At 38.9% G+C, this 121,896-nt stretch overlaps 3 long non-coding RNA genes across 3 annotated transcripts; all 3 read left to right on the top strand.

Annotated features, from left to right (window-relative positions):
* The first annotated feature begins 7,225 nt into the window (after positions 1–7,225).
* LOC126418459 (uncharacterized) lies at positions 7,226–100,049 on the top strand. Its single transcript, XR_007575849.1, has 2 exons — positions 7,226–7,380; positions 99,753–100,049. It is a non-coding gene; the product is annotated as an uncharacterized LOC126418459 (long non-coding RNA).
* On the top strand, positions 37,984–46,328 carry LOC126418460 (uncharacterized). Its single transcript, XR_007575850.1, has 2 exons — positions 37,984–38,119; positions 45,982–46,328. It is a non-coding gene; the product is annotated as an uncharacterized LOC126418460 (long non-coding RNA).
* LOC126418461 (uncharacterized) lies at positions 61,871–67,744 on the top strand. The gene is made up of 2 exons (XR_007575851.1): positions 61,871–61,997; positions 67,396–67,744. It is a non-coding gene; the product is annotated as an uncharacterized LOC126418461 (long non-coding RNA).
* Positions 100,050–121,896: the final 21,847 nt, after the last annotated feature.

The following is a 121,896-nucleotide window of genomic DNA, read 5'->3' as shown; positions in this document are numbered from 1 at the left end:
ACAGCTGATCGTTGCATCATGACGGAGGACATCAAACAGAATGACCCCTTCAGAGTCCCAGAAGACCATCGCCAAGACTTTGCCGGCTGAGGGTGATGCTTTGAATTTTTTCTTCGGAGGACAAGCGGTGTGGCGCCATTGCAGAAATTGCCATTTTGTTTGCGATTCGAAGATATGAACACATGTTTCATCGCCTGCGACTATCGCTCCAACTAATGGACGATTATGTCACCACAACTAACAGAGACGTTCAGTTGAGCAATGAGATACTGGACTGAGACACGTCGATAACCACGAATGTGAGTATTCGCACGTTCCAACATTGAAGGAGTCCCACCTGTGTGTGGCCGGCGCGTGGAGATCAGAAGGTTTGCGTGAGCTTGTTGCGGTGCTGACAGACGCCTCACCTCACGCCTCACTGTACTTTTATTCACTGCCAGATCTCCGTAAAAATTCTGCAAACACCTATGAATATCTGCGATGCACCAGTTGTCCGCCAAAAGAAACTCAATGACAGCTCTCTGCTTGGAATGCACCTCCGTTATAGACGCCATGTTGAAGGCTACGTATAGCCACCATTTATCGGAACTACAGGGCGTGAAGCGGGAATATTCAACGATGTCCACAAGACGGTGCTTGGCTTACAGCATGAATTAAGAAAACGAAACTAAATAATTACGTATACATAGAAAAGAAAATATGTGCAATCATATACACCTAAATAATTTTGGACCACAATGCTTTTTCAGTTAGTCTTCCATTATTTTAATAAGAACAACTTAGGACGCAAAGTTCTCAGTATTTTGCTTTTCTTTTAATTTTATTTTGTCGTAGTTGAAGCACAGGGAAAAGTATAAGGAGAAGCAATGAAAACATCGAGCTTTGCCGCCGACATGGTAAGTCTGGCAGAAACAACGAAGGATCCTGTAACGTAATACTTGAAGAGAGGTTATAAGATGAACAGCAACAAAAGTAAATCAAGAGTAATGAAATGTCGTCGAAATACGTCAGGTGATGCTGAAGGTGATGCCAAAGAAATTGGAGTAGGAAATGAGATACTAAAAGTAGTAGATGAGTTTTACTATTTGGGCGGAAAATTAACTGATGATAGACGACGTAGAAGGAATATAAAATGCAGACTGGCTATAGCATGAAAGACATCTTGGAAAAGAGATATGAAGTGCACAAGGCAAAAATGATAATAGTCACTTTTTTGTAACTTTTCAGGACGACGAATTTTCTGCTCTAGTCTCTCGTATATCATAAACGTTCACCGTATAACCATCGCAACAACATTTTTCTTGTTCTATATCTATTTGTTTAGGTAATAAATGTAATACAATAAACATATTTTCAATTTTAAGATACTTTATTAATCAAAAACTTAAGTAGGTACACAAAAACATGGTAAAAGTGATGGTAGTCATAAAAAACTTGGTAAAAACGATGAAAGCCCACTATCTTTCTGTGCTTCTTCAGTGGATCTTGTAACCTGTAAACAGATTCTGTCTACTGTTTATTTTATAAGATTTATAATACTCTAGATTTTAACACATTAGGCCCATATAGATTTTATTTTAACACTGTTAATTACAACTTACATTTTGTCAATGAGGAAGTTCTTCAAAGTACTTTTGAGCAGATGGACTGCAAAACTGCTTCAGATGCTGCAGGACTTGGTACTTTCCAGGTTTTACTTTAATCAGATCTCGAAATAAGCAAACTTTTGAGCTAAAACAAGGGTACCTGCTTGTGGTTTTTGTCATAAAATAGTAACCTACCTACTTACATAGAGTATTATGAAATTAACTAGTAACCTAACTAAATATCTGTTCCAATAACGGCAAAAATATTTCCTATACTGATAAGTTTTAATTACTTTCAAGGTTACACTATTGTTATGAGGTATTATTCTATAACTTGTTGTGTTGGCGGAAGTGCCAACACCATGTTACTAGAGGAGGCCGAAATTCACGCGTTTTAGCTCACGCAGGCTGGCGTGAGGAGGGAGGGACTATACTGACGTGAGGTCTGGAACATGACAAGGAATTAGAATTCAGAAAGCGGACGTAATTTGTTTGATACTTAACTTTAATCCATTAATGATGAACGTCGCTCTTGACGGTACATGATTCACAATATTATCAGTTCAGAATATATTCTTGAAGAATATGGCGCCTTGCTAGCTCATAGCAAATGACGTAGCTGAAGCCTATGCTAAACTGTCGTCTCGACAAATGAGAGCGTATGTAGACAGCGATTTATCGCTAGCAAAGTCGGCTGTACAAATGGGGCGAGTGCTGGGGAGTCTCTCTAGACTATACCTGCCGTGTGGCGACGCTCGGTCTGCAATCACTGATAGTGGCGACACGTGGGTCCAACGTATACTAACGAACCGCGGCCGATTTATAGGTTACCACCTAGCAAGTGTGGTGTCTGGCGGTGACACCATATAACTCATTATAGGTTTATAGATTACTGATATGTGAAAGCAAAGGTAAAGTGTTGCGTCATTTTCTCTTACCTTCACGCAGAATTGGTGGTAAAGAGAAGGACGTATTATCTCCAGGTTCTTCTGTCTCTCTTGAAAGCTTGGTAATCTGGTGTTGTGTTAGGATCGGTGACATCAGAAAGTACCCAGTGTAAGATGGTCTGTCTTCAACTAACCTACAATGGTCTTTTGAAAATTTTAATTCACGAATTGGTCGTGTAGCAAATGGGCATTTCTTGTGATATTGATTTTCCAAAAAAGCAGTCCATTCTCTAAATAGGTTTTGGTCAGCTTCAATCACAGTGAAAGGTGAAGGCCTTACTCTGGCATTCTTTATTTCATTTACCCAATGTTCTGGTATCTCTGTGGGAAATTTGCCGTTTATCAGGGCCATATCTCTATCGCATTCTAGGTAAGAGTGGCCGCGAATAGGGAATATAATTGCTATGCAGTCTAGTTTTTAAGGATCTGTACCACATAATGACAGAAGCGAAACATGGTGTAGTTCTGGTTCTGTCCGCTACAAGAATTGCAAAATATGTACAAATTTTTGACATTGGACTGTAACATGGTGAAGATATAATAGTGCAACATCGATACTACTTCGTCTGCACCTTTACCTCCTTCTGTTTCTGAGTAAGCAAAAAAAGTTGCATTTCCCTTAGATAGGCTGTGCACATTGAACAAATACAGTGACAATTGGCGGTAGTAAACGTCATTTGTGGTCAAATTAGCTAAGCTTACATTTTTTTGAAAATCAGTGGTAAGTGCCTGAGTATCCTCCCTTTTCCTTGAAATTTTCCTACATTTTCTCTTTGTGTCATAAAACATGTTAGCTTTCCTCAAGTGTTGTTCATTCTCACATTGTTTTGTCTTAATTCTGCTTAAAATATTTGCTTTTTCCTTGTCATCATTAGTCTGTTCCAGCTGGAGGTTTAGAGCTTTCATTTCTGCTTGGTACCTGTCACATGCACTGCAGGTGTCGCTTCTGGGATATCCGAAAGCTATGTTAAGCTTAGATACGAATATCTGTCTATAATATTCATAGGACACAATATTACCATTAGGCATACCTGTTTTGTACAATGTGTACATTTTTTCAAATTTAAAGTGTCTGGCAAGTATATTTTTTTAGTTTTATCGAAACTATAATGCTTTGTACGGCCCTTAAACGATGCACTGTGATCAGTGACACTTTGCTTAACTTCTTCTGAGGTCCTACAATGTCTGTGGTCATACTTTCCTCTCTTGTCTGTTGGAGGTTCACCTGTTTCTTTCAGACTCGTTTGAATAGTTTGAACCCTTCTTCCAGTTACATCCAAAATAGACAAAAATGCTTTATAACACACAGGGGTGTCAATAAAATTATCACCATCCATTATTCTTACTTTGTAGGTGTAGTTCTTATCATTAAAACTAGATTCATTTTCAGGCTTTCTTGGTCTGCGATTTTTGACGTCATAAACATTGATAAGCCCGCCAAGTATGTGGACTGAGCATCATTAGATTCTAAACTATTAAAATGAGACATTAATCTTTTCCTCTCACCTTCACAAACTTTATCAAAACACTGCAGTATTTTACATCTGTAATCAGACCCATTTTTGTGAGTACACACTTTAAGTTTTTTCATCACATCTCTTACCCTTCCATGGGATTTTCTCTTCTTTGTGCTAGGTTTACTGACGTTTTCACAATCTTCATCCACACTTGACTCACTTAATTCACTCATTTTCTCAGAAACTACTACCAAGAACACAAGCTATTAACTTTGGCAGCTTTCTAACCACAAACACAAAGTAAACAAAAGAATGAAGACAGCGCGTTGAACTCCTGATCAAGCAGGTTTTGCCAGCCTTATGAAATGACTTTCATCATATGTGCCATGAACACAGATGACATTCATCAGTTTTACCGTGCACAACAAAAATAAAATGGTAAATAACTTAGTAACTGCCAGCATTCTTGCTGTGTACACCTCCCTACAAATTCGGCCGTATTTGAGCTACAAATTCCTGTCCTAACCTCAGAATGGGAAAAAGTTGACTATCATCATTTTTGCCTTGTGCTCTTCATATTTGTTAAGACCTAATATAACTTTAATTGTTAGGAAGTCTTTTCTGAAAGTACTGTTTGAAGTGGAGGTTTGTGTGAAAGGGAAATGTGGACGGTAATCATCTGAACAACAGGAGAATAGATGATTTTGAAATATGGTGTCTGTGAAGAAATGTAATACCAACAGCTGAATACAGGAAGCAGGTTCAGAAGGATGTAGGTTAAGTAGTTATTTGGAGGTGAAGAGGCTTGAACAGCGAATAATAAAGTGGAGAGCTACATCAGACCAGGCTTCTGAATGAAGTCGACAAAAAACAACAGTTGTAAAACATAAATGAATATTCGTATCAGCTTCTAATGAAAATTTAAATGTTTTTAAACGATTGCTTATTTGAAAGTTACATTATTCAGTATTAGGAAGTGGGGCAGCTACCTTGTCTATGCACAATTATTTAAAGGTGCTGATATCATTCATATGAAGCAATTTTAAGTTGTGGCGTGTACATGTTCTAAAGAAAAACTTACGACAGGATAAATTTGAATTGAGCAGTGGGAACAATTGGTATGTTTGGGCACTGTGACGTAGAGGCTGTACAAATTTAAATTGCAGTTTATTGTATTTGTTGTGATATAGTCGTTAATTGGTATTATTCTTTTATATCTCTTGTAACAGATCTGAAGATGGCTAACATCAGAACTAGTAATCAGAATGAAGTTCATATGCGATCAAAGACTATAAATAACTGTAGTAATACGTTCTTTGCTAATACAATCTAAGTTATAAAGCTGGAGGACTGGAAGCAATTTTAGTACGATGTAGAAATAGTATCTAATTCTCATTTTAGCGATATGTAGTTCAGTAATGCCGTAGTTTAAAAACGGCACAAATTGTTCCTTTGATTTCTTGTTATTACATAAAAATTTGAAGGAAAACCATACACAATTATGCATTGGTGTACATGAAATATATACTCACTTTTAGTACTTAGATAACAGGTCACATACAAGTGAGTAATTACACTACACTGTGAAGGAAACATTTTAAGATCTGCTTTCACGTCGAAAGTATCATTCATTTCTTCACCTTGGCAGAACAGATAAATGACAAACCTTTCGGTGGTTTTAGAAAGAATGTAGTACATTACTGAATGCTAAAATTCATTTACTCATGTGCAATGCATCTCGATTGTTGATCGATCTTCGCATCCAGTTGGAACAGGGCACTATGGAAGCTCAAACTATGTTCCACAATGCTACTTCCGTGCCCGAAAGTCCGTATTATTTATCAAAAACTCGTCTTAAATTGGTTAAAACCAGTACACCACTTGCCCAAGTCCGACGATCACGGTGTAGTGTATCCATTGTCAGAGACAGCGTTTCCGAGGAGTCGCACTATGATGGACATAGCACTTGCCTACATCCTGTACAAGGCTTCTCCTAGAAAAGAGCAAAGAGATTTTTGATACTACCCTTTTGTTCCCTCCATTGTGTTACAACATTCCACCTTCTCTTGGATTTAAGAAGGCAACTCTTCTACGTCTACATCTACGTCTACATGTATATCTACATTCATATCCTGCAAATCTCAAGCGCCTGGCAGAGGGTTCATCAAATCACGTTCACAATAATTCTCTATTTTTCATCCTCCAACAGCACTCGATAAAAACGAACACCTATATCTTTCCATGCCAGTTCTGGTTTCCCTTATTTTATTATGATGATTGTTTCTCCCTACGTAGGTATGCGTCAGCAAAATATTTTCGGATTCGGAGGGGGCAGTTGATGATTGAAATTTCGTGAGAAGAGAAACGCCTTTCTTTTAATGATGTCCACCCCAAAACCTGTATCACGTCCGTGATGCTGTCTCTCCTATTTCTCGATAATACAAAACGTGCTGCCCTTCATTGAACTTTCTCGGTGTACTCCGTTAATGTTATCTGTTCAGGATCCCACATCGCACACAGCAGTACTCCAAAAGAGGACGGACAAACATAGTGTAGGCAGTCTCTTTAGTAGATCTGTTGCATCTTATAAGTTTTTGCCAACAAAACGCAGTCTTTGGTTCGCCTTCCCCACAACATTTTGCTTGTGTTCTTTCCAGTTTAAGTTGTTCTACATATTCTAGCGGAATTTATGTATAGACCTTGAAGTTTAGCTCTTTAACAAATGAACTACCATTAAATGTACTTATTCCAATAGTTTTAAAATTTTTGAAAGGCTTTTCTTGAGACCATCATATATCGATACAGTGTAAATGTCCTTTTAAGCAGACGAACGTGGGATGGAAAGCTATGGACAAATTTTTCGTGTATCCACTAATATATAAACGTTGTTGGATCCGGTACTTTCTGCGAAATTTTGACTCATTGCTACATTCTACATCATTAACATAGATAGAGGTGAGACTCAGTACAGGTATGTCTCAGGAACTTCACTTGTATACGATTAGCGCAACAGAGAGAGTGATCAGAACTGTACTTAATCACATCTTCCCCAATCAAAGGCGAAATACTGGCAGTGACAATTTCATCCACCACCAGGAGCCGAATCGGCAGCGCCACTACACAGACGCGTATTAGCGACTTCGCCTAAGGTGTCATTTCTTCCTTCTGCGCAATACACATTTCCGGCACCTTAACAAAATGTGTTGTTTGTCGATGCAGACAGCTGCAACAGCAGGCCTCACGCGATATTTGCTTCTCTCTTCCAGTTCACAGAGCACGCAGTCGTCGCTACTGCATCGTGTATATAAGGGACGAGGAGACGCCAGAGCTGCATCAATCGTCATGGCAGCCTCCACCAAGTCTCTCCTGTTCCTCTGTCTGGCTCTCGTGGTAAGTGCGACTGCGTTTCGACCTTCGCTTCGCATAAGCGATAGCATATGAGTTGGTACTGCACCAAAGCTTATCAGCCCAAAGCACGGCCATTTGGTTTGTCTCAAATGACATCTGGGACTGAAATGACAATTTCTTGGTAGTGAAGACGCAACGTGAGAGCTTGGATGAAGAGTCGTCGACAGGTGTGAAAGTAACATCAGGCGTTCCACAGCAAAATGTAATGGGATGGGATCCTTGCTGTTCGTATTGCACGTTAAAAGCCTGGTAGGCAATATCCATAGTAATCTCATACTTTCTGCATGTGATGGAGTTATCCCTAATTGAGTACTATTTTAAAATGCTGCACAAAACCCAGTCAAATCTCAATAAGATTTCAGAGTGGTGCAAAGATTGACAGCTTGTTACAAAATGCCTTGAAACTCAAAACTGAAAACTTCACAAAATGCAGAAACGTACTTACTTTTCGTTTTCTAGTGCTTGTCCATCCCGAATGTTGGTAACTTTCATAGCTATGTCACTTCCTCTTGTTCGGAAAGGTTCCTGTCTCTAGCTCCTTTAATACAGACTTCAATTTCTTGCGAGTTATCCCATTGGTTGTTAATGTTAGTTCCCAGGTGCGCTAATTTTTATTTATTTCTGCATTAAGTTCACCATTAATATTTAGATGACAGCTTGGTATGTCTATCTTACTGACTATTTATTTTATTTATGTTCAGTTCTGTGACATAATGCCCAATACCTTTCTTAATTGAGTATGCAAGATGCTGGAGACTATTTAAGCCGATATTACAGCGTAGCTGATATTGATCAGCTAATCTCCATCAAGACGATACCTTCTTCCACATTTGGGCTTCTTTGAAGAAATATCTCGAATGAAGATTAGACGTCAGTGTCAATATAAAACAGCCGAGATCACTCTGCGCCATATCTCTAAAGTACCAGATTTCTCTTTTTCTAACCTCACAGCAATATATTGATTCTAATAGAGGTTAATCATTCATCATCTATCCTACTTCTTGTTAGTACCTCAGTCACCTTGTATTGCTGTAGTCTACCAAAGTCCTTCTGATAATGAAAGACCAATAGCCGTCACAATACATCACCTCTGGAATAAGATCTGAATGCAGAACAAACCTCTTGCGTACCGGCAGTATTACAGAAGACACACTGTGTAGGTGCAATTCGCTCTTCATAAACATTTTTAGATTTTTTTGTGAATAATTTTTATCAATATTTTTAGGAGATAGCTTATCAGACTTGTTGTTTTGAAATCATTGTATTTTTAGGTCCTCGTTTATTAGCAACTTTACAATACCTCATTGAAGCCATTCTTCGCGAATGTGTAGCACATGCATGTCCGTCTTATCTAGATTTCTGTAGTGCTTGTTTACCTCAATTCGAAAAGGAATCATTGCTGCAACAGCAAACATGTGTACATGTGTACATCTGTCAGTGATATTAACTATGCTAGATCGTAACGAATTTCCAGTGCATCAAAATCAAGGTTCACTAATGTCGAAGAATATGTTGTTTATGATCATTAATATGAAGCTGTCTGTAGACACCCTAACACACCGATGGTGGACGCTTTCTAACTTTTTTGGGAGAGTTAATCCACAGATCCTACTCTGTCAATCGAGCCAGCATGAAACATTGGTTTTACAAAACAGTAAAAGGTATGACATGTCTTCACTTGTGTCCACCTACTGAGATATACCAAAATGTTTGGATCATTAAAGGTTCTCGTTTCAAGATATTTTACGTGTGATAAACAAGTAAGCTGATAGTCCAATCTGAGATTGGAAAATCTTACTGTTTGTTTCAAGCTGAGAACGGCATCCGTCAATCATAATTTTGATGTGTATTTTCATATAACACACATACTTTTCTGGGTAAAGATTGTAAAACCTACGGCTTCCGTCTACACATTCGACTTCCTCAACGCCATTTGTATTTCATGTGCCGTGATAGATAAATGGGCCCAGAACTGCGAATGGTTTCACATATACAGGATGTCTAAACAATGTGTCCCACAGGAGATGGTACTAGTCAAATCTTGAAAAAGAACGTGTAGAAACATATGTCCGGAAACAAATAATTGTCGAGATACGGGTATTATTATGGTCATCTGTGTAATGACACTATAGCAGCTGCTCACAGGGGTTACCACTCGTTCCGATACATCCCTCATACCTCTTTCTCAAAGAGCCACCAAGTCGGGTAAATACAGACTGCTGTTGTCATATCTTGTTACATGCATGGCACACACACACCTCTTAGGTATGTACCTACTCGATACCTTGGAATAACACTTTGCCTTCAGTTATCCGCATAGACAGAAATATGAGTGATTAAGCGCATGTCACTGGGGCTGCTGGACCAATTTCTCTCTCACTCAACGTTTGTGATAGTCGCTGCCGCAGTATAGATAATCGGGAGGTGACCTCTCTTGCTTAAATTACATTCCTTGTCTTTCCACGAGGGTGACATCGTCCAGGGTTGTGTGTAATTTTCCGTTCGACAGTTGAGAATAAATAGCACCTGTTAATTTGGTCGGTGAAATGTATGGCCCTAGTAGTGCGCCACCCACAATTCCTACCCATCCATCGATTTGCATCGGCCCACACAGGTTTATTATTGTAATTTATTGTCACTCTATGTGTGAATCCCACTTCATTCGTTAGTAAAGTGCAATTTCTACACAGAGGATGTTCAGCGATCCATCTTAGAATCCATCTATAATTTCGGAAAACGGCGTTTTGGCACGAGGGCTTCCCAACCCATTTCGTGGCTCAATTACCGGGTGCAAGACTTTTGAGTAGACGCGACTTCGGCAGTTTGCGTGTCACTAATTCAACCCAGTTGTCCAGCCAGGGAAATGAAAGTACAATTTAATACGGAGCTCGAATCACATGTCGTTCATCGCAATTCTGTACATCACAGAGAGGTGAATGATAGATCAAACAAACTGAAAATTTCCGGCCGGGATTCAGTCTGCAAACCTCTCGATCTCCAGACACGCACTTTACTGCTACACCACCGCGCTCTATGTGATTTCGACAAAGTAACAGCTCGTGTAGAACTGAACTCGCAAGAGCATGGTTTATGCCTTCAGCAGTTCCAGTTCTTCGCGATCTGCTTCTGGATTGTCTCCTCCTCGATACATTCGTCCCTCTCCACTCCTTGTGTGGACAGTACGAGACCTCCCAATTTCTTAATCCGAATCGTCCCTTTATATATCCTGCTGAACATTTTTTTCAGTTGCAGTATGACACTGTACGTGTAGTTCGCCGTGCACTGCACATGTCAGTCGATTAACGCAGGTGACTAAACCATACCAAAATACCACGATTGTTACTTCTCGCATAAAATAATAGGAGTTCAATTCACTACTTGCATTGTTCGCAAGGAATAACCGATTTCTTTCTGGTGTCAGCACTACCTCAAAACGATGTGTACGGAATGGACGACGTAGAAGACAGCTGAAAGTTCCTTCTGTGACAACAGCATCCGTAGGAGACTAAGTAACGACACGAAAGAGAAGAAATGAGAAAAGTACGTCAAGACGTAAGCAGCTTACACATCTCTATACTGACCTTTCTCAACGCATGTAAAATGGTCCTTACCTCAATAAATAGTTGGTCCCATACTAATACACTCCTGGAAATGGAAAAAAGAACACATTGACACCGGTGTGTCAGACCCACCATACTTGCTCCGGACACTGCGAGAGGGCTGTACACGGCACAGCGGACACACCAGGAACCGCGGTGTTGGCCGTCGAATGGCGCTAGCTGCGCATTTGTGCACCGCCCCCGTCAGTGTCAGCCAGTTTGCCGTGGCATACGGAGCTCCATCGCAGTCTTTAACACTGGTAGCATGCCGCGACAGCGTGGACGTGAACCGTATGTGCAGTTGACGGACTTTGAGCGAGGGCGTGTAGTGGGCATGCGGGAGGCCGGGTGGACGTACCGCCGAATTGCTCAACACGTGGGGCGTGAGGTCTCCACAGTACATCGATGTTGTCGCCAGTGGTCGGCGGAAGGTGCACGTGCCCGTCGACCTGGGACCGGAGCGCAGCGACGCACGGATGCACGCCAAGACCGTAGGATCCTACGCAGTACCGTAGGGGACTGCACCGCCACTTCCCAGCAAATTAGGGACACTGTTGCTCCTGGGGTATCGGCGAGGACCATTCGCAACCGTCTCCATGAAGCTGGGCTACGGTCCCGCACACCGTTAGGCCGTCTTCCGCTCACGCCCCAACATCGTGCAGCCCGCCTCCAGTGGTGTCGCGACAGGCGTGAATGGAGGGACGAATGGAGACGTGTCGTCTTCAGCGATGAGAGTCGCTTTTGCCTTGGTGCCAATGATGGTCGTATGCGTGTTTGGCGCCGTGCAGGTGAGCGCCACAATCAGGGCTGCATACGACCGAGGCACACAGGGCCAACACCCGTCATCATGGTGTGGGGAGCGATCTCCTACACTGGCCGTACACCACTGGTGATCGTCGAGGGGACACTGAATAGTGCACGGTACATCCAAACCGTCATCGAACCCATAGTTCTACCATTCCTAGACCGGCAAGGGAACTTGCTGTTCCAACAGGACAATGCACGTCCGCATGTATCCCGTGCCACCCAACGTGCTCTAGAAGGTGTAAGTCAACTACCCTGGCCAGCAAGATCTCCGGATCTGTCCCCCATTGAGCATGTTTGGGACTGGATGAAGCGTCGTCTCACGCGGTCTGCACGTCCAGCACGAACGCTGGTCCAACTGAGGCGCCAGGTGGAAATGGCAAGGCAAGCCGTTCCACAGGACTACATCCAGTATCTCTACGATCGTCTCCATGGGAGAATAGCAGCCTGCATTGCTGCGAAAGGTGGATATACACTGTACTAGTGCCGACATTGTGCATGCTCTGTTGCCTGTGTCTATGTGCCTGTGGTTCTGTCAGTGTGATCATGTGATGTATCTGACCCCAGGAATGTGTCAATAAAGTTTCCCCTTCCTGGACAATGAATTCACGGTATTCTTATTTCAATTTCCAGGAGTGTATTTATAGGAAATGTTTTTATAGTTTTGATAAATACCGTCTGCTGTTAATATATACGATCCTTTGTTTTAAACGCCTTATATAACTAGCAGTATATCGAGATACGACAAATGTGCATTTACGTCTGTTCTCTGCAAACCAGTGACACTCTCCCGTTTGTCGAACAAATATGTGACCAACAGTACTATAGTTCGTTCATATGCTCAACACAGATGAAGACAGATGAATACAATCCTGGATGATTATATCATGGATTTTATTCGCAATTTCCTTCGTAGAGTCATAACATTTTCCCAGTACCATACCAATGAAACCAAGTCCGTGACTTAATTTACCTATGATTGGTCCTACGTGATCATTCCATTTCACATCCCTGCAGAAATGTTACCTCCCCCTCCCTCCCTCCTCCGAGTTATATCCATGAGTTGAATGATTCCAGTTGTGACTCATTTTTGTTTTTGGAAATTTACAAGGACTTGCCATCCTTTGCGCTACTTTGAAACCTTGCAAGAATCGACGGAGTATATGCGCAGCTTTTTCATAGAATAATCTATTATAACGGTATCTTCTGTGAGATGTGTTAGATCTTTATGTACATTGTCTGCTAGATCATTGACACACGATGGACTGCAGTGGTTCCGACACACTTTCCTGCAGCAATCGTAAGGGTACTTATAGAACTCTCAGTGGCCTCTGTAGAAGATAGCATGCTCCATCCTCCCTAGCAAGTCCTCAATATATGTACAAACTGTATTTGAAACTACATCAAATCGTACTTTCGTTAATAAGCGTTGGTGTGGTATTGAGTCAAATGCTTTCCAAAGTCACAAGATATGTAATCTAGCTGATTTCTTAGATCGGGTCAATCTATAAAGAAAATTTAGTGTGATCGGTTCCAATTTCTTTCAGTTCCTACTGCACTGAGACTAATTTTGTGTCATCAATTTCTGAATGGTTTCATTCGGCTCACCACGAATCCTCTTCTGTGCTAACCTCTTGATCTCAGAGTTGCATATGCTGCAACGCAACGTCTTCAGTTATTTCTTGGATATATACCAATCTTCGTCTTATCCTTCAGTTTTTATCCTGTACGTATCCTAAGTGCCATGGAAGTTATTTATTTACGCACTAACACACGACCAGTCATCCTGTCCGTTCTTCTCTCTCCGCCGATTCTGCAGAGAATCTCCCCATTTATCATCTTATCAGATCAACTAATTTTCAACTTACTTCTCCAATCCCACAATTCAGACACTTCGATTCTGTTGTTTCCCAGTTTCTCCCACAATCTTTTCCATAGAATGCTGTACTCCAGATATGCATTCTTACAAATTTCTTCCTTAAATTAAGATCGATTGTTTATTGTGATGAACTTCTTTGGTCGAGGAATGCCCACTTTCCTGTGCTAGCCTGCTTTCTATATTTTCCTTGCATCTTCCATGGTGCGTTGTAGTGCTTCCAAGGTAACAGGATTACTTGACTTCATCTACCTCCTAATCTGCAGTTTTGGTGTATACTTGTCGGGATTTCACTTCTGCTGCTTCTCTTCGTTTCACTCACAGTGCATATCCATGCTTGGAAGACATCAATCTGTCCAACACGCCATGTAATTCTTTCTCACTTTCACTAATAATACCAATAACCGAATCTCATCATTGATATGCTTTCATCTTGAATTTTAATACCATTGATGAACATTCCTTTTATTTCCATCACTGGTTTTTCCGTTTGCAGATGGAACAGTAGGAGTAGAAGTCTATATCCCTGTCTTCAAACCTTTAAAATCTCAGAACTTCGTTCTTGGTCTTGCATTATTATTTTTACTCTTTGGTCGTTGTATATATTATCTGTGTTTTTTTCTGACTCACATCTATTGCCCTGGGAATGTCGAACGCCTTGCACCTTGTACATCGTCAAATGCTTTTTCCAGATCGATAAATGATACGACCACATCTACAGTTTACTTAAGACATGGTGGCTGAAAAAAGAGTTGATGGTTGCGTCAATTTCGAAAGCACTTTGTCGCTTTGTCTGCAGGTTGTGGCCGCGATGGCGCAGGAACCTGCAAACGTACCAGCTGTCCCTAGCGGAGATGCTGCCAGCAACCAGGAGCCGGTACAGCCGGTGGTGGGCGACGGAGCTGCTGGGGACCAGGCGCTGCAAGACCGCTGGGGGGCGTCCATTTCCTTCCACAGCGGCTGAGCGGACTGCTGGCACATTCCAGAAATAGGAGGCTCTAGTTTGTTATAAACGTTTCTTCCTTTACGGTTTAGACATTTAAAGTACTTTTCCTGTTTCTGTATCAAGAGCTTCCTTTTCATTTTTCAAAACGGTAAACGAAAATGTATTACAAAAGAATGAATAAACTTTAGAATTCAAAAAAGCATTACTGACTTCGTTTAGCTACTAAAGCCAGTTTAACTCTTATTCTAAGAGCAAAATTCTGAAATAATGTTTCCTACACAACCTTATTTATTTTCTGGTTTCCATCTGGTCTCTTACCTAGCAATAAATAAGACTGTATATACTCTGAGTATTCACTGATGGGGATGGAAAAATTTCATACCTTGACACACCAGTCTTACATGTGTACACATGAAAATGTAAATGTTTGCGTTCGCGTCTCCGAAATTTCTTCATTAATTGTTTAAAAATTTTGATCAATATTGCACTGGAACAGGAGCGTGTTTTTATACACCTACTGGAGCGTCATATGGCACATAACCACATGTATAAAAGAATAACCGCATCTTCGTTTGTTATACCTCTAAATTATGTGGAAATACTTCACTGATTGCTTCGAAATTCTGACAAACCATTTCAGGTGAATTTGTGTGTGCTTTTATATACCTATTCTTTAATGTATATGATATATATAAACAAATATGAAATATGTAAGGGGAAACAATATTATCAAAGATCTCGAAAAATTGTTGACCGAATTACTTCAAATTCTCACAAAGTACTCTCGTGAATATTCAGACCTTCATAGGCTATTTAATTTAATATGTGTAATATATATATGCCATAAATAAAGGGGAACAATGTTACAAAAAATTTCAGAAAGTGCTCGACCGATTTACATCGGAATTCTACATGCAGCTGTAATAAACTAATGGTCTCATATAGGCTCTATATTTTTTGTATGTGTAATAAATCTATGAAATTTACACGAATGAAACGTTATTAGCAAACAGGAGAGTTGTATTTATGGTTTATTTGCTTATTTTAGAATACTACTACAAGATCTGAATTTCCAATAACAATGAACAAAGCCTGTTGTTAGCAGGGGGAGGGGGGGGGGGTGGGAATTCAACATGAACAGAGGAGTGGGGCAACATTGACGTAGAGTTGTTGAGACAGGGGCAGGAGAAAAAGTTGAGGGAGAGGGCAGGAGAAGATGGGCAGAGAAAGGGCGAGGAGGTGTTGGACAGATACAGGGGGGAGAGAGAAGGGCAGGAGGAGGTAAAGAGAGATAGGGAGGCGAGGATGCACAAAAAGAAGGGAGGAGCTGATGGACAGAGAAACTGGAAATTGGGTGGAGGAGGAGATGGACAAAGAGAGGTGCAGGAGAAGACAGAGAGACAAGGATGAGAAGGAGATTAGAACGTGTATCCACTTCTCATATACATCAGAAACGAGTGTTTTCTCTTTTTTTGCTTTTCTATTTAACCAGACAGCCACATTGAAGCATGGCCAAGAACAGCTAGTTTATTAGATTTGTAGAGACTTAGATAACGTAACATATATTACACAAATCAACATTCATCTCATTGGACTGATGTCCGTGATGAATATTAGTATGAGATGTGGCACCCACAGGCACGAATAAGCTTTTGTAGCCGTAACAGAATGAGCAATAACGAGCTATGCCTGAAATTGATACTGTATCAGTTTATTAATAACACCGTCTGGAGATTGGTATGAATGTGTACGTCTTACTGCCTGGCTGGGATTCGTCAGCTGATGTCTTTTTGATAATTTTTCTTATGTTTCGCCGGCGCGAGTGGCTTGCTTTGTGTAGGCTTCACCCTCCATTAGTAGGGGTGGACTAGCAATGGAGGGTGAAGCTTTGAGAACGCCAGAAACATGTGCTGGTGAAATGTTAGAAATATCATCAAACAAATTTCTGCCACAGAACCCAAGTCAGAAGCTAACAGGCAGTTTGTCAACAAGTGGTCACGAAATGCTTAAAATTCAGAACATCTTCCCATCGCAATCCCAGATATGGTCTATTCGTGGACTGGACAGGCGAATTGAGGACCCCCACATTCCTTAAGGCGTTTGGCTTGTGAACTGCAATGTTGGTTCTTATGTTACTGAGCTAGAACACATCCTCTGGCATCTAAGTCATGAAGGTTATGACAACATCTCTTTGGATGTTGACGCTCCTCTTTCTTTCGGTGCCTGCTGGGAAAAATTGTTGAGGTATTCCTTCCTACACAGTACTAGACACTGCTGCGTTACTTGGCAGTGATACGAAGATACCACATAAAATAAACAAAAAAGCACTGAAACTATACAGAAATTGGCAATAAGTAATCATAAAACACACACACAGGCAAACAAAACGAAATGCACAACAATTAAACAGAGGGTAAGCAACTAATTACACATTATGATGTACAACAAAAAACCACACACAGAGTAGGAAACATAATACAAAGACAGGTGCTCAACATAGCATATAGAAGAAACTCAGAGGACCAACTACTGACACTGCTAATATGGTATGCACCATCTAACGAGCAATTGCTCTCTGCATGTATATCTTGTCTGAACATGTAGGAATCTCAGCACCAAATAAATAGAAAACCTTACATCATTAATAAGTAGCAGCTCCAACACATTTTAGAGCATCTAATGGTACAGATTCTCCATCTAACAAATATAGAAATCGGATTGAAAGATCTCAAAACTAGTAATAGCTTGCACAAAAACGTCACGATTGAAGTGAATTATCATATATAAAACGAACAGGGCAAGGAAAAGCCATACTAAGCGAATACATGTCACACTGTCATAAAGGAATTGCAAATACTGCTTTGAGAGGGTATTAATTTAAATCAATGGGGAAAATTCAAAATTTGTGCCAGACCAGGATTCGAATTTGGGTTTCCTGCTTACAAAGCAAACGTGCTGACTACAGCGCCGTCCAGGCACAATAGGCATCACAACTGCAAGGAATACCTTAGCATGTCTCCCAGCAGATCTAAATTCTCAACTTATCCACACACTGCTAATTAGTGTCCCTTGCCCATTGTCCCCAGATTTTCACAGCTATTCGTCGATTGCTGTAAGAGTTCTAGGCTGGTGCCCATCTGCACTGAAGAGATCATATATCTATATATTTCTTTCTTTCTTTCTTTGGACCATTTCCCCCACCAACATTGAGTCGGCTGTGTTATTATGGGTTTGGCAGTGTTAGTTGCAGAGGGTGGCCAGATGCCCTTCCTGCCACCAACCCGAAACCCCCGGTATGGAAGTAGTGTACCCCAGCTGTCTGTGTCTAGTGTAAGCCATGAAATAGTGTGAATGTGTCCAAATGTCTGTGAGTTGTATAACTGAGGCAGTACTTTTCGACCAGCCCAGTATTCACACAGTGGGATGTGGAAAAATGCCTAAAACCACATCCAGGCTGGCCAGAATACCCGCCCTCGTTGCTAATCCGCCAGGCATCTTCGATCTGGGGCCGGTGCGCCTAACTGAGTCCAGGAAGCAGTGCAGTAGCGCTCTCAGCTACTCTGGTGGGTATCTATCTTTCTTTGTCCATCTTCAGAATGAAATACACCACTGGTTCTATGTATTAGGATCTGACAGTTTGTTGACAGTGTTCTGGTGGTATGCACAGGTCTTGTAATTATTGTAAAAAACGGGACCGCTGTTTTCCACATGTAGTGATGGTGCCTAATAGTGAGCCAGTTGGGTTCTGTAGGATTTACATAAGGTAACTTTGGTTGCCTAGAAATCAATGTGAGTTCACTTTAGACCAGTGTAGCACAGGAATTACATCAAGCATGAAAGGATGCAGGTGGTTCACAGTTGTCAGTGTGTATTCGATTACCACCACAGGGCTCATGCAAGTGTAGAAGAATATCTCCTGTAGCATAATACTGCTTGCACCAGGCTGTATCCATGGTGTGCTGGAGGTTCTGAGTCGTCATACACCTCGATGAGGGCATTAGTGGAAGTGACCATCAAGCTAGTGTAGCCAAAATGTGATACACCCAAAGAGCTGGCATGTTTCCATTCACTGATCGTCGAATCTTAATGGTCCCATAAGCATTGAAATCGTAACTGGTTGTTGGGACAATATGTGACACATAAAGGGTCTGTTGCAGACTTCATTATCAATAATGTGCAATGAAGAGTGTGCTCTGAAACACTTCTCCATGCAGCCAGCTGGAGTGACCGCGCGGTTCTAGGCGCTACAGTCTGGAACCGAGCGAGTGCTACGGTCGCAGGTTCAAATCCTGCCTCAGGCATGGATGTGTGTGACATCCTTAGATTAGTTAGGTTTATGTAGTTCTAAGTTCTATGGGACTGATGACCTCAGAAGTTAAGTCCCATAGTGCTCAGAGCCATTTTTGAACTTCTCCATGCACCAGAGTAATGATCCCATGCGGATTCTAGCTCAGGCAACAAAAATTCAATGAATTCAGTTTCTCCCTAAATAAAAAGTACAGTTTTTCAAATCAAAAATCTTCCCACTCTTAATACAGTGATCACAATGTGATTAAAATTAATCAATGCTAAAATTAATCAATTAAAATAATAAACATGAAATATTGAATTAATTACTTATATTTTTATATGAAATAATTTTCATTTTAATTTCATAACAATATTTATTTTTCTAGAGAATCTAAAATAAATTTTTACTTAAAAGATACAAAAATTTTTCTCTGTCAATACGAAATAAAAATGCCCAGATTACAAAATTTGCATAATTATTATAGAAAAAATAAGCTCAAAGGTTATCAAAATTAAATAAAAAAGAAATTAATTAAATTGTTATTAATTATAATACAAATGATCTGGAATATAAAACTGTAAAACAACTTTAAAAATAGATGAATCAAAAAATTCAAAAATTTATCCTTAACTTAATAAGAACAGTTAATTGATTTTATTGAAAATAATTAGGATAATGGTATTAATAATGAATTTGAGAATAAAAGCTTAAATTAACTTCGAAATATTTGAAAACAAGAAATTTAATTGGATATCCTAAACTTATTAAATAAGAATTAATTAGATGACTTATCTGGTAATAAGTATGCAACCAGTCTTTTTTTTAAATTTTAAGTACAATTCATACTACCATACACTTGTTTTCGAGATATTGAGGGCTTGTCATCAGATGGAGGCATTATAAGAACATTATGCTGTGGACCATGTATAGCTAGATGCTGTGCTGATGCTGCAGCCGAAAATGATGGAAATTTAGTAATTGGTGATGAAACATTTGTGAAACTGGAAGTTTGTTATGTTTTAGGTATTTACAGTGCACTGCCTTGTGGTATCCGCATCAAATTTATTCGTACAATTTACATTACAAACTATATACACAAATATACACAGTACTTAGCTGCACTTGGTTTTACTATGACTCATAGACAGTAAACAGTGGGCATCTTTACAAAGAATATCAATTAAGCAGTAGATGAAATTCTTGAAGAACCAAAAAATTATTTTCTTATAGAATTAACAGACACTGAAAAATATGAGAAAAAATGAAATATTCCCATAAATGTTCATGCACATGAGGGGGAAAAAACTTAAATATATCCTCTTTCCCATAGAAAAAACAAACAAGAAAAGCATGTTAATCTTCTTTTAATTAAATAGGAAATTAATTCTCCATATTTTAGGATAAAAGACATATCTAGATTAACTAGATGACAATCAATTAAATATTAAGAAAAAACGATAGTAAGAAACAAAAAGAAGTAAAATAATTATGCCAAAAAAGGAGAACAAAGTAGATTTAAAAATTATAATAATACAGTAAAAGTGCTTTAGTAATTTATGCCAATATCGAATGTTTATTAAAATATACTAGCACTTATCAAGCAAAATCTTGATCAATCTTATACTGATAGATATAGCATTTACAATTCCTTTAAGTTACTATATAAAAGTTTCTAATGGTGATCGTATACCACCTGTGGAATGTGAGTTAAAGACACCCCCAAAAATTTGTAGAAGTGGTGAAATGAGAGTCTAGTGAATTTGAAGAGTTATGTGATAAAAATGTTCCAATAATAATGCCTAAAGAACATTATATAAATTTTAATATATTTGAAAAATGTTTTATATATCAAGGGAAATTTACTGATGGAGAAAAAAAGGTAAGCGATCATTATCATTTAACAGAAATATTTCAAGGGGCTGCCAATAAAGTTTGTAATATTATTTATAAAAATTCTTCTTTTCTCCAAGGTTATATTCATAATTCAAGTGTTCTTCTGAATATTGAACAATTATAATGAAGTCCGATGCTTCTTTACAGAGCATAGGGGGATGATGCAGGAGACCCACACCGCTTTACTAGGCAAGGTTCTAGTGCAGGTGGTTTGCCATTGCCTTCCTCCAACCATAATGGGGATGAATGATGATGATGAAGATGAAACAACAACATCCAGTCATCCAGTCATCACGACGCAGGAAAAATCCCTGAACCCACCAGGAGTCGAAACCAGGACCCTGTGCTCGGGAAAGAAGAACACTACTGCGAGACCACGAGCAGCATTTCATTTACTAAATTAGGTTAAGACCAATTAAAATTAAGTTTTTTGAATGCTTTCAGATGTATCCCGTTAAATATTATAAATTATCTTCTGTTTTGGAATAAGCACAATTTAGAGGAACAACAAAATATTTCAAATACAAAAAATTCGATTTAATCTTTACAAGATGACTCTATTCATAGGTATATATAGATACTGAGGAAAAATCAAAATAAATAAAGTTACATAAAAGGATTTTTTCTGATCATGACTTAATAAATCCAATATGTAATATGAAAATTAGTTTGGGAAACATTTAGAATGAAAAATTTGGAATACTGCACGAAATTATATAATGAACCTCATGTTTTGATATTGGGTGATTCTTAAGAAAATTTCAGAGATACATGTATTAACCCCCCCATGAACCATGGACCTTGCCGTTGGTGGGGAGGCTTGCGTGCCTCAGCGATACAGATAGCCGTACCGTAGGTGCAACCACAACGGAGGGGTATCTGTTGAGAGGCCAGACAAACGTGTGGTTCCTGAAGAGGGGCAGCAGCATTTTCAGTAGCTGCAAGGGCAACAGTCTGGACGATTGACTGATCTGGCCTTGTAACAATAACCAAAACGGCCTTGCTGTGCTGGTACTGCGAACGGCTGAAAGCAAGGGGAAACTACAGCCGTAATTTTTTCCGAGGGCATGCAGCTTTACTGTATCTGTTGATGGCGTCCTCTTGGGTAAAATATTCCGGAGGTAAAATAGTCCCCCATTCGGATCTCCGGGTGGGGACTACTCAAGAGGATGTCGTTATCAGGAGAAAGAAAACTGGCGTTCTATGGATCGGAGCGTGGAATGTCAGATCCCTTAATCGGGCAGGTAGGTTAGAAAATTTAAAAAGGGAAATGGATAGGTTGAAGTTAGATATAGTGGGAATTAGTGAAGTTCGGTGGCAGGAGGAACAAGACTTCTGGTCAGGTGACTACAGGGTTATAAACACAAAATCAAATAGGGGTAATGCAGGAGTAGGTTTAATAATGAATAGGAAAATAGGAATGCGGGTAAGCTACTACAAACAGCATAGTGAACGCATTATTGTGGCCAAGATAGATACGAAGCCCACGCCTACTACAGTAGTGCAAGTTTATATGCCAACTAGCTCTGCAGATGACGAAGAAATTGAAGAAATGTATGATGAAATAAAAGAAATTATTCAGATTGTGAAGGGAGACGAAAATTTAATAGTCATGGGTGACTGGAATTCGAGTGTAGGAAAAGGGAGAGAAGGAAACATAGTAGGTGAATATGGATTGGGGGACAGAAATGAAAGAGGAAGCCGCCTGGTCGAATTTTGCACAGAGCACAACATAATCATAACTAACACTTGGTTTAAGAATCATGAAAGAAGGTTGTATACATGGAAGAACCCTGGAGATACTAAAAGGTATCAGATAGATTATATAATGGTAAGACAGAGATTTAGGAACCAGGTTTTAAATTGTAAGACATTTCCAGGGGCAGATGTGGACTCTGACCACAATCTATTGGTTATGACCTGTAGATTAAAACTGAAGAAACTGCAAAAAGGTGGGAATTTAAGGAGATGGGACCTGGATAAACTAAAAGAACCAGATGTTGTACAGAGATTCAGGGAGAGCATAAGGGAGCAATTGACAGGAATGGGGGAAATAAATACAGTAGAAGAAGAATGGGTAGCTTTGAGGGATGAAGTAGTGAAGGCAGCGGAGGATCAAATAGGTAAAAAGACGAGGGCTGGCAGAAACCCTTGGGTAACAGAAGAGATATTGAATTTAATTGATGAAAGGAGAAAATATAAAAATGCAGTACATGAAGCAGGCAAAAAGGAATACAAACGTCTCAAAAATGAGATCGACAGGAAGCGCAAAATGGCTAAGCAGGCATGGCTAGAGGACAAATGTAAGGATGTAGAGGCTTATCTCACTAGGGGTAAGATAGATACTGCCACAGGAAAATTAAAGAGACCTTTGGAGAAAGGAAAACCACTTGCATGAATATGAAGAGCTTTGATGGAAATCCAGTTCTAAGCAAAGAAGGGAAAGCAGAAAGGTGGAAGGAGTATATAGAGGGTCTATACAAGGGCGATGTACTTGAGGACAATATTATGGGAATGGAAGAGGATGTAGATGAAGATGAAATGGGAGATATGATACTGCGTGAAGAGTTTGACAGAGCACTGTAAGACCTGAGTCGAAACAAGGCCCCCGGAGTAGACAATATTCCATTGGAACTACTGACGGCCGTGGGAGAACCAGTCCTGACAAAACTCTACCATCTGGTGAGCAAGATGTATGAAACAGGCGAAATACCCTCAGACTTCAAGAAGAATATAATAATTCCAATCCCAAAGAAAGCAGGTGTTGACAGATGTGAAAATTACCGAACTATCAGCTTAATAAGTCACAGCTGCAAAATACTAACAGGAATTCTTTACAGACGAATGGAAAAACTAGTAGAAGCCAACCTCGGGGAAGATTAGTTTGGATTCCGTAGAAACACTGGAACACGTGAGGCAATACTGACCTTACGACTTATCTTAGAAGAAAGATTAAGGAAAGGCAAAACCTACGTTTCTAGCATTTGTAGACTTAGAGAAAGCTTTTGACAATGTTGACTGGAATACTCTCTTTCAAATTCTGAATGTGGCAGGGGTAAAATACAAGGAGCGGAAGGCTATTTACAATTTGTACAGAAACCAGATGGTACTTATAAGAGTCGAGGGACATGAAAGGGAAGCAGTGGTTGAGAAGGGAGTAAGACAGGGTTGTAGTCCCTCCCCGATGTTGTTCAATCTCTATATTGAGCAAGCAGTAAAGGAAACAAAAGAAAAATTCGGAGTAGGTATTAAAATTCATGGAGAAGAAATAAAAACTTTGAGGTTCGCCGATGACATTGTAATTCTGTCAGAGACAGCAAAGGACTTGGAAGAGCAGTTGAATGGAATGGACAGTGTCTTGAAAGGAGGATATAAGATGAACATCAACAAAAGCAAAACAAGGATAATGGAATGTAGTCTAATTAAGTCGGGTGAAGCTGAGGGAATTAGATTAAGAAATGAGGCACATAAAGTAGTAAAGGAGTTTTGCTATTTGGGGAGCAATATAATTGATGATGGTCGAAGTAGAGAGGATATAAAATGTAGGCTGGCAATGGCAAGGAAAGCGTTTCTGAAGAAGAGAAATTTGTTAACATCCAGTATTGATTTAAGTGTCAGGAAGTCATTTCTGAAAGTATTTGTATGGAGTGTAGCCATGTATGGAAGTGAAACATGGACAATAAATAGTTTGGACAAGAAGAGAATAGAAGCTTTCGAAATGTGGTGCTACAGAAGAATGCTGAAGATTAGATGGGTAGATCACATAACTAATGAGGAAGTATTGAATAGGATTGGGGAGAAGAGAAGTTCGTGGCACAACTTGATCAGAAGAAGGGATCGGTTGGTAGGACATGTTCTGAGGCATCAAGGGATCACCAATTTAGTATTAGAGGGCAGCGTGGAGGGTAAAAATCGAGGAGGGATACCAAGAGATGAGTACACTAAGCAGATTCAGAAGGATGTCGGTTGCAGTAGGTACTGGGAGATGAAAAAGCTTGCACAGGATAGAGTAGCATGGAGAGCTGCATCAAACCAGTATCAGGACTGAAGACCACAACAACAACAACAACATGTATTAAGTTTTCTAAACTCCCTCCTTCTTGGTATTATACTACTCTGGGTTTATCTTGTGACGCTATGTTAAAAATACTGTAATTGATCTAGAATTATTAAACGACTATGACATGGTTTCAATGCCTGAAAAAGATTTGATAGTGGAGGTATTTCTCACAGTATTAAAATATATGCACAAGCAGATATTATAAAGACTCAAAAAATTTTATTCCTGAAGTAAAATTCAAGTTATGCTGCTTATTTAGATACTAATATTTTATGTGGTTCGGTTGTGTGTCTCAATTTTAACCATTTAAAGGATTCCAGTGGTTAGACACGAAAAATTTTAATTTCTAAAAAAACAGCTTTAGAAGTCGATTTCGAATCACACAAAACTACTTAATTTACACAAAGATTTGCTTTTAACACCAGTAGGAGGACAAAAATTAATAACATCAAATAATCGATAAAAATATGTGGTAAATCCTAGCTGTGTGTTAAACAGAGCATAAATCATGCATTAAAATCTATAAATATCCATGGGATATTAAGTTTTGAACAACTTAAAAAAGTGACTCGATTTTACTACAGAACTGAGAATAAAGGTGACTAAAGATTTTGAAAAATGTTTTTATAGATTAAAATAAATAATTCTGTTTTTGTAAAACGATGGTCAAAAAATAGACAAAATATTAAAACAAAATCAAACCCCAAAATATGCGTGCAGTATGTTTCAAAACCAAACTATGTACATGACGATGTTTTCAGAAAAATTAATAGAAATGTATATGAAAAAAACAGTTATGATTCGATAAACCTGTTTATATTAGGGTGATTATTTTACATATTTCTAAAATTAAAAAATGTAAGTTTTTCATAGTAATGTTATGAAAGCGAAATATAGAGGACATGCTAATTTATATTACAAGGACACTGATTCATTTACATACAAATCAAGAACCTAAGATTATTGTAACAATATGAAATCGATGCTGAACGAATTTCATATAAGTGATTGTTCAGAAGGCAATATTTATGGATTACCACTAATAAACAAAAAAGTTTTAGTAAAAGTGGGAGATAAAAATTTTGGAAAAATCATGGTACACCATGTCAGTTTAAAATCCATAATGTATGATTATAGATGTGAGAAAAAATATAATATAAGAAATCTGAAGGCGTTAAAAATTTGTAGTAACTGTGAAATAACTTTCAATGTTTATTAAAAAGATTTTAGACAATAAAATAAAACAACATAGAAAAATGAATTTGATTACATCTTAGAAATGCTAATTATTGAATGCTGAAAAATTGCTTTAAGTGTCTACCATGATAATAGGCTTATATTAGAAACCAGGACAGATACTGTACCACATAGATATTATAAAATAAAAGAATTAAATATAAACAATTAAAGAAATAATTAAATCTTAGCACATTTAAAATTTTCTAATGGTAAGTTTTTTTATGTATTCCAACTAATTCTTTAACAAATTTTCCTAGAAACTAGATATTTTTCATAATATTTTGATATATATTTTTGATATTAGGCACTCTTTACAGTGGTTAGTGTTACAACAATTTTTAAAATTTTATTCCTTTTTTGGAGGATCATAAATACATCAAAAATATATTTGAACAAATTTAACTCTTTCTACCAACAAATATACTTTTTACTCCATTTTTAAAAAGCTTGTTTTTGTATACTAAATAATTTTTATATTCACTTTGCTTCTTTATGATGCAACTAATAAATACTTGTATTTGATGATAGATTCTTTTTAGCTATTTGTATTTCTTTATTAATTTTTTTTTTGTTGCACAAAGGACAAATAACTTTAATTGCATTCTCCATTTATGTCTAAAAATCCCTAAAACTTGAAAAATGAAAATGAAGGAATAAATATATATTATAAAATTTTTTATAACAAGTGAAAGCGTATTTAAACCATGCTAACAACTTCTTTAAATTTAATAATAAACAAGTTTTAACGATTATTGATGAAAAAATAATCCTTGATCTTTATGTGAAATGGACTGCCAATATTTTAGGATATGAATGTCCCCATAGTGTTATATAACCTGATGTTAAAAATTGTTGTAAAATTATACAGGTTTTAATAGTGATAAAACTCCAGAATCTAAAAAATTACATCTCTTAAAAAATTATCAATGTGCCTGCGTTTTTTTCTTTAGTGTGAGTTCCAAAATGCCTAGTCTGAATATTTCCTTTATTGGGCTTGTGAAGCAGCTTCACCTTCTGGTCTTAAACATGATAATTTATAAAATTGGAAAAAGAAATAGAAAATTATGAAAATGAAATAAAGAACTAAAAAATTTAATCAGAAGTCATGATAGACATATGGAGTTTTTGAGAGTGGCTTTAAATTAAATTACACAAAATGTTCTTCCATTAACACAAAATGCATTATTGAGATCAACATTTTTTCTTTTATAATTATTTGATAACAATATTATTTCTAATTATTATGTTGTTCAAACACATAGTAAAATTCTTCAAAAACAAATCAATACTATTAACAGTAGACATCCAATTTATGAAGCAGTGTTACAACTTAATTATGATCATAATTTACTTAATGAAATAAAGATTGAATGTTGTTAGTTGTCGCAATTATTTCAATAAAAGTGAGGAGCCATCGAATTTTTTCATAATTATTTTTCTATAATATTCATAACGATTTTTTTTACATCTAACACACAAAACTCACTAAATCCGTCTGATCCAAACTGCTCGAATTTAAAATTGCTAAATATTTCTGACATTTGATCATTCTTATTAAATTTAATTTTAATATCGAAATGTACTCTATCTTCTCTGATAAAACAACTAACGTAGTTGGCATTACACATGCTACCAAAGACAGTGAAATTAGCAATAACAATTTCCATTTAGACAAACAAAAATTTTATATAATAATTATACTTGTATTTTGAATTATCTAGTTCTAACGATTTAACATATACATCATCTCCTCCCCTTCTTAACATCTTCTGAGCAAGATATATGACATGATAATTTGCTTTTGTAGTTCTTCATAAAAATATCCTTTATTTTATCTTCACCTAAAACGATTAATTTATATGTGATTAGATTAAAATAAATATTTCTTTCAGTTATTTTTACCAATTAGCTGTATAGCCTTCTAAAAAATTCCTTTAATTTCAGTAATTCTAACTATTGCCATCTATGTATTTAGACTCATCAATAGATACAAATACATTAACTTCTGTGACTTCATTTTTATTGTCAAATACTTGTATTACTGCATTCATTGACTAATTTTAAGACTATATTTCTCTAATTATAATTATCTTGAAAAGCAAATTACTTCATCAAATATAATTATCTTTACATCTACTGGCATAATTTTAACAGAATCTTTTAATATTATTGTAGAAAGGTGGATACAAAACCGATTTCTAATGATACAGTGTCACCAGTCACATTGTAAAGTTCATAAAAAAGGTAATGTAATATCAAAATTGTGTCAAGATTGACTTGTATTTACATTTTGACCAACAACACCTGTAACGTAATCATAATCAAATTAAAAATTTTTGTGCCTCTCCTATAATAAATGAAAATTTGATATTTTGTTTATCATCAATTTTTTGGCATGTTGATTTAATATATGTAAGTAAATTTGTTACTTCTATTTCTATTTTTGTTAAGTTATTATTTAGTTGCAGGTTATTTAATGCAAATTCTTGTTTAATAATATAATAATTAAATTGTATTAGATTAGTCATATAATCAGCATTTGTGGAAAGATCTTTTAATTGATTTTGTAAATATTGTTTAATAACAGTATCATATTCGCTTATTGGATTTTACAAATTAATGGTTTAAAACTAAAACAGGCCTTGGTGATTTTGAAAAATTTTATTTAATTCTTTCTGAAATTGTTGAATCATATATTCTATTTTTGAATTGAATGTTACTGTTTTTTATCTACATGATTCTAAAGCAGGTATCTTGTTTTCTAATGCTCACAAATGTATTTGGTGAATTTTAGGTTGCACCTTATTTTCGAAAACGCCCCTGTCACTATATTAAAAATTTTATTAAACTTATAAATTATAGGTCAATAGCCTTCACAGAAATAGACACAAATGACCACATATTATTACTTCATTAAAATTGTGAATTCGTTGACCATTATAAGACAGCTCACTTCAGCCAAGACCTTTAACGAACTCTTTGGGATTATTTCCTTCAAATAAAACAAACACCAATTTTTTATCGTAATTCTTATGATACATCTTGTAAGTATCATCTTTACCAGAAACATCTAACTTAAGTATCCCAGATTCATATTGTCTAGGATGATTAGGTAATTCATCAATCATAAAGACGCCATGAAAGAATTTTTTTTGTGTTTTTTGCTCCAGTGTCAGCTTTCTTCTGTACTGCTAAATCATGTCATTTTGTTCTTCAAATTCTTGTTCTTTTTGATTATCATCTATTACTGTTTCTGCTAAGGTACCGAGTACCCTACTGGTAGCAGCTAAATATGGCAATGCCATCAAAGTAAATGGAAGAAATCATCCTCCACGTTTTGTTAATCTGCAACCTTCTTTCTTTTTTGTTAAATAGTCTATGTATCCTATGTATGTCTGCTTTGTGTCTTGTTCTATATCTTTATGATCGCTGTATGGAAAAAATCATGATTTTTAAAAGCTTCATTTAGTGAATCTATTCCTTGATTGCCTCTGGCTAATCTCCCTTCTAATTTTGTTCCCGACCCTCAATAATTACAACCAGGGAGATGCATTTCAAATGGTTATTTGTTAACTAAAGTATTAACTAATCCTTTTCCATATTTTTCTGTTTTCCAAAACGTGTGTGGCAAATTATTCAAATATAGTTTCAGATAAACTATTGGTTTTGGATTGTTGATAATGACATAACTAAATTTATTGGTTAACATGTGTGTTATTCCAACTTTTTCACTGTGATAATTTTTATTTCCATCAAATTCTTCTCCATGAATAACTGCTAAAATATCAATTACATCTCTTATCTATAATATAATCCACTGGACTTACTGTATGTTTTTTTTTTTTTAAATTCAGTTTCAGCTCTTTTCTCATCCACACTCTGCAGTGAATCATCCGCATTTCTTTGCCTCAAAGCTGGCAGAAAATCAGCGACAGTTTCTTTTATTTAATATTTATATTTATTACATGCACTTTATTTTATTTTAGTCAGATTATTATCAGAATATATTGCTCTTGAATAGTACAAAATATACAACTTATTTAATAAATCAGAATCTGTAACTCTTGTATTCATATAATCTATAATAATTTGTATTTTAGTTAAAAGATTTATTAATCTGTTCCATGATGAGACCTTTCACAAATAGTTAATTTATCTGGATCGAATTTTATTGGTAATTTACCAACAAATTTAAATGTACCAACAGGTCTAGACCCAAAAACCTTGTCTCCACTTTGGTTAAGATATTCTAGCATTCTTTCACTTATGTTTATTTTTTAGTTGTTTTCTTGTTTATATTAATATTTTCTTCTTTGTAGTTCTTCAATTAATATTGTATTTCTAACTTGGTTAACGTACAGTGTCATTCATCACTTTACACTGCTTAATTGCATGTATGTCATTAAATTCTTCAAAATATTTATAGCCAAACCATCAGCTTTGTGAGTTTTCTGTTCTGTTTTATTGCTTTCAGAGATGATCGCCGTTACCTTCAGTACTGTCTTTAACTTTTTCGATTGCATCAATAACTGGCTGACATTTTTCTTACATTTTTTCAGATTCTCATCTTGGTTGTTTCTCCATTTTTTTAATCCCTCTTTTAGTTGCTTCTTTACCTTTCTATTTCTGTTAGCCTTTTTAATAATCTCTGGGCTGTACTCATTATGTGTACTCTGCTGTTTTGTGCAATTGTATTTTGCAGACATTTAGTAAGGATAAAAAGCATGAATGATTTAATTTTAACATTCAACGTCTTGCAAGTAACATTCAGCATTTTATATTTAATGCTTATGTTCAATATTTGGCGTTCAGGGTTTATTGTTATGCTTGACGATTATGTTTAACGATTATCTTTGTGTTTGTTTTTAATAAATTTTTAATCTTACATCTGTGCTTATCATTATTAATTTTTCTGTCATATCTGTTATAGCAATAGTTAATTTACCTTAATTCTTGCATTTACGATACGTTTCTTTCAAAATCATCAAATTTTAAATCGCCACCGACCAATTCAAGATAAATAAGATTTAAATTCGTATTGTCTTTTCTAAAATTATTTAAAAAATTTATTTTACCTCTTACAAATTGTTTTGGTATCTTCGAGTATATCTGGGCTAAATAGAAACAAACCATTTCTTGTGTCTTCCTCTAGTATAATATTCTCTAACTACATCCTCACTTTTGAGAATCAAATCATCGAATGCGACAGCTGAATTACCTTGACATCCATTGAATGATAAAATTTTGTCATTATTTTCGATAAATTGCTAGAATGTAATAGTTAATCATTACCATTGTTTCCCTATCCACTTGGGCCTATTATTACACATCAAATAGAGCTAAGTAAGTTCTTGCCATGCTTATTTTTCGATTTCTTCTCAGCAGCTATTATCTTTGGATCCTAATAAGTCTTATTCATTTAATAATTTTTTATTAATACAAATAAGTGTCTTTTGCAATTAAGTGGTAAGTCATCTGATCTCAAAAAAAGATTGACAGTACCTTTAAGAGATTGCTATGGTAATTTTTCACTAGTCGACTTTTATACAACATTTTTAATGTGAAATGCCATATATTCCAATTTTTGATACTATACATCGACTTAGAAATAACTGTAACAGACGAAACTGGTAATTTGACTAACTTAGTTTGTATGACAGTTGTTTCAGAAATGACTTAACAAATTTTATACTTATTAAGTGGATAAGACTGAGAGCTATCAGTTGTATCTATTCCCTGTGAATGAAGAGAAAGATGTGGTCATCTGTTTCTCGAGTCTGCTGGCATTTTCCAGTAGCACACTCAGAAGATAAACGGGCAGGGGCTTATCGTGAGGTGTTGCAAGTCTGCATGGAAGGTGTGGTGCTCACTACAGTCTTCATCGTCTCCTGGCTGCTGGCGTCTCCAGTAGGCAGCGCTGGCGGCGGCACGTCTACAGAATCGTGTGCCACAACTGACTTCAAATGAAGTGCCTCATTGTTATTTCTGCATTTAAGTTTCCTGTGTTATTCGTCAAAAATATTAAATAATGTTTTCAGTGCCAAAACCCAACTGTGGTTCGATTTTTGTATCCACTTGCAGCAAGCCGCAATAAACGACCAAATTAAGTACCGCAGTGGTATTGTTTATCAAAAACACGTCTAATATGGTTAAAACTGATAAATCAATGGCCAGACATCGATGATCAGGGAGCATCGTAAGCATTGTCAGAGCCTGCCTTCCCGGTACTGGAAGTCAAGCAAGGCAGGACACACCACTTGTCTAACCCTGTATAAGGATTTTTCTAGAAGAGAGCAATGAGGATTTTTTCCTGCATAGTAATAATCTTAGGACGTTACCCATTCTCTTCTGTGTAAAATGGCAACTCTTCCACATGCACTAAGATGACAAACGTCATGGGATACCAACTAATGTCGTGTCGGACCGTCTTCTGCCCCTGTAGTGCAGAAACTCGATGTGGTATGGACTCAATAATTCACTGGAAGACTCCTGCTGAAGTTCTGAGCCATGCTGCCTCTATAGCCGTCCATAATTGCCAAAGTGTTGCCGGTCTCGAATTTTGAACACGAACTGGACTCTCGATTATGTACCACAAATGATTGATGGGATTCGTGTCGGGCGATCTGGGGAGGGGGTGAAATCATTCCCTTGAATTGTCCAAAATGTTCTTCTAACCATTTGCGGCCCAGTGACCTGGAGCATTATCATCCATAAAATTTCCATTGTTGTTTCGGAACATCAGATAAATGGATGACTGCAGATGGCCTCCAAGAAGCCGAATATAACCATTTACCGTCATTGAGCCATGTAACCGCAGCTTGCAGCACTATGGAGCCACCAGCAGCTTGCACAGTGCCTCGTTGACAACTTAGGTCCATGGCTTTGTGGGGTCTGTGCCACAACTCGAACAGTGCCATCAGCTCTTATCAACTAAAATTGGTATTCATCCCACTAGCTCACGGTTTTCCAGTCGTCTAGGGTCCAATCGATATGGTCAAAAGCTCAGGAGAGGCGCTGCCTGTGATATCGTGCTGTTAGCAAAGGCACTCTCGATAGCCATTTGCTGACATAGCCCAATAAAACCACACTACACTGTCGTATTCGAATCAAGAACAGTTGCCAACATCAGTAAGTTAGAAGTAGATATCGTCAGAGTAGTGTAACCACTTAAATCACTTAATAAAAGCAAGTCTTCCGGTCCAGACTATATACCAATTAGGCTGCTATCAGAGTACGCTGATGCAATAGCTTCATCCTTACCAGTCATATACAGCCAACCAGTCTACGAAAGAGCCATACCCAAAGATTGGAAAATTGTATGGGTCACACCAGCATTCAAAAAAGGCAATAGGAGTGATGCAGTAAATAACAGACCTATATAATTAACAGCGATATGCAGCGAGATTTTGGAACATATATTGTGTTCGAACATATGAATTACCTCGAACGACCTATTGACGATCAGTCAACACGGATTTAGCATAGTCCTTGTGAAACACAACTAGTTCTTTACGCACACAAAGTGTTGAGTGCTATCGACAAGGGATTTCTAATTTATTCCTTATTTTAAGGTTTTCACAAAGCTTTCAACGCCGAGGTTAGCGGAGCACGCAGATAAAGTTCAAAGAAGAGCATCACGTTTTCTTCTGTCGAGAAATCGCCGAGAGATGTCACTGTCCTGATACAGGATTTGGGATGTACATCATTAAAAAAACTTCGTTTCTAGCTGCGGCGGGATCTTCACACGAAATCACCAACTTTCTCCTCCGAATGCGAAGACATTTTCTTAACACCGACCTACGAAGGGAGAAAAAATCATTATAATAAAATAAGAAAAATCAGAGCTCCGCACGCTGCTCGAGAGAGAATAATGGGAGATTATAGTGAAGGTGGGAAAGATACAGATGTTCGTCTTTTTCCGCACGCTGCTCGAGAGCGAATAATGGGAGATTATAGTGAAGGTGTTTCGATGAGCCCTCTGCCCTCTGATATGTAGAATACCCATGTAAATAATGACATAGACGTGAACAGTTTCACCCATTTTAGAGGAAATAATTAAAACTACATGCAAACAGAATATAGTTTTATGCAAACTTTAATCCTACGCCAGTTGACCTGTGTACTCGTCTTACGAGAAGTCCTTTTCATCCCGTCATCAAATTTCATTAATTGTTAACGTATCCATCTCCCTCCTAAGTTTTCTAACTTACCAGACCTGTTATTGGGGTCTAACCTCCAACGCTCTTTCCTGAATGCTGAATGCCAGTTTTATCTTTCGTGCTGATGACGTCCTCGAGAATAGTCCCCACCAGGATAATCGATCCGGGGTCTATTTTACCTCCAAAAGGTTTAAAGCAACATGTTACCACCATCATTTTCCTTTTTGGTTCATGTTTAACGACCAGATCCGTTGTAGTTGCATCTGCTGCATGACTACTGCATCCTTGTGGCACGCAAGCCACTCCACCACGGCAAGATCAGTGACTCCTGAGGGGATGGGAATAGATCAATACACCGCTATTTTCATCACAGATCAGCCACTTTTGCATGATCTAGTGACCTAACACAATCACCAAAGTATGTCAGTCGGTGAAAATGTAGACATCGTATGGCATTATTGACTGGGATATCCTCACGAAGTGGGCCGGCCGCGGTGGTCTAGCGGTTCTAGGCGCTCAGTCCGGAACGGCGCGACTGCTACGGTCGCAGGTTCGAAACTTGCCTCGGGCATGGATGTGTGTGATGTCCTTAGGTTAGTTAGTGTTGTGACTTGGCAAGACAGCCAAGCCACTATGACCGGTAGCCGAAAGGCACGCGTTTAAGCTCACGCAGGCTGGCGTGAGGTCTGGAACAGATGATGATGATGATGATGTTTGGTTTGTGGGGCGCTCAACTGCGTGGTTATCAGCGCCCGAGGTCTGGAACAGTTAAAGGAGTTGAGTCTAGTGAAAATAATACGTAGCTGTTGGAATACTTAACTTTAATCCATAATTGGTGAACATCGGTCTGACGGTACATGCATCACAAGATAAATAGCAAATGATAATGGCGCCTTGCTAGGTCGTAGCAAATGACGTAGCTGAAGGCAATGCTAACTATTGTCTCGGCAAATGAGAGCGTAATTTGTCATTGAACCATCTCTAGCAAAGTCGGCTGTACAACTGGGGCGAGTGCTAGGAAGTCTCTCTAGACCTGCAGCGTGGCGGCGCTCGGTCTGCAATCACTGACAGTGGCGACACGCGGGTCCGACGTATACTAATGGACTGCGGCCGATTTAAAGGCTACCACCTAGCAAGTGTGGTGTCTGGCGGTGATACCACAGTTAGGTTTAAATAGTTCTAAGTTCTAGAGGACTGATGACCACAGATGTTAAGTCCCATAGCGCTCAGAGCCATTTGAACCATTTGACCCTCACAGAGTGGGTTCATCTGTCTGTCGGAAAAGGTGGTCAACCTTAACGCACACTGTGCCCTTTCATTGCGGATATGTGAGAGTTGTGTCGGGTGTATATTTCTAGAGTGTAGTTGACTGTAATAAATGCGGGCATGTTTGTGTTGTATGATGACTACCAGAGACAGGACAGGGTGAAACCATAGCAACACAGAGCCTAATCCTCTCCAATGCCACTAAACGAACCGCTGGGCTTAACATCCCCATTAGGCGGATATATTACCATCCACAACGTCACATGCCCTCACTTATGAGACACAACGGGGAAAATGCTGTAGGATGAAGGAAGGAATTAAAATTTGTACTAACAACAAAACCTAAGTTTCCTGCTTACTTAGGAGACGCGCTCACAGTTGCGCCTCACTGGTTCTCCATATATGACAGCTGTGCAGAATAACACACTATGTTCCCCGCCCCAATACAAATTGGAATTCACGCCTTATGTTATTGCTACTCCGCTTCAGTATTGCAGAGGCTCTCTAATATTGGAATAGTACCTTAGCAAGTGGCGCCAATCCTATCTGTACCTCAGACATACGTGATATACACTATGTGATCAAAACCATCCGGACACCTGGCTGAAAATGACTTACAAGTTCGAGGCGCCCTCCATCGCTAATGCTGGAACTCAGTATGGTGTTGGCACACCCTTAGCTTCCACTATAGCAGACATACTTTCAATCAGGTGCTGGAAGAGTTCTTGGGGAATGGCAGACTTTTCTTCACGGAGTACTTCACTGAGAAGAGGTCTGGCAGGAAGTCGGCATTTCAAAACTTCCCAAAGGTGTTCTATAGGATTCAGGTCAGGTCTCTATGCAGGCCAGTCCATTAAAGGGATGTTATTGTCGTGTAACCACTCCAACACAGGCCGTGCATAATGAACAGGTGCTCGAACGTGTTGAAAGCTGCAATCGCCATCCCCGAAATGCTCTTCAACAGAGGAAAGCAGGAAGGTGCTTAAAACATCAATGTAGACCTGTGCTGTGATACTGCCACGCAAAACAACAAGGGGTGCTAGCCCTCTCCATGAAAAACCCGACCACCGCCTCCGAATTTTACTGTTGGCACTACACACGCTGGCAGGTGACGTTCACCGGGCATTCGCCATACCCACAACCTGCCACCGGATCAACTTATTGTGTACCGTGATTCGTCACTCAACACAACGTTTTTCCACTGTATAAGCGTCCAATGTTTACGATCCTTACACCAAGCGAGACGTCGTTTGGAATTTATCGGCGTTGTGTGTGGCTTATGAGCAGCCGCTCGACCGTGAAATCCAAGTTTTCTTACATCCCGCCTAACTGTCATAGTACTTGCAGTGGATCCTGATTCAGTTTGGAATTCCTGTGTGATGGTCTGGGTAGATGTTCGGCGGTCTCTGTCAATCAACAGACTTTGCTATACATGTCCCTTCACGTTTCTAGTTCACGATCACATCAGAAACAGTGGACGTAAGGATGTTTAGGAGGATGAAAATCTCGCGTACAGACGTATGACACGATTGACACCCAATCATCTGATCACGTTCGAAGTCCGTGAGTTCAGCGGAGCGACCTTTTCTGCTCTCTCACGATGTCTGACGACTACTGAGGTCGCTGACATTGAGTAACTGACAGTAGTTGGCAGCACAATGCACGTAATATGAAACGTAAGTTTTTGGGGATTTGCGGATACTTTCGACTACATAGTGTATTAATCGTATACAGCTAATGTTCCAGAGATATACTGAGTCTCACCTTTCTCTACGATAATGATGTAGGCTGAAGCAAAGAATTAAAATTTAAACCAGCACCAGTATTCGAGCCTGGGCCTCCTTCTTATGAGACATAAGTTCTAAATCAGGAACATCGACTAAATGATTAACATATCACCTATGGTAAGGTGCTATTGCGATATCAGAGAGATTCAGCAACACTGAGTTTAGAAGGGTGCTGGTAAAGGCCTGGGGCACTAACTGGAATTTGGAATGCGAGAGGCAGTAATGCAGTCCGCGAAGCTGTGGTAGCCAGAGTGTCAGGGTGGCGCAATGGATAGAGCCTCCACCTTGTTAGCAGGATACCTAACGCTAGTATAAATTTTAATCGATTGCTTCAGTCTATACCATTGTCATAGATAAAGGTGAGACTCATTATGTCTCAGGACCATAACCTGTACATGATTACCACAACAGAGAGGTTTAGTGAACAGAAATTTACTTCACCATCTCTACCCCACTTGTCTGACGAATACTGGCAGTGACAATTTCATCCATCACCAAGAGTCGAATCGACTCATCTCCGAGTCGAACACAACTACACAGATGTTTGTTAGCGACCTCAGCTGGCATTTCGTCGTCCTGCGCAATACACATTTCCGGTATCTTAACAAAATGTGTTGTTGTCCGATGCAGACAGCTGCAACAGCAGGCCTCACGCGACATTTGCAGCTCTCTTCTGCTGCGCGGGGCACGCAGCCGTCGCCAGCGCATGATGTATATAAGGGACGAGGAGACGCCACAGCTGCATCAGTCGTCATGGCAGCCTCCACCAAGTCTCTCCTGCTCCTCTGTCTGGCTCTCGTGGTAAGTGCGACTGCGTTTCCATCTTCTCTTCACGTAGGCGGTAGCTTATGGCTCGGTACTGCACCAACACTTATCAAGGTATGGTCATTTGGGGTGTCTCAAATGAAATCTGGGTCCGAATTGAAGTTTTCTTAGTAGTGAAGACGCAACGTGACAGCTTGGATGTAGAGTCGTCGACAGATGTGAAAGTAACATCAAGTGTTCTGGGTGGTGCAGAAATTGTCAGCTTGTTCCAAAATGTCTAGAAACGTGAAACTGAGCACTTCTCAAAACTCAGAAACGTATTATTTTTCGTCTTCTAGTGCTGGTCCATTCCGGATTTTGATAACCTTCATAGCTACATCACTTCTGCTTGTTCGAGAAAGTTCCTGAGTCGGACTTCTTTAATACGGACATAAATTCTTTGTGAGTTATCCCATTTGTTGTTAATGTTAGTCCCCAGATATACCATTTTTGTTTACTTTTGCAGTAAGTTTACCATTACCATTTAGATGACAGTTTGGTAAATTTTTTTGCCGACGACCATTACTTTTATTTTATTTATGTTCAGTTCTAGCCTATAACTCTCAGTACTTCCCTTGACTGAGAACTATTTAAGGTGCCAGCCGATATTGGTGTATCATCTATCCCACTGCTTCTTAGCATCTCAATCACCTCGTAATGTTGTACTCTATCAAAGGCCTTCTGATAATAAAAAGGTTTAGACCCCACAATACATGTCCACACATCTAGTATAAGACCTGAATGCAAAACAAACGTCATGCGTACCGGCAGTATTTCTGAAGACACACTGTGTAGGTACAATTCCTTCTTCACAAACTTTTTAAGTTCTTTTGTGAATATTTTTTTTAGAAATATTTTCAGGGGTTTCTTCGCGAATCTCTAGCACATGCATGTCCGTCTTATCTAGACTTCAGTTGTGCTAGTTTTCCCGAATCAGAACAGAAATCTTTACAGATCTATGATTCAGAAAGACGCTTACAACTCTAGAGCGAGCAGCGAGATTAACACTAAAGACTATGCTGGATCGTAACGAATTCCCAGTGCATGCAAAATCAGGGTTCACTAATGTCGAAGAAAATGCTGTTCATGAAGCTTAATATGAAGCTGTTTGTAGATACCCTAACACATCGATGGTGGACGCTGTCTAACTTTTTGGGGAGAGTTAAGCCACAGATCTTACTCCCTCAGCCGAGCCAGCATCAAACATAGGTTTTACAAAACAGTAAAAGGTATAACATGTCTTCACCTGTGTCCACCTACTGAGATATATCAGAATGTTTAGAGCATTAAAGGTTCTCGTTTTAAGTATTTTAAGTGTTGTAAACAAGTAAGCTGATCGTCTAAGTTGAGGTCGAAAAATATTACTGTTTCTTTTAAGCTGAGAACGGCATCCATCATTAGTAATTTTGATGTATATTTTCAAATAACACACATACTTTTATCAGGGGACATTGTAAAACCTACGGCTTCCGGCTACACATTCGACTTCCTCAACGCCATTCGTATTTCATGTGCTGTGATGGATAAATTCGGCCCAAAACTGCGAATGATTTCACAGATACAGGTTGTCTACACAATGTATCTCACAGGAAATTATACTAATCAAATCTTGAAAAAGTACTTTTAGAAACATATGTCCAGACTCGAATAATTGTTGAGATACACTATAGCAGCAGCTTACTTTGATTACCACTGGTTGCGATACATGCCTCATCCCACTTTCCCAACGAGTCACCAACTGGTGTAAATACAGTTTGCTGCCGTCAATTTTTTTTACATGCATGGCACACACACACCTTGAAAGTCTCTTCGGGTTTGGTGCCGGATCCTAAAATCAACTTGACTCGATATTTCGGCGATCCAACTGTTCGCCATCTTCAGGAAAGTGCTGCTTATGCTGATGAGTCCCGCTGAGAACTGACGCCAGGTTGCAAATCGACGTCCTATACAGGCCACCGCTCAGTACACGGCGCATGCGCCGCCCATCACGGTTTCTGCCTTCCAAAACAGGGAGGCGGCGCCGCCCTTAGTGAAACACTGCTGGCAACGATATATCGCAATCAAGGCCGCACCGAAGAACGTTCAGTTTTGATGCGAGATAATACAGGATTCCACGTTTTGCTAAGAGGAAACCCATTGTCTCTGTTGATTAAATTATCAGTCAACCTAATTTCAATCGCCTCTTTATACACACTGTTCCAAAAACAGGAAATGTTGGCAACCACAACAGTTCCCTCAAATTTCATTTTGTGTCCCTCATTTAGGCAGTGTTCTGCTACCGCCGATTTTTCCGGCTGTTGTAGCCTCGTATGTCGGCGATGGAGGTTGAAATTGATGGGATGCTTCCGTTTCTAGACGTAATGATTTATAAAAAACCAGATGGAACTTTGGGACACAGTGTTCACCGAAAGCCGACACACACAGATTGGTATCTGCATCCTAAGAGTTGTCATCCACCACACCAACGTAGTGGCGTCCTTAGGACTTTGGTACGGAGAGCGAGAGCATATGTCATTTCCGACGCAGACAGTTTAACCCAAGAACTTGAGCATTTGATGACTGTTTTTAAGGAAAATGGATACACCGAGAAGCAGATTCGTCGGGCTATGGAGTTTGGACCATCTCCGAAGGTGTACGAAGAGGAACATGGATCTGTGGCCTTTCTTCCTTATGCTGGAGGCTTATAGTTTAAGATTGGACGAATTTTAAGGAATTTTAACATTAAGAGTGTTTTCCGTCCGCCTTCTAAGATTAGGGCTCTGCGTGGCTCTGTGAAGGATGATTTGGGGCTTAGGAAACCCGGGGTGTACAAAATTCCATGTCAATGTGGGAAAGCTTACGTTGGCCGTTCTATTCGCACAGTGCAAGACAGGTGTGTGGAACATCGTCGACATACGAGGCTACAACAACCGGAAAAATCGGCGGTAGCAGAACACTGCCTAAATGAGGGACACAAAATGAAATTTGAGGAAACTGTTGTGGTTGGCAACATTTCCGGTTTTTAAAACTGTGTATAAAGAGGCGATTGAAATTAGGTTGACTGATAATTTAATCAACAGAGACAATGGGTTCCCTCTTAGAAAAACGTGGAATCCTGTATTATCTTGCATCAAAACTTAACGGTCTTCGGTGCGGCCTTGATTGCGATATATCGTTGCCAGCAGTGTTTCACTAAGAGCGGCGCCACCTCCCTGTTTTGGAAGGCAGAAACCGTGATGGGCGGCGCATGCGCCGTGTACTGAACGGTGGCCTATATAGGACGTCGATTTGCAACCTGGCGTCAGTTCTCAGCGGGACTCATTAGCATAAGCAGCATTTTCCTGAAGATGGCGAACAGTTGGATCGCCGAAATATCGAGTCAAGTTGATTTTTGGATCCGGCAGCAAACCCGAAGAGACTTTCAAGACTTATTACGCCGGGAAAGCCTACGTAATCACACACACACTTGTTAGATATGTACCTACTCGATACTATGGAATAACACTTTGCCATTAAGTACTCGCATAGGCAGAAATCTGAGTGATTAAGCACATGTCACTGGGGCTGCTCGAACAATTTATCTCTCACTCAACGTTTGTGTTAGTCGCTGTCGTAGTACAGATGATCGGTAGGTGACCTCTCCTACGTAAATTACATTCCTTGTCTTTCTGCGAGGCCGACAATGTCCAGTGTTGCGGGTAATTTTCCGTTCGACAGTTGATAATAAATAGCACATGTTAATTTGGCCGGTGAAATGTATGGCCCTTGTAGTGCGCCAACGACAATTCCTACGCATCCATCGATACTAAAGCGATGCTTATGTCTTTCTTTCATGACCACACGACAGTTTGCATCTGCCCACACATGTTTATTATTGCAATTTATTGTCACTCTTTGTGTGAATCCCAATTCATTCGTTAGTAAAGTGCAATTTCTACACAGAGAATGTTCAGCGATCCTTCTTAGAACCCGTCTATAATTTGAGATGGTGGTGTTTTGGCACGAGGGCTTCAATGCATTGTAAGTAATTATTATTTCGTGTGACTCAGTTACCGCGTGCAAGTCTTTTCAATAGACGCGACTTCGGCGATTTGTGTGTCGCTAATTCAATTATCCTGCACAATTTAACATGGAGTCCGAATCACACGTCGTTCATCGCAATTCATTACAGCACAGAGAGGTGAATGATAGATCAAACAAACTGAAAATTTCCGGCCGGGATTCAGTCTCGCAACCTCTCGATCTCCAGACACGCACTTTACTGCTACACCACAGCGCTATATGTGATTTCGACAAAGTAACAGCTCGTTAGAACTGAACTCGCAAGAGCATGGTTCATGCCTTCAGCAGTTCAAGTTCTTCGCGAGCTGCTTCTGGATTGTCTCCTCCTCGATACGTTCGTCCCTTTCCACACCTTGTGTGGACAGCACGAGACCTCCCAATTTCTTAATCCGAATCGTCCCTTTATATGCAAGTCTTTTATAACACTGCTGAACATTTGTTTCGGTTGTAATATGACACTGTACGTGTAGTTCACCGTGCACTGCACATGTCAGTCGATTAACGCAGGTGGCTAAACCATACCAAAATACCACGATTGTTACTTCCCGCATGAAATAATAGGCAATTCACTATTTACATTTTTCGCAAGGAATATCCAATTTCCTTCTGGTCAGCACTACGTCAAAACGATATGTACTTGACTCAGCGTAGAAGACAGTTGGAAGTGCCTTCTGTGACAACAGCATCCATAGGAGACTAAGTAAAGACACGAAGGTGAAGAAATGAGAATAGTACGTCAGGACGAAGGCAGCTTAAACATCTCTACACTGACCTTTCTCAACGCATTTAAAATAGTTCTTATCTCAATAAACAATTGTTCCCATACTAATATTTATATACGATTTTTCTCTAGTTTTGATAAATACCATCTCCTGTTTATATACAGGATGTTACAAAAAGGTACGGCCAAACTTTCAGGAAACATTCCTCACACACAAATAAAGAAAAGGTGTTATGTGGACATGTATCCGGAAACGCTTAATTTCCATGTTAGAGCTCATTTTAGTTTCGTCAGTATGTATCAAATTTTAAATTTTCACAGTCAACATGTGTGGGCTGACGAGAATCCGCACGCAATTGTGCAATCACGTCATCAACACACATTTTATGTAAACGTTTGGACAGGCATTGTTGGTGATGTCTTGATTGGGCCCTATGCTCTTCCACCTACGCCCACTGGAGCACGTTACCATGATTTCATACGGGATACACTACCTGTGCTGCTAGAACATGTGCCTTTACAAGTACGACATAACATGTGGTTCATGCACAATGGAGCTCCTGCACATTTCAGTCGAAGTGTTCGTACGCTTCTCAACAACAGATTCGGTGACCGATGGATTGGTAGAGGCGGACCAATTCCATGGCCTCCACGCTCTCCTGACCTCAACCCTCTTGACTTTCATTTACAGGGGCATTTGAAAGCTCTTGTCTACGCAACCCAGGTACCAAATGTAGAGACTCTTCGTGCTCGTATTGTGGACGGCTGTGATACAATACGCCATTCTCCAGGGCTGCATCAGCGCATCAGGAATTCCATACGACGGAGGGTGGATGCATGTATCCTCGCTAACGGAGGACATTTTGAACATTTCCTGTAACAAAGTGTTTGAACTCACGCTGGTACGTTCTGTTACTGCGTGTTTCCATTCCATGATTAATGTGATTTGAAGAGAAGTAATAAAATGAGCTCTAACATGGAAAGTAAGCGTTTCCGGACACATGTCCACATAACATATTTTCTTTCTTTGAGTGTGAGGAATGTTTCCGGAAAGTTTGGCCGTACCTTTTTGTAACACCCTGTATATACGATCATCTTTTTTAAACACCATACATAACTAGCAGTATATCGAGATATGACAAATGTTCATTTACATCTGTTCTCTGCAAACCAGTGACACTCTGCCGTTTGTCAAACAAATATGTGACCAACAGTACTGTAGTTCGTTCATACGCTCAACACAGATGCAGAAAGATGAATGCAATCCTGGATGATTCTCTCATGGATTTTATAAGCAATTTCCTTTGTAGACTCATAGCATTTTCCCAGTAGCATACCAATGAAGCCAAGTCCATGGCTTAATTTACCTATAATTGATCCTAGGTGATCATTCCATTTCACATCCCTACAAAAATGTTACCTCCGTCTCGCCTCCCTCCTCCGAGTTATACGTATGAGTTGAATGATTCCAGTTGTGACTCATTTTCATTTTTGGAAATTTACAGGGGCTATCCATCCTTTGCACTACTTTGAAACCTTGCAGGAATTAACGGAGTATTTGTGCAGCTTTTTCTTAGAGTAATTTATTATAACGGTATCCTCTGTGAGAGGTGTTAGATCTTCATGTACATTGTCTGCTAGATCATTGACACACGATGGACGGCAGTTGTCCCGACACACTTTCCTGCAGTAATCGTATGGGTAATTATAGAAGATAGCATGCTGCATCCTTCCTAACAAGTCCTCCATCCCTGTACAAAATGTATTTGACATTACATCAAATCGTACTTTCGTTAATAAGCATTGGTGTGGTATTGAGTCAAATGCTTTTCCGAAGTCACGAGATGTGTAACTAGCTCATTTCTTAGATCGGTACAATCTACAAAGAAAATTTAGAGTGATCGGTTCCAACTTCTTTCAGTTCCTACTGCACTGAGACTAATTATGTGTCATCAGTTTCTGAATGGCTTTATTCGGCTCACCACGAAATCCTCTTCTGTGTCAACCTCTTGATCTCAGAGTTGCATATGCAGCAACACAATGTCTTCAGTTATTTCTTGGATACATACCAATCTTCGTCTTATCCTACAGTTTTTATCCTGTACATATCCTAAGTGCCATGCAAATTATTTCTTTATGCCCTGACACATGACCAGTCATCGCGTCCGTACTTCTTGTCAGTGTTTTCCATATATTTTCTCTCTTCGCCGACTCTGCAAAGAATCTCCTCATTTCTCATCTTATCAGTCAAACTAATTTTCAACATTCTTCTACAATCCCACATTTCAGACACTTCCATTCTGTTCTTTCCCAGTTTCTCCCACAGTCACCTCCGTACAGTGCTGTACTCCAGGTATGCATTGTTACAAATTTCTTCCTTAAATTAAGATCAATTGTTTATAGTGATGGACCTGTTTGGTCGAGGAATGCCCTCTTTGCTTGTGCTAGCCTGCTTTTTATATTTTCCTTGCATCTTCCATCGTGCATTGTTGTGCTTCCAAGGTAGCGAGATTACTGGACTTCATCTACCTCCAAGTCTGCAGTCTTGATGTAAACTTACATGGGTTTCACTTCTGCTGATTCTCAGTACTTCCGCTTCTCTTGGTTTCACTCACAGTACATATCCATGTGGGAAGACATCAATCTGTTCAACACGCCGTGTAATTCTTTCTCACTTACACTAATAATACCAAAATCATTACCAATCTCATCATTGATATGCTTTCATCTTGAATTTTAATCCCATTCCTGAACATTCCTTTTATTTCCATCACAGGTTTTTCCATTCATAGATTGATCCATAGGGGTAGAAGTCTGTACCTCTGTCTTAAAACCTAAAAAAATCCAAGTACTTCATTCTTGATCTTGCATTATTATTTTTACTCTTTGATCGTTGTACATATTATCTGGGTTTTTTTCTGACTTACATTTATTGTCCTGAGGATGTCGTACGCCTTGCACTTTGTACATTGTTCGAACGCTTTTTCTAGATCGATAAATCATATGACCACATCTAGATTTTTCTTAAGACATTGTGACTGAAAAAGAAGTTGATGGTTGCGTCAGTTTCGAAAGCAACTTGTCGCTTTGTCTGCAGGTCGTGGCCGCGATGGCGCAGGAACCTGCAGACGTACAAGCTGTCCCTAGCGGAGATGTCGCCAGCAACCAGGAGCCGGTACAGCCGGTGGTGGGCGACGGAGCTGCTGGGGACCAGGCGCTGGAAGACCGCTGGGGGGCGTCCATTTCCTTCCACAGCGGCTGAACGAACTGCTGGCAGACTCCAGAAATAGGAAGCTCTACTTTGTTATAAACGTTTCTTTCTTTACAGATTAGACATTTAAAATACTTTTCCTTTTTCTATATCAAGAGCTTCCTTTTCATTTCTCAAAATTCTAAACGAAAATGTATTACAAAAGAATAAATAAATTTTAGAATTCAAAAAAGCATTACTGGCGTCACTTATTTACTAAATATTTTTCCATTTTAACTGTTACCCTAAGAGAAATTCTGGAATAATGTTTCCCACACAACTATTTATTTTCTGGTTTCTGACTGGTCTCTCACTTAGCAATAAAAAAGACTGCATATACCCTGAGCATTTACTTGACACAGTAGCCTGACATCTGTACAAATGAAAACGTAAATAGTTGCGATGGAGTCTCCAAAATTTCTTCACCGATTGCTTAGAAATTTTGACACAACATTGCGTTGTTTTTATATACCTACTGGAGTGCCATATGGTACATAACTACATATATAATAATAAAGGGGATACGATTTTTGAAAAAAACTCATCTTGTTTTGTTGTACCACTAAATTCTCTGAAAGTTCTTCACCAATTGCTTCGAAATTTTGACACAACATTTCAGCGGAATTTGTGTGTGTTTTTATATACCTATTTTATATATATATGATATATAAATAAATAAGAAATATGTAAAGGAGAAACATTATTATCAAAGATCTCAGAAAGTTGTTGACTGAGTTACTTCAAATATTTACACACTACCCTCGTGAACCTTCAGACTCACATAGGGTATATAATTTAATATATGTAATATTTAAATATATATACCATGTATAAAGGAGAACACTGTTACAAAAATTTCAAAAGGTGCTCGACCGGTTTACTTCGAAATTCTACATGCTACTGTAATAAAATTATGGAAGCATATAGGCTCTATATTTTTTTGTATATAGAATAAATCTATGAAATATATAATAAGGAAACGTTATTTGCAAACAGGAGAGTTTTATTTATGGTTTATTGGCTTATTTTTAGAATACTACTACAAGTTCTGAATTTCCAACAACAATAAACAAGGCTCACTGGCAGAGAGAGGGGGTAATTGGAGATGGACAGAGGGAGGGAGGACATTGACGTAGAAAACAGAAAGTAAGAAGTTGTCAGAGACAGGGGCAGGAGGAAATGTTGAGGGGGAGAGCAGGAGAAAATGGACAGAGAAAGGGCGAGGGGGCGTTGGACAGATACAGGGGGGAGAGAGAGGGGCAGAAGAAGGTACAGAGAGATAGGGAAGCGAGGAAGCACAAAAAGTGGGAGAACCGCTGATGGACAGAGAAAAGGGGATTAGGAGGAGATGGATAAAGAGAGGGGCAGGTGAAGATTGAGAGACACAAGGATGAGGAGTAGATTAGAAAGTGTATCCAATTCTCATATATATTAGAAACGTGTGTTTCTCTTTCCTTGATTTTCCATTTAACCAGACAGCTACAGTAATGCATGGCCAAGAACAGCTAGTATATTACATTTGTAGAGCCTTAGACAATATACCATATATTACGGGATTTAACATTCATCTCACTGGACCGATGTGCATCGTGAATGTCAGTATGAGATGTGGCACCAACTGGCACGAATAAGTTTTTGTAACCGTTGTAGGATAGAAGCTAACAGCCTCTGAGCGTCATTTTGAGCAATAACGAGCTATGCCTGAAGCTGATACTGTAACATTTATTTAATAACACAGCGTGGAGATTGGTATGAAAGTGTTCGTCTTCCTGCCTGTTGTTGACTTCTGGCTCGGATTCGTCAGCTGATGCCATTTTGATGATTTTTCTCGTCTTTCGGCAGCGTGAGCAGCTGGCGTTGTCAAGGTTTCACCCCCATTAGTAGTGGTGGGCTAGCAATGGAGGGTGAAGCTTTGACAATGCCAGACACATGTGCTGGTGAATTGTCAGAGAAATCACAAACAAATTTTGGCCGCAGAACCCGAGACAGAAGCCAACAGGCAGTTTTTCAACAAGTGGTCTTGAAAGCCTTACAATTTTGAACAACTTCCCATCGCAATCGCAGATATGGTCTATTGGTAATAAATCAGTGGACTGGACAGGCTAATTGAGGACCTCACTTTCCTTAAGGTGTTTGTGTTGTCAACTGCAACGTTGGTTCTTGCGTTTCTGGGTTAGAACATGTCGTCTGGCATCTAACTCATGAAAGGTATGACAACATCTCTTTGGATGTTGGTGCTCCTCTTTCTTTCCGTGCCAGCTGGGAAAAATTGTTGAGGTATTCCGTCCTATACAGTACTAGACACTGTTGCATTACTTGGCTATGATGCGAAGATAGCAGATAAAATAAACAAAAAAAGTAGTGAAACTATACAGAAATTGTCAATAAGTAATCATGAAACACACACATAGGCAGACAAAACGAAATGCACAAGAGTTACACAGAGGGCAAGCAACAAATGACACATTATGATTTACAATTCATACTACCATACAATTGATTTCTAGATACAGATGGCTCATCATAAGATGGAGGTGTTATAAGAACATTATGATGTGGACCAAGTATAGCTAGATTCTGTGCTGATGCTGCTGGCGAAAATGATGCAAACTTAGTAATTGGTGATGAAACGTTTGTGAAACTGGAAGTTTGTTACGTTTTAGGTATTTACAGTGCACTGCCTTGTGGTATCCACATCAAATATATTCCTATAATTTACATTACATGCTATGCTTGGTTTTACTATGACTCACAGACAGTAAATGCCGAGCATCTTTACAAAGAATATCAGTCTAGCAGTAGATGATATTCTTGAAAAAGCAAAAATCAAGTTTCTTAACAGACACTGAGAAATTTGAGAAAAATCAATTATTTCCACAATCATTCATGCATATGAGTGGGAAAAACTTGAAATATATCCTCTTTCCCATACAAAAAACAAACAAGAAAAACATGTTAACCGTCTTTTAAGTAAAAATGAAATTAATTCTCCATATTGTGGGATGAAAGACATATGTAGATTAAATAGCACACAATCAACTAAACATTAAGAAAAATTTATCCTTTTGATAGGTATTTAAGGTTTTTGACCCTCAAGAAAAATTATATGACCACAAAAAAGATTGTAAAGAACATAAAGAAGTAAAATAATTATGTCAAAAAGGAGAACAAATTAGATTTAAAAACTATAATAATACATTAAAAGTGCCTTCAGTAATTTATGCTTATATTGTATGTTTATTAAAAAATATTAGCACTTATCAAGCAAGATCTTGATAAATCTTATATTGATAAATATTAAAAAAACATTTATAATTCCTTTTAGTTATCATATAAAACATTGTAATGGGGATTATAAGCCAGTGACAGAATATCAGGTAACGACAGCCCGAAAATTTTGTAGAAATGTTGAGATGGGAATCTAGTAAATTCAAATGTTACGTGATCAAAATGATCCAATAATAATGCCTAAAGAATATCACATTAGTTTTAAAAATCTTACTGTTGGTGAAACAATGTAAGTGATTATTGTCACTGAACATAAGAATTTCAAGGGACTGCAATTGAAGATTGTAAAATAATTACAAAAAACCATCTATCTTTCCAGGTTATATTCATATTTCAACTGTTTATTAATGAGTTGAGGATAGATAGTATACATATTGACACAATCCTAAATATTGAACAAAAATATATTTCATTTAGTAAAGTGATGTATAAACTTTAAGATTTTTTGATGCTTTTAGATTAATGCCATTAATTATTGATAAATTAACTTCTGTTTTTGAATAAGCACAATTGGGAGGAACATAAAAATATTTCGCTTATGAAAAATTAGATTTAATGATTACAACATGTTTTTATTCATGGGTATATATAGATAGTGAAGAGAAATTACCTAAAACAGAATTTTTTTATTCAAGACTTCATAAAACCAATATTTCAGATGAGAATTAGTTTGGGAAAAATATAGAACACTGTACAAAATTATATAATAAACCTCATGGTTTTATATTATCATATACTTCAGAAAACTTTAGAGATGCTTCTAATCTCCCTCCTTCTTGGTATTAAATGTCTCTGGATTTATCTTGTGACACTATGTTAAAAACAACTAAAATTGAGCTATATTTTTAAAACGATTATGATACAGTTTCAGTGCCTGAAAAAGATTTGGGGGGCTGTATTAAAAGGTACGCAAAAGCAAACACTAAAGATATGAAAAATTTTAAATATGAAAAAATCGATTTATGTAGCTTATTTAGAAACTAATAATTTGTGTGGATGGGTTGTGTGTTTCTATTTTTTCAGTCTAAAGGATTCCACTGGCTAGACCCAAAATATTTTAATTCTAAAAAAACCCTGACGATTATAAATGTGGATATGCTTTAGATGTCGATTTCGACTTATACAAAATTACACACTTTATACAAAGATTTACTTTCAGCTCCAGAATGAAGACATTAATTAATAACAACATTAAAGAATAAAAACAATTATGTTTTACATCATACATGTATTAAACAATTCCTAGATCTTGTGTTAAATTGACAAAAATGCATGGAATTTTAAGTTTTGAACAAGCACAATGATTAAGAAAAGTGTCTCGATTTTAATACAGAATTGAGAATAAAGGAGACTAAAGACTTTGAATAAGATTTTTATAGATAAAATCAATGATTCTGTTTTTGGTAAAACGATGGTCAAAAACCAAACAAAATATTAAAATGAAATAAAATCCCAAAACGTATATGCAGTATGTTTCAAAACCAAATTATGATCATCACATTATTTTCAGAAAATTTAATAGAAGTTCATGTTAAAAAATTAAAATTCGATTAACCTGTTTATATTGGGATTAGTATTTTACATATTTCTAAAATAAATAATGTATGATTTTCGTTGTAATATTATGGAAGCAAAATATGGAGGATATACTCATTTATGTTACATGGATACTGATTCATTTATTCTAAGAATATGAAATTGATGCTGAAACAATCTGATATTACCGATGATTCAAAAGACAATACTTATGGATTACCACTAAAAACAAAAAGTTTTACGAAAAATGGAAGATAAAAATTTTGGAAAAACAGTGACTGACCATGTTAGTTTAAAATCCAAAATTTATGACTATAGACGAGAGAAAAAAGAATATAAAAAATTCCTAAGGAGTTAAAAATTTGTTGTAACAGCGAAATTACTTTCAATGATCATGAAAAAATCAGACAATAAAATAAAACAAAATAGAAAAATGAATTTTATTACGTCTTAGGAATGGGAATTATTGAATGCAACAAATTTCCTTTAACCTTTTAACTGCTCTGGATATGTTAACATGCGTGTGTTTGTACCTGTCCCTGTGTGCTCTGAACGTGTTTATGTGCGCCACCTGTCCTTCTACCTGGTACTCTGAACGTGTCTAGGCGTACACAGGTTCAGAGTACCAGGTAGGAGGACTGGTTGTGTGCGTAAACACATTCAGAGCACACAGGGACAGGCACAAAGGAGCACGCGTTAGCACGTCCACAGCAGTTAAAGGGTTATGTGGCTACATGATACAAGATTTATGTTAGAAACCAGGACAGATACTGTACCACATAGACATTATAAAATAAGAGAATTAAGTATAATCAAAAATAAAAATATTGCTTCTGAGTAGATTTAAAATTTTCTTGTGGTAAGCTAATTTTAGATGTTTTCAAACTATTTCTTGAACAAATTTTCCACAGAGACATTCAATTTTTTCATAATATTTTTATATATATTTTTGATAATATGCACTCTTTACAATGCTTATTGTTACTACAATTTCAACATTTTCTTCCTTTTTTGAGGACCATAATTACATTAAAATATAATTAGAACAATTTTTAGCTCTTTCTCACGATCTTCGTAAATAGATTTTTGACTCCAGTTTTTAAAAAGCTTGTTTTTGTATAGTAAAATATTTTTATAATCACATTGCTTCTTTATTATGCAACAAATAAGGCCTTGTTTTTCATTTTAGATTTTTTTGCTATTTTTCCCTTTGTTAATTAGTTTTTCTTGTTGCACAAAGGACAAATCACTTTAATTGCATTCTCCTATTATATTTAAAAAACCCTAAAAATTTTAAAAATTAAAATGAAGAAATATTAATATTAAAATTTTTTGTAATAAATGATTTCGTATTTAGACCTTGGTTACAACTTGCTTCAATTTAATAATAAATAAGTTTTAATTATTGTTGATGAAAAATAATCATTGATCTAATGTTAATGTACTGCCTATATTTTAGGCTATAAATGTCCTTGTAGTTTTATAAAACTTCATGTAAAAAAATTTGTTGTAAAATTATAAAAGTGTAAATAGCGATAAAACTTCAGAATCTACAAAAATATGTCCTTAAAAAATTTATCAACACACCTGGGATTTTTTCTTTAGTTGTGAGTTCCAAATTGCCTTGGCTATATATTTCCATTACTGGGTTTATGAAGAATGCATTTTCTGTTAGTGGAAGAACATTTTGTATAATTAAATTTAAAGCCACTATTAAAAACTTCATACACCTATTATGCCAACTGATTAAAATTTTCGATTATTTATTACGTTTATATAATTTTCTATTGATTTTGAAGATGAAGATTCTTCATAAACCCAGTAATGGAAATATACAAATTTATTTGGTGGCCTTTAGGTTGCATCTTATTTTCGAAAATGCCCATTCACTATATTAAAAATTGTATTAAAATTATAACTTTTGGACAATAGCCTAGTCACAAATAGACACAAATAACCACATATTACTTTATTAAATTTGTGAATTCGTTGACCATTATAAGACAGCTCATTTCACCCAAGACATTTAACAAATTCTTTGTAAATATTTCCTCTAAATGAAACAAACATCAATTTTTTATCAATTTTTTATTCTTATAATATGTCCAATAAGCATCACCCTTACCAGAAATATCTAAATTAAGTATTCCAGATTGATATTCTCTAGGATTATTAGGTAATATATCAATAATAAAGACACAGTGAAAGAGTTTTATTTTTAATTGTTCAGTAATATTTTCTACATCAGAATTACTTAATACATCAGGATATATATCAACTATTTTTTGGAATTTTTTTAGGGTTTTTTGCTCCAGTGTCAGCTTTCATCTGCATTTCTAAATCAAGTCTTGTTCTTTGGTTCTTCTAACTCTTGATCTTTTAGTTTTTCATGTATTACCTTTTTTGCTACTGTACTGGCAACAGCTAAATATGGTAATACTGTCAAAATAAATGGAATAAATCATCCTCCATGTTTTGTTAATCTCGAACCTTTTTTCTTTTTTGTCAGATATTCGATAATTTTTTACAGAACAAGTACACCCAATGTTATAATAAATTACCACCTGTCTTCTTCTGCTTATTCCTTTTTTGCACATAGTTAACGAATTACTAGTACTATGTAATTGATCATTATTTCTTCTTATTTTAATTGCTTTTGTATTAGTCTTGCCACTAGGTAAGAAAGTATAATTAATATGGAAACTATTCTTTTATACAGAAAATATTTTTATAAAGATTACTATTTTTATTGTCCCCAAACATTGCAATCAACATCTAAACCCATAGGTAATTTTCTATTTCCATAAAAGATTCCTCCAACTGCTGTAACAACTCATTCAACTACAGTTGTTGTATCAGAAGCATGCATTCTTTCTTTTTCAAATAGTTGAAGTTGTATGTCTGCTTCATGTCTTTTCTATATATTTATGATCTCTGTATGCAAAACCATGATTTTTGCAAGCTTCATCTAGTGGGTTTATTCCTTGATTGCCTCTAACTGAAACTCCTCCTGATTTTGTTCCTGACCCACAATAATTACAACCAGGGAAACGCATTTTGAATGGTTATTTTTTAACTGAAGTATTAACTAATCCTTTTCGATATTTTTCTGTTTTCCAAAATGTGTGTGGCAGACTGTTCAAAAATATTTTCAGATGTTGTATTCTTTTCAGGTTGTTGATAATGACATAACTAAATTTATTGGTTAACATGTGTGTCAGTCCAACTTTTTCACTGTGATAATTTTATTTCCATCTGATTCTTCTCCGTGAATAACTGCTAATATATCAGTTAAAAGTCTAATCTACATAATATGTTTCACTGGTCTTCCTGTATGTCTTTTACTTCAGTCTTCACCTCTTTTCTCATCCTCACACTGTGGTGAATCATCTGCATTTCTTTGCCTCAATACTGGCAAAAAATCATCGACAGTTACTTTTATATAATATTTATGTTTTAGTCAGATTATTATCCGAATATAATGCTCCTGAATAGTACAAAATATATACCTTATTTAATAAATCAGAACCTGTAACTCTTGTAGTCATGTCATCCATAGTAATCTGTTTTTTTAAATAAAGATTTATTAATGTGGCTTTTCCTTGATATGACCCGTAGTAATCCATCTTTTAGATAAAAGATTTATTAATCTGTCTGTTCTTTGATGAGACATTTCACCAATATTTAATTTATCTTGATCAAATTTTATTGGTAATTTACCACTGAATTTATATGTACCAACAGGTCTTAACCCAAAAATCTTGTCTTCACTGTGATTAACTCATTCTAGCAATCTTTCACTTATGTTTATCTTTAATGTGGCTTGCTTCTTTCTATTTTTAACATCTGCTTTGTAGTTCTTCCATAGATATTGCATTTCTGATTTGCATAACTTATAATCTCATTTATCACTATTACACTGGTTAATTGTAGTTATATAATTAAAATCTTCAAAATATTTATAAGGAACCATCAGCTTTGTGAATTCTCTGTTTTCTTCTAGAGATTTCAGCCAACTGCAGATGGTGGCTAGAGTCGTTATCAGTTATGTGTGTCGCTTTGTATTAGAAGAGATTCTCTCTGGTTTCGAGCAGCTATCAGAGGTGGAAAAGGCTACCAGACTTGCTTGCAAAATGAAAGTAGAACTCACCATTTGCAGCATAGTCGATAGGACACATTGCAGATCTCTAGTACAGAGCCCAATGGAAGGTCTGAATCAGAGCCTTAGACAGTTCTGCAACCATGTAGGCAGCAGATTCCTGACTTTCGCAATAGGGTGGCGGCGTTTCGGGGTCCGCTAAAGAGCTCAGGAGTCCGTTGCATCCAGGAGGCGGCTACACAGATAGCAGGGGCTGTGTGGCGCGTACTGGTCAGTTTTTTTAGATTAGAGTGTCTATGGAAAACACAAAAAGGGCTTCAGTTTCAGAGAGTGCAGTTTGAACAGAGTAAAAACGTAGATACAGAAGCCACTGGTATAACAGTTGTAAATTGTCGTAGCTGTGTTGGGAAAGTGCCAGAGCTCCAACTGCTAATAGAAAGCACTGATGCTCACACCGTTATTGACATGGAAAGCTGGCTAGAGCCGGAGATAAGTTCAGCGGAAATTTTTGGGGGTAGACCTAAGGGTGTTGTGAAAGGACAGGCTAAACACAGTTGGAGGTGGCATATTTGTTGCTGATAGAAGCAGTTTATCTTTTTCAGGTTGCCCTCCATAGGGTGGGTGCACGCAATGACTGTGGTTATATTGCAACTTCATTCTACGACTGATTGCTGCTCTATCTAACCCAGTTTATCTTTTACTGAAACTGAAGTAGATAGTTGGTGTGAGTTAGTATGGATTGAGGTCATTCTCGGAAAATGGAATAAAGTAATAATTGGAGCATTTTATCGGCCTCCAAACGCAGATGGTACAATTGCTGAAAGGTTCAGAGAAACTTGAATCAACTTTGAAACGCGTACCCAACTCATACAATTACAGTTGGTGGTGACTTCAATTCACCATCGATACGTTGGCGAAAATACATGTTTAAATCCGGAGCAATGCATAAAACATCATCCGAAATTGTGCTAAACGCATTCTCTGAAAATTATTCCGATCCGTTACTTCATGAGCCCATGCGAATAGTAAACTGTTGTGAAAACACACTTGACCCCCAAGGCAACAGATAATCCTGAGCTAATAATGAGCATCAGGACGGATACAGGAATTAGTGAACACGGGGTTGTCGTAGAGAGACTGGGTATCGTAACTCCCAAATCCTCCAAAAATAAACGAAAAATGTACCAAGTAAAAAAAAAAGATAAAAATTCGTTTTATCCGTTCCTGAGAGACAATCTTGACTCCTTCGAAATGAACAATGTAACTATAGACCAGATGTGGCTTCAGTTTAAAGAAATAGTGTCGATAGCAATCGAGAGATTTATACCAAATAAATTAATGAAGGATGGAGCTGATCCCCCTGGTGCACAAAAAGGGTCAGAAGACTGTTGGAAAGGCAACGAAAAATGCATGCCAAATTTAAAAGAATGTGAAATTCCAAGATCTAATGTTTTACAGACGCTCGAAATTCAGCACGGACTTGAATGCGAGATGCTTATAATACTTTCCTCAACAAAATCTTGTCTGGAAACCTGGCTGAAAATCTAATAAGAATCTGGTGATGTGTAAAGTATGCTAGCGGCAAGAAACAATGTTTTCTCTGGGCTATAGCAATGGAAGTACTATCGATGACAATTCTGTTAAAGCAGAGTTATTAAACACAGCCTTCTGAAATCCCTTCACCAAAGAAGATGAAGTAAATATCGCAGAATTCGAATCAAGAACAGTTGCCAACATCAGTGTTAGAAGATGATATCCTCAGAGTAGTATTACCAGTTAAATCACTTGATAAAAGCAAGTCTTCGAGTCCAGACTATATACCAATTAGGCTCCTTTCAGAGTACGCCAATGCAATAGCTTCAGCCTTACCAGTCATATAGAGCCACACACTCGACGAAAGAGCCATACCCAAAGATTGGAAAATTGCGTAGGTCAAACCACTATTCAAAAAAGGCGATAGGAGTAATGCACTAAAACTAGATAATTAACAGCGATATGCAGCAGCCTTTGGAACATATATTTCATTATGAATTACCTCGAACAGAACGACCTATTGACGCTCAGTGAACACGGATTTAGGGAACACTGTTCTTGTGAAACACAACTAGTTCTTCACACACTCTAAGTGTTGAGTTATATCGAGAATGGATTTCTAAATGATTCCATATTTTTAGATTTCCAGAAAGCTTTTGACACCGAACCTAACAAGCAGATTGTAATCAACTTAAGTGCTTATAGAATACCGTCTCAGTTACGCGACTGGATTAGGGAGTTTATGTCGGAATGGGTACAATTAGTAGTTATTGATGGGAAGTCATTGAGTAAAGCAAAAGTGTTTTCTGGTATTCATAAAGGTAGTGCTATAGGCCCTCTGCTGTTCCTTATTTATATAAAAGCTTTAGGAGACCATCTGAGCAGCGGTCTTAGGTTGTTTGTAGATGACGCTGTCTTTTACGGGCTAGTAAAATCATCAGAAGATCAAAAGAAATTGCAAAATCATATAGGAGTAATATCTGTATGGTGCAAAAATTGTCAACTGATCCTAAATAAAGAAAATTGTGAGGTCATTCACATGAGATCTAAGAGGAATCCACTAAGCTTCGGTTACATGATAAATCAGTCAAAGCTAAAAGCTGTAAATTCAACTCAATACCTAAGAATTACTATTACGAACAACTTAAATTAGAAATAACACGTAGAAAATGTTGGGAAGGCGAAAAAAAGACTGTGTCTAATCGGCAAAACACTTAGATGATGCAACAGATCTACTAAAGCGACTGCCTACACTATGCTTGTCTGTCCTCTTTTGGAGTATGCTGCGTGATGTGTGATCCTTACCAGATAGGGTTAACGAAGCACGCCGAAAAAGTTCAAAGAAGGGCAGCACGTTTTGTATTATCGAGAAATAGGGGAGAGATCTTACGGTCCTGATACAGGATTTGGGAGGGACATAGTTGAAACAAATACGTTTCCAGCAGCGGCGAGATCTTCTCACGAAATCACCAACTTTCTCCTCTGAATGCGAAAACATTTTGTTAACGCCGACCTACGTAGGGAGAAACAATCATCATAATAAAATAAGAAAAATCAGAGCTGAGAAGGAAAGATACAGATGTTCGTTTTTTCCGCCCGCTGCTCGGGAGTGGAATAATGGGAGATTATTGTGAAGGTTTTTCGATGGGACCTCTGCCTTCTGATTTGCAGAATACCCATGTAAATGTAGAGGAAATAATTAAAACTACACGCAAACAGAATATAGTTTATAATCTTTTCTCGGTCTTGATTTTCTGGAAAGTTTAATCGTAAGCCAGTTGACCTGTGTACTCGTCTGACGAGAAGTCTTTTTCATCCCATCATCAAATTTCATTAATTGCCAACCTATCCATCTCCTTCCTAAATTTTTTAACTTACCCGCCCTGTTATGGGAGTCTAACCTCCCACCCTCTTTCCTGCTGAATGCAGGTTTTATTTTCCGTGCTGGTGACGTCCTCGAGAATAGTCCCCACCAGGAAATTCGAACCGGGGACTATTTTACCTCCAAAAGATTTTAAGCAACATGTTACCACCATCTTTTCCCTTTCTCCCATTTCATTTTCCCTCTGTTTTCATCCGTTCGCGGTACCAGCACAACAAGGCAATGTTGCTTCATGTTTCACAGCCATAACTGTCGATCATTCAGACCATTGCTCCTGCAACTACTAAAATGCAGCTGACTGTCTTGAGGAACCACAGGTTTGTCTGGCGCTCAACAGATACCCCTCCATTGTAGTTGTATCTGCTACTTGACTACTGTATCGTTGAGGCGCGCAAACCACCACACCACGGGAAGATCAGTGGTTCCTGGGGGGATGGGAATAGATCAGTACCCTGCTACGTTTATCACAGGTCTGCATTGGCCACTTTTGCACGATCTAGAGCCCAACACAATCGCCGACGTATTACAGTCGGTGAAAATGTATGTATCGTATGGCCTTGTTGGCTGGGGTATCCCCACGTAGTGGGTTCAGTTGCCTGTGAAAAAGGTGGCCATTTTTAACGCACACAGTGCTCTTTCATTGCGGATATGTCAGAGTTGTGTGTGAGTATATTTCATGAGTATAGCTGAGCGGCACATAGCCTAATCCTCTCGAATGCCACTAAAGGAACCGCAGGGCTTGACTTCCCCATTAGGCGAATGTATTACGATCCACACCGTCACCTCGCCTAACTTATGACACACAACAGAGAAAATGCTGTAGGTTGAAGGAAGGAATTAAAATTTATACTAATACCAAAAGCTAGGTTTCCTGCTTACTACGGAGACGCGTCCTCAGGCCGTGCGGAGTGGCCGCGCGGTTTATGGCGTCATGTTGCGGAGATTCGAGTCCTCCCTCGGGCATGAGTGTTTGTGTTGTTCTTAGCATAAGTTAGTTTAAGTTAGTTTAAGTAGTGTGTAAGTCAAGGGTCCGATGACCAAAGCAGTTTGGCCCCTTAGGAATTCACACACACGCGGGCGCTCTCATTTGCACCTCACTGGTTCTCCATATATGACAGCTGCACAGACAAACCACTACGTTTCCCGCCCCAATACAAATTGGAGTTCACGCCTTAGATTATTGCTATTCCGTTTCTAAACTCGCACCAGTATTGCAGAGGCTCTCCAATATTGGGATAGTACCTCAGCAATGCACGAAGTGGCGTTAATAATACCTATACCTCAGACATATGTGATATACGCTATGTGATGAAAACCATCCGTACACCTGACTGGTAACGACTTACACGTTCGAGGCGCCATCCATCGGTAATGCTGGAATTCAATATGGTGTTGGCACACTCTCAGCTTCCACACTCGCAGGCTTAAGCTGAATCAGATGCTGGAAGATTTCTTGGGGAGTGGCAGACTTTTCTTCACGGAGTACTTCACTCAGAAGAGGTATGGCACGAAATCGGCATTTCAAAACTTCCCAAAGGTATTCTATAAAATTCAGGTCAGGACTCTATGCAGGTCAGTCCATTAAAGGGATGTTATTGTCGTGTAACCACTCCAACACAGGCCGTGCATTGTGAACACGTGCTCGATCGTGTTGAAAGCTGCAATCGCCATGCTCGAATTGCACTTCAATAGAGGAAAGCAAGAAGTTGCTTAAAACATCAATGTAGACCTGCGCTGTGATAGTTCCACGCAAAACAACAAGGGGTGCTAGCCCCCTCCATGAAAAACACGACCACAGCCTCCGAATTTTACTGTTGGCACTACACAGCTGGCAGATGACGTTCACAGGGCATTTGACGTACCCACACCCATCTGCTGTTTAATGGTCCAACGTTGACGCTCCTTACACCAAGCGAGGCGTCGTTTGGCGTTTACCGGCGCTATGTGTGGCTTATAAGCAGCCGTTCGACCATGATATCCAAGTTTTATTACCACCCACCTAACTGTCAAAGAAGGCTACTTGCAGTGGATTCTGATGCAGTTTGGAATTCCCGTGTGATTGGGTAGACGTTTGCTTATTACACATTACGGCCCTCTTCAACTGTCGATGGTCTCTGTCAGTCAACAGACGAGGTCGGCCAGTACCCTTTTGTGCTGTACGTGCCCCTTCACGTTTCCACTCCACTATCACACCGGAAACAGTGGACCTAAAAATGTTTAGGAGGGCGGAAATCTCACGTACAGACATATAACACAAGTGACACCTTATCATCTGATCACGTTCGAAGTCCGTGAGTTCCACGGATAGCCCCATTTTGCTCTCTCACGATGTCTTATAACTACTGAAGTCGCTGATACGGAGTACCTGCCAGTAGTTGGCAGCACAATGGTTCAAATGGCTCTGAGCACTAAGGGACTTAACATCTGAGGTCATCAGTCTTCTAGAACTTAGAACTACTTAAACCTAACTAGCCTAAGGACATCACACACATCCTGCCCGAAGCAGGATTCGAACCTGAGACCGTAGCAGCAGCGCGGTTCCGGACTGAAGCGCCTAGAACCGCTCGGCCGCACCGGCCGGCGCAGCACAATGCTCCTACTATGAAAAACGTATGTTTCTCCGGGTGTACGGATACTTTTGATCACATGGTGTATTAATCATATACAGTTAATTTTTCTTAGATACAATGAGTCTCACCTTTCTCTACGATAATGATGTAGGCTGAAGAAATGAATTAAAATTTGAACCAGCAGCAGGATTCGAGTCTGGGCCTCCTTCTTAAGAGACGTATGTCCTATCTGAGGAACATCGACTATATGATTAATATATCACCTATTGCTGAGGCACAGACAAGTTTAGCCCCATTTCTCTCATCGCTAAGGTGCTATTGCGATATCAGAGAGCTTCAGCAACACTGAGTTTTCAAGGGGGCACGAATTGGAATTTGGAATGCGAGAGGCAGTAATGCTGTCCACGAAGCTATGGCAGCCAGTGTGTGAGGGTGGCGCAATGGATAGAGCCTCCACATAGTCAACAGGACACCTGGCGCTGGTATAAATTTAAATTCATTGCTTCAGTCTGTCTCATTATCAATATATGTCACGAACATCACCTGTATATGATTAGCACAACAGAGAGGTCTGTTGAACAGAAATTTACTTCATCATCTCTAACCCACTTACCTGGAAAATATTGGCAGTGACAATTTCATTCATCACCAAGAGTCGAATCGGCTTGTCTCCGAGTCGAGGGCCTCTGCACAGAAGTGCGTTAGCGACTTCAGCTGTCATTTCGTCGTCCTGCGCGATACACATTTCCGGCATCTTAACAAAATGTGTTGTTGTCCGATGCAGACAGCTGCAACAGCAGGCCTCACGTGATATTTGCTTCTCTCTTCCAGTTCACAGAGCACGCAGTCGTCGCTACTGCATCGTGTATATAAGGGACAAGGAGACGCCAGAGCTGCATCAGTCGTCATGGCAGCCTCCACCAAGTCTCTCCTGCTCCTCTGTCTGGCTCTCGTGGTAAGTGCGACTGCGTTTCCATCTTCTCTTCACGTAGTGGATTGCATATGACTCGGTACTGCAGCAACACTTATCAAGGTAGGGTCATTTGGTGTGCCTCAAATGAAATCTGTGTCTAAATTGAGGCTTTCTTGGCAGTGAAGAAGCAACGTGACAGCTTGGATGTAGAATCGTCAACAGATGTGAAAGTAACATTAAGCATTCCGGGTGGTGCAAAATTTGTCAGCTTGTTCCGAAATGTCTAGAAATGTGAAACTGAACACTTCTCAAAACGCAGAAACGTATTATTTTTCGTCTTCTAGTGCTGATCCATTCCGGAATTTGATAACGTTCATAGCTGTATCACTTCTTCTTGTTCGAAAAAGTTCCTGAGTCAGACTTCTTTAATACGGACTTAAATTTCTTGTGAGTTATCAAATGGTTCAAATGGCTCTGAGCACTATGGGACTTCTAAGGTCATCAGTCCCCTAGAACTACTTAAACCTAACTAACCTAAGGACATCACACACATCCATGCCCGAGGCAGGATTCGAACCTGCGACCGTAGCGGCCGCGCGGTTCCAGACTGTAGCGCCTTTAACCGCTTGGCCACCGCGGCCGGCTCTTGTGAGTTATCCCATTGGTTGTTAATGTTAGTTCCCAGATATACCATTTTTGTTTACTTTTGCAGTAAGTTTACCATTAACATTTAGATGACAGTTTGGTATATTTTTTTGGCAACGACCATTACTTTTATTTTATTTATGTTCAGTTCAAGCCTATAACACTCAGTACTTGCCTTGATTGAGGACTATTTAAGGTGTCAACCGATATCCCACTGCTTCTTAGGATCTCAGTCACCTCGTAAAGTTGTACTCTATTAAAGGCCTTCCGATAATAAAAAGGTTTAGACCTCACAATACATGTCCACACCTCTGGAATAAGACCTGAATGCAGAACAAACGTCATGCGTACCGGCAGTATTTGTGAGGACACACTGTGTGGATGCAATTCCTTCTTCACAAACTTTTTAGATTGTTTTGTGAATATTTTTTACAAATATTTTCAAGAGATTCTCCGCGAATGTCTAGCACATGCATGTCCGTCTTATCTAGACTTCTGTTGTGCTAGTTTTTCCCGGATCCGAAAAGAAATCTTTGCTCCTCTATGATTTAGAAAGACGCTTACACCTCTCGAGCGAGCAACGACATTAAAACACTAAAGACTAGGCTGGATCGTAACGAATTTCCAGTGCATGCAAAATCAGGCTTCACTAATGTTGAAGAAAATGCTGTTAATGAAGCTTAATATGAAGCTGTCTGCAGACACTCTAACACACCGATGGTGGACGCTGTCTAACTTTTTGGGAGAGTTAATCCACAGATCCTACTCCCTCAGCCGAGCCAGCATCAAACATAGGTTTTACAAAACAGTAAAAGGTATAACTTGGTTTCACTTGTGTCCACCTACTGAGATATATCAGAATGTTTTGAGCATTAAAGGTGCTCGTTTTAATATATTTTACGTGTCATAAACAAGTAAGCTGATCGTCCAATTTGAGGTTGAAAAATCTTACTGTTTCTTTTAAGCTGAGAACGGCATCCGTCAATAGTAATTTTGATGTATATTTTCAAATAACACACATACTTTTCTGGAGGGAGATTGTAAAACCTACGGCTTCCGTCTACACATTCGACATCATCAACGCCATTTGTATTTCATGTGCTGCGACAGATAAATTGGGCCCAGAACTGCGAATGGTTCCACATATACAGGTTGTCTAAACAATGTGTCCCACTGGAGATATTACTAGTCAAATCCTGAAAAAGAACCTGTAGAAACATTTGGCCGGAAGCCAATAATTAGGTATGTTGGGTATGAGTCAACTCGATACCATGGAATAACACTTTGGCTTTAAGTATCCGCACAGGCAGGAATCTGATGAAGCACACGTCAGTAGGGCTGCTCGACCAATTAATCTCTCATTCAACGTTTGTGTTAGTCTCTGTCGTAGTATAGATAATAGGAAGGTGACCTCTCTTGCGTAAATTACATTCCTTTTCTTTCTGCGAGGGTGGCGTTGTCCAGTGTAGCGGGCAATTTTTCGTTCGACATTTGATGATAAATAGCACGTGTTAATTAGGCCGGTGAAATCTATGGCCCTACTAGTGCGCCAACCACAATCCCCATCCAACCAACCAACGATACCAAATATATGCTTATGTCTTGCTTTCATGATCAATCGACAGTTTGCATCTGTCCACAGATGTTTATTGTTGTAATACATTGTCACTCTGTGTGTAATTAACTATCACTCTCTGTGGGAATCCGATTTCATTCGTTAGTAAAGTGCAATTTCTACGCAAAGGATGTTCAGCAATCCATCAGAGAACCCATCTATAATTTGAGATGGCGGTCTTTTGGCACGAGGGCTTCAAAGCACGATAAGTAATTATGATTTCGTGTGGCTCAGTTACCGCGTGCAACTCTTTCGAATAGAAACGACTTTGGCGATTTGTGTGTCACTAATTCAACCCAGTTATCCAGCCGGGCAAAGGAAAGTACAATTTAACATGGAGTCCGAAACACATATCGTTCCTCGCGATTCTTTTACATCACATAGAGGTGAATGACAGATCAAACAAATGAAAATTTCCGACCGGGATTCAGTCTGCAAACCTCTCGATCTCCAGACACGCACCTTACTGCTACACCACCGCGCTCTATGTGATTTTGACAAAGTAACAGCTCGTGTAGTGCTGAACTCACAAAAGCGTGGTTCATGCCCTCAGCAGTTTCAGTTCGTCGCAGTCTGCTTCTAGATTGTCTCCTCCTCGATACATTCGTCCCTCTCCACTCCTTGTGTGGACAGCACGAGACCTCCCAATTTCTCAATCCGAATCGTCCCTTTATATGCAAGTCTTTATAACATACTGCTGAACATTTTTTTCAGTTGTAGTATGACACTGTACGTGTAGTTCGCCGTGCACTGCACATGTCAGTCGATTAACGCAGGTGACTAAACCATACCAAAGTACCACGATTGTTACTTCCCGCATGAAATAATAGGACTTCAATTCACTATTTACATTGTTCGCAAGGAATAACCAATTTCCTTCTGGTCAGCACTACGTCAAAACGATATCTACGGAATGGACGACGTAGAAGACAGTTGAAAGTGCGTTCTCTGACAACAGCATCCATAGGAGACTAAGTAAAGACACGAAAGAGAAGAAATGAGAAAAGTACGTCAGGACGAAGGCAGCTTACACATCTCTAGACTGACCTTTCTCAACGCATGTAAAATGGTCCTTACCTCAATAAATAATTAGTCCCATACTAATATTTATAGGAAATGTTTTTATAGTTTTGATAAATACCGTCTGCTGTTAATATATACGATCCCTTGTTTTAAACACCTTATATAACTAGAAGCATATTGAGATACGACAAATGTGCATTTACATCTGTTCTCTGCAAACCAGTGACACTCTCCCGTTTGTCAGACAAATAGGTGACCAGCAGTACTGTAGTTTGTTCATACGCTCAAAACAGATGAAGACAGATGAATACAATCCTGGATGATTCTCTCATGGGTTTTATACGCAATTTCCTTCGTAGAGTCATAACATTTTCCCAGCACCATACCAATGAAACCAAGTCCGTGACTTAATTTACCTATGATTGGTCCTACGTGATCATTCCATTTCACATCCTTGCAGAAATGTTACCTCCCCCTCCCTCCCTCCTCCGAGTTATATCCATGAGTTGAATGATTCCAGTTGTGACTCATTTTTGTTTTTGGAAATTTACAAGGACTTGCCAACCTTTGCGCTAGTTTGAAACCTTGCAAGAATCGATGGAGTATATGTGCAGCTTTTTCATAGAGTAATCTATTATAACGCTATCTTCTGTGAGAGGTGTTAGATTATTATGTACATTGTCTGCTAGATCATTGACATACGATGGACTGCAGTGGTCCCGACACACTTTCCTGCAGCAGTCGTAAGGGTACTTATACAACTCTTGGTGGCCTCTGTAGAAGATAGCATGCTCCATCCTCCCTAACAAGTCCTCAATATATGTACAAACTGTATTTGGTACTACATCAAATCGTACTTTCTTTAATAAGCGTTGGTGTAGTACTGAGTCAAATTCTTTTCTGAAGCCACGGGATGTGTAATCTAGCTGATTTCTTAGATCAGGTCAATCTATAAAGAAAATTTAGAGTGATCGGTTCCAACTTATTTCAGTTCCTACTGTACTGAGACTAATTTTGTGTCATCAATTTCTGAACGCTTTGATTCCGCTCACCACAAAAACCTTTTCTATGCCAATCTCTTGATGTCAGAGTTGCACATGCAGTTATGAAACTTCTTCAGTTATTTGTTGGATGTATACCAGACTTAGTCATATCCTACAGTTTTTATCCTGTATGTATCCTAATTGCCATAGAAACTATTTCTTTATGCCTTAACACACGACCAGTCATCGTGTCCGTATTTCTTATCAGTGTTTTCCACATATTTCTCTCTTCGCCGATCCTGGAGAGAATCTCCTCATTTCTCATCTTATCAGTCCAACTAATTTTCAACATACTTCTACAATCCCACATTTCAGAGATTTTGATTCTGTTTTTTCCGAATTTCTCCCACAGTCACCTCCATAAAATGCTCAGATATACATTCTTATAAATTTCTTCCTTAAATTAGGATCGATTCTTTATAGCGATAGACTTCTTTGGTCGAGGAATTCCCTCTTTGCCTGTGCTAGCCTGTTTTTTATACTTTCCTTGCTTCTTTCATCATGTGTTGTGGTGCTTCCAAGGTAGCAGGATTACTTGACTTCATCTACCTCCAAGTCTGCAGTTTTGATGTAAACTTATATGGGTCTCACTTCTGTTGTTCCTCAGTACTTTCACCTCTCTTTCTTTCACTCACAGTGCATATCCAAGCCTGGAAGCCATGATTCTTTTCAACACAATTCTTTCTCGCTTTCACTAATAATACCAATATCATTACTGAATCTCATCATTGATATGCTTTCAATTTGAATTTTAATCCCATTCCTGAACATGCCTTTTATTTCCATCTCTGTTTTTTTTTTTCGTTTATAGACTGAACAGTAGGGATAGAAGTCTACACCTCTGCCTTAAAACCTTAAAATCAGAGTACTTCGTTCTGGGTCCTGCATTATTATTTTTATTCTTGAACGTTGTACATATTATCTGATTTTTTTTCCTGATTTCCATCTATTATCCTGAGAATGTCGAACGCCTTGGACCTTTGTACATTGTCGAACGCTTTTGCTAGATTAGTGAATCATACGACCACATCTAGATTTTTCTTAAGACATTGTGACTGAAAAAGGAGTTGATGGTTGCGTCAGTTTCGAAAGCAACTTGTCGCTTTGTCTGCAGGTCGTGGCCGCGATGGCGCAGGAACCTGCAGACGTACAAGCGGTCCCTAGCGGAGATGCCGTCAGCAACCAGGAGCCGGTACAGCCGGTGGTGGGCGACGGAGCTGCTGGGGACCAGGCGCTGCAAGACCGCTGGGGGGCGTCAATTTCCTTCCACAGCGGCTGAGCAGACTGCTGGCACATTCCAGAAATAGGAGGCTCTAGTTTGTTATAAACGTTTCTTTCTTTACAGATTAGACATTTTAAATACTTTTTCTGTTTCTATATCAAGAGCTTCCTTTTCATTTCTCAAAACTATAAACGAAAATGTATTACAAATGAATAAATAAATTTTAGAATTCAAAAAAGCATTACTGACTTCGTTTAGCTACTAAATGTTAGGTAATAATGTACCACCGAGCGAGGTGGCGCTGTGGTTAGACACTGGACTCGCATTCGGGAGGACGACGGTTCAATCCCGTGTCCGGCCATCCTGATTTAGGTTTTCCGTGATTTCCCTAAATCACTCCAGGCAAATGCCGGGATGGTTCCTCTGAAAGGGCACGGCCGACTTCCTTCCCCACCCTTCCCTAATCCGATGAGACCGATGACCACGCTGTCTGGTCTCCTTCCCCAAAAACAACCAACCAACAACAATAATGTACCCACACAACCCTATTTATTTTCTGGTTTCCGTCTGGTGTCTCACCTATCAATAAAAAAGTCTGTATATACCCTGAGCATTCACTGATGGAGATGGAAAGTTTTATACCATGATGCACCAGACTGACATCTGTACAATAGAAATGGAAATGTCTGCGTTCACGTCACCGATAGCTTAGAAATTTTGACACAACATTGCATTGGAACAGGAGCGTGTTTTTATATACCTACTAGAGCGCCATATGGTACATAACTAGATATATAATAATAAAGGGGATACGTTTTTTTGGAAAACCTCACCTTCGTTTTTTGAACTTCTAAATTCTTTAAAAGTTCATCACCGATTGCTTCGAAATTTTGACACAACATTGCAGGGAAATTTGGGTGTGCTTTTACAAACCTATTTTTAATATATATGATATATAAATATGAAATATATAAAGGGGAAATATTACTATCAAAGATCTCGAAAAGTTGTTGACTGAATTACTTCAAATTTTTCACAGTTATCTCGTGAACATTCGGACCCACATTGGCTATATCATTCAGTATGTGTAATGTATAAAAATATATGTCATATAGAAAGGGGAACAATGTTACAAAAAATTTTAAAAAGAGCTCGACCGATTTACTTCGAAATTGTACCTACTACTGTAATAAACATATGGATGCATAAAGGTTCTACATTTTTTGTATATATAATAAATCTGTGAAATATATAATAAAGAAACAGTAGTTGTAGTTATGATTTTTTGGCCTATTTTTAGAATACTACTACAAAATCTGAATTTCCAATAACAATAAACAAGGCTCATTTTCAGAGAGAGGGGGAATTGTTGATGGATGGTGGGGTGGGGGGACATTGACGTTCAAAACAGAAAGTACGAAGTGGTGAGAGGCAGGGGCAGGAGGAAATGTTGAGGGAGAGGGCAGGAGTAGATGGACAGAGAAAGGGCGAGGAGGTGTTGGACAGATACAGGAGGGAAAGAGAAGGGCAGGAGGAGGTAAAGAGAGATAGGGAGGCAAAGAGGCAAAGAGGGGGAAAAGCTGACGGATAGAGAAAGGGGGAGGAGGAGGAGTTGAGCAAAGAGTGGGGCAGGAGAAGATTGAGAGAGACAAGGATGAGAAGGAGATTAGAACGTGTATACAATTCTCATATATATTAGAAATATGTATTAGAAATGTGTGTTTTCATTTTTCTTGCTTTTCTATTTAACCAGACAGCCACAGTAATACATGGCCAAGAACAGCTAGTGTATTAGTATTTCTGGAGACTTAGATAACATAACATGTATTACGCAATTTAACATTCATCTCATTTGGAACTGATGTCCAAGATGAATATTAGTATGAGATGTGGCAACCACAGGCACGAATAAATTTTTGTAACCATTGCAGGATGGAAGCTAACAGCCTCTGAGCATCATCTTGAGTAATAACGAGCTATGCCTGAAACTGATACTATCATTTTATGAATAAAACCGTCTGGAGATTGGTATGAAAGTGTATCTCTTCCAGCCTGTTGACTTCTGACTTTTTGATGATTTTTCTTACGTTTCGCCAGCCTGAGTGGCTGACTTTGTCAATGCTTCACCACCCATTAGTAGTGGTGGACCAGCAATGGAGGGTGAAGCTTTGAGAATGCCAGACACATGTGCTGGTGAAATGTCAGAAATATCATCAAACAAATTTCGGCCACAGAACCAGAGACAGAAACCAACAGACTGTTTGTCAACAAATGGTCTCGAAAGCCTCACAGTTCTGAACGTCTTCCCATCGTAATCCCAGATATGGTCTATTGGTAATATATCAGTGGACTGGACAGGCTGCCTTACGGCCACCACGTTCCTTAAGGGGTTTGTGTTGTGAACCGCAATGTTGGTTCTTCCGTTACTGAGTTAGAACACGCCGTCTGCCATCTAAGCCATGAATGGCATGACAACATCTCTTTGGATGTTGACATTCCTCTTTCTTTCGGTGCCTGCTGGGAAAAATTGTTGAAGTATTCCGTCCTGTACAGTTTGCATTACTTGGCTATGATGCGATAATACCAGATAAAATAAACAAAAAAGCACAGGAACTATACAGAAATTTACAATAAGTAATCATAAACACACACATTGGCAGACAAAACGAAATGCACAACAATTGAACAGAGGGTAAGCAACAAATGATACATTATGACATATAACAACAAAACCACATATTAAAAAGACAGATGCTCAGCATAGCATATAGAATAATCAGCACAACACAGTACAAACTCAGAGGACAAAATACTGACACTGATCAATACTGCTAATCTTGTATGTACCAACTAACGAGAAATTGCTCTCTGCATGTAAATGTTATCCAAACATATAGTAATTTCAGGGCCAGAAAAATAGAATGTCTAAGATCATTAAAAAGTAGAAGTTCCAGCTCAACATTTGCAGAGATTCACCATCTAACAAATATAGAAATCGAATTGAAAGAGCTCAAAACTAGGAATAACTTTTGCAAACACGGAACAATTGAAGCAAATTATCATATATAAAATTCAATAGGGAAAGGAAAAAACCGTACTTAATGAATACATGTCACTTTGTAATAAAACGTTACTTAAGACACAAAGGAATTACAGATATTGTTGGAGTGGGTATTAATTTAAATCGATGGGGAAAATTCAAAATTTGTGCCAGACTAGGATTCGAATCTAGGCCTCCTGCTTACTAAGCAGATGTGCTGACTACAGCACCATCCAGACCCAAGCGGCACCACAACTGCAAGGAATACCTTAGCATGCCTCCCAACATCTAAATTCTCAGCTTATCCACACACTACTAATGTAGTGTCCCTTGCCCATTGTTCCTAGATTTTCACAGCTATTTGCCAATTGCTGTAAGAGTTCAAGGCTTTCTTCCTTTGGGTCTTGTCCTGCGCCAAAGTGTTGTCAGCCATGTTGTTACGGATTTGGCAGTGTTAGTTGCAGAGGGTAGCTGGATGCCATTCCTGCCGCCACCTCGAACTCCACAGGATGTAAGTAGAGTACCACAGCTGTCTGCATCTAGTGTAACCCATGAAATAGTGTGAACATGTTCAAACGTCTGTGAGTCATGTAACTAAGGCGGAACGTGGGGACCAGCCCAGTATTTACTAGTTGGATGTGGAAAACCGCCTAGAAACCACATACAGGCTGACCAGCATACTGGCCCTTGTTGTTAATCCACTGGGCGGAGTCGATCCGGAGCCTGCACACCTACTCGATTCCAGGAAGCATTGCATTAGCACATTTGGCTACCCTGGTGGGTATCTATCTATCTATCTATCTATATATTATCATATATAAAAATCAATAGGAAAAGGAATAAACCATACTCAATGAATACATGTGACTCTGTAACGAAAACGTTATGACCACCTGCTTAGTAGCTTGTTTGTCCACCTTCGGAATGAAATACACCACTGATTCTACATATCAGGGTTCCAGCAGTTTGTTGACAGATTTGTGGTTGTGTGTGGCTTAGATGTGTATACACAGTTCATGTAATTAGCGTAAATAATGGGCCGCTACTTTGCACAGATAGTGAAGACGACTAATAGCGACCCGATGGGTTCCATAGGATTTACAAAAGGTGGCTTTAGTAGCCTAGACATCACTGTGAGTTCAACTTAGACCAGCTCAGGAGAGGGAGTATATCAAGCATGAAAGGATTCAGGTGGTTCGCAGTTGTCAACTTGTATTTGATTACTACCACAGGTCTCATGCAAGTGCAGAAGAATGTCTCCTGTAGCATAATCCTGCTCGCACCAGGCTGTGTCCATGGTGGGCTGCAGGTTCTGAGTCACCATTCACCATGATGAGGGCGTTTGTGGAGGCGACCATCAACCAACTATTGCCAAAATATGATACACCCAAAGAACTGGTAGATTCCATTCACTAACGGTCGAATCCAAATTGTCCCGTACCCATTGCAATCGTAATTGACGATGTTGTTGTGGCAAGAGGTGAAAACATAGAGGGTCTGTTGCAAAATTCCATGTTCAATAACATACAGTTAAGAGTGTGCTTCGAAACACTTCTACATGCACCAGAGTAATTATCCCATGGCGATTCAAGTGGAGGCAACAAAAAGCCAAAGAAATCGTTTTCCACTCATTAAAAAGCACAATTTTCAAAGCAAAAATTTTCCCACTCTTCATGAAGTGCTCACAGTTTGATTAAAATTAAGAGATACCAAATCATAAAATAATAAATTAAAATTATAAACATAAAATAATTAATTAATCACTTATAATGTTCATATCAAATTATTTTTATTTGAATTTCATTAGATTCTTTTATTTTTCTCGAAAATCTAAAATTAATGTCTATCTAAAACCTAAACAAATTTTTATATTTAAAAAATATTAATTTTTCGTTACAAACACGAAATAAAATCGACCAGCTTAGAAGATTTTCATAATTATTATAGAGCAAATACGCTGAGAGGTTATTTTAAATTCACTAAAGAAGAACTTAATTCATTTATCGATAATTGTAATGAGAATTATTTGGATCATAAAACTGTAAAAGAACTTCAAACATTTGTAAATCAAAAAATTCAAAAATTTATCCTTTACTATCTATCAATTATTGTTGTTGTAGTTGTTGTCTTCAGTCCTGTGACTGGTTTGATGCAGCTCTCCATCCTACTCTATCCTGTGCAAGCTTCTTCATCTACCAGTACTTACTGCAACCTACATCCTTCTGAATCTGCTTAGTGTATTTATCTCTTGGTCTCCCTCTACGATTTTTACCCTCCACACTGCCCTCCAATGCTAAATTGCCTCAGAACATGTCCTACTAACCGGTCCCTTCTTTTTGTCAAGTTGTGCCACAAACTCCTCTTCTCCCCAATTCTATTCAGTACCTCCTCATTAGTTATGTGATCTACCCATCTAATCTTCAGCATTCTTGTGTAGCACCACATTTCGAAAGCTTCTAATCTCTTCTTGTCTAAACTATTTATCGTCCATGTTTCACTTCCATACATGGATACACTCCATATAAATACTTTCAGAAACGACTTCCTGACACTTAAATCTATTCTCGATGTTAACAAATTCCTCTTCTTCAGAAATGCTTTCCTTCCCATTGCCAGTCTACATTTTATATCTTCTCTACTTCGACCATCATCAGTTATTTTGCTCCCCAAATAACAAAACTACTTTACTACTTTAAGTGACTCATTTACTAATCTAATTCTCTCAGCATCACCCAACTTAATTCGACTACATTCCATTATCTTTGTCTTGCTTTTGTTGATGTTCATCTTATATCCTCCTTTCAAGACACTGTCCATTCTGTTCAAATGCTATTCCAAGTCCTTTGCTGTCTCTGACAATATCACAATGTCATTGGCGAACCTCAAAGTTTTTATTTCTTCCCCATGGATTTTAATTCTTACTCCCAACGTTTCTTTTGTTTCCTTTACTGCTTGCTCAATATACAGATAGAATAACATTGGGGATAGACTAAAGCCCTGTCTCACTCTTTTCTCAACCAGTGCTTCCCTTTTGTGCCCCTCAACTCTTAAAAGGATATACTTAACTTAATAAACAACAATTAATTAAATGAGTTATGTGGTAAGCAGTATGAAACCAGTTACTTTTTTTAATTTTTTGCTACAATTCATTCTACCATACACATGTTTTCAAGCCACTGAGGCCTCATCATCAGATGGAGGTGTTACAAGAACATTGTGCTGTGGACCAAGTGTAGCCAGCTGCTGTGCTGATGCTGCTGGCGAAAATCATGGAAATTTAGCAATTGGTGATGAAACGTTTGTGAAACTGGGAGTTTGTTATGTTTTAGCTATTTACAGTGCACTGTCCCATGGTATCCATAACAAATATATTCCTATAATTTACATTACAAGCTATGTGCACAAATATACACAGTACTTAGCTGCACTTGGTTTTACTATGACTCACAGACAGTAAATGCTGGATGTCTTTACAAAGAATATCAGTCAAGTAGTAAATTAAATTATTGAAAAAGCAAAAATTAATTTTCTTATACAATTAACAGACATTGAGAAATCTGAAAAAAAAACCAAATATTTCAATAAATTGTTTATTTCCATGAGGGGGGAAAACCTGACATCTATCCTATTTCGCATACAAAAAACAAACAAGAAAAGCCTTCTTTTTGATGGTAGATTCTTATTTGGTACTTTTATTACCTTATTAATTTCTTTTCTTGTTGTACAAAAGACAAATCACTTTAATTGCATTCTCCTTTTATATTGAAAAATCCCTAAAGAATTTAGAAAATGGAAATGAAAAAATAAAAGTTTATATTAAAGTACTGTGTAATAAATGAATTCGTATTTGGACCTTCCCAACAACTTGCTTAAGTTTAATAATAAACAAGTTTTAATGAGTATTGATGACAAAATAATCCTTCACCTTTTTTTTAATCGTATTTCCAATACTTTAGGAGATGAATGTCCTCATAGTATTATAAAACATCAAGTTAAAAAAATATTGTAAAATTATTAAAGTTTAAATAACAAAAAAACTCCAGGATCTAAAACAATTCATCCCTTCCTTAATTTATCAATGTGCCTGGGTTTTTTTGTTTACTTGCGACTTCCAAAATATTTCCATTATTGGATTTATATAGAAGCTTCACCTTCAGTTCATAAACATGATAATATATAAAATAGGAAACAGAAATAGAAAATTATAATAAAACAAGATACATAATTAAAACATTTAATCAGAATTCGTAATAGTCATACTGAGTGTCTAAAAGTGACTTTAAATTTAATTGGAGAAAATGTTCTTCCACTAACACAAAATCTAGTATTAAGATCAATATTTTCTCTTTTAGAATCAACAGATAAGAATTTTACCTGTAACTATTATTTTACTTGGACACAAGATAAAAATCTTCAAAAACAAATAAATACTGTTAAAAGTAGACATCCAAACTGGGAAGTCATCTTACATCTCAACTGTGATCCTAATTTGGTTAATTTCTATGTAAGACTGAAAGGAAAATTGAATGTTGTTTGGCATCACAATTATTTCAATCTGTTGGGTAACTACTCATGGGAAAAGCTGATTGGTGAAATAATTAAGCCTCTTCAATAAAAGTGAAAAGCCAACTATGTTTCTATAAATATTTTTATATTACATTCATAACGATTTTTATTTACATCTAATACTCAAAACTCAATAAATACATCTGATTCAAACAGCTCAAATTTAAAACTCTTAAATAATTCTGGCCTTTGGTCATTCTTATCAATTTTTATTTTAATATCGAAATGTACTCGATCTTCTCTGATAAAACAATTAATATAGTTAGTATAATATTCCATACCAATGACCTTGAAATTATCAATAACAATTTCCATTTACATGTACAAACATTTTATATAATAATTATATTTTTATCCATCCAACTGTTATGTGAATTATCGAATACTAACCATTTAACATATTCTTCATCTCGTTTCCTTCTTAACACAGATTTTCAACAAGATACATATCACAATAATTTGTTTTTTGTAGTTCTCATTCATAAAAATATGCTTTTAATTCATCTTCACCTACAACTTTTAATTTATATGTGATTAATTGAGAATAAATAACGCTTTCAATTACAAAAAATTCTATTCATCAGTTAGCTGTATAACCTTTTAAAAATTCCTTTAATTTCAATAAATCTAACTTTATTGGCATCTGTGTATTTAGATTTATCAATAGATATAAATACAACTGATTTATAATCTTTATCATTAACCCCTATGGCTTCATTTGTACTGTAAAATTCTTGTATTACTGCATTCATCGAATTTGAGACTGTATCTGTCTAATTATAATTATCTTGAAGAGCAAATTACTTCACAAAATATAATTATATTTAACAGAATCTTTTAATGTTATTGTAGAAAGCTGGATTCATGTTCGATTTTTAATGATACAGTGTCACAAGTCAATTTGTAAATGTCTTAAAAAATGTTAATGTAATATCAAAATTGTTTGAAGATGAACTATTATTTATATTTTGATCAACAACAACTACTTTATTAAGAACAAAATCATTCTGAAAATGAAAATCATTTGTTTATCTCCTGTAATAAATGATAATTCGATTGTTTGTTTATTCTGGATTTTTCTGCATTCTGAGTGAATATATGTAACAGAATTTCTTTTTCTGCTTCAATTTTTTGTTTTTCTGTTAAGGAATTATTTAGCTGCAGGTTATCTGACTCTAATTCTTGTTTAATAATGTAACAATTGAATTGTGTTAGAATATTCATATACTCAGCCTTTGTAGAAAGATCTTTTCATTGATTTTCTAAGTATTGTTTAGTAACAGAATCATATTCCCTTACTGCATTTTTTTACTAACTGCTCTCCTTCCTTTAAAACTAATACAAGCCTCAATCGTTTCAAAAGTTTTAGTTAATTCCATGATTCTAAAGCTGATTTTATATCCTCTAATTCTCACAAATTTGTTTTGTGGCCTTTAGGCTGCACCTTATTTCTGAAACCGCTTGTTCACTATATTAAAAATTTTATTAAACTTAGAATTATTGGACAATATCTTTATCACAAATAGCCACAAATCACCACATATTACTTCATTAAAATTGTGCATTCATTAACCATTATAAGACAGCTCACTTCAAGTCAGTTCACCAATTCTTTTGGAATATTTCCTTCAAATGAAACAAACACTAATTTTTAATCGTTATTCTTGTATGTCCAATAAGCATATACATTATCACATACATGTAAATTAAGTATCACATATTCATATTCTCTAGGAGGAATAGGTAATTAATCAATTATAAAGACACCATGAAAGTGTTAGATTTTTAACTGATTTTCAATATATATTACATCGGATTTAGTTAATACTTTAGGATATATCTAAAGGATTTTTTGGAATTTTTTAGTTTTTTTTGCATTGCTAAATCATGTCTTCTTTGTTCTTCTAATTCTTGATCCTTTTGTTTTTTATCTATTACCATTTTTGCTACTGTTCCGACTACTGTATGGAAACAGCAAAATCTGATAATGCCATCAAAATAAATGGAAAGAATCATCCTCCGTGTTTGGCTAATATGGAACCTTCTTTCTTTTTTTGTTAGGTATTCATTAATTTTTTTACAGAACTGGTATGTTATAATAAATTTCCCCCTGCCTTCTGCCTATTTCTTTTTTTTAACATAGTTAAAAAATTATGAATACTATGCAATTGATCATTGCTTCATATAATTTTAAGTGCTTTTGAATTAGTCGTGCCACTAAGTAGCAAAGTAAAATTAATGTGAAGGTTATTCATTTATATAGATAATAGTTTTATAAAGATTATTATTTCTATAGCTCCCAACCATTACAATCAACATCTAAACCCATATCCTATTTTGTATTTCCATAAAGTAATCCTCCAATTGCTGTAGCAACTAATTTTTCTCCAGCTGTTGCATCAGAAGCATGTATTCTTTCTTTTTCAAATAGTTGTAGTTGATTGTCTGCTTCAGGTCTTTTTATATTTCTTTATGATCTCTGTATGCAAAATCATGATTTTTGCAAGCTTCATCTAGTAGATTTATTCCTTGATTTCCTTCAGCTAATCATCCTTCTAATTTTGTTCCTGACCCATAAACATTACAACCAGGGAGATGCATTTTGAATGGTTATTTGTTAACTAAAGCATTAACTAATTCTTTTCAATATTTTTTCTGTTTTTGGGACTGTGTGTGGCATATTATTCATAAATATTTTCAGATAAAGTACTCCCTTTGTATTGTTGATAATAGAATAACTAAATATATTCTTTAACATTTGTGATCTTCCATCATTTTGATTGTGATACTTTTTATTTCCAGCTAATTCGTCTCTACGAATGACTGCTAATATATTAATTAAATCTCGAATCTATAATGTATTACACTGTTTTCTAATTAAGTCTTCATCTCTGTTCTCATCCTCACTCTGCAATGAACCATCTGCATTTCTTTGCCTCAATGCTGACTGAAAATCATCGACAGTTTCTTTTAATAAATATTTATTTTTATTACCTTTACTTGATTTTATTTTAGTCAGATTATTATCAGAATATAATGCTCCTGAATAGTGGAAAAGATACACCTTATTTGATAAATCAGAACCTGTAAATCTTTTATTCATGTTATCCATAGTGATCTGTTTTTTAGATAAAAGATTTATTAATGTGTCTGTTCCTTGATATGATCCATAGTAATCAGTCTTTTAAATAAAAGATTAATTAATCAATCTGTTCTTTGATAAGATCTTTCAGCTATAGTTAATTTATCTTGATGAAATTTTAGTGTTAATTTACCAACAAATTTAAATGTACCAGCAGGACTAAATCGAAAAACCTTTTCTTCAATGTGGTTAACATATTCTAGCATTATTTCACTTAAGTTTTAGTAGCTAGCTTATTTCTATTTTTAATCTCTTCTTGGTAGATCTTCCATAAATACTGTATTCCTGATTTGCTTTGTTTATAATCTCTTTTATCACTATTACACTGCTTAATTGCAGGTGTGGCATTAAATTCTTCAAACTATTTATAAGGAACCATCAGCTTTGTAACTTGTCTGTTTTCTTCTATAGCTTTCAGAGAAGATTGCCCATACTTTCTGTTCTTTCTTTAACTTATTCAATTGCAATCAATCTTTTTTTTATATTTTTCAAAATCTGTTTTTGGTTGGATCGCCATTTTTTAAATTCCTCTTTTAATTCCTCCCTTACCTTTCTACTTCTTTTAGCCTTTTTAACAACATCTCGGCTGTAGACATTGTATGTACTCTGGTGTTTCGTACAATTGTACCTTGCAAATACTTAATAAGAATAAAAAGCATTAATGATTTAATTTTAACATTCAGTGATTTGCATTTAATGTTTTATATTTAATGTTTATGTGTAATATTTAGCGTTCAGCATTTATCGTTATGCTTAATTTTATGTTTAACGATTATCTTTGCATTTATGTTTTTAAAATCTTATATCTGTGCTTATCATTATTAATTTTTCTGTCATTCCTGCATATACGATAAATTTCTTTCAAAATCATCAAATTTTAAATTGCCACAGACAAATTCAAAGTAAATATGATTTAAACTTGTATTGTCTTTTCTAAAGTTATTTAAAAAATTTATCTAGCCTCTTACTATATTTTGCCTGGGACTGAATACCATTTAATTTCTTCATGTGTCCTTATGTGATTACTGTCTCTATAGTCAATGAGTTAACCATGGAAGGTCGTATCCTCAATAATGGGAAGGTAAAAAGTAATAAAAATTAAGTTCTCTTTCCACTAGATTTCCTTGGTGGGTTCCTTAAGGACTACAAGGAAGCTATGTGGGAATGTGATTTAACCGCAATTTTTACCTAGATTTCTAGTGCAAACGATGACATTCTGCAATGGTCTGTTCACAATCATGCTGCAGTTGAAAAACAAGATACACTTTGTAAGGAAGGTGAAGTTGTTGTGGAATCAATGTAAATTCATGTTCCTGTGTTAGATATGAACCACAGTATTCACATGAGCTGGAGCACAAGAGACTAAAAAATCCAAAAATCCCTTACCTTTCTTTGAATCACAAACCACGAGACTGCTGTCTTAACCCTAGGACACTGAAGAGGGGGGGGGGGGGGGAACGTTCTTATGTCCCCTGCTTTTGCCCAAGTAACTTTTATACTATGTATTCCCTCAGATTTATTGTTTGTTGGCTATTTTATGAAACGTTAGTGTCAATATATTTTATAGAAAATTCCTGCTTTGAAAGAAAAAATAAATAGACTTATTATAGGTCCAACAAATCCCCCCCCTTAAGCTTCCATGCTATAGAAAATTTCCCTCAGTAGGATTTCGTATTTCTCATCTCTACAACAATGCAAGTTAGTTTCTTGTTGTTTGGTATTCTTGATATTAACAACAATCGGTTTACTTTCAGAGGAAGTGATTGTGATGTCAGTCAGCTGTTATTTATCTTGTAAACTTGCAGTGAGTTAGCGCAGTTCCGAACATGTAGGCCTCCAGTAACTATGGTGTCCTACACAGCAAAAACGAAACCAAGTAAAAACTTACTGATGTTGTCAACAATGCACCAAGATAAAGGCACTGTTGGAGGAGAGAAGAATAAAACTGAGATAAATGCATATTATAAATGCATATTATAATTGATACCATTGATCAAATGGCGCGTATGTACACCTGCAAGAGGGGAACAAAAAGATGGCCTCTATCTGTATTTTACTCTCTCATCGACATTTGTGCTATAAATGCAACCACCATATTCATCCAGCAACATCCAAGATGGAATGAAAAGAAACACAACAAACGGACACCTTATCTTCTGCAAACTGGGATGGAACTAGTGAAATCGCAGGTAGAAGAAAGAAGTGCCAATGCAAGCAGGTTATCTAACCAAATTGTTCAATCAATGGCGACTATTCTACAAAAGAAAATCAAAGAAGTGACAACAGAAGCACGTCAGCCTCCTGCAGGATAAGGTCGGTGCCATATTTGTGTAAGAAACGCTAAAACAAAGAAGCAGAAGTACAACAATCTAAGTAAACCAAAACAGTATTGTGGACAGTGTCATAAACATGTGTGTAACACACATTCAGAAAAAATTGTGAGGTGTGTCTCTTGCCTTAAAGTTGAAGACTTCATACAATCCAATATTTATAACAATTAACCACATTTGTAAACTGATGCCTTAGTTAAAATACATAAACCATTTTGGAAGTTGTAATTTTTCTTCAGTCAACTTATTTAACACCTGTGGGCTCGCCAAACCCCCCTCCCCCTCCCCTTTAGGCATACAAGTTAGAAAAAAGGCTTGGGTGTCCTAGGGTTAAGTGGAAACAGAAATTTTGAACTAGATACCACCAATAACTCTAATTCTGCAGAATTTGATATACCTTACTTTATTTTCGTTGTTTCCCAAATGAATCGAAACAGTAGTCAGTTGACTCATTCTTCGTTATTCAATCATGTTAAATTATGAATATTCAGATAAAGAATGGTAGATATGAAGTTTTTCACCAAGGAATGTGGAATCTAGATCCACCAACTAACTTTTTGAAGGCTTACATTGCTTTCCGAGGTTTTAGTTAGGTCACACAATTAACTGGTGACGTCATTTTAAATCCATTCAATTTTTGCTATAAATATGTCTAGGAGAATGAATGTGTTAGCTACACAGAAAACTACTATGGCACTTATGCTACTTTTAATGATAATTTTGTTAAGATAACGTTTGCTCACATAATTATGTATGTTAATAAGAATTTTACTTACATTGTACAATTTAAAATATTAAATGAGAATTTTTAAACATATCTAATGATAATCAATATTATTGATTATTATTTTTCTGGTTATTCCTTTATATGTAGTGTTTGTTAGAAGAATTAAAGAAAATCGATCAATCTAGCAGGCCTCCTGACACAAGATATTTCATAACTCCTATCTATTACACTGCTTGCAGCTAAATGAAGTTTTTGTCGCTAACAGCTGTGGCTAAAAGGTCACCAAATGTGGCCAGTGGGTCACGCCAAGCTATCAAATCCGTTTCCTGGATGGCTTTAGCAGCTGGAGCTGATTCAAAAAACCACAAACAGATTTCACCATATGCAGAAATTTTTGTTTTCAAATCAACTATGTTACTCAATTGTAAGTAGGCTGTTTAGGTTTTTTTATTGGTAACGCCACCTCTGTATGAAATCACTGGCTGTGCTGTGTGCAGTCTGTGGCTAGTTTGCATTGTTGTCTGCCATTGTAGAGGGGCAGCTGGATGTTAACAGCGCGTAGCATTGCGCAGTTGGAGGTGAGCCGCCAGCAGTGGTGGATGTGGGGAGAGAGATGGCGGAGATTTGTAATTTGTCATGAACTGCTATATTTATATATGATGATATCAAGGTAAATACATTGTTTGTTCTCTATTAATATCTTTCATATGCTAACTATCCCTATCAGTAATGTTATAAAATTGTAATTGTCACCAGTTCATGATATTATTAACTTGTTAGTTACATTTCACTGCACACGTTTCTGTTGGTCATAGTATATGGACAATATGTGAGAAGTTGGGACTGTTAGTGTTTGCACGTGTGTTAATAATTCAGCAAGGGACTGGATAACAGCATTGCTGGATCTAAGGACAATTCCAGAAACTTTGTGAGTGCACAAGTGGTGGTTTATGGACTTGCTATAGTGTCCGCAAGACTCTTCGATGGTGATTGTGCACCTGCACATTTGCAACAGATGGCTGCTGGCCATCTCTACAAGGACTACAGTGGGTCTGCATCTTTGATGACCCACCAATACCATTATCTCTACAAGGACTACAGTGGGTCTACATCTTTGATGATCCATCAATACCATTATTTCTACAAGGACTGCAGTGGGTCTGCACCTCTGGTGGCCCACCAATACCGTAATCTCTACCAGGACTACAGTGGGTCTGCTCTGTGATGACCTACCTACCAATACTCTTCAAAATTTCGACTGACTGTGCTGTGGGTTTGCTCTGTTGTGGCCCATTACCTGTCTGCATGTCGAGTCAGCACTGTCTTTCCGTTGGAAGGACAACACTACTTCTTCAAGACTGCATGGAAATCCACTACTTCTGTGTGCATTTTCTTTTACTGCTCAGACTTTGAGAAAAACTCTGCATTTTTACTGTGATGAACAATCTGGACTGTCTTTATGGACTGTGAGAAATTTTTAGCTTTTGACCAACATTGTATCAATAAGTGTGTGCATTTTATATCTTTGTTACTGTAATTGTGAAAAATTTTTGTCAAATCTGTATTGGCCAGTGCCCAACACCATTTGTAAAAATTTTTTGTGGGGAGCATGGGGGCTATGTAAGTAGGCTGTTTAGGTTTTTTTATTGGTAACGCCACCTCTGTATGAAATCACTGGCTGTGCTGTGTGCAGTCTGTGGCTAGTTTGCATTGTTGTCTGCCATTGTAGAGGGGCAGCTGGATGTTAACAGCGCGTAGCATTGAGCAGTTGGAGGTGAGCCGCCAGCAGTGGTGGATGTGGGGAGAGAGATGGCGGAGATTTGTAATTTGTCATGAACTGCTATATTTATATATGATGATATCAAGGTAAATACATTGTTTGTTCTCTATTAATATCTTTCATTTGCTAACTATCCCTATCAGTAGTTAGTGCCTTCCATAGTTTGAATCTTTTATTTAGCTGGCAGTAGCGGCGCTCGCTGTATTGCAGTAGCTTGAGCAGCGAAGATTTTTGTGAGGTAAGTGATTTGTGAAAGGTATAGTTTAATGTTAGTCAGGGCCATTCTTTTGTAGGGATTTTTGAAAGTCAGATTGCGTTGCGCTAACAAAATATTGTGTGTCAGGTTAAGCACAGTCATGTATAATTGTTCAAAGGGGACGTTTCACAATTAGCAAATGTATATACAATTTGGAACGCTATTTCCTTGTCCTGTGGGACAAGCATGAATGCTGTAACAGTTAGACTGGCCAGCCAGTTCTATTGTATTTTCTATCCACTCACTGCATCAAGGACTTCAGCCAACAGTAGCTCTCCCGTCTACACCAAGATGTAAATGCCAAGATGTGTCCAACAAGAAAATGGTTGGTTGAGGATAGTAACCAAACTCACAGACCAAAAAAGCGACAAAAAAACTGAGTGGGGAAAGATGAAATAGAGAGAGTACCAACAAAAGTCCAATTAGGTTCCTCCTGGCAAGAAGGATTTTCACATTTTCAGAATCAAGATACTTACTTAACCTTATTTAAAAATTTTCTGTACATGGTGGTTGAAGAGATCTTTCAAACATAAATTTTATTAGGTAGTCTTAAGCTTCGATATTTTGGTGTTAAATGACTATCCAACCCTAAATATGAATATTGAAGTTTGAAACAATGTAACAATTTTTATTGTTAAGAAATCTAAATAATTTTTGTATGTATAAATAATAAAACTGTGAGCAATAATACTGATGTACTATTAAGCAAGCTTAATCGTTTCAATAATAATTCTACAGAGAGTGTTACTAAATTAATAGAATTTTAAAATATAAATCTTTCAGAATCTCAATTTTTGTCAATTAAATATGACCAAATAATTATGTTAATTCTAAATGATAAATACAAAATTATTCTTCTTCATCATTATTATGAAAGTATTGAAGATGAGTAAGATAAACTAAAAAAACCTGTTGGTTTAAAATTTATATACAGAGGTAAAAAAATTGATAATTATTCTAAGCATTATGGATTTTGGAAAGTAGATTGGAATTTTTTTGGTTCCTTAATTTTTTATTTCTTTATTTATAATTTTTTAGTTTTAAATTTTTACCATTTGGTTACTCTTATTTCAGTCACATTGTTATTACTGCATTAGGACTGGGAAGCTTTTTTGGTTTGAAAAATTCCAGTTTTTATGTTAGGAAAAAATGGGTGGATTTTAATTGAGATGATGAACCCATTAGCTTTTTTAATGTGCTTTAGAATCCCCAGCACTGTACTCTTTCGGCAGAGATGCCACGGATAACCATCTATCCTGCTTTATAAAGCAGACAAGCCTATGAACCCCACACTGTGGATGTACACCCACCTATTGATAGTTTCACTGTAACTCTACATCCTTCTGTAGATGCTCACAACAGTAGTGAACATTCAACGAGTTTCGCCATTTTCGAGCTACTCGTTACATGCACTGCATACTAATAATCTGTCCTTTGTCAAAGTCACTTACCTCTATTCATTTTTCTATTTGCAGGCGATGTCTCTGCTTGGGCAATCTCCTGTCTGTATCTGCTCTGGTTACTTACTTTTGTTACTGTGTCATATGCCATCAATGCCACAAGACAGCATCCAGTGTCATGGTGGGAAGTCATCATAAAGTTTTGGTTTATATATATATATATATATATATATATATATATATATATATATATATATATATATATATATATAGAAGTTTAAAACACTTTTTTATTGTTAAAAAATCTAAATAATTTTTGTATTTATAAATAATAAAACTGTGAGCAATAATAGTGATGTGCTACTTAGCAAGCTTTATATGTATACATATGATGATGCTGAAGTTCCATACTCCAAGGAGAATAGGGGACGATGCGGGAAACCTGCACCACTGTGCTAACAAGGTCCTAGTGGAGGTGGTTTGCCATTGCCTTCCTCCAACCATAATGGGGATGAATGATGATGATGATGAAGACGACACAACATCCAGTCATCTCGAGGCAGGAAAAATCCCTGAGCCTGCCGGGAATCGAACCCGGGATCCTGTGCATGGGAAGCGAGAACGCTATGCATATATATATATATATATATATATATATATATATATATATATATATATATATATATATATGGACAAATCATCTAAAAGTTGAACTCTAGTTATTACATAAATGGAAAGTGCTATTGATGTGCAGCTTTCACTGAATGGATTGGCAGGCAGGAGCTCATATTGTTAGCCAATTAATAGATTGTAGTAACATGTATAAAATGTGTATCTTGTGCAAATATACATTTTTAAATGACACAATGACTATTGACATGAGGAAACTAAGAGTAGGGTAAATTAGATTGTCAGTGGTGTTTGATGCAGGAATCTAGTGTGAATCATTTACGAGATATGGTATTTTGAGAAGTTCCCACAACGATTCTAGTACAATACGCCTGGTAGCAATCATTTAAGAACAACACAAGTGCATACATCAGTTATGCGGATAAAATATTGTAATGAGACAATCGACAACCACAGGTTGTTTTCAAAATGACCACCAGTAGCGGCAATACACGCCTGCACTATGGTATTCAACAGCTACTGCACACATGCTAGCATTTCAGCACAGATGTTTGATCAGACTGCAGTAATACCTTGTTACATATCGTTGGGTGTAGTTGACATGTCTTTGTAGACAGCGCCTTTCAGTTAAAGAAAAAAAGGGTCTTCAGGTATCAAACATGGGGAACAGGTCGGCCAAGGGGTACAGGTCCCCTGCATACAATCCAGCTATTTGGAAACAATTTGTGAGGAGAAGGTAGAGGAAATTAGTGTTTAACGTCAGTAACGAGGTCATTAAAGACAGAGGTAGAGGTCTAATTAGAGGAGGATGCAAAAGGAAGGTAGCTGTTGGCTTTCGAAAGAACTATTCCAGGACCTGCCTTAAGCAATTTAAGGGAGCCATGGAAAACGTAAATCAGAATGGTCGATTGCTGGTTTGACCTGTCAATCTCCTGAATGCGAGTCCAGTGTGCTTACCACTGTGCTATCATTGTGGTGAAACAGTTTGTGTAGATGAGCTGTAGTACTTCATGCGGTATGAGCTGGAGAGCCATCATGTTGGTATCAATTGTTCCTCCTAGCCCGCAGAGAAACGTCTACTAGCATCTGTGGGAGATAGTGTGTTAGGTGGCTGCGGTACCTGTATATGTTCAGTATTCCATCCATAAAAAATGGGCCAATGAGCTGATGGTTGACTACCCCACACAACATATCTACACTCCATTGTTATTGGAAGTACAGTTTTAATTCTGTGTCTCCGTTTCTTTGGATAATATGTTGGTTCACTTTCTCTATTGCTTTGCTCCACAGAATTGATGATGGAAACTTCCTATGATTGATACTGAAACGAGTAGTAAAGTCATATGTAATGAAACATTTAAGTTTCTTCTTGAAACTGGCCCTTTGCTCATATTTTGTTGTTAGAAGTACATGAAGAAACTAAAATAGGGATTTTGTCAAAGATCTATTGTAACAATCTGAAAATAAGAAATCTTAACACAGCAACACAACAAACTGAGCTTCATGGATCAGCTACAACCAGTGATGATGTTTATCATAAAAAACAAAGAATAACAAGAATAGAGACAGTTACTTCATTCAATCAGAATCTGAGAAACTTAGATTTCCGTAATTCGCTTAAGATGAATATGTAGTGTAGGGTTTGAATTCCAGCTGGTATATAAGTAGGCATGGGGCTCAATTTAACAATAATTAATTTAGCATCCAAAAATATCAGTTAACAAAAACAGAAACACTAACAGTAAAACGATATAGTTCTCTGGGGCCTGAAGGGACTTAATTATGGCAAGGATAATCAAACACAAAATATCAGTTCACAGAAACACAAAAAAATCCAAAAATAGAATAATATCAATCTGGCACTACAACAACGAACCTGGTACTAAAATTTCAGTTTACAACATCACACACTCTGCCCTCATTACATACGGCAATGGAAAAACTTTACAGGCCAGGCAACACTAAATCTATTTACGATCAAAAACGTAACTTTTAAGTATGTCTTGTGCTACCTTTATTATCAACACCCGACAGTTAAGACGCTACCCATGCTTAAGTCTATCTTAACATATATGATAATTCATTCACATAAAGCAATACAAAATTGAATCTTTATACAGATGAGTGAACCACTAGTTCAGTCACAAAAATTCAATACAGAATCAATCTTTAAAACCACTAAATAAATAAATGATTCACAATCTTAGAAAAAAAATTACATTTTATTTAATTTGCTTAATCTATCCTCTGGCATTACTGATACAATCAGGACTACTATTTAACAGAAACCACACTGTTCACAACATAAAAGCCACTAATACAAACAACCTATTACGCAGCACTGCCAGACTTCCATTCAGATCGTTATTAACAAGTGGTTACACTTAGTGCACATTCTCACATAACACTATGCGCCACACCAGTCACAAGGCCTACATGACGCCACCATTAATTGTAAGAAGGACTCAGGTTCTGACTCTTATTACCTGCTAAAGCCTTTCCCTCGCCTTGACTGCATTGCTGTACGTCAGACTGGGAAAGACAGCATCTACTCCACCAGCTTGTTGTCCACACAGCAACCCTACCCATGCTGACCATCATCACATCTGGTACAGTCCCACACGCCAGCTAATTGAGGTCCCTGACATGACCCCACCCAGAATCGTCTTTCACTGGGTCACTCCAGAAATTGACTACGCCACTATTCATCCATTTCCAAACACAGCCCGGGCTGCCAGTCTCAGCACTACCAAACTCCTCTGCGTTGAGTGATCACAGTCGACGAAGCCCTGCAGGCAAAAATAAAGGCCTCTACACTGGCTTCTGGGAGATGTTCTTAATCGCGATCTCTGTAGCCGCATCAGTCCAATATCTCTTTGCTCAACAGGACGACTCTGTTGGTTGTGCTGAGACACTCGTCCATCAGTTGGGGTATTCAAAGATATGTACCTGGTTTTTTTTAGCCTAACAGGACACCATAATGAGCCATGAAGGACGATCTGTGCGGAATTGCTTGTGCATTACGAGGTTAATCGTGACAATTTTTATTGGATATCGTCGCAGGCGATGAAACATGTGTTCATCACTTCGAGCCGCAAATAAAATGACAATCCCTGGAATGGCGCCGCACCACCTCAGCCGGTAAAGTCATGGCTACGGTCATGTGGGACTCTGAGGGGGTTATCCTGTTTGTTGTCCTCCGTCATGGTGCAACGATCAACTCTGAAGCGTATTGTGCTACACTCACGAAATTTAAGAAACAAATTCAGCCTGCTCGTCGCCACAAAAGTGCAAACGAACTTCTTCATCTCCATGACAACGCAAGGCCTCACTCAAGTCCACGCTGCCGAAAGGAGCTCACAAAATTTCACGTTCATCTCCATCTACCCTACAGCTCGGATCTCGCCTCTCGTACTTTCTGTCTGCCATCTGTTTGCTTCAATGAAGGAGACGCTATGTGGAAAGCAGCATTTGGATAATTAAGATGTTATTGATGCAGCAAGGCGTTGGCTTCGACGACGACCAGAAAAGTTGTAACGTGCAGGCATGCCCAGTAAGTTGTCGTAAGGCGGTCGCATTGAACGGAGACTATGTTGAAAATTAAGTTCAAAATGGTTCAAATAGCTCTAAGCACTACGGGACTTAATATCCCGTTGACTTAGAGCTACTTAAACCTCACTAACGTAAGGACATCACACATAGCCATGCCCGAGGCAGGATTCGATCCTGCGACCGTAGCAGCAGCGCGGTTCCGGACTGGAGCAGCTAGAACCGCTCGGCCACATCGGCAGGCGAAAAATAAGTGTTTGCAGCAAAAAGGATGGGGTATAATATAGAGTATTGGAATGCGAAATGAAATCAGCATACTTTAAAAAAAAAAAGTGTTGCGTTAATTATCGAATGGCCCTCGTAGATGGGTCTTGAGAACTTTATAGTACACGTCCAAGCGTTCTTGAATGTTCCTGATCAAATCTTCGACGTTAACAGGTGTGTACCAAAGGCATAGTATCTATTCGTAAAATGTACAGTGGTGTAGCTGCAGAATGTGCCAGTAGGGGACAGTGGTGTGAAAATACGAAGAGAATCATCCGCTCCTAGTTGTTGCATCGAATTAGTTCGCGTTTGCAGACAGGCAACCCACTGATCAGATTTCCAAGATAGGCTACCGTGAAGAATCACGTTTCTGTTTGTAAACTGGACAAACAAGAACTTTCTGCCATTCTGTAGCTGTTTTCTCCAGCTTTCATCTTTTATGTGTCAGTTGATGTTGATTTTCTATATGATAGGGAGATTAGGGTTTAACATCTCGTTGATGATGTGGTCGGTAGACATGTAGCACAGCCTCAGAACGGGCACGTGTGAGGAAGGCCGAGAAGAAAGTGGCCTGTACTCATCTGTCAACACGGGGCACGAAGGGCTGTTGAGATAGCCAGGGCTCGTGGTACAAATTGTGCTTGGAGAGTCGTCCTGTTGAGTAACGAGATGTTGGACTGAGACCCGTCAGTCACCACGAATGAGAGTATTCACACGTTCCAACATTGAAAGAGTCACAACTGTGTGTGGCCGGCACATGGAGATCAGAAGGTTTGCGTGATCTTGATGCGATGATGACAGACGCCTCACTCCACGATTCACCATGGTTTTATTCACTTCCAGGTCTCCGTCAACATTTTGCAAGTGCCAATGAATATCTGCGATGTGCCCGTTTTCCGTCAAAAGAAACTCAGCGGCAGCTCTCTGCTTGGAATGCACCTCCGTTATAGACGCCATTTTGAAGGCTACGTATGGCGCCACCACGTATCGGAACTGTAGGAGCTGAAGCGGTGCTTGGCTTACAGCGTGAATGAAGAAAACGAAATTAAACAATTAATTATATACCTAAAAAAGAAAGTATGTGCAATCATATACGCCTATGTTAATTTTCGACCACAGTGCTTTTTCAGTTACTCTTTCATTATTTTAATAAGAACAACCTAGGTTGCATACTTCTCACTATTTTACTGTTCTTTTAATTTTATATTGTTGTAGTTGAAATAAAGGGATAACTATCAGGAGAAGAAATTAAAAAATCGAGGTTTGGCAACGACATTGTCATTCTGGCAGAAACAGCAAAGGATCCTGAAGTGTAATACCTGAAGAGAGGTTATAAGATGAACAGCAATGAAAGTAAAGCAAGAGTAATGAAATGTAGTCGAAATATGTCAGGTGATGCTGAAGGATTTAGAGTAGCAAATGGGACACTAAAAGTAGTACATGACTTTTGCTATTTGGGCAGAAAATTGACTGACGATAGACGATGTAGAAAGAATATACAATGCAGACTGTCTGTAGCATGAAATACATCTTGGAAAAGAGATACTTGTTAAGATTTAATATAAATTTAAGTGTTAAGAAGTATTTTCTGAAGGTACTGTATGAAGTGTAGACTTGTGTGGGAGTGAAATGCAGATGATAAACAGTTCGAACAACAGGAGAATAGAAATTTTAAGATTCACAGGAGAATAGATGATTTTGAAATGTGGTGTCAGAGAAGAATGCTGAAGATTATAAGGATATGTCACGTTACTAATGATGAAGTACTGAACCGAATTGGAGAAAAAAAATTATTTATGGCAAAACTTGAGTAAAAGAAGGGATTGGTCGACAAGGTACATTCTAAGACATGAAGGCAGTTTCGCAGTTGTAGGATGTGTGGAGTTGGGAGGGAGGGGGGGGAGGGTAAATATTGGAGAGTAAGGTGAAGAGTTAAATACAGTAAGCAGGGGTTCAAATGGATGTAGGTTACATTAGTTATTTGGAGATGAAGAGGCTTGAACAGCGTATAATACAGTGAGGAGCTACATCAAACCAGGCTTCGGAATGAAGTCGACAAAAACAATAACAGTTGTAAAACATTAATGAATATTCGTATCAGCTTTCAATGTAAATTTATATGTCTTTAAACAATCGCTTATTTTAAAGTTACATTATTCAGTAATACGAAGTGCGGCAGCTGTCTTGTCTATGTACAATTATTTAATGATGCCAACATCATTAATATGCAAGCACTTTTAAGTTGTGGCGTGTACATGTTCTAGTGAAAAACTTATCACAGGATTATTTTTGTATTGAGCAGTGGGAACAATCGGTATGTTTGGGCACTGTAACTCCATTAGCTGTAGAGGCTGTACAAATTTGAATTGTAGTTTATTAAATTTGTTGTGATGCAGTCATCAATTGGAATTTTTCTTTTATGTTTGTTGTAACAGATCTGAAGATGGCTAACGTCAGAACTGGTGATCAGAATGAAGTGCATATGCGATCAAAGACTATAAATAATTGTAGTAATACGTTCTTTGCTAGTAGAACCTAAATCATAAAGCTGGAGGACCGAAAGTAGTTTTAGTACGATGTAGATTAAGCTGGAGGACCGAAAGTAGTTTTAGTAAGATGTAGACTTAGTATCTAATTCATATTTTAGGGATATGCAGTTAAGTAATACCGTAGTCTGGCAAAGGCACAAATTGTTCCTTTGAATACTTATTATTAAAGAAAAATACGAAGGAAAACCATATATAATTATGTAGAGGTCTACATGAAGTGTACACTAGCTTTTAGCGCTTAGATAACATGTCATACGCAAATGAGTAACCAAACAAAACTGTCTAGGCAAATGAGTAACTAAACAAAACTGTCTAGGAAACTTTCTAAGATCTGTTTGCATGTCGAAAGTATCATTCATTTCTTCGTCTTGGTAGAACAGATATATGACAAACCCTTCGGGGTTTGAGAAAGAATGTATTGCATTACGGAATGCTAACATTCATTTATCCATTTGTAATGCATGTTCGACTATGGTTCGATCTTTGTATCCTCTTGGAGCAAGGCGCTATGAAAGCTCAAATTAAGTGCCGCAATGGTATTTCCGAGCCTCAAAGTCCGTATTATTAATGGAAATCCGTTTTAAATTGGTTAAAACCAATACAACACTGGCCAAAGCCGGACGATCAGGGTGTAGTGTATCCACTGTCGGAGACTGCGTTCCCGGGAAGTCGCACTATGACGGACACAGCGCTTGTCTACATCCAGTACAAGGCTTCTCCTATAAGAGAACAAAGAGAATTTTGATACTGCCCTTTTGTTCGCTCCACAGTAATTATCTTACAATATTCCACATTCTCTTGGATTTAAGAAGGCAACTCTTCTACATCTACACCTACGTCTACATCTACGTCTTCATCTGCATCTACATGGATACTCTGAAAATCACACTTAAGTGCGTTGCAGAGGGTTCATCAAATCACCTTCACAATAATGCTCTATTTTTCTCATCGCTAGAGCTCAACCACTAGAGGGAACACCAGAGTCTAACCGCATCACCAAGTGGGGGAGCAAACTACCACCACCTAATATCACTGTAAAGGGAGAGCTATCTCCAGGAAACGACTTACCCTATCCTATTTGGACATCGCTTAATCATCTTAGGGTGAGCGTTCCTCTAAGCAAGACCAACATGCGAAATTGGGGCATTCTTCCAACTGATGGATAAACATCCTGCGAGTGCGGAGCAACACAAGGCCCGGGCCACCTGCTAATTTGTCCTCAACTTGATCAACCCTGCACAACACAGGACCTGGTCGAGGAAACCAACAAGGCCATCGGAGTTGCTACCCTCTGGAAATGCTGACTGGACACGGAAATGAATGAAATGAATGATCCTCGAACAGCGCTCGAAAAAAACGAACACCTATATATTTGCATGCGAGTTCTGATTTTCCTTATTTTATTTGATAATTGTTTCTCCCTACGTAGGCAGGCGTCAACAAAATATTTTCGGATTCGGAGGAGGCAGTTGATGATTGAAATTTCGTGAGAAGAGAAGTGTCTATCTTTCAATGATGTCCACCCAAATTCTGTATCACGACCGTGGCGCTCTCTCCCCTATTTATCGATAATACGTGCTGCATTTCTTTGAGCTTTCTCGATGTACTCCGGTGATGCTATCCGTTGAGGATCCCACACCGCGCAGCAATACTACAAAAGAGGACGGACAAACATAGTGTAGGCAGTCTCTTTAGTAGGTCTGTTGCATGTTAAAAGTTTTTGCCAACAAAAAGCAGTCTTCGGTTCGCCTTTGGAAATGGAAATTTGTGGTAAGGACTATGGGACCAAACTGCTGAGGTCAACGGTCCCTATGCTTACGCACTACTTAACCTAACTTTTTACACTAACTTACGCTAGTGTAACACACACACACCCATGCCACCCATGCCCAACGGAGGATTCGAACCCCCGACAGAGGGAGCCGCGCTAGCCGTGACAAGACGCCCAGACGCACCGCTACCCCGCGTGGGTTCGCCTTCCCCACAACATTTAGCTTGTGTTCTTTCCAGTTTAAGTTGTTACACATACTCTAGCGGTTTTTCTGTATATATCTTGAACTTTAGCTCGTTATCAAATGAATTACCATTAAATGTACATTATTCCAATAGCTTTCAACTTTTTAAATGGCTTTTCTCGAGACCACCATATTTCGATACAACGTAACTACCCTTTTAATGAAAGTGGAATGGAAAGCTACGGACAAATTTTTCATGTACCCACTAAGGTATAAACGTTCTTGAATCGACATTTTCACGAAATTTTAACTTATTGCTAAAGCCTACACCATTATCGTAGATAAAGGCGAGACTCAATATGCCTCAGGAACATCACCTGTATATGACTACCACAACAGAGAGATTTGTGATCAGGACTGTAATTCACCACCTCTTCCACACACGTCGACGAAATACTCACAGTGACGTTTTCATCCACCACAAGAAGATGCCGGCACGGTAGCTCAGCGTGTTCGGTCAGAGGGTTAGTTACCCTCCGCAATAAAAAAAAAACTGAGTGAACGGATCAACAAAGAACCTGAACGGGTGTCACCGGACGTCCGCCACGAACAAATTCAACGAACAATATAGAACAGAATGAGATCAAAAAAAGAAGAAGAAATTGAATCGGCAGCGCTGGTGCACAGACGCGGGTTAGCAACCCAGGCTAAGATGCCATTTAGTCCTCCTGCGCAATACACATTTCCGGCATCTTAACAAAAATGTTGTTTGCCGATGCAGACAGCTGCAACAGCTGGCCTCACGCGATATTTGCAGCTCGCTTCCGCTTCTCGCAGCACGCAGCCGTCGCCAGCACATCGTGTATATAACGGACAAGGAGACGCCAGAGCTGCATCAGTCGTCATGGCAGCCTCCACCAAGTCTCTCCTGCTCCTCTGTTTGGCTCTCGTGGTAAGTGCGACTGCGTTTCCATCTTCTCTTCACATAGGCGGTAGCACATGACTCGATATTGCACCAAGGATTTTCAAAGAAAGTGTGGTCATCTGAGGTGTCTCAACTGAAATCTGAAATGAGGATTTCTTAACAGTGAAGATGTAGCGTGACAGCTTGGATATAATCGTCGACAGATGTGAAAGTACCTCGTCTCCTACCTTCCAAACTTTACAGAAGCTCTCCTGCGAACCTTGCATAACTAGCACTCCTGAAAGATCAGAACACACTCCGCTGCAGAGTGAAAATCTCATTCTGGAAACATCCCCCAGGCTGTGACTAAGCCATGTCTCCGCAATACCATTTCTTTCAAGAGTGCTAGTTCTGCAAGGTTCGCAGGAGAGCTTCTGTGAAGTTTGGATGATAAGGGACGAGGTACTGGCCGATGTAAACCTATGAGGACGAGGCCTGAGCCGTGTTTGGGTAGCTCAGATGGTAGAGCACTTGCCTGCGAAAGGCAAAGGTCCCGAGTTCGAGTCTCGGTCCAGCACACAGTTTAAATCTGCCAGGGAGTTTCAGTAATCTCATACTTTTCACCTGCGATGAAGTTGAACCTAATGAAATACTTTCTTAACAGTGCTGTACAAATATCAAGTCAGATGTTGATAATATTTCCAAGTGACACAAAGATTGGCCAATGGTTTCAAATGCCTAGAATTGTGAAAGTGAACACTTCAGCAAATGCAGAAACTTAATTCTTTTTCTTCTTCTGCTGCCTGTCCGTCCCATATGTTGGTGACCTTCATCGCTATATCACTTGTGCTTGTTCGAAAAAGTTCTTCGCTCATGTATGAAGTCCATGTCCTTATGTTTCCAAAAAAGGATCTTCTTCTTCTACTTCCTCGACCTCTTCTACCAGGTATCTTCCTTTCAAGAATGTTTTGCTTCCATCCTTCATTACATGAGCAAGATATTCTAGTTTTCTGCATTTTTCTGTGTTTAGGGATTCTTTTTATTTCTCCATCTTGCGGATAATGCCATTGTTAGTCACTTTATCTGTCCCTGTCGCTCTCAGCAGTCTCCTGTACAGCCGCATCTCGAAGCCTCAAATCATTCACCCGTCGACTCGGCCAAAGTCCAGGCCTCAGCTGCATAGAAAAGGATGCGAAATGTGTAGCAACGGAGAAACCTTAATTGTGTGTAGACTGTAAGATGATGGCTCTTGAACACATTAGGCATTTTACAAAACTTGTCTTTGGCTTGTTCAGCGCGAACTTCAAAAACTTCAAATTGCTCTAAGCACTATGGGACTTAACATCTGAGGTCAGCAGCCCCCTAGACTTAGAACTACTTAAACCTAAATAACCTACATCACACGCATCCATGCCCGAGGCAGGATTCGAACCTGCGACCGTAGCAGCCGCTTAGTTCCGAACTGAATCGTCTAGAGCCGCTCGACCACAGCGGCCGGCAATGCGAACTTCAATTTCTTGCGACTTATCCCCTTGGTTGCTAATGTTACTTCCAAGATATGCGAATTTTTGTTCACTTCCGCAATAAGTTTACTGTTAATATTTAGATAACAGCTTGGTATGTCTTTCTTGGCGACGACCATTACTTTTGTTTTATTTATGTTCAGTTCTAAAGTATAATGCTCAGTACTTTCCTTGATTTAGGATACAAGATGTTGGAGACTATTTAAGCTGTCAGCCGCTATTACGTGTCATCAGCGTAGCGAATATTGTTCAGCTGCTCCCCATCACGACGATCCCTCCTTCCACATTTTCAAGGGCTTCTTTCAGGAAATATTCCGAATAAAGATTAGACATCGGTGGCAATATAACACAGCCGCGTCTCATTCCTCGGCATATCTTTAATATGCCAGATTTCTCTTTTCCTAATCTCACAACTCATTCCAATAGACGTTAATTATGTATCATCTACCCCACTGCTTCTTAGCACCTCAGCCACCTCGTAACCTTGTACTCTATCAAAGGTCTTCTCATAATGAAACAGGCACAAACGTCACAATACATGTCTGCACCTAGGGAATAAGCTCTGAATGCACACCAAAACCTCTTGATTACCGGCAGTATTTCTGAACCGAAACATTGATAGGTACAATTCTTCCTTCACAAACTTTGTAGATTCTTTTGCGAATAATTTTTGGAAATTGTTTCGGAAAATGGCTCATCAAACTTATTGTTCTGAAATCATTATACCTTTGGCTCCTCGTTTCTTAATGACACTACAAACTCGATCTCCATCTGCTGCCAGCACAACCTCAAATTGATATGTACGAAATAGCTGATGTAGATGACAGTTTAAAGCCCTTTCTGGAACAGCTGCATCCATGGAAGACTCAGTAAAGAGGCGAACAGGAACGATAAGAAATCAGCAAGGAACGTCAAGAGGAAGGCAGCTTATACAACTCTATACTGATCTTTGTCAACAAACAGTTGCTTCCAGACTAATAATTATAGAACTTTTTTTTCTAGTTTTGATCTGTACCACCTCCTATTAGGATATGGGATAACCCATTTTATACACCTTATAGAAGAACCAGCATCTCGACAGGGGTCAGATCGGCTGAATACTATGTTGGCTTATCTACATCTATTACATTGCATTTACATCTACATCTATTCTCGGCAAATCAGAGACAGTTCCGCTTTGCTCAAACAAATATATGACAATTGGTTCAGTGCCTGTTTGCATACTTTTCACAACCATCATAACTGCTATTTCGTATGGATCCCATACACATGAACAAAATTCTAATGTAGTATCTCGAGGGTTTTATAGGCAGTCCCCTTCGTAGACTCATTGTTTTTTCCTAATATCCTATCAGCAACGAAACTAAGTCCATCACTTGGCTCATCTGTGTCTCTGCCTATATGATCATTGATCATTCCGTTTCATATCTCTGCTAACTGCTACCCACCGCCCCACACACGCACACAAAAAATGGTTCAAATGGCTCTGGGCACTATGGGACTTAACGTCAGAGGTCATCAGTCCCCAAGAACTTAGAACTACTTAAACCTAACCAACCTAAGGACATCACATACAACCATGCCCAGGGCAGGATTCGAACCTGCGACCGTAGCGGTCGAGCGGTTCCAGACTGTAGCGGCAAGAACCGCTTGGCCACCCCGGCCGGCCACACGCACACACACACACACACACACACACACACACACACACACACACACATTGATATTTATATAAGTTATTCTAGTTGTGACTCAATGAAATTTGCGTTTGGTGTACAATGTTCCATATGTGGACATTTAGCGAAATATCCAGTCTATGCGATAATCCTAGAATTTTATCAATAACTGACGGAATATTTGACAAGCTTTTTTCAAACAGTTTTTGTAGTAATTATAAGAGTTGTTTGATTCCAGCTGTGTTTCATTGAAATTTGCGTTTAGTGCGCAGTTTTACAGTTCTGGACATTTGGACGATAACTGCATCATTTACGAAAATATGGGGTTCCTGTTAACATTGGCACACCATTGACACACATATTACCAGCAAGGGTCCCAGCACACTTCCCTGCGGGAATCATAAAGATCCTTCTGCATCTCTCCATGACTCTCTATCCAAGATTAAGTTGCTCATCTTCTCTACCAAGAGTTTCTCAGTCCAGGTAAAATTTTCATTTGATAACTCATGCTACTGTACTTTCGTCAATAAGCGATGGTATGTTACTGCATCAAACATTTTTCCGAAGTCGAAAGATCTCTCATCTACCTGGTTGCTTATATCGGGTTTAACTACAAAGAAAATTTAAACCGGTTTGTTCTAACAATTTTTGGGTAACAGACTGTTTTGGGTCACTAGTCTTCTCACTGGTATGATGTGATCCACCACGAATTCCTCATCTGTTTTAACCTCTTCATTTCAGAGCACCACTTGCAGCAACGTGGTCACTTGTTTAATGCATGTATACCAATATTTCCCTAGAATTTATATCCTGTACATATCCTCAAGTACCATTTAAGTTATTTCTTGATACTTTAATAAGTGTTTAATCACAGTGCTCCTTCTTCTTGAGAAAATTTTGCACATGTTCCTAGCTTTGTCTATCCTATAGTGAACGACCTTATTTCTCGTCTTATCAGTTCAACTAATTTTCAACATCTTTTTACACCACCACACTCAAAGCCTTCTGTTGCATTACTTTGTAGTTTCTCCATAGCTTATGCGTCACTTCCAAACAGCGCTCTGCTGCAAACGTAGAGTCTCAGAAATTTCTTCCTCAAATTATAGCCGATTTTTTATACTAGTAGAATGTTTTGCTTTTGCTAGCACGCTTTCTATAATTTCCTTGCTTTATCCATCATCTGCCGTGCGGGATTAGCCGAGCGGTCTAAGGCGCTGCAGTCATGGACTGTGCGGCTGGTCCCGGCGGAAGTTCGAGTTCTCCCTCTGGCATGGGTGTGTGTGTTCGACCTTAGGATAATTTAGGTTAAGTAGTGTGTAAGCTTAGGGACTGATGACCTTAGCAGTTGAGTCCCATAGGATTTCACACACATTTGAACATTTTTATCCAACATTTGTTATTTTGCTTCCAAGGTAGCAGGATTACTTCACTTCCTCTGCTTCCTGGTCCCCACTTTTTTATGTAAACTTTATCGTTATTCTCATTTCTGCTGCTGTTCATTATTTTCGTCTTTCTTCCGTTTACTCACAGTCCATACTCTATGTTCAGAAGTTTGATCATCCCATTTAACAGGCACTGTAATTCTTTCTCAATTTTGCTGAGGATATCGATGTCATTAACGAATCTCATCGCTGATATACTTTCACACCCTCCTTTTGTTTCCATCCTTGCTTTCTTCTGTGTATAGATTGAACAGTGTAGATGAAAGACTACATCACTGCGTTACACCATTTATAATTGAAGTACTTCATTCTTCTTCTTCCATCCTCATTTTCCTTTTGATTCCTTCTGGCTTCCTGCTACTGTTCTCAGAATTTTGCGCCATTTTACATTGCTGAATGCTTGTTCTAGGTCGACAGGCCTTGTAAATATATCCTGATTTTTCTTAACACATAATGATTGAGAAACCGGAAGGTAGCAGCGTCTATTTCAACAACAACTTGTCGCTCTGTCTGCAGGTTGTGGCCACAATGGCGCAGAATTCTGCTGACGCGCCGCCACCAGCGGTCCCTAGCGGAGATGCCGCCAGCAACCAGGAGCCGGTACAGCCGGTGGTGGGCGACGGAGCTGCTGGGGACCAGGCGCTGCAAGATCGCTGGGGGGCGTCAATTTCCTTCCACAGCGGCTGAGCAGACGGCTGGCAGGTCCAAGAAACACACAGCTCTGCTTTATCAAGAGCTAAACTTTCTTTTTCCAAAATTATAGATGAACGTGTATTACAAAAGAAAAAATAAACTTTACCATCCGAAAAAGTACTACTGGCTTCGTTCAGCTAAGGAATGTTTTACCAATTTAACTGTTATCCCAACAGCAAAATGAATGATAAGTTAAAACATAAAAACAAATTTTGGAATAATGTTTCTTACAGAACTTCCGTCTAGTCTGACTGTACAATCCCTAAGCATTCACTGAAGGAGATGGAAAATTTTGCATTGTAATTCACCAATCTGACAGTTATGTCAATATAAATGTGAAAGTTCGTTTGTTCAAAATCGTATATCTAAGAAAGTTCTTCATTAATTCCTTTCAAATTCTGACACAACGTTGCATTAGAATACGCGCAAGTTATTATAAACACTATGTGATCAAAAGTATCTGGACACCTGGCTGAAAATTACAAGTTCGTGGCGCCCTCCATTGGTAATGCTGGAATTCAGTATGGTGTTGGCCCACCCTTAGCCTTAATGACAGTTTCTACCCTCGCAGGTGTACGTTAAATCAGGAGCTGGAAATTTTCTTGGGGAATGGCAGTCCATTCTTCACTGAGTGCTGCACTGAGGAGAGGTATCGATGTCGGCCGATGAGACCTGGCACGAAGTCGGCGTTCCAAAACATCCCAAAGGTGTTTTATTGGATTCAGGTCAGGACTCCGTGCAGGCCAGTCCATTACAGGGGTGTTATTATCATGTAACCACTCCACCACAGACCGTGCGTTATGAACAGGTGCTCGATCGTGTTCAAAGATGCCATCGCCATCTCCGAATTGCTCTTCAACAGTGGGAAGCGAGAAGATACTTAAAACATCAATGTAGGCCTGTGCTGTGACAGTGCCACGCGAAGCAACAAGGAGTGCAAGCCCCTTCCATGAAGAACACGACCACACCATAACACCACCGCCTCCGAATATTACTGTTGGCACTACACACGCCGGCAGATGACGTTCACCGGGCATTCGACCGACATACCCACACCCTGCCATCCGATTGGCACATTGTGCACCGACTCCACACAACGTTTTCCCATGTTCAATCGTCTAATGTTCACGGTCCTTACACAAAGAAAGGCGTCGTGTGGCATTTACCAGCGTGATGTGTGGCTTATGAGCAGCCGCTCGACCATGAAATACAATTATTCTCACCTAACGCGTAACTATCGTAGTACTTGCAGTGTATCCTGATGCAGTTCGGAATTCCTGTGTGATGGTCTGGATAGATGTCTGCCTATTACACGTTACTGTCCTCTTCGACTGTTGGCGGTCTCTGTCAGTCAACAGACGTGGTCAGACTGTCCGCTTTTGTGCTGAACGTGTCCCTTCACGTTTCCACTTCACTATCACATCGGATACAGTGGACCTAGGGATGTTTAGGAGTGTGGAAACCTCGCGTACAGACGTATGACGCAAGTGACACCCAATCACCTGACAACGTTCGAAGTCCGTGAGTTCCGCGGAGCGCCCCATTCTGCTCTCTCACAATGTCTAATGACTATCGAGGTCACTGATATGGAGTATCTGGCAATAAGTGGCAGCACAATGCACCATATGTTTTTGGGCGGTGTCTGGATGTGTTTGATCATATAGTGTATCTACTGGAGTGACATATGGTATATAAATACACATATAAATAAGCATATCATAATTATAGCAGGAATCTATAAAAGAATGTAAATGTTCATTTGTTCAAAATCATTAACTCCCGAAAGTACTTCACTGATTGCTTCGAAATTTCGACCAACTTTGTATGCGAATACAGGCGTGTTTTTATACTCCTATTCCTTAATATATATAATACATAAATAAATATGTAGTATATATGTATATAGTTTTTGGAGAACTATTTGCATCCAAACTTTAACCAGTCAGACCACTCCTTGTAAGATTATACCTCATCTCTCTCTTCTGATACATCAGAAAACAAATACTGTCTGCATGTTGACATGGCACATATACATATACAGGTATCGCTCCACTGGACCATGCAGCCAGTGGTGTAAGTAGGTTGCACAGACCAGTATGAACTTTAGTTGACTGTACTGAAGGAAGACTATATACAATAGACTACCAATCACAAGAGTCAGTTTCTGTACTGGTCCTTCATAAGCAGTTTAATACATTGCTTTTTGTTGTTGTTGTTGTAACACATCCAAGCAGTGCATGACTACAGCTTTGTACACCGTTATACACTTTGTTTCTTTACCATGACTTCGAGGTCTGTGGCAGCTGCTAAACTGACATTAAAAAGTTTTGATCATTTGGCTCTCACAGAAACCTAAACATGGCACAGTGTAAACTGTGCAGCTCCGACAATACACAGATTTGTAGAATTAAAACACAGAGGCGATGTTCGTCATTGACGAAAATGTGGAACACATCATAATATATGGAAACTGGAAGAGTTTGCGACATTGTAGAACGTTTCCTGCAGCTATCCGGAGGTGATGACCTAAACACTTTATCTCATCTTCCACAGCAATGGGGTAGAAAAGATTATATTATTTATAACAAATACTCACCATGTCGGCCGTCATGAACAATACCTGCAGTCGAGGGATTATGTTGTGAACAGTATTGGACAGCATATCAGTAGGTATGGTGAGAAATATCCGTCATATGACGTCTTTTAACATCCCTAATGAGGTCGGATTATCATGGTAGACTTGCGACTTCAGATAAAACCACAACCAATGACCACAACGACTAAGGTCTGGGGATCTGGGAGGCCAAGCATGATGAATGTGGAGGCTTCAGCAAGCGATCTCCACCAAACGATGTGCGCAAGAGATCTTTCACACATGTAGCAGTAGGGGGTAGGATATGAGATATTTTTTAAAGACACTGTAAAACTACCAGCACCTCGAGATAGGCCAAATCGGTTTGAATCCTGTAAGGGCTCATCTGCGTCAGCATCTACTTGTACATGTATCCTCATCAAATCAGTGACACTTTCCTGTTCGTCAAACAAATCTGTTCTGCCTTTATTTGTATATTTTACTGCATGGATATATTGTATGTACTATATATTAGGATACTGTTGCTCTATTTTACATACATCTCATACACGTGAGCAATATTCTAGGATAGTTCTCTCTAGAATTTTATAGCCAACCTCCTTTGTAGACTCAGTGCATGTACCTATTACTGAGCGAATGTGGTCTTTCCACTTCATATTCCTACAAACTGTTGCACCTCTAGGTATTTGTAACAGTTAACTGATGACAATTGTGATTCACTGCATAATTTTACATATCTGGCTTTTGGAGGAACTTGCCAGTCTTTGCACTAATTTGAAATCTTATCAAGATTTGATAGAGTATTTGTGCTTCATGAAACAATAACTTCAAACATGCAGTAAGTCTGAGGTTATTGTTATTGTCTGGTAGGCCATCGACACACAGCAGAACAGAAAAGGTCTGAAATTACTTCACTGGGACAGTCGTACGATACTGCTGCATTTCTCCATGACTTTCTACGCAAGATAACATGCGGCTTACTACCTATCAAGAGGTCCTCAATCCAGGCAGAAATTTGATGTCACGCACGATCATACTACTGTCAATAAGTGTTGGTTTGGTACTGAATCAAATGCTTTTCTCAAGTCAAGAAATATTCCATCCACATGATATTGCTTGGATCGGATCAAAAAATGGCTCTGAGCACAATGGGAGTTAACTTCTGAGGTCATCAGTCCCCTAGAACTTAGAACTACTTAAACCTAACTAACCTAAGGACATCACACACATCCATGCCCGAGACAGGATTCGAACCTGCGACCGTAGCGGTCGCGCAGTTCCAGACTGTAGCGCCTAGAACCGCTCGGCCACCCCGGGCGGCTTGGATCAGGTCAGTCTACAAACGAAATTTAATGTGTCCAGTTCTACCATCTTTCGGTTTATTCCGTATTAAGACTTTTCTGTGGTCATCAGTCTTCTCGATGGTTCGATGCGGCTCACCACGCATTCCTCTCCTGAGTTAACCTCTGGTCTCAGAGTAACACTTGCACCGAAAGTCTTCCATTATTTGTTAGAGATACATCAATCTTCACGTTTCCCAAGAGTTTTTAACCTCCACATTTCCTCAAGTACCATGGGAGCTATTTCTTGATGTCTTGACATATGTCTGGTCATTGTGTTGCCTCTTCTTGTCAATATTTTCCACACGTTCTTCTATTCGCCAATTCTTCGGAGAAAATTGCCACTTCTTATCTTATCAGTCCAACTAATTTTCAATATCCTTCTGCAGCACCACATCTCAAACGCTCGGATTCTATTGTTTTCCAGTTTCACCAGAGTCTGTGGTTGATTTCCATAAAATACTGTGCTCCAAATATACATTCTTATAAAATTCATCCTCAGATTCACATCGATTTTTATACTAATAGACTTCATTAGATCAGAAATGACCTCTTTGCCTGTACTATTCTTTTTATATTTTCCCAACTTCATCGGTCATGAGTTATTTTGCTTCCAGTGTAGCAGGCTTTAATGGCTCTAAATGACCTCAGATGTTAAGTCCCATGGACTTAACATCTGAGGTCATCAGTTCCCTAGACTTATAACTACTTAAACCTAAGAATATCACACATATCCATGCCCGAGGCAGGATTCGAACCTGCGACCGTATCAGCAGCGCGGTTCCAGACTGAAGCGCCTAGAACCGCTCGGCCACAGCGGCCGGCAGTGTAGCAGCGTTCTCTACTTCGTGGTCCTCAGTTTTGATAAGTTCATCCTAATCTCATTTCTGCTCCTCATCATTACTTGCATCTACTTTTACCCTCAATGTATACTCTGTGCTCAGAAGACTCTTCATTCCATTCAACAGACCGTGTAATACTTCTTCAGTTTCAGTGAGGATACCAGTGTCATCAGTAGCAAGTGTTATCATTTGTAATGACGCATTCCGACGCAGAGATACACAATACCTTAAAAGCTGCGCCAAAGATTAAATTGAGAGGGATGTAGAATATAATCTCTGTAATGTTCATATTGCATTCTCTTTTGTTTCATACTGCAAGAAGGAGTTAAGAGACACTTTCGATTGTTACCTTGTAGGGGATGGACGTAATTTTTGGTGTGTGCGGATAGGCAGCCATATTGTTAGTACACTCCTGGAAATTGAAATAAGAACACCGTGAATTCATTGTCCCAGGAAGGGGAAACTTTATTGACACATTCCTGGGGTCAGATACATCACATGATCACATTGACAGAACCACAGGCACATAGACACAGGCAACAGAGCATGCACAATGTCGGCACTAGTACAGTGTATATCCACCTTTCGCAGCAATGCAGGCTGCTATTCTCCCATGGAGACGATCGTAGAGATGCTGGATGTAGTCCTGTGGAACGGCTTGCCATGCCATTTCCACCTGGCGCCTCAGTTGGACCAGCGTTCGTGCTGGACGTTCAGACCGCGTGAGACGACGCTTCATCCAGTCCCAAACATGCTCAATGGGGGACAGATCCGGAGATCTTGCTGGCCAGGGTAGTTGACTTACACCTTCTAGAGCACGTTGGGTGGCACGGGATACATGCGGACGTGCATTGTCCTGTTGGAACAGCAATTTCCCTTGCCGGTCTAGGAATGGTAGAACGATGGGTTCGATGACGGTTTGGATGTACCGTGCACTATTCAGTGTCCCCTCGACGATCACCAGTGGTGTACGGCCAGTGTAGGAGATCGCTCCCCACACCATGATGCCGGGTGTTGGCCCTGTGTGCCTCGGTCGTATGCAGTCCTGATTGTGGCGCTCACCTGCACGGCGCCAAACACGCATACGACCATCATTGGCACTAAGGCAGAAGCGACTCTCATCGCTGAAGACGACACGTCTCCATTCGTCCCTCCATTCACGCCTGTCGCGACACCACTGGAGGCGGGCTGCACGATGTTGGGGCGTGAGCGGAAGACGGCCTAACGGTGTGAGGGACCGTAGCCCAGCTTCATGGAGACGGTTGCGAATGGTCCTCGCCGATACCCCAGGAGCAACAGTGTCCCTAATTTGCTGGGAAGTGGCGGTGCGGTCCCCTACGGCACTGCGTAGGATCCTACGGTCTTGGCGTGCATCCGTGCGTCGCTGCGGTCCGGTCCCAGGTCGACGGGCACGTGCACCTTCCGCCGACCACTGGCGACAACATCGATGTACTGTGGAGACCTCACGCCCCACGTGTTGAGCAATTCGGCGGTACGTCCACCCGGCCTCCCGCATGCCCACTATACGCTCTCGCTCAAAGTCCGTCAACTGCACATACGGTTCACGTCCACGCTGTCGCGGCATGATACCAGTGTTAAAGACTGCGATGGAGCTCCGTATGCCACGGCAAACTGGCTGACACTGACGGCGGCGGTGCACAAATGCTGCGCAGCTAGCGCCATTCGACGGCCAACACCGCGGTTCCTGGTGTGTCCGCTGTGCCATGCGTGTGATCATTGCTTGTACAGCCCTCTCGCAGTGTCCGGAGCAAGTATGGTGGGTCTGACACACCGGTGTCAATGTGTTCTTTTTTCCATTTCCGGGAGTGTATTTGTGGTTTGTGCGACGAGTAGAGCAAGTCTTATTGTGTTGTGAATAAAAAATAGAAGTATCTAAGTTTTACAAGAATTATTTAAAGCGACGTAGCATTGTATTCCTTGGTTCCCACCGTCTTCGTGAAGTGAACCGATGCCAACTCAGGAAGATACACACGGTCAACAAAGAGAAGAACATCGGTAGCGACTAATGAATTAATATTGCGGCAGAAGGACTAATTCTACGTCTAAGGTGAGAACTCTGATTTAATCAACAATGACATAGAATTCAAAAATGTAATTAATCGGAATGGTAAATTATATTACAGGCAAATTTCACACAGCACTGAATTTGTCCGCATTCAAGCCAGTCAATACAGTCTGTAAAACAGCCTTTCAAAAATTCTAAAGTTACAGTTCCATGTACATAATTTTTTATCTTTTCAAAAAATCAATAAATTTTTTTTTATTTATTTCGCCACACATTGATATGCTTGCACCCCGAATTTTCATCCCACTCCTGTATCTTCCTTTTATTTCTATCACGGCTTTTTCGATTTAATGATTGAACAGTAGGGAGTTGAGGTTACGTGGGTCTTATATACTTTCTAACCCGAAGACTTTGTTCTTGGTCTTCCCTTCTGACATTTTCCCTTTTGATTCTTGTACGTATTGTTCATCTTTCCTTTTGGCTTGCACCTACTGTCCTGAAAATTTCGAACATCTTGCGCGATTTTGCATTGTCGAACGCTTGTTCTAGATAGATAAATCCTATGAACGCGTCTTGATTTTCCTCAAGGCACGGTGACTGCAAAATGAAGAGGCGTTGGTGTTGGTTTCAGTAGCGACTTGTCGCACTTGTCTGCAGGTTGTGGCCGCGGTGCCGCAGGAGTCTGCTGACGCGCCGCCACCAGCGGTCCCTAGCGGAGGTGCCACCAACCAGGAGCAGCTGCAGCCGGTGGCGGGCGATGGAGCTGCTGGGGACCAGGCGCTACAAGACCGCTGGGGGATATCCGTGAACTTCCATACCGGCTGAGCAGACTTCTGCCAGATCCAAGAAACAGAAAGCTCTACTATGTTATAAACCTTTTTGTTTCTTCTGTAGTTTAAACATTTTAAACATTATTCCATTGTTTTTTCAAGAACTCTCCTTTCTTTTTTCAAAACTGTAAATTAACGTGTTTTACAAAAGACTGAATAAATTTTACCATGCAGTAATGTACTACTGCCTTCGTTCAGTTACTGACTGTTTCGCTAATTTAGCTATCATCTCAATAGCGAAATGAGTCATAAGTTTCAGTACAGAAGCAAATTTTTGAATAATGTTTCTTCATAAATTTATTCTCTGGTTTTCGTCTGGTCTCTTACCAAGATGCCAGCCGGGGTGGCCGAGCTGTTCTAGGCGCTACAGTCTGGAACCGCGTGACCGCTACGGTCGCAGGTTCGAATCCTGCGTCGGGCATGGATGTCCTTAGGTTAGTTAGCTTTAAGTAGTTCTAAGTTCTAGGGGTCTGATGACCTCAGTCCCATAGTGCTCAGAGTCATTTGAACCATCTTACCTAGATAATAAAATTAGTGCGTATAATCATTTACTGACAGAGATAGAAAATGTTATGCATCATGACGCACCAGTTTGAAATTTATCAATATTACTGGAGACGTTCGTCACATGTTGGGTACTAATGATTAAACTTTTATCCCATTTGGAACTGATGTCCATCATCATCAGTATAAGGTGTGACACTCACAAGCATACTCCTGTATTTGTTACAGGATGTAACCCAACACTTTCTGAGAGTTGAGAAATTTCCTGACAAAACTCTACCATCTGGTGAGCAAGATGTATGAAACAGGCGAAATACCCTCAGACTTCAAGAAGAATATAATAATTCCAATCCCAAAGTAAGCAGGTGTTGACAGATGTGAAAATTACCGAACTATCAGTTTAATAAGTCACGGCTGCAAAATGCTAACGCGAATTCTTGACAGACGAATGGAAAAACTAGTAGAAGCCGACCTCGGGGAAGATCAGCTTGGATTCCGTAGAAATATTGCAACACGTGAGGCAATACTGACCCTACGACTTATCTTAGAAGCTAGATTAAGGAAGGGCAAATCTACGTTTCTAGCATTTGTAGACTTAGAGAAAGCTTTTGACAATGTTGACTGGAATACTCTCTTTCAAATTCCGAAGGTGGCAGGGGTAAAATACAGGGAGCGAAAGGCTATTTACAATTTGTACAGAAACCAGATGGCAGTTATAAGGGTCGAGGGGTTGGGAAGGGAGTGAGACTGGGTTCTAGTCTTTCCCCGATGTTATTCAATCTGTATATTGAGCAAGCAGAGAAGGAAACAAAAGAAAAATTCGGAGTAGGTATTAAAATCCATGGAGAAGAAATAAAAATTTTGAGGTTCGCCGATGACATTGTAATTCTGTCAGAGACAGCAAAGGACTTGGAAGAGCAGTTGTACGGAATGGATAACGTCTTGAAAGGAGGATATAAGATGAACATCAACAAAAGCAAAACGAGGATAATGGAATGTAGTCGAATAAAGTCGGGTGATGCTGAGGGAATTAGATTAGGAAATGAGACACTTAAAGTATTAAAGAAGCTTTGCTATTTGGGGAGCAAACTAACTGATGATGGTCGAAGTAGAGAGGATATAAAATGTAGATTGGCAATGGCAAGGAAAGCGTTTCTGAAGAAGAGAAATTTGTTAATATCGAGTATAGATTTAGGTGTCAGGAAGTCATTTTTGAAAGTATTTGTATGGAGTGTAGCCATGTATGGAAGTGAAACATAGACGATAAATAGTTTGGACAAGAAGAGAATAGAAGCTTTAGAAATGTGGTGCTACAGAAGAATGCTGAAGATTACATGGGTAGATCACATAACTAATGAGGAAGTATTGAATAGGATTGGGGAGAAGAGAAGTTTGTGGCACAGCTTGACTAGAAGAAGGGATCGGTTGGTAGGACGTGTTCTGAGGCATTAAGGGATCACCAATTTAGTATTGGACGGCAGCGTGGAGGGTAAAAATCGTAGAGGGAGACCAATAGATGAATACACTAAGCAGATTCAGAAGGATGTAGGTTGCGGTAGGTACTGGGAGATGAAGAAGCTTGCACGGGATAGAGTAGCATGGAGAGCTGCATCAAACCAGTCTCAGGACTGAAGACCACAACAACAACAACGAGAAATTTCTTGCTATGCCTCAAAGTGATGCGGTGTAATTTATGAAGACTAATGACTGGAAACTGGTATTAAAGTGTGCGTCTTCCCATCGCACCCCTGCCATGCTCTATGGCTAATAAATCAGGGACCTAGGGAGATCAGTCGAAGATACCACATTCCTGAAAACGTTTGAACTGCTGTGTTGGGTCTTAGTGTCGCGTTCAGAGAGCATTCTTGACTTTGAATGACATATATATGGTGCAAGGTCCATTCAGTTCGCAAACAACGTGGTGGCTAATCGAATGTTTTTCGGGAAATACGAACAAATGAAAGCAAAACTTGAACGAGAACAACCTTTTCTGCTCGTTTGAGAAAAATGAAGGAAGATGGACCATTCCCATATGTAGTAACTGTAGAGTTCCCCCAGAGACTGGTGTGTGGCTAACAAGGGAACCCCCCCATCGCACTCCCCTCAGATTTAGTTATAAGTTGGCACAGTGGATAGGCCTCGAAAAACTGAACACAGATCAATCGAGAAAACAGGAAGAAGTTGTGTGGAACTACGAAAAAAATAAGCAAAATATACAAACTGAGTAGTCCATGCGCAACATATGCAACATCAAGGAGAACATGAGCGCTGAGCGCCGTGGTCCCGTGGTTAACGTGAGCACCTGTGGAACGAGAGGTCCTTGGTTCAAGTCTTCCTTCGAGTAAATATTTTACTTTCTTTATTTTCGCAAAGTTATGATCTGTCCGTTCCTTCATTGAGGTCTCTGTTCACTGTAATAAATTTAGTGTCTGTTTTGCGACCGCACTGCAAAACCGTGCGATTAGTAGACGAAAGGACGTGCCTCTCCAATGGGAACCGAAAACATTTGATCGCACGGTCATAGGTCAACCGATTCCTCCACAGGAAAACACGTCTGATATATTCTATGCGACACTGGTGGCGGCATGTGCGTCACATGACAGGAATATGTTGTCGACCCACCTAACTTGTACACTTGGCGAATGGGTAAAAAGAATTTTCTACCTTGCCCGATTTGGGTTTCCTTGTGGACGTGATAATCACTCCCAAAAAAGTGATTAAAACATAAGAATTTGTCACATAAACTGCAACAAATGAATGCAACAGTTTCACAGTCGCACAGTTTTCCCTGTGCTCTGTCAAAACATATGTTTTTAACGTTTTCAAATTTTTCCGTGTGTAGACCGTCAAATCCTGCATATGTCCAAGCAAATCTGAACATGTCCTGGAATTTTGGAGAGCGAAGTTGATTATGTGTGAGTGCCCGAACTGTGATAATTGTCTGAAAATAAAAAATTAAACTTTTCACTCGATGGAAGACTTGATCCAAGGACCCTTCGTTCCGCAGCTGCTCACGCTAACCACGGGACAACGGCGCCCATAACGCGCTTTATCCTTGATGTTGCCTATGTTGCGCCTGGACTACTCAGTTTGTATATTTTGTTCATAGTTCCACACAACTTCTTCCTGTTTTCTCGATTGATCTGTGTTCAGTTTTTCAAGGCCTATAAACTGTGGCAACTTATGACTAAATCTGAAGGGGGTGCGATGGGGATGTTCCCTTGTAAGTAACGAGTGCAAGCTGGCCCAGAGCGAATTCTCTAAGTGGGCCTCACCTGTGTAGACTTCCCTCTAGGGCGACTTTTATTCTCTAAATGGTCCTGTGGCCGCCGCTGCCTCCATCCTTATGCTGTGTGGCACGCCACATCGCCTACTCCACGACCGCGTTTCCAGCCATCGTCCAGCAACGCATTGTGTGACATGGTAAACAAAAGAAATACCACGCCGAGAGGTTTCCTCATACGAGACCTTGTGAGTTCCACATTGCCATCTGGCCAAATTTAAGCTAACGCCCTTCCTGTGGCGCCACTTTTGTGTTTATAAGCGAAAACATTCGTCCTCCTCTTCGTCTTTTACCATAGATTGTTGCATTACATGTAACGCCTCCTCCTACCCTTCCCCTAGGGAAAAATTTGGAAGCCCTCTACTATGTTATCTAAAAGAAGTTCACAGTTTGTAACGTTTCCTGACAGCACACACACTATTAATAAAATGAAATGACATTTAATTGTACTACGTACGCCGCTATGAAGCAATTCGTATGTACTGTAATTGTTTAATAAAAAATATTATTTAATTTTGTATAAAGGACGTTGGTTATTAATGTAATATTTTCTGTAATAATATTCTCGATGTATTTATGATTGTAATATTTCTATACTCATAATGTAATTACGAAATATGTTAATATCTGCGATGAAAAAATGTAAAATGTAGCCACAGAGGAAAATAATGTTGTAAGATTACAAAGAGATATTTATTATCAGCAATAATATAAATAGCACTACATAATGTGCATTCTTTGCCGTCTTCCTCGAGAGCTGAGAGAGAGAGAGGAACCTGTGACGTAGCACTATATGAATGAGTAGACTTCTTTTGTCTGTACCTGTCTTTAGCCGCCATTAGAGGAGAAATTATAAAGGTGTGTAATTTTAATTATTGTTATGGTCTAAATACATTATAATTTATCAAAACTGTGTATTACTAATGTAAATTAGCTTGCCCATGTCATCTATAATATTTCTTTAAAGAATTTTCAGCACTTTTAGCGATTAGCGTTGGTGTTGCTGGGCTGTGCCGCAACCGAACGATTTGCAGCGGCCGCACATTTAAAAAATTGTTCCGCTATAAAATTAACCAAACCCGTAAATCTGGAGCAGGTAAAATTAGCAGTGAATTACGAAATATTTTTCTTTTACAGCGATCCTGAGGCTGACTGAATTTATTACTGGTTTTACATTTGCGCATTCATAGGCGGATAATTAACGTTGAAGTTGTTAATCTGTTGGTTCTTTCAATTTCTAAAGCAAATAACTTAAACGTATAGTGAAGTGTGTTTTGTTAATGATAATTAAACGTTCAGGTCGGCTTGGCAATATTTAACCATTTTATGCTAACAGAGACAGTCTTGTGTTCCATAGCTAACGCCGGGAAAGAATTCAGTAAATATTTAAAAACCCACTGCATCTAGAAAATATGTGCCAAGGCCGAAATACGTAAAAAATTTAATTTAAATAATTTTCAAAGTCATAAATGTTATTAATCAGTTAGTTTGAATTTATCAGCATGAGAGGGTTGCTAAAGTTCACGTAATTTTAAATGCGCTTAATTCTGTCTAAATGAATTTTTATTACCACACTTAAAAAAAAGGGGTTCTACAACACAGTTCGTACTGAAAGAGTAAATAACAAAAATATTTAAAGCCATTTCTTCCCCATTTTCATCCATTCATTTTTATATATATATATATATATATATATATATATATATATATATATATATATATATATATATATATTATTTTTTTCATCATTGTCAAATGAAAGAAATACATAATTGGTTTACAATAATCAATCTTTTCCCTGAAAGAGAGACACATTTACGTAATAGTGTTTGGATACTTCCTATCTTTATTACAATTCTGTTTGATGGAAGGGATGGGTGTGCACGTTATTTAAGAGAGACATTTCATAAATAATGCAAACTATTTTTTTTACTTACACTTTTTTTTCAATATCTCTTTATGGCCGTTTATATAGTCTCCCTGTCTTTCTGTGGCTGAATACCAGCCAACATCTCGGAAGCTCTATTATTCCATCCAGGACACCACATCTGTTCATCTGTCGAATGACATACGACCACCACGAAAACGATTAACCCAAAGCGAAACTGTACTACGGTCCACTGGAAAGTCTCCGCAAACTTCATTTAACGCCCTGTGTATCTCTCCTGGGCCTTGCCGCGTAGTGTTTCGATCTTGATGTACGACCCCTAGACCTCAACAGTCACAGTACCTGAGACCCCCCGCCGTGTGTTTCTACTTCTCGTCAATTTTATGTTACAGCACACAGCGAAAAAACAAAAACACGTGCTTATTCGTCAAGCTCCCAAATGCATATGATGTAATTTCCATTGTTGTGACATCAGTCCACAGTAATAACAAGCTGTGCATTATTTATGAAATGTCACTCGTACTTGACAACGATTTTACACTTGCTATCATAGTTCCCCCCCATGAACCATGGACCTTGTCGTTGGTGGGGAGGCTTGCGTGCCTCAGCGATACAGATAGCCGTACCGTAAGTGCAACCACAGCGGAGGGGTATCTGTTGAGAGGCCAGACAAACGTGTGGTTCCTGAAGAGGGGCAGCAGCCTTTTCAGTAGTTGCAGGGGCAACAGTCTGGATGATTGACTGATCTGGCCTTGTAACACTAACCAAAATGGCCTTGCTGTTCTGGTACTGCGAACGGCTGAAAGCAAGGGGAAACTACAGCCATAATTTTTCCCGAGGGCATGCAGCTTTACTGTATGATTAAATGATGATGGCGTCCTCTTGGGTAAAATATTCCGGAGATAAATTAGTCCCCCATTCGGATCTCCGGGCGGGGACTACTCAAGAGGACGTCATTATCGGGAGAAAGAAAGCTGGTGTTCTACGGATCGGAGCGTGGAATGTCAGATCCCTTAATCGGGCAGGTAGGTTAGAAAATCTAAAAAGGGAAATGGATAGGTTAAAGTTAGATATAGTGGGAATTAGTGAAGTTCGGTGGCAGGAGGAACAAGACTTTTGGTCAGGTGAATACAGGGTTATAAATACAAAATCAAATAGGGGTAATGCAGGAGTAGGTTTAATAATGAATAAAAAAGTAGGAGTGTGGGTAAGCTACCACAAACAGCATAGTGAACGCATTATTGTGGCCAAGATAGACACGAAGCCCACGCCTACTACAGTAGTACAAGTTTATATGCCAACTAGCTCTGCAGATGATGAAGAAATTGATGAAATGTATGATGAAATAAAAGAAATTATTCAGGTAGTGAAGGAAGACGAAAATTTAATAGTCATGGCTGACTGGGATTCGAGAGTAGGAAAAGGGAGAGAAGGAAACATAGTAGGTGAATATGGATTGGGGGAGAGAAATGAAAGAGGAAGCCGCCTGGTAGAATTTTGTGCAGAGCATAACTTAATCATAGCTAACACTTGGTTCAAGAATCATGAAAGAAGGTTGTATACATGGAAGAACCCTGGAGATACTAAAAGGTATCAGATAGATTATATAATGGTAAGGCAGAGATTTAGGAACCAGGTTTTAAATTGTAAGACATTTCCAGGAGCAGATGTGGACTCTGACCACAATCTATTGGTTATGAACTGTAGATCAAAACTGAAGAAACTACAAAAAGGTGGGAATTTAAGGAGATGGGACCTGGATAAACTGAAAGAACCAGAGGTTGTACAGAGTTTCACGGAGAGCATAAGAGAACAATTGACAGGGATGGGGGAAAGAAATACAGTAGAAGAAGAATGGGTAGCTGTGAGGGATGAATTAGTGAAGGCAGCGGAGGATCAAATAGGTAAAAAGACGAGGGCTGGCAGAAACCCTTGGGTAACAGAAGAGATATTGACTTTAATTGATGAAAGGAGAAAATACAAAAATGCAGTACATGAAGCAGGCAAAAAGGAATACAAACGTCTCAAAAATGAGATCGACAGGAAGCACTAAATGGCTAAGCAGGCATGGCTAGAGGACAAATGTAAGGATGTAGAGGCTTATCTCACTAGGGGTAAGATAGATACTGCCACAGGAAAGTTAAAGAGACCTTTGGAGAAAGGAAAACCACTTGCATGAATATGAAGAGCTTTGATGGAAACCCAGTTCTAAGCAAAGAAGGGAAAGCAGAAAGGTGGAAGGAGTATATAGAGGGTCTATACAAGGGCGAGGTACTTGAGGACAATATTATGGAAATGGAAGAGGATGTAGATGAAGATGAAATGGGAAATATGATACTGCGTGAAGAGTTTGACAGAGCACTGAAAGACCTGAGCCGAAACAAGGCTCCTGGAGTAGACAACATTCCATTAGAACTACTGACAGCCTTGGGAGAGCCAGTCCTGACAAAACTCTACCATCTGGTGAGCAAGATGTATGAGACAGGCGAAGTACCCGCAGACTTCAAGAAGAATATAATAATTCCAATCCCAAAGAAAGCAGGTGTTGACAGATGTGAAAATTACCAAACTATCAGTTTGATAAGTCACGGCTGCAAAATACTAACGCGAATTCTTTACAGACGAATGGAAAAACTGATAGAGGCCAACCTCGGGGAAGATCAATTTGGATTCCATAGAAATGTTGGAACACGTGAGGCAATACTGACCCTGCGACTTATCTTGGAGGAAAGATTGAAGAAAGACAAACCTACGTCTCTAGCATTTGTAGACTTAGAGAAAGCTTTTGACAGTGCTGATTGGAATACTCTCTTTCAAATTCTGAAGGTGGCAGGGGTAAGATGCGGGGAGCGAAAGGCTATTTACAATTTGTACAGAAACCAGATGGCAGTTGTATGAGTCGAGGGACATAAAAGGGAAGCAGTGGTTGGGAAGGGAGTGAGACAGGGTTGTAGCCTCTCCCCGATGTTATTCAATCTGTATATTGAGCAAGCAGTGAAGGAAACAAAAGAAAAGTTCGGAGTAGGTATTAAAATCCATGGACAAGAAATAAAAACTTTGAGGTTCGCCGATGACATTGTAATTCTGTCAGAGACAGCAAAGGACTTGGAAGAGCAGTTGAACGGATTGGACAGTGTCTTGAAAGGAGGATATAAGATGAACATCAACAAAAACAAAACGAGGATAATGGAATGTAGTCGAATTAAGTCGGGTGATGCTGAGGGAATTAGATTAGGAAATGAGACACTTAAAGTAGTAAAGGAGTTTTGCTATTTGGGGAGCAAAATAACTGCTGATGGTCGAAGTAGAGAGGATATAAAATGTAGACTGGCAATGGCAAGAAAAACGTTTCTGAAGAAGAGAAATTTGTTGACATCGAGTATCAGGAAGTCTTTTCCGAAAGTATTTGTATGGAGTGTCGCCATGTATGGGAGTAAAACATTGACGATAAACAGTTTCGACAAGAAGAAAATAAACGCTTTTGAAATTTGGTGCTGCTGAAGAACGCTGAAGATGGGTACATCACGTAACTAATGAGGAGGTAGTAAACAGAATTGAGGAGAAAAGAAATTTGTGGCAGAACCTGACTAGAAGGAGGGATCGGTTGGTAGGACTCATTCTGAGGCATCAAGGGATCAAAAAATTTAGTTCAAATTGCTCCATGCACTATGGGAGTTAACATCTGAGGTCCTCAGTCCCCTTAGAACTACTTAGAACTACTTAAACCTAACTAACCTATGGACATCACACACATCCATGCCCGGTGGAGGATTCGAAACTGCGACCGTGGCAGCAGCGCGGTTCTGGGCTGAAGCGCCTAGAACCGCTCGGCCAAGCGGCCGGCCATCAATTTAGTACTGCAGGGAAGCGTGCTGAGTAAAAATCGCAGAAGGAGACCAAGATGAATACAGTAAGCAGAACAGTTAACGCAGAACAGGGAACCAGCGATCATAAAGCGGTTATTCCTTCGATGATTTCAGCCGCAAATAGAACTATTAAAAAAGGTAGGAAGATTTTTCTGCTTAGCAAAAGTGACAAAAAGCAGATTTCAGAGTACTTGACAGGTCATCTCAAAAGTTTTATCGCAAGTACAGATAGTGTCGATGATCAGTGGACAAAGTTCAAAACCATCGTACAATATGCATTAGATGAGTATGTGCCAAGCAAGATCGTAAGGGGTGGAAAAGAGCCACCGTGGTACAACAACCGAGTTAGAAAACTACGGAAGCAAAGAGAACTTCACAGCAAACATAAATATAGCCAAAGCCTTGCAGACAAACAAAAATTAAACGAAGCGAAATGTAGTGTGAGGAGGGCTATGCGAGAGGCGTTCAATGAATTTGAAAGTAAAGTTCTGTGTACTGACTTGGCAGAAAATCATAAGAAATTTTGGTCTTATGTCAAAGCGGTAGGTGGATCGAAACAAAATGTCCAGGTACTCTGTGACCAAAATGGTACAAAAACAGAGGATAACAAACTAAAGGCCAAAATACTAAATATCTTATTCCAAAGCTGTTTCACAGAGGAAGACTGCACTGTAGTTCCTTCTCTAGATTGTCGGACAGATGACAAAATGGTAGATATCGAAATAGATGACAGAGGAATAGAAAAACAATTAAAATCGCTCAAAAGATGAAAGGCCGTTGGACCTGATGGGATACCAGTTCGATTTTACACAGAGTACGCGAAGGAACTTGCCCCCTTCTTGCAGCGGTGTACCGTAGGTCCCTAGAAGAGCGTTGCGTTCCAAAAGATTGGAGAAGGGCACAGGTCATCCCCGTTTTCAAGAATGGACGTCGAACAGATGTGCAGAACTATAGACCTATATCCCTAACGTCGATCAGCTGTAGAATTTTGGAACACGTATTATGTTCGAGTATATTGACTTTTCTGGAGATTAGAAATCTACACTGTAGGAGTCAGCATGGGTTTCAAAAAAGACGATCGTGTGAAACCCAGCTCGCGCTATTCGTCCACGAGACTCAGAGGGCCATAGACACGGATTCCCAGCTAGATGCCGTGTTTCTTGACTTCCGCATGGCGTTTGATACAGTTCCCCACAACCGTTTAATGAACAGAGTAAGAGCATATGGACTATCAGACCAATTGTGTGATTGGACTGAAGAGTTTCTAGACAACAGAACGCAGCATGTCATTCTGAATGGAGAGAAGTCTTCCGAAGTAAGAGTGATTTCAGGTGTGCTGCAGGGGAGTGTCGTAGGACCGTTGCTATTCACAATACATATAAATGACCTTGTGGATAACATCGGAAGTTCACTGAGGCTTTTTGCGGATGATGCTGTAGTATATCGAGAGGTTGTAACAACGGAAAATTGTACGGAAATACAGGAGGATCTGCAACGAATTGACGCATGATGCAGGGAATGGCAATTGAATCTCAATGTAGACAAGTGTAATGTCTGCGAATATATAGAAAGAAAGATACTTTATCATTTAGCTACAATATAGCACGTCAGCAACTGGAAGCAGTTAATTCCATAAATCATCTGTGAGTAGGCATTAGGAGTGATTTAAAATACAATTACTGTATAAAATTAATCGTCGGTAAAACAGATGCCAGACTGAGATTCATTGGAAGAATCCTAAGGAAATGCAGTCCGAAAACAAAGGAAGTAGGTTACAGTACACTTGTTCGCCCAATGCTTGAATACTGCCCACCGGTGTGGGATCCGTACCAGATAGGGTTGATAGAAGAGATAAAGAAGATCCAACGGAGAGCAGCGCTCTTCGTTACAGGATCATTTAGTAATCGCGAAAGCGTTACGGAGATGATAGATAAACTCCAGTGGAAGACTCTGCAAGACAGACGCTCAGTAGCTCGGCACTAGCTTTTGTTGAAGTTTCGAGAACATACCTTCACAGAGCAGTACATTGCTCCCTCCTACGTATATCTCGCGAAGAGACCATGAGGATAAAATTAGAGAGATTATAGCCCACACGGAGGCACACCGACAATCTTTCTTTCCACGAGAGTGGAATAGAAGGGAGAACCGATAGAGGTACCCACGGTACCCTCCGCCACAGAGCGTCAGGTGGCTTGCGGTGTGTGGATGTAGATGTAGATTCAGAAGGATGTAGGTTGCAGTAGTTACTCGGAGGTCAAGAGTCTTGCACAGGATAGAGTAGCATGGAGAGCTGCATCAAACCAGTATTCGGACTGAAGACCACAACAACAATATCATGATTGCGTCTCTAATACTTGAAAGAGAGATATATCTGATTTACAATATTTCACATTGCTTACGATGGTTACACTTCATTTTTTGGCATTTGTCTATTTTCGCCATAACAGTAGGAGGCAGTGCTTTTTGCGCAAGACGAGGACATAGAACTTCACTTCACACTCCTAACAGGCGTATGATATCTACCACAAATTATTTCTTCACTGTCTCTCGATGTTCTTCGATTGGGACGACATCTCACTACATCCCTGTCCGGACAGTAAATAACAGTAGTGTTTCTAACACATTTTCTTGCACAGTGATCTTCACCCATCACTTTAAAGAATTCTCTGCAACATTTATAGTCTTTACATAGATAACATATAATCACTCTAATCACTACGTCACAGCCCTTGGAACTCCAGAAACGGAAACGACTTATCCAGAAGCTGCTGAAGGCACTTCCCTGATACTCAGTTTCACTCTGCAATTCATCAGGCTTACAAGTATGTCTGACAGCTGTCAGCTCATCTAACTGCCTGACAGCACGCTGTATTGGCAAGTCCAACTTAATATCTCTGATATTTTTGCTTTTCTTGCTTACTATGCAGCGGTCGAATTCCATGCTTAAAACTAGCAATATCGCTACTAGTGACATCTGTCCGTATCACATACTCAGTTTTTACCACCATTTTAATAGTGTATCTATGAGGTTCAACTTCCCCTTGCCACGATATCAGTGGGCTTGCCTTCATGGCAGATGATGGTAATGACTTCACTCGTAGGACCAAATATCATACTTTCATTATTACTCAGCGGCATCCGCAGACTTTTGCCTAACACAATTAGATTCTGCATGCCGTCCTTCGGTAGATCTCGGGCTGGTTGTAGCATCTTACCCTCTCACATCACATAATCGTAAATAAATAATAGTATAAATTCTTCGTTACATATTCTGAGACTATGATCTGCTAATCTTACACTGCAGCTACTCGCTACTTACTTCGCGTACTGCCGCTTTTCATCATCAGTTAGCATTAACTCCTTTTTGGGGACAATGTACAGTGGACACAACAAAACTGTTAACATGTCTTGATACACTCGGATACCTTCGGTTGTGTACAGCTCGCACCATTAGTAATGCAGTACCTGAGACGGGGCGGGAACACTTCGAATTTATGGTCATCTCGCTCAGAATCTGTATATGCACATGAAAAAGGTACTGCAGAGGCGAGTGTGAGGAGACGCTTTCTCAGTGGAGTTATCCAGTTACAGCAGGACCACTCACTGATTCACTGGAGACGAATCGACCAGCAACGATTTTCGCAAAAGGCTGACGTCTATCCGATCGACTCGCCTGTTCGAGAGCCGGACTTCAATCTCATTTAAAATTTATGGGACATGAGATTACAAAGGCCAACACCGGCCCAATGCAAACCTGACCAAGTGTGGGACCTATATTGGATGGATATGAGAGTCTCATGGATAATGAGGCGTATTTCCAGAGGACGTCGGCCTCACTGCCTTGTCAGATGAGCCAGGTAACTGATGCCAATGGTGGGCCGACCTCACCACCAACCTTATCTCTGATGCGAAACTTCCCACATCTTATATTACTCCATTTTACAATATTTGACACAAATGAATGCTTGTTAATTGGAAATCTACGTTAAATCATTGTAGTTTCAATTTTAATTATTGATTCATCCTGCTTAACAACTAATGCCAGGGCGTTCTTAAAAGTAATGCCTCTGAAATTTTTATTATGTGCCCAACATCGGTTTAGATATTAGATGTCATGTATAGTATTCGGTCGACTTTCCCGCTTCACTGACGAAAGCTGAAGCTCTCTACCGGTAGAGGGCACCGAATTGTAGGGTGTAACGTGGTGATGTGACGTAACTATGTCGGTGCCTAAGAAATAGTCTGCTCTAATCGAGTTTACAGGCGCAGAAAACTTCTTCCACACATGGAGCACTCTCTCCATCAGCATGAAAATGACAGATCACACGCGAGCACTAGCGCTCCATCTACAACAATCTGACGCCTTGCGTTCACAGTTATCGATCATCCTCAACACAGTCCCGACCTGGCGCCATCCGATGTTTCAAAACTTAAACACCTGCGAGGACTTCACTTTGATAACGATGAAACCGTCAAGCAGAGGTGAGGTTATGGCTCTGTCAACAAAGTCAAATATTCCTCAGTCACGATATCAACGAACTGGTCTCTCGTAGGGAGAAATGTGTCGTCGGCAGTGTGGCTGTCTCGTAAAATAAATATGCAAGCACGAAGAATGAAGATGCAGAATGTTAACAAAGTTTGTTTTATATAAAAAGACTCAATAGTTTTCACACAAAAAAATCGGGGATATTATTTTTCAGCACTCCTCGTACACGTAAATTTGAGTAAAGCACAAACGAGTTTCAGTCGAAAGTGAAATGGTATCCTAATATAAAACAGTTAGAGAAAACACTTA

This window comes from Schistocerca serialis, chromosome 9 (assembly GCF_023864345.2).
Source record: "Schistocerca serialis cubense isolate TAMUIC-IGC-003099 chromosome 9, iqSchSeri2.2, whole genome shotgun sequence".
In the NCBI taxonomy this organism is placed as follows: Eukaryota; Metazoa; Arthropoda; class Insecta; order Orthoptera; family Acrididae; genus Schistocerca; species Schistocerca serialis.
The sequence above is the reverse complement of the archived record's forward strand: the minus strand, read 5'-3'. Positions and strand labels throughout refer to the sequence as shown.